The sequence below is a fragment of the Anomaloglossus baeobatrachus genome, chromosome 3 (genome assembly GCF_048569485.1).
Source record: "Anomaloglossus baeobatrachus isolate aAnoBae1 chromosome 3, aAnoBae1.hap1, whole genome shotgun sequence".
Lineage (NCBI taxonomy): Eukaryota > Metazoa > Chordata > Amphibia > Anura > Aromobatidae > Anomaloglossus > Anomaloglossus baeobatrachus.
Genome location: NC_134355.1, coordinates 569,775,287 through 569,908,931, shown reverse-complemented (window position 1 = coordinate 569,908,931; position 133,645 = coordinate 569,775,287). Strand labels below are relative to the sequence as shown.

Below are 133,645 nucleotides of genomic sequence, written 5' to 3'. Positions count from 1 at the left end.
CCTTTTCGGGCCGATGTCACTTAATTAAAATGGTAGCATTCCCCAAAATAATGTTCTTATTTCAGACTCTCCCGTTGCTTCTACGCAAATCAGATATTAAGCTACTAAATTCATCCTTTGGAAAATTCATTTGGGGGCACAAGGGGCGTACTAGGATCAGCTTAATCAAGCTTCAATTACCAAAAGGGGCAGGGGGCATAAATCTTCCAGATCTGGGCAGATATAATCTAGCAGCAAATTTTAGATATGTGGTGGACTGGGTGTGAGGAGTATCTCACTTTGCCAATGTACAATTGGAACAACAGCTATGTTCACAAGTCTCGTTAACAGCATTGCTGCATTTAGGGAACGAGGAAATACCGAGTGAGGTTAGGGATCATCCAACACTATGGCATACTATACTAACGTGGAGGAAGGTGAGGAAACTTGGTAAAATTAACACTTCAAGTTCCCCATTTCAACCCTTTATTGGAAATCCGAGATTCCTCCAGGGTCGCCCTCCGAGGATTTATGAAACATTGTCAATGCAGGGTTGTGCTTATGCTGCAGATCTAATGGAGCCTGATTGGTCGTTGCTTTCTTACGAGAAGGCGGCACACCGATTTCCAGCTTTTGTGGGTCAGCCTTTTCTTTTTCTTCAGGCGCGTAGCTTGGCACAAAAATATCTTTTTGACAAGCCAAAGGGAGATCTTGGAGGAAGTGTGGATAACTTTCTTAGGAGGGCAAGAAGCCAGGCGTCCTCGACTAGTCAGGTTTATTCAATGTTGCGTAAAGTTTGGACATGGGAGGGGAAAACAACAGGTCCAGCAAAATGTAAGGTAGACATGCCAGAGTTCGAGGTAAAGGATTTTTTACAAGCCACGCTGTTGCAACGTAAATTTCTGTCGTCCAGTAGCTACACAGATATGGCCTTGATGATTCTACATAGAGCATATATTACTCCAAAAATTCAATCAAAAATGGACACAAATGCCTTATACTCTTGTTCTAAATGTGGCATAAGAGACACTGACCTGTTTCACCACTTATGGGACTGTGTTCAGATACAGGGAGTATGGAGAAGCGTTCACTCAGTCTTACAATATTCAGTTTGCTCTGACACCACAGAGGGCGATTTTTAACATGTTGGAGGAGGCTCAACAAAGTCTTCCGAGAGGTACCAGGGCAATGTTAACTATTTGGGCTTCGGCCACTAGGAAAGAAGGGAATTTTGTTTACTTACCGTAAATTCCTTTTCTTCTAGCTGCTATTGGGAGACCCAGACAATCGGGTGTATAGCTTCTGCCTCCGGAGGCCACACAAAGTATTACACTTTAAAAAGTGTAACCCCTCCCCTCTGCCTATACACCCTCCCGTGCATCACGGGCCCATCAGTTTTGGTGCCAAAGCAGGAAGGAGGAACTTATAAATTGGTCTAAGGTAAATTCAAACCGAAGGATGTTCGGAGAACTGAAACCATGAACCAAAGAACAATTCAACATGAACAACATGTGTACACAAAAGAACAACAGCCCGAAGGGAACAGGGGCGGGTGCTGGGTCTCCCAATAGGAGCTAGAAGAAAAGGAATTTACGGTAAGTAAACAAAATTCCCTTCTTCTTTGTCGCTCCATTGGGAGACCCAGACAATTGGGACGTCCAAAAGCAGTCCCTGGGTGGGTAAAAGAATACCTCGATAAAAAGAGCCGAGAAACGGCCCCCTCTTACAGGTGGGCAACCGCCGCCTGAAGGACTCGCCTACCTAGGCTGGCATCTGCCGAAGCATAGGCATGCACCTGATAGTGTTTCGTGAAAGTGTGCAGACTCGACCAGGTAGCCGCCTGACACACCTGCTGAGCCGTAGCCTGGTGCCGCAATGCCCAGGACGCACCTACGGCTCTGGTAGGATGGGCTTTCAGCCCTGAAGGAATCGGAAGCCCAGACGAACGGTAGGCTTCAAGAATCGGTTCCTTGATCCACCGAGCCAAGGTTGACTTGGAAGCCTGCGACCCCTTACGCTGGCCAGTGACAAGGACAAGAGCGCATCAGAACGGCGCAGGGGCGCCGTGCGAGAAATGTAGAGCCTGAGTGCTCTCACGAGATCTAACAAGTGCAAATCCTTTTCACATTGGTGAACTGGATGAGGGCAAAAAGAAGGTAAGGAGATATCCTGATTGAGATGAAAAGGGGATACCACCTTAGGGAGATATTCCGGGACCGGACGCAGAACCACCTTATCCTGGTGAAACACCAGGAAGGGGGCTTTGCATGACAGCGCTGCTAGCTCAGACACTCTCCGAAGTGATGTGACTGCCACTAGGATGACATCTTGAGATAACCCTGAGGACGCTAGGAGCCAGGACTCAATGGCCACACAGTCAGGTTGAGGGCCGCAGAATTCAGATGGAAAAAAGGGCCTTGAGACAGCAAGTCTGGTCGGTCTGGGAGTGCCCACGGTTGACCCACCGTGAGATGCCACAGATCCGGGTACCACGACCTCCTCGGCCAGTCTGGGGCGATGAGGATGGCGCGGCGGCAGTCGGACCTGATCTTGCGTAACACTCTGGGCAGCAGTGCCAGAGGAAGAAATACATAAGGCAGTCGAAACTGCGACCAATCCTGAACTAATGCGTCTGCCGCCAGAGCTCTGTGATCTTGAGACCGTGCCATGAATGCCGGGACTTTGTTGTTGTGCCGAGACGCCATAAGGTCGACGTCCGGCGTTCCCCAGCGGCAACAGATCTCTTGAAACACGTCCGGGTGAAGAGACCATTCCCCTGCGTCCATGCCCTGGCGACTGAGAAAGTCTGCTTCCCAGTTTTCTACGCCCGGGATGTGAACTGCGGAGATGGTGGAGGCTGTGGCTTCCGCCCACAGCAGAATCCACCGAACTTCTTGGAAGGCTTGACGACTGCGTGTGCCGCCTTGGTGGTTGATGTACGCAACCGCCGTGGCGTTGTCCGACTGAATTCGGATCTGCCTGCCCTCCAGCCACCGCTGGAACGCCTTTAGGGCTAGATACACTGCCCTTATCTCCAGAACATTGATCTGAAGGGAGGACTCTGTCGGAGTCCAGGTTCCCTGAGCCCTGTGGTGGAGGAAGACCGCTCCCCACCCTGACAGACTCGCGTCCGTCGTGACCACAGCCCAGGATGGGGGCAGGAAGGATTTTCCCTTCGACAAAGAAGTGGGAAGAAGCCACCACTGAAGAGAGGTTTTGGCTGCCAGTGAAAGAGACGTTCCTGTCTAGGGACGTCGACCTCCTGTCCCATTTGCGGAGAATGTCCCATTGAAGTGGATGCAGATGAAACTGCGCAAAAGGAACTGCCTCCATTGCTGCCACCATCTTCCCTAGGAAGTGCATGAGGCGCCTCAAGGGGTGTGACTGGGCTCGAAGGAGAGATTGCACCCCTGTCTGTAGTGAACGCTGTTTGTCCAGCGGTAGCTTCACTATCGCTGAGAGAGTATGAAACTCCATCCCGAGGTAAGTCAGCGATTGGGTCGGTGTCAATTTTGACTTTGGGAAATTGATGATCCACCCGAACCTCTGGAGAGTGTCCAGAGCAGTGTTCAGGCTGTGTTGGCATGCCACCCGGGAGGGTGCCTTGACTAGAAGATCGTCTAAGTAAGGGATCACCGAGTGGCCCTGAGAGTGTAGGACCGCCACCACTGCTGCCATGACCTTGGTGAAGACCCGTGGGGCTGTCGCCAGGCCGAAAGGCAGTGCCACGAACTGAAGGTGTTCGTCTCCGATGGCGAAACGCAGGAAGCGTTGATGCTCTGCTGCAATCGGCACGTGGAGATAAGCATCCCTGATGTCGATTGATGCTAGGAAGTCTCCTTGGGACATCGAGGCGATGACAGAGCGGAGAGATTCCATCCGGAACCGTCTGGTTTTCACGTGTCTGTTGAGCAGTTTGAGGTCCAGAACGGGACGGAATGATCCGTCCTTTTTTGGCACCACAAACAAGTTGGAGTAAAAACCGCGACCACATTCTTGAAGGGGAACAGGGATCACCACTCCTTCTGCCTTCAGAGTGTTCACCGCCTGAAAAAGTGCATCGGCTCGCTCGGGGGGCGGAGATGTTCTGAAGAAACGAGTCGGAGGACGAGAGCTGAGCTCTATCCTGTAACCGTGAGACAGAATGTCTCTCACCCATCGGTCTTGGACATGTGGCCACCAGGCGTCGCAAAAGCGGGAGAGCCTGCCACCGACCGAGGATGCTGTTTGGGGATCCGAGAGTCATGAGGAGGCCGCCTTAGGGGCGGTTCCTCCGGCGGTCTTTTTAGGACGTGACTTAGACCGCCATGCATCAGAGTTCCTCTGGCCCTTCTGTGGTCTGTTGGACGTGGAGGAATGGGACCTGGCTGAGGGCCGAAAGGACCGAAACCTCGGTTGTATCTTTCGTTGCTGAGGTCTGTTTGGTTTGGACTGGGGTAAGGACGAGTCCTTTCCCTTGGATTGTTTAATAATTTCGTCCAATTGCTCGCCAAACAAACGGTCGCCAGAAAATGGCAAACCGGTTAAGAACTTCTTGGAAGCAGAGTCTGCCTTCCATTCGCGTAGCCACATGGCCCTGCGGACTGCCACCGAATTGGCGGATGCTACCGCTGTACGGCTCGCAGAGTTCAGGACGGCGTTCATGACGTAGGACGAAAAAGCCGACGCCTGAGAAGTCAAAGACACAACCTGCGGAGTAGAGGTACGTGTGACCGCATTAATCTCAGACAGACAAGCTGAGATAGCTTGGAGTGCCCATACGGCTGCGAATGCCGGAGCAAAAGACGCGCCTATGGCTTCATAGATGGATTTCATCAGGAGCTCTATTTGCCTATCATTGGCATCCTTGAGCGATGAACCATCTGCCACTGCTACTATGGATCTAGCCGCCAGTCTAGAGACTGGAGGATCCACCTTGGGACATTGAGCCCAACCCTTGACTACGTCAGAGGGGAAGGGGTAAAGTGTGTCATTAAGGCGCTTAGAAAAGCGCTTGTCCGGAAAAGCTCTGTGCTTCTGGACAGCATCTCTGAAGTTAGAGTGATCGAAAAAAGCACTCCGTGTACGTTTGGGAAACCTAAACTGGTGTTTCTCCTGCTGTGAAGCCGACTCCTCCACAGGTAGAGGCGGGGGAGATAGATCTAGCACCTGGTTGATTGACGCTATAAGGTCATTTACTATGGCGTCCCCTTCAGGTGTATCAAGATTGAGAGCAACGTCAGGGTCAGAGCCCTGGGCTGCGACCTCTGCCTCATCCTCCAGAGAGTCCTCAAGCTGAGACCCCGAACAGCGTGATGAAGTCGGGGAAGATTCCCAGCGAGCCTGCTTAGCCGGTCTGGGACTGCGGTCCGTGCCGGAGTCCTCCACGTGATATCTAGGGCCCACCCCAGGAGCATGCTGCGGCGCAGACCGAGAGGGGCCTGGGGACGATGACCCCGCAGTGCCCGGGGCATGTGTAAGGGCCGGTCTGGACTGTAAGGCTTCTAGTATCTTAGCAGACCATTTGTCCATAGACTGAGCCATGGATTGTGAAAGTGACTCAGAGTTTCTCAGCTAAAACTGCAAACTCTGTCCCTGCCGCCTGGACAGGGGAGGCCGGTGGTTCTACCTGGGCCGAGGGTCCCACCAGTGCCCGAGGCTCCGGCTGAGCGAGTGCCACAGGGCCCGAGCATTGCTCACAGTGAGGGTAGGTGGAACCTGCAGGTAGCATAGCCGCACAAGAGGTACAGGTTGCAAAATAACCCTGTGTCTTGGCACCCTTGCTCCTTGTGACTGACATGCTGTTCTCTCCTAGGAGAGTAATCACTGAGGGTATATAGCCAAAGGCTAAACACTGCGGCCGAACCTAGAAAATGTATACAAATATAATATTATATATATTATATATATATATATATATATATATATATATATATATATATATATATATATATATATATATATATATATATATATATATATATATATATATATATATATATATATATATATATATATATACAGTTCGGCACTCTAGGGGGACCAGCACCGTGTGACCGGTGTGGCTTACCGACCGCCCAGAGCGGTGTGTGTCCACCAAATTCCCAGCCTTGGGTCTCCCAGAGCTGCAGCCAGAAGTCCTCCACCGGCAGAATGTGATTAAAACATGGCTGCCGGCGTCCTAAGGGGAGGAGGGAGCCGTGGGCGTGATCAATAAAGTGCGGGAATCTGGTGCCCCAGAGTGATGAGTGAGGGGGGAGGAGGACACTAAAGTATGCTCCAGCCCTCACAGTCGGCGTCAGGCCGATCATCCCGCCCTTACCCCTGACTGGCAGGCCCGGGGGCGGGAGTTTAATGCACTAGGCCGCAAAAGCCGGGGACTAAATTTAATACCGCGGCCGGCAAGCAGGCGCGGTCGGCCCGATCTGACACAAAAAACAGCAGCCGCTGCAGCGTCTGAGACCAAGTGCTCCATGCACCGTCCCCAAGGGGACACAGAGTACCTTTATGATGCAGGGCCTGTCCCTGATGATACTCAGTCTCCTGTCCGTCAGAATCCCACAGGGGCTGCGGAGGGAGCCCGGTCCCAGTGCCTGGATGACCGGTTAGGATCCCACTTCTCCCAGAGCCTCTAAGGGATGGGGAAGGAAAACGGCATGTGGCTCCAGCCTTTGTACCCGCAATGGGTACCTCAACCTTAACAGCACCGCCTACTTAGTGGGGTGAGAAGGGAGCATGCCGGGGGCCCTGGGGCCCTCTTTTCTTCCATCCGATATAATCAGCAGCTGCTGCTGACTAAAATGTGGAGCTTGAGTGAATGTGTGCCTCCTTCAACACAAAGCATAAAAACTGATGGGCCCGTGATGCACGGGAGGGTGTATAGGCAGAGGGGAGGGGTTACACTTTTTAAAGTGTAATACTTTGTGTAGCCTCCGGAGGCAGAAGCTATACACCCGATTGTCTGGGTCTCCCAATGGAGCGACAAAGAAAGTATCCTACATCTCTGGGTAAATCCTGAAGCACCCTCTCTAGCGTTTATCCAAACAAAACTAATGTTCATATTCAAAATGGACTGGCTGGATGCACTGTCGAATAAGGAGAAGCTGACTAAGCGTTTCTTTGAAACATGGTCTTTATTTATACCTAACTTGGCTACAGTGCTTAAGGATAGACTTAAATCTCAGTTTGGACAGACCTCTTGGTACCTTCTTGAACTGCTCAATGGACACATACCAATTACATAAGTTACCATTTTAAGTTGCTTCTGGTCGCACGCAGAGCGGGGGGAGGGGTATGCGGGACTGTTTTGATTATAATGTCATCAATGAAATGCTCTTTGTATAAGAGCAGATTGTAAAAGAAATTCGGTTAAAATTCAATAAAAAGATGTTTTAAAAAAAAAAAAAGTTATGGCTCTTGGAATAAAGGGAGAGAAAAAAAAAAACACAAAAATGAAAAATTGCTCACTCCTTAAGAGGTTAATGTAGCTAGCAAGTAAATAGGTATTGGGGAATGTTACAAGAGTCATTATTCTCAGCCGTTGCGTTTCAGAAACCCATGCTATGGTCTCCTCTAGGAGGATGTATAGGTGTATACTTACGGCTCCGGTGACGACCCAGTTCTTTCTTGCCACAAACTTGGCTGCTCTGACTGGTAGATCACATACTTCAAAGGTTTTCACCAGGGTCTGGAAAAATAACAACAGGTTTTGATGGACACGAAATAGTGGAACATCTATTTATTCATTACATAGGAGTTGTACTTTTATATTACATTATTATATGTACTATCAAATTACCTGCGTCTCGTGATTCCATACACACACGCTGCCATTGTACAGACTGGCCAGCATCCATGGCTCTGTAGGGTGCAGGTCGACGCTCTTTACTCGGTCGGACCGAGCCGTCAGCTTCCTCTTGATGTCAAGTCGCAGAGGCTGCAGAAAATAGATGAGGCAGAGAGGGCAATCAACAACATAAGGCATTACTACACTGCAGATCAAGACAGAAAAAACCCAGACATCGGCTCACCCGGTGCAAGCGGAAATTGTGTAAAGGTGCGGGGCACGGACAATTCCTGGGTTTTTACATTAAAATCCTTTATGAATTGTAGCACCACACAATTTATATTTAGTGTTTGTAAAGGCTGCTTTACATGTTACGATTTCGCATACTATATCGTATGCGACCGTACCCGCCCCCATCGTATGTGCGGCACGTTCAATTTGTTGAATGTGCCGCACAAACGATTCACCCCCGTCACACATACTTACCCGTCCATTCGACCTCGATGTGGGCGGTGAACGTCCACTTCCTGGAGTGGGAGGGACGTTTGGCGTCACAGCGACGTCACGCGGCAGCCGGCCAATAGAAGCGGAGGGGCGGAGATCCCGCCCACCTCTTTCCTTCCGCATTACCGGCTGGAGCCGCGGGATGCAGGTAAGATCTGTTCAATGTTCCCGGGGTGTCACACACTGCAATGTGTGCTACCTCGGGAACATTGAACAAGCTGATGTGCAATTCATCAGGATTCAACGACGTGTATACGATGAACGGTTTAACGTTCAATCGCAATCACACGTACCTGCACATGCTACAATGTAACTTACGATGCCGGATGTGCGTCACTTACGACGTGACCCCGCCGACACATCGTAAGATATATTGTAGCATGTAAAGCGGGCTTAAATTACAGACCATTTGGTTATAGGACGCGAAAACTAAAGAGTCGCATGTCTGAGCATATAAATGGAGCAAAAAGTGATCCTAACATCAGCAAACGTTCATCAACGGCAGCGCCTCGCCATTTTTTGGAATTGCATCAGGGTGATGTGATAGGCATGGTCATTTGTGGGATAGATAGAGATAACCGGCCACTCGGGCGATGACTGGTCCACATACAGAAGCTTATTGGATCAATGGATGGAAACTCGCGTCCCAAAAGGTTAGAATTACAAGACAGACTTATTGGAATATTAATAGAACGCAGTCATTCAGCAATATTTATAGTAGATTTATGACGTCTTCACCATCTTTGTAATAATTTTCCTTTTTGGAATTGTGCCATATATATATATATATATATATTAGCTATTGAACCCGTTCTACACCTGGATGTTGAGGATTTAGCATCGGGGAGGGACTTTGGGGCGAGGGCTTTGTTTAATTTATTCCTCCCCTTTCTTTAAATTTTGCGCTGCGGTTGCTGTCTCTATGACCGGAGCATCCGCAGTGCTAAGTTCATGGTGTAGTTGAATTCTTAAATAAAATGGCGCCAGAGTAAGCACTTGTGCATACCGAAAACTCAGGCACCATTTTCTTGAAGACACTGTGTCTGCAAATATCACTGGAAACGAAATGGGGAGGGCTCATGTGATACTCGCATTGAGAAATCTTGCTTGTTATATAATATACAGTATATACACACACGGGACGTCTTTCTTTTGGTTTCAGTTCTGACAGATGGACATGTTCAGCATTATATTATAGATTCCCAAAGGTCTGTGATCCAGGCCGTTCTATCAGTCTGCACTGCGTCCTCCAGGCTGATTATTATCCTACTTGAGGTGATGAGGTTGTTCTAATTGAAGAACTTTTCACATTATGTTGGTATATACCATTATAATTCTATTAATCTTTGCAAAAATTAAAGGGAACCTGTCACCACTTTTATGGTGTATAAGCTGCGGCCACCACCACCGGGCTCTTATACAGGGGCGTAACGACCGCGGTCGCAGAGGTCGCCACTGCGACCGGGCCCGCGGGGTTAAAGGGGCCCGGCAGCCGCTCTGCAGAGCCGGCTGCCGGGCCCCTATGTGTAGTGCCGCTGTGTAGTGGCCGACTGCGCGACTGTTAGGGGGCCGGCCTGTGAGTCAGGGGGGCCCAGTGTCTGCAGGGGGCAGAGGGGCCCCTGACCTGGAGAGGCCACCAGGCGTTCCTGACCTGCTCCTGACCTGCTCCTGCACGGCAGACGGAATCCATCCTGCAGGACCTGCGATGATGTCATGCCCATGTGACTGTGTGGGAGGAGACACAGGATGCCGGGGAGAAAGCAGGAGAAGATACTTTGGACACATGACTGGTAATGAGAAAAGAGGGGACATGAGGGGAGGGGCTGCAGGGTGAGTGCAGACTACGACAGAAGCATGTGAAGGGGTGCAGAGTGTTTGAGAGGGGTAATTTGGGGTACAGGCAGGGTGAGTTATGTGGGGCAGGGTGTGTGACATATGGGGGTGTAGTGTGTGTGTGAGTGATATGGAGGGATGCAGGCTGTATGGGGAGCAGGGTGTGTGACATATGGGGGCAGGGGCGTAACTACCGCGGTCGCAGGGGTCGGAAGGAGAAGAGAGGTATTGTACTTGTTTTTTGTTATTTTGCTGGCTCCATGACACGTAGAGGCCCTGGGGGAAGCTGGCTGCATGACACAGAGGCCCTTGGGGGGGGGGGGCTGGCTGCATGACACCTGGTGGGACTGGCTGCATGACACATGGAGGCCTGGGGGGGCTGGTTGCATGACACATGGAGGCCTGGGGGGCTGGCTGCATGACACCTGGTGGGGCTGGCTGCATGACACATAGAGGCCTGGGGGTCTGGCTGCATGACACCTGGTGGGGCTGGCTGCATGACACATAGAGGCCCTGGGGGGGCTGGCTGCATGACACCTGGTGGGGCTGGCTGCATGACACAGAGGCCCTGGGGGGGCTGGCTGCATGACACATGGAGGCCTGGGGGGCTGGCTGCATGACACCTGGTGGGGCTGGCTGCATGACACATAGAGGCCTGTGGGGCTGGCTGCATGACACATGGAGGCCTGGGGGGCTGGCTGCATGACACATGGAGGCCTGGGGGGCTGGCTGCATGACACATGGAGGCCTGGGGGTCTGGCTGCATGACACCTGGTGGGGCTGGCTGCATGACACATAGAGGCCCTGGGGGGGCTGGCTGCATGACACCTGGTGGGGCTGGCTGCATGACACATAGAGGCCCTGGGGGGGCTGGCTGCATGACACATGGAGGCCTGGGGGGCTGGCTGCATGACACCTGGTGGGGCTGGCTGCATGACACATAGAGGCCTGTGGGGCTGGCTGCATGACACATGGAGGCCTGGGGGGCTGGCTGCATGACACATTGAGGCCTGGGGGGCTGGCTGCATGACACATGGAGGCCTGGGGGGCTGGCTGCATGACACATGGAGGCCTGGGGGGCTGGCTGCATGACACATGGAGGCCTGGGGGGCTGGCTGCATGACACATGGAGGCCTGGGGGGCTGGCTGCATGACACCTGGTGGGGCTGGCTGCATGACACCTGGTGGGGCTGGGGGGCTGGCAGCATGACACGTAGAGGCCCCGGGGCAAGCTGGCTGCATGACACCTGGTGGGACTGGCTGCATGACACATAGAGGCCTGGGGGGCTGGCTGCATGACACCTGGTGGGGCTGGCTGCATGACACATAGAGGCCTGGGGGTCTGGCTGCATGACACCTGGTGGGGCTGGCTGCATGACACATAGAGGCCTGTGGGGCTGGCTGCATGACACATGGAGGCCTGGGGGGCTGGCTGCATGACACATGGAGGCCTGGTGGGGCTGGCTGCATGACACATAGAGGCCCTGGTGGGGCTGGCTGCATGACACATGGAGGCCTGGGGGGCTGGCTGCATGACACATGGAGGCCTGGGGGGCTGGCTGCATGACACCTGGTGGGGCTGGGGGGCTGGGCTAGCAGCATGACACGTAGAGGCCCCGGGGCAAGCTGGCTGCATGACACGTGGAGGCCTGGGGGGCTGGCTGCATGATACATGGAGGCCTGGGGGTGCTGGCTGCATGATACATGGAGGTCTATGGGACTGCATAATAAACATGAAGGACACCTTATACATGGACTATAGGGGTGCATTATACATGGAGGAGTATGGGGCTGCATAATACAATATGATTCATGGGGCTGCATTATAATACATATAGGACTATGGGGGCTACATTATAATATATGGAGGACTATGGAGGCTAGTTTATACATGGTCTGTGGGGGTGCATTATAAAACAGGGAGGACTATGTTGTGCAGTATAAAATATGGAGAACTATGGAAAATGTATTATAATACATGGAGGACTATGGAAGTGCATTCTAATATATGAACGGTTATGTGGGACCCTTTATACTATATGGAAGGCTATGTGGGGGCCATTATAGTATTTGGAGAACTATGTACGAGGGGGGACAAAGATACAAGTATGGGATGGGAATGTTTTGTGCTGAGGTGTGAAGGCTCTTTCCCTCAGCACCCAGCTTTCCCATGCTCTGCTATACATCTCTCAGCACCCAGCTTTCCCATGCTCTGATATGGGAAAGCTGGGTGCTGAGGGAAAGATGTGTGACAGAGCATGGGAAAGCTGGGTGCTGAGGATAAGATGGATATCAGATCATGGGAAAGCAGGGTGCTGTGGGTAAAAGCCAAGTGTCAGCATCATTATCCCGTACCCTAAGTGTCGGTGTACATAAAGGGGGGCCCTGGTCCAAATTTTGCACCAGGGCCCATCAAACTCTAGTTACGCCACTGCTCTTATATACAGTATCCTAACATGCTGCATATAAGAGCTCAGGCCGCTGTGACAACATAAACACTTTATAATACGTACCTAACGGTCGCACGGTTGGCCTTGTGGGCGTCTCCGTGGTCCGGCGCCTCCTCTTTTGGCCTTCTTCGTCCTCCATCTTCTCTAGCCGCAGTGCATAATGCGTCCTAAGTCATTCACACTCGCCGGCATTCAGGTCCTGAGCAGGGCAGATCAAAGTTTTGTAGTGCGCCTGCGCAGGACCGGCGAGTGTGTATGACGCAGCTGCGTCATGCACCCAGGCTTCAGAAAGAGGACGAAGATGGCCGAAAGAGGAGGCGCCAGCACCGGAGACGCCCATAAGGCCCACCGCCGACCGTTAGGCAAGTATTATAAAGTGTTTTTTATGTTCTCACAGCGGCCTGGGCTCTTATATACTTGATTGTGTGCCCGAGCTTATATAATTTTTTATGGGCTCTTATATACAGCATGTTAGAATGGTGTATATAAGAGCCCGGTGGTGGCCGCAGCTTATAGGCCAAAAAAGTGGTGACATGTTCCCTTTAAGAGCATGTATCGCTTGAAACATGTAGGCCAGGGTTTCTGAGATATTTCGTGTACCAATATAGGATTGTTTTATAGAACAACCCTCAATTTTTCTTTTCTTCTGCGGAGGCTGGATGCACCCTTTTCCTTTCAATCATTAGTACATTGCAGCGCCGGCCTCCATCTTGTCCTGACGCTCCCAATGATCGGCCTGTGATGCAGACGGCAACAGCCTCCATCTTGCCAGATGTGCAAACACGGCCCGGGGTGCAGACAGCGCTGGCCTCCGTCTTGCCAGACGTGTGAACATGGCCCGGGGTGCAGACAGGGCTGGCCTCCATCTTGCCAGACGTGTGAACATGGCCCGGGGTGCAGACAGCGCCGGCCTCCATCTTGCCAGACGTGCGAACATGGCCCGGGGTGCAGACAGCGCCGGCCTCCATCTTGCCAGACGTGCGAACATGGCCCGGGGTGCAGACAGCGCCGGCCTCCGTCTTGTCAGAAGTCCTTGCGTCTCCTCTCCAGGTTGCACACCTTGTATCGCACCATACCGGTGACAACCTATATGGCCACCACCGCCGCTCTGTGCAGGGTTGTCAGCTCTTGTCCCCAGGTGGAGGTGACACTGGGATACACCAGGCCTCACCGTCATAAGTGACAGTCTGCAAAAGTTTTCTGACAACCAGTGTAATATCTGCATGGCAGAGTTGTCAGCCAGCCAATCACCTGACATAAATCATCACACTGGAGGACTGTAAGTCCCAGCATGCTGCAGCACACAATAACTCCCATTCATGAGGAGGGGGCGGGATGTACCATTTCGCACGTCCCCTCTGCACACAAACACTCGGTATACACAGCTCCCTCCCGTAGCTCCCGGGCCCCACTCACCATGTCTCCGGTTCCCCTGGTCTCTCTCCCTCTGACTGACGTGGAGCTTCCGGGACCGATCGCAGATCTCGCGAGATTCCAAACCTTCCACTTCCGCCTGCTGAGATCAGTCCCGTTGGCGTTGTACCGCCATCTTGTGGTTGGCGGTGTGAGGTGTTTGTGTGACGTGGCTGCGAACAGCCACATTGGGACTGGCATAATGATGTCGTAGCTTCTCCATAACGGCCATAGTAGTAGAGGACTTTAGACTGAAATTAATATAGTCAGGACAGCCTGGCCTCCATGGTTCTAGAACTATAATGAAGGACTTGTTTTGTGTTTGCGCTTTCATCTTTTCCTCCTCTTGTCATACCCTTGTTCCCGCTGACATGGCGTGTGAGGGCTTGTTTGTTGCAGGACGAGTTTTAGTTCTGAATGACGCCATTGATTTTACCTTATAATATATTGAAATATGGGAAAAACAATCCAACTTTAGTGATATGAGGAAAAACAATGTAATTCTGCGGGTGTCTCTGGGGTGTCGTGTCTGTAGTGCTCATTGTGCAGTAATGTGACCTGAATGTGATTCTGCGGAGACATCACGGTGACACCGACGCGTTCTGGTCCTTCTCTTTTTCTGTACCTTTTGCATGTTACGTCGGTGGAGCCATATAGGGGTCTTTTTGTGCCATCAGTGGGTTTTTTGGTACCATATTGGGTCGTTATGATGCTTTTGCCGCTTTTCACTGCCTTTATTGAGGGGCGGGGGCGGATGGTGACTGAATAATGGTCGTTCAGGCCTCCTGCATTTTTATCTTTATAGAATTTGCTGTACAAGAATTTTGCGGATGTTCTAAAGGCAAATCTAAAATATAAAGCTGAATGTTTGTGTGTGTGTATATGTCACCTAAGGAATTCGCACCGTCCCATTTACAATCACGAAAGTTTGCACAGCCGCCTCTTGTGTCTCAGGGAACGTCATAGACTGTTTTGAGGGGAAAATTTGACCCCACGCTTTACAGTTATTCCCCCAAAAACCTTCTTACATTACAGTCAATGGAGCTACAGGTCATTAATAGGAGCTCTGATTGGTTGCTATAGGCAACGAAGGACATCCTTAGTATAAGAAGCTTATGTGTAAGGTAATATGTGATATCGGTAAAAACAGACACACACAGAGACAAGGAAACACAGAGACACACAGAGACCGATACAGAGACACCCAGAAACTGAGATAGAGAGACACAGAGGCTGATAGAGAGTCAAACAGAGACACACAGAGAGATGGAGGCAGGCAGAGAGAGTGGCAGAAACACCGTTACTATCCCAGGCAACGCCAGGTACTACAGCTAGTATATTTAGATTTCCTTCCTAATTGAAAGGATATATTCGGGACTATGAAAAAAAAAAAATGTGACTAAGCACTAACAGGCAGGTAGCTGCCACCTACCTGCCTATTGTACCCAGGGCCGGTCTTCACTAGCACAGAGCTATCACAGACCGTTCCCGCTGGCAATTCAGCTGCTACCATTGACGACCCATCCACAGAGTGGCGGCTTCTGATCTGCCCTGCTCAGTAGACTGAACAGGACACATGACGTCATGCTGATTGACAGCTAGTCCCCCACTGTAAATCAGCATAACATTGTGTATCCCGCCCCGTCTATAGAGCGGAAAAGAAGACGTTGCTCTGTTGACGGAACATCAGGGGTAGCAGCTGAATCGCCGGCGGGAACGGTCTGTGACTGCTGTGTGCCAGTGAAGACCGGCCCTGGGCACAACAGGGAGGTAGGTGGCAACTATTGGAGGTTTGTGACTACCTCCCTTTCTAACTGAGCTCTCTTCCCATAAGCCTAAGGCTATTTTTATATTAATGCTAGATCCTGCCTGCCCATAAATTTGCAGGCTTAGGATCCCATCAAAGGACATCTTGCCGCGTCTGATGGGCCAATTTGTGCGCTAAGTACCTTCATTTTTATAAGTCTATTTCACATAGCAGTAATGCAGTTATAATCTCATTTGCTCAATGTTCACATATATCTTGGTGCTTGCAGAGTGCTGCTGTATTCTTTTAGGCTATGTGCGCACGTTGCGTACTTCACTGCAGAAATTTCTGCAGCGATCTGAAGAGCACATGTGCTCTTTAAATCGCTGCAGAAATGTCCGTAGTGAAAAAAAAAAAAAGCCGATTCCATGCGCTCTGCCTGCAGCTCCTGCCATAGACAGAGCAGGAGCTGCCGGCAAAGCGCAGGAAAGAAGTGACATGTCACTTCTTTTTGCGCAGCGCTTCGGCAGTAGCCGAAGCGCTGCGCTCTTAAACGCCACGTGCGCACGGCCCCTGCACAATCTCCATAGACTGTGCAGGGGACGCAGGACGCATGCAGTTACGCTGCGCTACAAAGCGCAGCGTAACCATGTATTTACGCAACGTGCGCACATAGCCTTATTTGTGTTTGTGCTTAGACATATATTTTTTTTTTCTAAGTCTATATACCCTTTAAGCGCCACTCTAGTCTTTTGTTATTTCATCACCAGATTGGTATACCTAATGTAAGTTCTGTGCCCACATTAAAATCCTTACCACCCGCTTCTGCTATTCTTGGCGCTATTTCAGGCGCCCTCTGCTAGTTGTGACTTGCCGGATTACGCCTGTGTGTGCCAGGCGGACCACAAGTCACAAAACGAGCCTCTCGTAGACTTACATTGTGACCGTTACCTCTGACGTCCGGTTAGTCAGCTGCGCCCACAGGATGGCGGAGAGGGACCAGAGCAGCGCTGTGAAGACGAGATGGCAGCTGCTGGAAAGGGGTTTTTTTATTTTTTTTTTTATAATAATAATAATATTATTATTATTATATTACCAAAAGCAGGGAATGGATATTAAAGATACCACTCTGGCGGTGGAGTAAAATAATATGTCAATGTGGTGCTTTATGTTATCTTATTTTGTATTGGGAAGGTGGTGATTCAGACTTAAGGGGGCTTTACACGCTGCGACATCGCTAATGCGGAGTCGTTGGGGTCACGGAATTTGTGACGCACATCCGGCCGCATTAGCGATGTTTCTGCGTGTGACACCGATGAGCGATTTTGCATCGTTGCAAAAACGTGCAAAATCGCTCATCGGTGACATGGGGGTCCATTCTCAATTATCGTTACTGCAGCAGTAACGATGTAGTTCATCGCTCCTGCGGCAGCACACATCGCTATGTGTGACGCCGCAGGAACGAGGAACCTCTCCTTACCTGCCTCCCGGCCGCTATGAGGAAGGAAGGAGGTGGGCGGGATGTTCCGGCCACTCATCTCCGCCCCTCCGCTTCTATTGGGCGGCCGCTCAGTGACGTCGCTGTGACGCCGCACGGACCGCCCCCTTAGAAAGGAGGCGGTTCGCCGGTCACAGCGACATCGCCGGGCAGGTAAGCATGTGTGACGGGTCTGCGCGATGTTGTGCAGCACAGGCAGCGATTTGCCCGTGTCGCACAACAGATGGGGGCGGGTACCCACGCTAGCGATATTGGGACCGATATCGCAGCGTGTAAAGTAGCCTTTACAGTGGGGAAAATAATTATTTGATACACTGCTGATTTTGCAAGTTTTCGCCAACTACAAAGAATGGAGATTTCTGTAATTTTTATCGTAGTTACACTTCAACTGTGACAAAATTCAAAAAATCCAGAAAATCACATTGTATGATTTTTAATTAATCTGCCGTTTATTGCATAAAATAAGTATTTGATACAATAGAAAAACAGAACTTAATATTTGGTACTGAAACCTTTGCAATTACAGAGCTCAGACGTTTCCTGTAGTTCTTGACCAGGTGTGTACACACTGCAGCAGGGATTTTGGCCCATTCCTCCATACAGATCTACAGATCCTTCAGGAATTGGGGCTGTTACTGGACAACATTGAGTTTCAGCTCCCTCCAAAGATTTTCTATTGGGTTCAGGTCTGAAGACTGACTAGGCCATGCCAGGACTTAGTTGCCCTGGCTGTGTATTTTAGTTCATTGTCATGCCGGAAGACCCAGCCAGGACCCATCTTCAATGCTCATACTGAGGGAAGGAGGTTGTTGGCGAAAATCTCGCAATACATGACTCCATCCATCCTCCCTTCAACACAATGCAGTCATCCTGTCACCTATACGGAAAAGCACCCCCAAAGTATGATGTTTCCACCCCCATACTTCACAGTTAGGACTGTGTCCTTGGGGTTGTACTCATACTTTTTCTTCCTCCAAACATGGAGAGTGGAATTGATACTAAAAAGTTCTATTTTGGTTTCATCTGACCACATGACCTTCCGTACCTCCTCTGGATCATCCAGATGGTCATTGGCCAACTTCAGTTTGGCCTGGACATGTGCTGGCATGAGCAGGGGGACCTTGCGTGCCCTGCAGGATTTTAATTCATAACGGCATAGTGTGTATTACCAATGTTAATCTTTTAGACTGTAGGCCAAGCTCTATTCAGGTCATTGACTAGCTCCTCCCGTGTAGTTCTGGTTGGATTCCTGACCTTTTTCATAATCATCCTTACTACACGAGGCAAGATCTTGCTTTGGGCCCCCAGACCGAGTAAGAATGACAGTCATCTCGTGTGTCTTCCATTTTCTAATAATTGCGCCAACAGTTGTTGCCTTCTCACCGAGCTGGTTGCCTATTGTCTTTTAGCCAATCCCCGTCTTGTGGAGGTCGACAATTTTGTCCTTAGTATCCTTAGACAGCTCTTTGGTCTTGGCCATGGTGGAGAGGTTGGAGTGTGAGGGATTGAGTGTGTGGACAGTAGTGATGTGACGGTCGTGAACGATCCGACACAAAGATCCGGCTCCCTGCAGTGACTGACAGGAGCCGGATCCCCAGTGTGAGCCACTAAAATCTCTAAATGGCTCTTTTCGCCGCTGAAACCACGCCCACCTGTGGCTAAACTCCGCCTACTCATCAATCTAATTAATCACTTGTAAGTGGGTGGGGTTTAGCCACGGGTGGGCGGGATTTTGGCGGCGTTACTGTAATCTTAAATATGTGTTCACCTGGGGTGAACACATTTAATAAGGAGCCAAGAACGATCCAAAAGATCCGGCTCTTTTTAGTGAGCAGAGCCATGGGAACCAGATCACCAAAAAGAGCCGGACTGCCCATCTCTAGTGGACAGGTTTCTTTTACGAGGGGCTGCTGATAAGTCTTTGGCTTTAACCAGAAAGAAACAAGATAGGATGATGAAATTTCCCATTTATTCCACATACTCTCCACTATTGTCAACACACTTCTTACATCGGTATTCCAAGTTCTGTAAGCCTAGCAAAAAGAAGGATTTTGGTTGTGCCTCAAACCATGCATCCATAGTAGCCATGTCATCAGAAATGGTGTGAAATTTGGTATCCTTGAGGTGTTTCTTCAGGTTTGGAAACAGATGATAGTCGGAGGGAGCTAGATCTGGTGAATAAGGTGGGTGGTCAACCAGCTGGAAGCCCATCTCTGCCAATTTTGCCGTGGTCGCTTGTGCAGTGTGAGCGGAGGCGCTGTATTGCAGGAACAAGATTCCTTTGGACAGCTTGCCGCGCTTTTTGGCCTTCAGAGTTGCCTTCAATTGGTCCAACAGTTCAATGTAATACCTTGCATTGATAGTGGAACTCTTTTGAAGGTAGTCCACTAGCAGTATGCCCTTCTTAACCCAGAACACAGACGCCATCACCTTAGTGGCTGATTTTTGCACCCTGAACTTCTTTGGACGAGAAGAACCACAGTGCTTCCACTCTTTTGACTGCTCTTTGTTTTCAGGGTCATACAAATAAATCCAGGTCTCATCCATAGTGACCAATTGATCCAGGACGTTCTTAGTCCGGAAACGCTGACAAATGGACCGTGAAATTTTCACTCACATATTTCTCTGATCTGTTGTCAAACATTTGGGGACCCACTTTGCAGATAGCTTCCTCATGTCCAAATGTTCATAGATAATGACACAAACACGTTCACGTAAAATTTCCATGATGTCTGCTACTGCTTTAGCTGAAATTCGTCGATTCTCCAGTATGAGGTTGTGCACAGCATCGATGATCTCCGGAACAACAACCACTCTCGGTCGTCCAGGACGTTCCTCATCATTGGTGCTGAAGTGGACCGTTTAAAATTTGGCAACCCAGTTGTTAACTGTGGAATATGAAGAGCATTGATCACCCAATGTCTGCGACATATCACCATGAATATCCTTCCTTGCAGAAACAAGAATTTTATCACTTCTCTGCTTAGTTGCTGTGAATATCGCATTAGACTCCAACATTTTGTTTTCCTGCGTGCGTAAACACTGTTGCCATAAGCAACAAACACAAAATTTTGAAAACATATATTAGACACATAAGGCTTTCATGTGATGTAACATTCGTTACCATAGAAACAAAAAAATCACAAAGCCAAATACTTATCAGCAGTCCCTCGTATACAGGTAACGAGATCAAACAGGTGCAACTAATACAGATAATGAGAGCAGAGTAGGAGGGCTTCTTAAATAAAAAATGACAGGTCAGTGAGAGCCAGAATTCTTGCTGGTTGGTAGATGATCACATACTTATTTCATGCAAGAAAATGCAAATTAATTATTTAAAAATCATACAATGTGATTTTCTAGATTTTTTATTATTCTATCAGTCACAGCTGAAGTGTACCTACAATAAAAATTACAGACCTCTCCATTCCTTGTAATTGGGAAATCTTGCAAAATCAGCAGTGTATCAAATACTTATTTTCCCCACTGTATGTTTTGTTTTTTTTTTGTTATTCCTTTTACTTTCCTTTGAGTAGTACTTTCCTAGGAGACTTGAACATGCAATCATTTCACCATTGTTTTCTATGTACTTTTGTTAGGATCACAGCTGCCATTGCATCCCATTGCCAATTCCAAATTCAAAGATCACATCTGCAGTTTTTGGGAGGGATTGAGTTACAGGGATAGAGTTGCAGGGGGAATGTATGGTCTGGTTTTGGTCCTGTGCTTGTGTAGTGACAGTAGACTGGAATTCACTTTTATTTGCTACTTCCAATTACTTATGGAAGAAACTATTATTAGGCTGGGGCTACATGACATACATTTCACCAATTTATTCATTAAAAAGAAATGTATAAAGTTCCGATGTAATCTACGCCTGTGAGAAATTCCCGGCTGCTGCTGACTGGCAGTGACCTATGGAGCCTTGTTCTGAGAACATTCTCAGAACAAGGCTCCATAGAAATTGATGGGTGTTGTGGGACTTTACTCAATTGGATTACATCACAACTTCCATGATTTATTTTTAATTAATAAATTGGTGAACGAGGGCGTGTGTGTGAGTGTTTATTCACCCACTGGATTACGTCAAAACTTCGAGGACTTTTATTATTAATAAATTGGTGAAAGATGCGCTGCAGTTATTACAGTGTCTTGCATCGCCGCCCTCTGAAGATGTCCTGGATCCATCTTTCTCCACCGCAACTGCTAAATGTGAAACAAAATGTCATCAGAGGGTGGAAATAGAAGCAGTGAATGACACCAGTTCCGCGTCACAGCTTCTAGCACCGCCCTCAAATGAATCATTATCAGCGGGCAGTAATACAAGCTATCTGAGTGACCCCACAGGTGCTATTGTCACTTAATGCTTTTATCTCTGACCCCCGACAATTTCTTGTTTCACAGAAGCAACAGTGGTGGAGACAGAAGCAGGGTGCTGGCGCTGCACTCTCCTCTCCCACAACTTCTATCACCTTGGATTCAGGACAGTTCAGAAGGCAGCAATGCAAGAAACTAGGAAGTAACTGTAGCGCTGCCTCATGAGGATTCAGGAGGGGTGATAGATATTGCTATGACTTATTGCGGACCCAGCCTTCTGTGACATCACCTTTGAGACTCTTCTCAAATGAAATGTCACAAGAAGTGCAGTAAAAGAACATATTTAGAGGTTAGTTAAATAGGGAGAAATGTATTATATTGTATAATAAAATTAATTTAAAAAGTGGTTACGGTGTAACGATAGATATTTAGAGAGGACAGTTTAGGTATTGGACCACCCCTTCAATGGTTATCTATTTGCAGACAGGCATGGCTGACTCTCCAAAGCATTAATTAATGAGCTCACCTGTGTAGTGTAGTACTAATGTCAGATATTCACCTTGTTTGTGGGCATTATTGTACTTAGTTACCATGCTTTCATGTTGTGATAGAGAGGAGGGATAGTTAGAGGGCACTGCATGGATGCGGAGTGTACCTTGTTACTATAGGAGAGAGTCTCAGCTATCGATGCACTTTGTCCTATATAATAAAGGACATTAGTGAGTCATGTGTTGTGATATTCCAGTCCAGTTTAGCAGTAATTTATCAGCTAAAGATAAAAGTTGTAAGTTCTGGTCTTATCTAATGTGCCAGCAGATAAAACCGACGTTACACATTAGACAATTCTTCCCCAAATTGTTAATAATCTAAAGTGTAGGAGAACAATTCAGCTGATTCAACATGTCACAGGCTTGGGTCAATTATGAAATAAGAAACTGCCAGAAATTTATTCTCTCAAAAATGATGCTGGGTGTATGCTCATGTGAGTGAGCGTATGCTTGTTCAATGTGAGTGAGCGTATGCTTGTTCAAGGCGAGTGAGCGTATGCTCGTTCAATGCGAGTGAGCGTATGCTCGTTCAATGCGAGTGAGCGTATGCTCGTTCAATGCGAGTGAGCGTATGCTCGTTCAATGCGAGTGAACGTATGCTCGTTCAATGCAAGTGAGCGTATGCTCGTTCAATGCGAGTGAGCGTATGCTCGCTCAGTGCGAGTGAGCGTATGCTCATTCAATGCGAGTGAGCGTATGCTCATTCAATGCGAGTGAGCGTATGCTCCTTCAATGTGAGCGAGCGTATGCTCGTTCAATGCGAGTGAGCGTATGCTCGTTCAATGCGAGTGAGCGTATGCTCGTTCAATGCGAGTGAGCGTATGCTCGTTCAATGCGAGTGAGCGTATGCTCGTTCAATGCGAGTGAGCGTATGCTCGTTCAATGCGAGTGAGCGTATGCTCGTTCAATGCGAGTGAGCGTATGCTCATGCAATGCGAGTGAGCGTATGCTCATTCAATGCGAGTGAGCGTATGCTCCTTCAATGTGAGCGAGCGTATGCTCGATCAATGTGAGCGAGTGTATGCTCGATCAATGTGAGCGAGCGTATGCTCGTTCAATGTGAGTGAGCATATGCTCGTGTCGCGGGCGGAGGGGCCGCGCTCGCTACGCTCGGGTCCGGGGCTGCTGCTGCTCGGTGGCTCGAGCGGTGGGCCGGACCCGGGGACTCGAGCAGCGCTCCTCGCCCACGAGTGAAAAGGGGGTGGTTTGTTTGGGGAGATAGTATGTGACGCCACCCACGGGTCGTGGTGATAATGGGCACCACGGCTGCTGGTGACGGGGATCCCGGGAGCGATGGCAGGGAGCAGCTAGGATGTTGGTTCCCCCTCCGTGGGTAGGGGTTGGTGATCCCGGGGCCCGGTGGTGGTACGGGGAGGCAGGGTAGCTGGGGTGCAGGGTTGCGGAGGCGGCGCGGCGCGGTGCCGGATGGCACTGTTGTACTCACTCAGGCACAGATTCACAGAGTCTCTGGTAAACCAAACGGCTAGATGGACGGGTCCCGCAGCCGGCTGCAGTGTCTTTGCTCTCCCCGGACAGGTTGATGGTGGCTGTCTTTCCCTGCACCTTTGTAGAATGTGTTGACTCCGATGGTTTCCCAACGGTAGTCTGCTCCCCGGCGTGTATGTACCGAAGGAGCCCCTTTTACCCGCAGGCGCTGGCCCTTGAATCTCTAGCCTATGGCGGTGGCTTTTTATCCTCACTGTGTGGATGGTTGCTTTCTGTCGGGTCTTGGGTGTTAGGGAACCCCTGGGGTTCCGGTCACTCTCGGATTTGACCGTTGTCGGCGGCTCCTAGCCTGGTCGGGGTCTGATGGCCCTGCCTTTGTGCTTGGTACAAATCTGCTCCCCGGTTCGGTACCGACGGGCCACCGCCCGTCCCCGGTCCTACGGTTCAGCTGACTTGCACCACCTCCTGCAGACGGCCACCACCGTCTGCCGACCTTGCTGACAGTGCCTGGGCTCCTACCCAGACACTAGCAGTTTTGCTCCTGTCACTTTCAACTCCACTCCAAACTCCTCTCCACTCCAAACTGAACTCCTTCACTCCACTAACTGAACTAACTGCTTTTTCCCGCCTCCAGGCCTGTGAACTCCACGGTGGGGCAAACCGCCTGGCTCCGCCCCACCTGGTGTGGACATCAGACCCTGGAGGAGGCAACATGGATTTTGTTTGATTGGTGTTGACTATCCAGGGGAGGGGGTGTGTGTGATGTTCTGTTTGTAACTACCTGGCTAGTCCAGGGCGTCACATTCCCCCTTGGTGAAATGCAAACCGTCCACGGGCTGCCCGTCCATCACCATTTTTATTTCTGAAAAATATAAGTTAACATAGAAAACATTTAACAATAAGCATACTTTTAATTCTTCCCTTACGGGAGGCTTTTCTCTTAAACGTTACTAACGGATATAAAACATTTTTATTAATAACGACGGGTTCATGTTCTTCCGCTTCCCCACCCAAGCAACCTACACCTTGATGCTGAAAACAAGGAGGACAAGGAGTTTTAAAGGTGCAAAAGTTAAAAGGTAATTTTTATTGAGACAAATATATTAAAAAATAGAATTTTGCATTTTCCATGTGACACAATAATAATACAATATTGACAGAATATATAGTCAGTACAGTACAGAAGGATGGTACAGTGGGTACACAGACAAGAATGAACCTAATGAGCGCCCTAAATCAATGATGACCGGATATACGTCCAATACCTAAGCCGTACGTCGGGTCCTCCACGTGGAGCACTTCTTCCTGCAGGCTTTGTGTACCGGCGTCCCAGGTATTATCGCTGATTGTTTGCTAACCGTTTACTTAGCGATCAGCTCAGGCTTAGGCATTGGACGTACACCCGGTCATTATTGCTTTGTGTACCGGCGTCCCAGGCATCACCGCTGATTGTTTGCTAGCCGCTCACTTGGCGATCAGCTCAGGCTTAGGTATTGGACATATATCCGGTCATCATTGCTTTGTGTACCGGCGTCCCAGGCATTACCGCTGATTATCTGCTAGCCGTTTACCCAGCGATCAGCTTAGGCTTAGATATTGGACGTACACCCGGTCATCATTGCTTGCTTCTCTTTCGCTTACCATCTGCAGGCTTGTGTACCGGGCGCCCAGGACTTTACTTCTGACCTTTATTTGTAGCCATTTTCTCGGCCTTTATTTTTGGGTCACCTGATTTAGGGCGCTCATTAGGTTCATTCTTGTCTGTGTACCCACTGTACCATCCTTCTGTACTGACTATATATTCTGTCAATATTGTATTATTATTGTGTCACATGGAAAATGCAAAATTCTATTTTTTAATATATTTGTCTCAATAAAAATTACCTTTTAACTTTTGCACCTTTAAAACTCCTTGTCCTCCTTGTTTTCATGATTACTGGAGTGGTATGGGTTCAGCACCTTTTACTGTATTGTTGCTGACCCTATTTTGCTATGTAATGTGCCGTAGGTTTTTTTGTTTAATACCTTGATGCTGCCCCTAAGAAACGAACAGCACCCCTCTTCCCCAGTCTGGAAGCAGGAACTCGGTTCCAGGTCACCCAAGCGGGAACGGGTACGGTGTCTCGCACCCGGCTGTCATTTCAGGGGACCCCACATCCAGGGGGACCCCTGACCCCCGGAGGATGGTGGTGGCCGGACCCCAGCCTGCTCTGCTGCGGGTCCTTCCTCCAATCTGCCTCTCCGGAGGCGGTAACGGAACACAGCCCAACAAATTATTTACAAGGCCACAAGTTCGTGGTTGGCCTGCAAGTTCTCGGCCTTGTCTCTGGAAGGGTGGTTAGTGGAAACACATAAAGTCCCCACGGGGACAACTTTCTTCTTTACGGACGGCAATCAGGTGAAGTATTCGGGTAATTGGTGTTCATTCATTCATTAAAACTTAAAACAAGAACAAGGTGCTGATGGTCCCAACGGGGATAACTGGGTTGCAACGGAGGACCGCTGCCTTTATTGCTAATTTCCGTACTCCTCGCCCGGCTCCAGGCAAAGAAATACAGGCTCCATCCCTTCCAGTACACGGCAGGCGCGGCGGGGAAGGGCCGCCCGGTATCCATTATTTCCACTCCGAGGGATGTAGGTGGTCTCCATATCATACAAGCCGAAGACTCCTTCTTCCTCTGAAACAGGCTCTGTTTCAGCCCCTGAGCCGCTGTCATCTGACTCCAGGGGGCTGATGGCAGGGTCCAAGAGGACAGGTACAGTTTCCAGCTGAGCCCAGACCTGTGGCTCCTCAGTAGCAAGCGATTCGTTGTCAGTCGGTGCATGGAGGACCGCCATCGGTTTTTCTGAGTTAACCGCTCCGGCATTTGGTTGGCCGGCGTCCTCTCGGGCCTCCGGGCCCTGGCGGGGCATCAGCGCGGACTCCGCCGTCCCCATCGGGGGCGATGGGCTGAGCGGGGCAGTAAGGGCAGCCAGCACGGGCGATGGAGCGGGCCCTGCAGGGGCCAGGGGTAGACCGGGTCCTTCAGCCGCAGCGGCCGGTCCCTCGGGGACATAAGGGCGTGGGTCACTCACCAGCTCCTCCAGCATGGCCTCTATTTCATGCGCCCGCACGACCGCAGCCAGCTCCTCCACTTCAGCGGTCCAGCGATCCAGCAGATCACGCACTTGGGCCCGGTTGTGACAGAACAGCAACATCACTTGGGCATTCAGCCACGCCGCTGTCCCAGGCGCTGGCTCCGGGGACTCGGGGCTTTTAGATGGGGTGGACATACTGGCGCGTGTGCTTCCAGGAACCGGATGTGTAGCAGAGTCCTGACGTCCCTGCTCTTTATACCCTTGGTTACATCAGGTACACCTGCCCCCGCCCCCCTTGGTTCTTTCTAGCACTTCCTTCTTCTGGGGGGGCGGGGCCTCACTTTCGCGCCTTCCCTGCTCGGGGAAGACGCTCGAGCGGGAAATCTTCGCGCCCAAGATGGCGGAACTTCAAATTTTTCGGCCGGACGCCGCCGGCGGGGACTGCAAGGCGCACTTCTACCGGTAGGTAGATTGGTTCTATCCTGTTCATGACGCCAAGTTGTCGCGAGCGGAGGGGCCGTGCTCGCTACGCTCGGGTCCGGGGCTGCTGCTGCTCGGTGGCTCGAGCGGTGGGCCGGACCCGGGGACTCGAGCAGCGCTCCTCGCCCACGAGTGAAAAGGGTGTGGTTTGTTTGGGGAGATAGTATGTGACGCCACCCACGGGTCGTGGTGATAATGGGCACCACCGCTGCTGGTGACGGGGATCCCGGGAGCGATGGCAGGGAGCAGCTAGGATGTTGGTTCCTCCTCCGTGGGTAGGGGTTGGTGATCCCGGGGCCCGGTGGTGGTACGGGGAGGCAGGGTAGCTGGGGTGCAGGGTTGCGGAGGCAGCGCGGCGCGGTGCCGGATGGCACTGTTGTACTCACTCAGGCACAGATTCACAGAGTCTCTGGTAAACCAAACGGCTGGATGGACGGGTCCTGCAGCCGGCTGCAGTGTCTTTCCTCTCCCCGGACAGGTTGATGGTGGCTGTCTTTCCCCGCACCTTTGTAGAATGTGTTGACTCCGATGGTTTCCCAACGGTAGTCCGCTCCCCGGCGTGTATGTACCGAAGGAGCCCTTTTTGCCCGCAGGTGCTGGCCCTTGGATCTCTAGCCTATGGCGGTGGCTTTTTATCCTCACTGTGTGGACGGTTGCCTTCTGTCGGGTCTTGGGTGTTAGGGAACCCCTGGGGTTCCGGTCACTCTCGGATTTGACCGTTGTCGGCGCCTCCTAGCCTGGTCAGGGTCTGATGGCCCTGCCTTTGTGCTTGGTACAAATCTGCTCCCCGGTTCGGTACCGGCGGGCCACTGCCCGTCCCCGGCCCTACGGTTCCGCTGACTTGCACCACCTCCTGCAGACGGCCACCACCGTCTGCCGACCTTGCTGACAGTGCCTGGGCTCCTACCCAGACACTAGCAGTTTTGCTCCTGTCACTTTCAACTCCACTCCAAACTGAACTGCTTCACTCCACTAACTGAACTAACTGCTTTTTCCCACCTCCAGGCCTGTGAACTCGGTGGGGGGGGCCAACCGCCTGGCTCCGCCCCACCTGGTGTGGACATCAGACCCTGGAGGAGGCAACAAGGATTTTGTTTGACTGGTGTTGACTATCCAGGGGAGGGGGTGTGTGTGATGTTATGTTTGTGACTACCTGGCTAGTCCAGGGCGACACACTCGTTCAATGTGAGTGAGTGCATTCTCGTTCAATGTGAGTGAGCGTATGCTCGTTCAATGTGAGTGAGCGTATGCTCGTTCAATGTGAGTGAGCGTATGCTCGTTCAATGTGAGCGAGTGTATGCCCGTTCATTATGAGTGAGCGTATGCCCGTTCAATGTGAGACAGCATGTGTATGGAGAGTCAGAAGAGATCATAGTTGACTAATCAATATCAAACATGACAAGTCCAACGCTAACTGTTGATATTAAAATTAATTTTAATTTTCATTATATATATGCGTCTACTAAGAAATTGTATGTTATGTATGATTAAGGCGTTATTAAATGTAATTGATAGTAATGCTTCATTTCCCAGGGGGCAGTGCAACAGAGAAATTAAACACCGTCTGTCGGAGTCCCCTTCAAGTTATAGCTAATTGCTGAGGGGTCCCAGCAACATTGAGTGGTCACTGTTAAAAAATGTACACTCCTTAACATTGAAATTGCAACACCAAGAAGGAAAAAGTCATGGGATTTTGGAAATCACAGGATGGATAGAAATATTAATAATGTGCAAATAGTAAAAAAAAATGGAAACCAAATTTTCAAAAAAGTTTGTTTTATTTAGTATCAAGTCTGAACGCCACATGCAGAAATCCCAGCACTGACACAGCTTGGCTTCTATCCTGGGGTTCATAATGCTTGTGTGAGAGTACAGAACCTACGGTATTTTATCCTTATAGTCTCTTGTCTTATAACTATGATGTCATGGGAATTTGGTGGCACTGATGGGTGGGGCGATTTCACCTTTCTATCCCACCCCTACTGCTCTTATTGCTGCGTAGTTTAGATGAGCTAATTTTTTTGTTCTGAGACCCTATATAAACTGGTCACATGATGTAATAAAGCAGAAACCTCCAGTACACCACAAAGCTGTGTGCTGTACTAGTTTCCCAAGCGCTCATAAAGCAAAGTTTATTAATTTGGTGTTCAAATGGCCTAGAAGGAGTGTATTTCGCTCGCATTATTCTAAGGAATGTTTTGGCACGCTGGATGCATTTGAGTATACAAATCATCAAGATCCTCTGCTGGTGCGACTGCTTTGCAATTGCTAACAGAGGACATATAAAATATGGCTGATAGGAGACAAGTGTGGAGACGCTTCAGGACATAGTGGCACATTTAGAATCAAGAATTTCATCAATCCCATTTTACAAAATCAAAGGAAAAATCCATATGATATGCAAATGTCCACCATAACAACATATAAAAAAATGGAGAAAGGGTGGACTTAGGAAATTAAAAATATTAAATTTTAGTGATAACAAGTTTAAAAAGTAAACATGAGTATGACACAATTAAAAAGCATAGAAAAATGGACCGGCTATGCAAAAATACACAAAAGACAAAACATACAGAGTAATGGCAAAATCCTGTTGGTTTACAACTATGTATAAGGGTGATAAAACACTCCTCTTGGATTACAGTATAGAAGGAATCAATATAAAATGGCAAAATCCTAATGAATCACATGTATAAATTAAAGGGTGAATTGCCTGTTAAAGATTGTCAGCTTAGGAGCCATATGGAGAGAACAGCAGTCAGCCCCCTGCAGGGCAAAGTAGAATTGAGCCGGCTAAGGCATAAATGTAAAGGCAATAAAGACGTTCCATTATCAGGTTAATTAACATACAAACCGGTTCAATGAAGTAAACCTGCAGGAGGGGACTGATAGAGGCCACCCAACGCGCGTTTCACGTGTCTTAGTGCTTGCTTTATCAAGGGGGATAATCGCTAATGAATTGTAAAGGCCTTTTAAACTATGTGACATAAGTCACATGTTCTAAAACGACCAATCACAGTGGAGATTGCGGGCGCATGCGCACCACGCCATGAAGCCATCCATTACATCCACGGCATCAGGAAGCCGCGAGTACACCCGGCAACCAGGACGCATCATCAAGGTTACCAGGCATGGGCGCCAGCACATAATGACGCCAGGGAAGCAAAGGAGGGACATTCACAGCGGTGTGTACATGCACACTCCCACTGAAGTGAAGGCACCATGTAATAGTGGAAAACACAGGCCAATTAATAGCACAATAATCGTTTCAATGATGCCATGCCAGAGTAGCTTGGGAGGAACAAGATCTTCAAGTCCCACAGGTTCATAGTATGGAAAGTTATTTTCTTTTCTTGTTGTAGTGCAGAGGATGTACAGAAAATACATAAAAAATAGGATGCTGCCAATACAGAAAATAAGAAAAATCAATAAACGTATATATTAAATATTCGATGCTCCTATATATAGCATTATCAATTGTTTATAGTCCATAGTGTAAGGTATGCAAAAATATTTAAATTAAAAGTATTTTTATGTCAAGGGCCAGAGAAAAGAGACCACACAGGGAAACAAATCACAAAAAAAGATTACAAAAAAGGAGCGAAACTTAAAATTTAATTCAGTCCATTTGGTACCTGGGTCCCCAGGGTAACTATCCAATACGCCTCCCTTTGGGCAAGGATTTTTTTGAGATTATCACCTCTATTGCCTCCTTTGATTAAATCAATGCCTTTTATTTGAAGGGATTTTGCGTCACAATTATGGTGGTCGCTAAAGTGACGAGGTAAAGTTTTCCAGGTTGTGACGTCTCTCGTTGTTTTGGCTGCGCCAATATTCCGCATGTGTTCTTGAACTCGTACTTTGAGTTCTCTGGATGTTAATCCAATGTAAATCTTAGAACAATCACATGTGCCGTAGTACACCACATGTGTACTTTTACATGGGATGTAATCCTTATTGGAGAAAACACGTGTACCATCTGCTGTATTAAATGAATTGGAACTCAGGATATTGGCGCAGGCCAGGCATTGACCACAAGGAAAGCAATCCTGTAGGGGATTCCTGGGACCAAATGGACTGACAATTTTAGTGACTCTGAGTCAACAAATCCCCCAAGTTTTTACTCCTTCGCAAAGTCATTATGGGTCTATCTGACAAGTGGGTCTGTAAAGAAGGTTCCATTTTGAGGATCGGCCAATGTCTGGTCAGAATAGTTCTAATTGTGGACCATTCGTGGTTGAATGTAGATATGAATCTGATATTCTCATCGGGCTTTTTTGAGGGGGAGGCTGTAATAGATAATTCCTAGACGTCCATTTGACCCGTCTATACCCATCCTTTAACACTAGAACTACTGAGGTAGTCATTTTGACTACTTTGCACCATGTATTTCTATATAGGTGTCACGAGTCCAGTAGTTCTAGTGTTAAACTTTGCCTACTATACCCTCTTTGTAGGAATCTTGTTTCTAAGTCACGGGCTTGAACCTCGAATCTCTCATTGGTGGAACAGATCTGTCTAATCCTCAAAAATTGACCAACCGGGACAGCTTTAATGGTTGAATATTGGTGAGATGAGGAAGCATGTAAAAGGGAGTTAACAGATGTTGTTTTTCCCCTCAATATTTCGAAATACATCTGTCTGAATTGCTCCCCATGTATCGACTATCATTTGAACATCTAGGAAGTCAATTTGTTGTTTATCATACTTGTATGTAAGTCTAATATTTAAATCATTATGATTGAGGGATGACATGACTTCCTTGAGCTGCTCGACCGGGCCCTGCCACAAAATAAAAATATCATCTATAAACCTTGTCCAGCACTGAATATGGGACACGGCCTGCGGGCCCCCGTCACCGAACAAACCCCACTCCCAGTAGCCCAGGAAGAGGTTTGCGTACAAGGGCGCACAGGCCGCGCCCATAGCAGTGCTGCGACATTGAAGGTAATAATTGTCCTTGAAAACAAAAAAAATTGTGGCGCAGGACGAAGTCAACCAGCTCAAGGATCAGGTCACAAAAATGGCTGTCCCGGTTGGTACCTCTGAGGAAGAAATGGACTGCCTGCAGACCATAAGAGTGATCTATGCAGGTATAGAGAGTCTCGACGTCAGCCGTGACTAGAATTGTGTCTTGGTCCACAAAGATCCCGTCAACTCTCCTCAGGATGTCCGTAGTGTCCCTGATGTACGAGGGAAGTGTCTCTACCAAAGGTTTAAGGTAATAGTCTATGAACTTGCACACAAGTTCACATAGACCTCCAATTCCTGACACTATAGGACGTCCTGGGGGGTTAAGGGGATCTTTGTGGATTTTCGGCAAAATGTAAAGGGTGGGGATCTTAGGATATACAACTGTCAAGCCCTCCATCACCTTCTTGGTGATGAAACCCTCATCAAAAGCCTTGATAAGAATTTCCTGTAGTTGATGAGAAAAAGCTGGGAGGGGACAGTAATGTAATTTAGAATACGTTTTAGTGTCTCTTAATTGTCTATACACTTCCTTTTCATATAGTGTTTTCGGCCAGATCACTATGTTTCCCCCCTTGTCCGCATTTTTAAATACAATGTTGTCCATGGCTCGCAGTTGGTTTTGAGCCACCCGTTGTGCATGTGTCAAATTGTCAAACCGACGTCTGGTTTGTATTTTTCTAAGATCTTCAGTCACCATTTTGGTGAATATTTCAATCGGGGGCTTAAAGACGGGGGGGGGGAAACCTAGTTGATCTGGGCAGAATTTTGGTTGGAAACGTACCTTGCTGCTCTATAGTCTGTTCGCGTAAGAGTTCCTCCAATATTGCCAGTGCCTCCCTTTCTGTCTCACTAGTAAATGGTGAATCTTCCACTCATCTAACGTGGAGTTTCTTTAGTAGAAGCTCCCTTGAGAAGATGTGGAGGTCTTTGAGAGCTATAAAAAAAATCAAAACCATTAGTTGGGGAGAAGGTCATGCCCATAGAGAGCACACTCAGTTGTGCCTCAGAGAGCACATGTGGTGATAAATTAATCACCTGTAATGTAGATTCATTAGCTTTACTCTGCTGTATGGTGATCATTTGATTCTCTTTTTGTGCCTTACCACGTTTATGGGGTGGTTGTTGTGGTATACCCCCATTAGCTTCTTTAGTTTGAGCATAACTCCCATCCCTTAGGTCTTCAGACGATGTATTGGATCTAAATGAATTTGATCTAGACCGAGACATTGAACTGGATCTGGAAGGAGGTCTTGATCTAGTATTCCATCTATAGCAGGGGTGGGAAACCTTTTTTCTGCCGGGGGCCATTTGGAAATTTCTACCAACCTTCGGGGGCCGCACAAAACTATCAACTTGAAAATTACCCTAATATATTTGGTCAAACAACTCACTGTGGTGGCTGGAGCTTCTACTCTTTGGTGCAGCTGTAATATTAGGCGATATTGATCTTGTTGCTTTTCACAACTGCTTTTCCAGGTTTGAGTTGGCTGGGACTGCTGTATATACATCACAGGAGAGGGTTGGGAGGAATATAGATCACTGGGGAGGCTGGGGGCATAGACATGAAAGGAGATGCTGAGGGCAAATACATTACTTGGGAGGAGTATACATCACTGGGGGGTACGTACATCACTGCGGGGTACATACATCACTGGGGGGTACATACATCATTGATGGGGAGCACAGACATAGCTGGGGGAACATAAACATTGCTGGAGAGGGCTGGGAGGAATATACATCACTAGGAAAGCAGCAGGGCATAGATGTCACTGGGGATACATACATCACTGGGCGGCACAGGCTTCACTGGGGGTATATACACATAACTGGGTTGCACAGACATAGCTGGGGGGCACAAAAGCTGGGGGTATATACATAGCTGGGGGCAGACAGCTCTGGGGGATGCCGGAGGGGTATAGACAGCCCTGGGGACACAGAGAAGGATGGGGGAGGCTGGAGGCACAGAGATCACTGGGGAGACTTGCGGGGTGGGACACAGCTCACTGGGTAGACTGGGGGGGCAGAGATCACTGGGTAGACTGGGGGGGGCAGATATCACTTGGTAGACTGGGGGGCACAGATCACTGGGGGGGCACAGATCACTGCTGGGGGGGCACAGATCACTGGGGTGGGGCTCAGATCACTTTGGAGACTGGGGGGGCATAGATCACTGGGAAGACTGGGGGGGCACAGATCACTGGGGAGACTGGGGGGGGCACAGATCACTGGGGAGACTGGGGGGGCACATATCACTGGGGAGACTGGGTGGGCACAGATCACTGGGGAGACTGGGGGGGGCACAGATCACTGGGGAGACTGGGGGGGGCACAGATCACTGGGAAGACTGGGGGGGCACAGATCACTGGGGGGGGAACAGATCACTGGGGGGGCACAGATCACTGGGGGGGCACAGATCACTGGCGAGACTGGGGGGGCACAGATCACTGGGGGGCACAGATGTCTCAGGGGGGCACAGATGACTCAGGGGGGTACAGATGATTGGGATGACTGGGGGGCACAGATGACTCAGGGGGGCACAGATGACTGGGGAGACTGGGGGGCAGAGATCACTGGGGAGACTGGGGGGGCACAGATCACTGGGGGGGCACAGATCACTGGGAAGACTGGGGGGCACAGATCACTGGGGAGATGGGGGGGCACAGATCACTGGGGGGCACAGATCACTGGGCGGCACACATGACTCAGGGGGGCAAAGATGACTCAGGGGGGCACAGATGATTGGGATGACTGGGGGGGCACAGATGACTCAGGGGGGCACAGATGACTGGGGAGACTGGGGGGCACAGATGACTGGGGAGACTGGGGGAGGCACAGATCACTGGGGGGGCACAGATTACTGGGGGGGCACAGATGACTGGGAGGGGCACAGAACACTGGGGAGAAAGAGGGGCAAAGAGCACTGGTGGTACAGAGCGCTGGGGACACAGGCAGACCTGGGGGAGCTTGGAGGCAGTTACAGAACCGGGGGAGGCTGGGATCACGGAGCGCTGGAGGAGGCTGGGATCACGGAGAGCGCCGCCGCCGGGCACATGGAGAGCCGCCGCTGCCGGGCACATGGAGAGCCGCCGCTGGGCACAGGGAGAGTCGCCGCTGGGCACAGGTAGAGCCGCCGGGCACAGGGAGAGCTGCCGCCGCCGGGCACAGGGAGAGCCGCCGCTGCCGCCGCCGGGCACAGGGAGAGCCGCCGCTGCCGGGCACAGGGAGAGCCGCCGCCGGGCACAGGGAGAGCCGCCGCTGCCGGGCACAGGGAGAGCCGCCGCCGGGCAGAGGGATAGCCGCCGCTGCCGGGCACAGGGAGAGCCGCCGCCGGGCACAGGGAGAGCTGCCGCTGCCGGGCACAGGGAGAGCCGCCGCCGGGCACAGGGAGAGCCGCCGCTGCCGGGAACAGGGAGAGCTGCCGCCGGGCACAGGGAGAGCCGCCGCTGCCGGGCACAGGGAGAGCCGCCGCCGGGCACAGGGAGAGCCGCCGCTGCTGCTGCTGGGAACAGGGAGAGCCGTCGCTGCCACCGCCGGGCACAGGGAGAGCCGCCGCCGGGCACAGAGCGCTGCCTAGCACAGTAAGACCTGGGGATGATTGGGCAGTCTATCCTCTTCAATCTGTTTGATTTTAGCGCACCTCACGCCGACCCCACCTACAAAATATGTCCTCACGTAGACAGTGCTAGAATGGGGACGTAGTCTTTCAGGTATAGGAAATATAGCGTTAAACACTGAATGCGCTGTGTGGGGTTTTAAAGGGCCAGCAGGCAGCAAGATGCGGCTGCCGCTCCAGCACTGCAGTCCCTGGGAATCAGCCCGGGGGCCGCAGAAAAAGTCGCCGTATGCGGCCCGCGGGCCGGAGGTTCCCCACCCCTGATCTATAGGCTCTATTGGATGTAAAATCTTCTGTATCTCTCTGAATTTTTTTTATTTTTATATGTTTAATTTCCCGCTCACATTTAAGGTACTCTGCATCTATTTCTTCATTCAGTGTTTTAAATGCCTCTGAGGAAAGGTCCTGCTTCAAGGAAGTATAGATAGTTTCCATTTCTGACTCAATCTCAAGGGGGCTTTACACGCTACGACATCGCTAATGCGAACTCGTTGGGGTCACGGATTTGGTGACGCACATCCGGCCGCATTAGCGATGCCGTTGCGTGTGACACCGATGAGCGATTTTGCATCGTTGCAAAAACATGCAAAATCGCTCATCGGTGACATGGGGGTCCATTCTCAAAAATCTTTACTGCAGCAGTAACGAGGTTGTTCCTCGTTCCTGCGGCAGCACACATCGCTCCGTGTGACACCGCAGGAACGAGGAAGTTCTCCTTACCTGCCTCCCGGCCGCTATGCGGAAGGAAGGAGGTGGGCGGGATGTTACGTCCTGCTCATCTCCGCCCCTCCACTTCTATTGGGTGGCCGCTCAGTGACGTCGCTGTGACGCCGCACGGACCGCCCCCTTAGAAAGGAGGCGGTTCGCCGGTCACAGCGACGTCGCCGGGCAGGTAAGTATGTGCGATGGCTCTGGTCGATGTTGTGCGCCACGGGCAGCGATTTGCCCGTGTCGCGCAACAGATGGGGGCGGGTACCCACACTAGCGATATCGGGACCGATATCGCAGTGTGTAAAGCCCGCTTCAATTAGGCTGCTTTCACACATCCGGTGTGTTACAACCTATGCAACGGATGTGGCGAACAAAACGGATCCGTTGCATACGTTTTTCCATGCGGCCCGTCCAATTTTTGACGGATGTGGCATGATGCTGAGCTGCCGGATGCGGTTTTTGCCGCAGGTCACCGAATCCGGCATCCATAGGCTTGCATTGTAAATCGCATGCAATGCAGTTTTTTCGCCGCACACAAAACGTGCCAGGCAACGTTCCATCCGGCCGCCGCATGGGCTAAATATGCCGCATCCGGCAAAAACTGGACGCAACGCAAGCAAGCAACCATGCGGCACAATACGGCGCTAATGCAAGTCTATGGGGAAAAAACGCAACCGGAAGCAAAAAAAAACTGTTGCGTTTTTTCTGCAAAGCGCCGTATTGTGCCGCTCAGCAAAAAACAGATGTGTGAAAGCAGCCTAAGGGTGGTACTATTAGATTCGCATAGCAATTGCATAAAGCCCCTTGAGTAGACACCAGCCAAATCCTCCCACTTCTTACGAAAAGATGTATCACTGACTTCAAAAGAAGGAAAAACCTGGACCCTTATGCCTGCTTTACACGTTACGACCGATTGTGCGATTTCACGATCAATCGTACCTGCCCCCGTCGTTTGTGCGTCATGGGCAAATCGCTGCCCGTGTCGCACAAAGTCGTGAAACCCCCATCACACGTACTTACCTGCTGAGCGACGTCGCTGTGGGCGGCGAACATCCTCTTCCTGGGAGGAGGGACGTTCGGCGTCACAGCGACGTCACACAGCCGCCGACCAATAGAAGCGGAGGGGCGGAGAGGAGCGGGACGTAAACATCCCGCCCACCTCCTTCCTTCCACATAGCCGGCGGGTGCCGCGGGACAAAGGTAAGCTGAGTTCATCGTTCCCGGGGTGTCACACGGAGCAATGTGTGCTGCCTCGGGTACGATGAACAACCGGCGCCATTTTAAATAAACAATATTTTGAAACTGAGCGACGAGTACACGACTCACGATTTGTGAGCGATACTGCGTCGGATGTGCGTCACGAAAACCGTGACCCCCGACGATGCATCGCACGATAGCTCGTCTCGTGTAAAGCACCCTTAAGTCTTCTGGGGACCAGGCCTTTTGTATATATTTATCCAGGAAGGCGCGGTTCCACCACACCCTTGTTCGTTTGTTGACCAAAGTCTTATACTTGCGAATGCTTTCCCGTGCGTCTCTGGAATCTGGCACATTTAGTAGTAGTGTGAGCAACATGCAGCCTGTGATTTTCATAATTCCACAACGTTTCCTTCATGATGTTGCATCTTCATTATTGACAGTATATACTGTCCTAATGAGTAACAATTGTAAAGTTTGTAAATGTTTATTTGACCAGTCTTCACCCTGCTGAATGGCTAAGGTCTGGCAAAGAGAAGGGGCATATGTAACCTACTAATGCCATGCCCCATGGAGAGCACTCTTAGTCCTGCACCCACTTGATCAGCCATATTCTGACATAAACCTCTTAAAGAAACCCTCAAACTATTTTATTTTACCCCTAAATTTTTATTCCATAAATATTGATGCAGTAAAGGAACAGAGTGTTAAAAGAAGCCTGTTATGTCCCCAAATGCTATTAACATACAGATAAGGGGTTAATATGAAGCGTTCTAAGGGCTCATGCGCACGTTGCGTACTTACATGTATTTCCGCTGCGTATAGCACTGCAGCGTAAATGCATGCGTCCTGCATCCCAAGCACAATCTATGAAGATTGTGCATGACACGTGCGCACGATGCTTTTATGAACGTAGCGATTTGGGTGCTAAAATTTTGACCCAAATCCCTGCGTTCATAAAATGAGCATGTGAATTATTCCGTGCGCTATGGGTGCAGCTCTTCTCTGTCTATGGTGGGGGCAGCAGCCAGAGCGCATGAAATCGGCTTTTTTTTAACAAAAATACTGCATCTATTATGCAGTGTTTCTGTAGCGATTTGAAGCGCACATGTGCTGTCAAATTGCTGCAGAATATTCAGCAATTAAGTGCGCATGAGTCCTAAAGCTGCTTCATCACCTCCCTGAAAACTTGGGCTACCTGGAGGAAATGAACTTTATTCCTCCCAGCAGCCTCCAGCTACCAAGCATAGAGGCGGGCCCGTGCAGGTTCAGGCATCGCTCAGTATGCAGTGAACAGCAGATGTAACCATGCCTGGCTCTGACTGACTTCCAGATCAGGGGGGCTTCAGTGCTTTGCTGGCTGTCAGTCTGTGTCAGAGAGTCAGCATACCCACCAATCGCTGTCTTCAGTATTTTCCACCATTTCTCTTCTGTTCGGAGTCACGTGATGGCAATTCACACGATCCGGTTTATTCTATGCGTGAGCTGGAAGTCTCTTTTCAATGTACAGTGCTGGCCAAAAGTATTGGCACCCCTGCAATTCTGTCAGATAATACTCAGTTTCTTCTTGAAAATGATTGCACTCACAGATTCTTTGGTATTATTATCTTCATTTATTTTGCTTGCAATGAAAAACCACAAAAGAGAATGAAACAAAAATCAAATCATTGATCATTTCACACAAAACTCCAAAAATGGGCCAGACAAAAGTATTGGCACTCTTAGCCTAATACTTTGTTGCACAACCTTTAGCCAAAATAACTGCGAACAACCGCTTCCGGTAACCATCAATGAGTTTCTTACAATACTCTCCTAGAATTTTAGACCATTCTGCTTTGGCAAACTGCTCCAGGTCCCTGAGATTTTAAGGGCGCCTTCTCCAAACTGCCATTTTGAGATCTCTCCACAGGTGTTCTATGGAATTCAGGTCTGGACTCATTGCTGGCCACTTTAGTAGTCTCCAGTGCTTTCTCTCAAACCATTTTCTAGTGCTTTTTGAAGTGTCTTTTGGGTCATTGTCCTGCTGGAAGACCCATGACCTCTGAGGAAAACCCAGCTTTCTCACACTGGGCCCTACATCATGCTGCAAAATTTGTTGGTAGTCTTCAGACTTCATAATGCCATGCACACGGTCAAGCAGTCCAGTGCCAGAGGCAGCAAAGCAACCCCAAAACATCAGGGAACCTCCGTCATGTTTGACTGTAGGGACCGTGTTCTTTTCTTTGAATGCGTCTTTTTTTTTTCCCTGTAAACTCTATGTTGATGGCTTTTCCAAAAAAGCTCTACTTTTGTCTCATCTGACCAGAGAACATTCTTCCAAAACGTTTTAGGCTTTCTCAGGTAAGTTTTAGCAAACTCCAGCCTGGCTTTTTTATGTCTCGGGGTAAGAAGTGGGGTCTTCCTGGGTATCCTACCATACACTCCCTTTTGATTCAGATGCCGACGGATAGTACGGGTTGACACTGTTGTACCCTCGGACGGCAGGGCAGCTTGAACTTGTTTGGATGATAGTCGAGGTTCTTTATTCACCATCCGCACAATCTTGCGTTGAAATTTCTTGTCAATTTTTCTTTTCCTTCCACATCTAGGGAGGTTAGCCACAGTGCCATGGGCTTTAAACTTCTTGATGACACTGCGCACCGTAGACACAGGAACTTTCAGGTCTTTGGAGATAGACTTGTAGCCTTGAGATTACTCATGCTTCCTCACAATTTGGATTCTCAAGTCCTCAGATAGTTCTTTGGTCTTCTTTCTTTTCTCCATGCTCAATGTGGTACACACAAGGACACAGGACAGAGGTTGAGTCAACTTTAATCCATGTCAACTGGCTGCAAGTGTGATTTAGTTATTGCTAACACCTGTTAGGTGCCACAGGTAAGTTACAGGTGCTGTTAGTTACACAAATTAGAGAAGCATGACATGATTTTTCAAACAGTGCCAATACTTTTGTGCACCCTGTTTTTATGTTTGGTGTGGAATTATATCCAATTTGGCTTTATGACAATTTTTTTTTTTTTTTCATTGAAGTCAAATTAAATGAAGATAATAATACCAAAGAATTTGCGATTGCAATCATTTTCTAGAAGAAACTGAGTTTTATCTGACAGAATTGCAGGGGTGCCAATACTTTTGGCCAGCACTGTATGTCTATGGAGCCTCATTCTTACACTCCATAGGCCTACAATGTAAATGTCACTACCGGGTCTCACAGAGCGCAGTGTGCTTTGTTCTGATTCTGTGTTCTTCAAGTAAAAAAAAAAAAAAAAAAATCTTTATTTTTATATAGCGTTTACATACATCAGGAACACTGTCCCCATTGGGGCTCACAATCTAAATTCCTTATCTGTATGTTTTTGGAGTGTGGGAGGAAACCGGAGTACCCAGAGGAAACCCACGCAAACACGGGGAGAACATACAAACTCCTTGAAGTGATAATGGGTTTATTTTACATGAACAGATATTTTAAAGGAGTTTTCTCCTCTTTAGGTGTCTTATCTGCACATTCTCTGGAATATTTCTCTCACTCATTTGTGACTTCTAATATCCCCAATGACCAGTAGTTGGACTTCAATATTTCCTAAAATACATATCTCAGCTGCTGCAGAACATCTTAAACTGGGTAATTTAAGTTTCCTATTAACCATTCATTGAATAAGATCATTGAATCTGTATTGCATTGCTGGAGCTTTGTGACTTATTCATGTAGACTCTAACAGTAAATCCTCTATGCCCTGGACAGAGATTCAATAAAGACTTCATGCATTTCTTTGTCAACTCTGTTATTGACAGCTCTAAAGTTTTCTACTTTAATAAATATATATACCTCAAATATCATCCTCCCCAATTCCAGCACCAGCTTGCTGCTGCTGCTCAGGTCTGGGTGTTTTGGCAGCAGCAGTGCCGTCACATCAACAGCACGCAACACTGCAGCCAATCACTGAGTTCATTGGGACGCTGGCAATCATCACTTTTTTAGACCAACTAGCCAGAGAACTAACGCCCTTGTGACTAGTCCATGGCCTCATTAGCATATCATAAATGATCTTTAGAAATCCTTTTTGTAAAGATTTGTTTAGGTATGCTACCAAATGTAGGGACAGTTATAGAGGGATTATAGATATGCACCCAGAACTGCTCGTGGTTCTGTGTGCACAGGGACCTGACAGGTTCCCTTTAATGAATATCTGGAGATTTCAGATTTGAAGCCAGCAGAATTGTAAATGCAGCTCTGGACAGTATGGCTATGTCCACACGTTGAGTTTTTGATTGCAGAATTTTATGCACTATTTCTGCATCTCATAGCATGAAAAACGCAGAGCAAAACAAGCATTTATGTCACGATTTTGATGCGTTTTTTTTTTGTTGCATTCAATTGAGAAAAAGATAGGCAAAAACGCTAAAACGATAGACATGCTGCAATAAAAGAGAGGAAAAAACTGTTTCATAGGTCAACAGAGTGAACACTGAACATTGATCAATCAGTTGTGTTCAATGAATGACAAATGTAATTGTTTTACTTTTTTTGACCGAGTGTTGATTCAATATATTGTTTCTTCGCATTCCACTCAGACCCATGTTCCTCTATGGGGCCGCTCCCATCTGTGATTATTTTCTCAGCCCTATTTGGACCGAAAAAACAATCGCAGCATGCTGCGAGTGGAATCCGGTTCCTTTTCACTCGCACCCATTTAAGTCTATGGGTGCGAGAGAAACATCGTACTGCACTTGGATAACACCGGAGTGCAGTTCTATAATCGCATCAGCTGATAATGGAGGAGATGGGGAGATTAATCCCTCCGTCTCCACCGTAGCTGTGATCCGATTGCAGGATCACATCACAGTGGCATGACACTTGGCTCACACTCGCAGCACAGCGGTAGCCGAGAGTCGGATTCGATGCACTCGCATTGGATGCCATACGCTCGTGTGGCCCCAGCCTTAAATTCATTGAAAACCTCCCATGCAGCTTTTTAAAGATGTATTTTCTGCACCAAATCTGAAAGGAAAAAAAAATCTCAACAGGAGCACTACATTTTAGGACTCTCATTGATTTTGCTGATATAAGGATTTGCTCGCAATTTCATGACAAAACTGCAATAAAAATCGCAGTAAATAACGTGATAAAACCGCTGTGTGCATGCAACTTAAGGCTCTGTGCGCACAGTGCATTTTCTGATGCAGATTTAGTACAGATTTTGACACAAATCAGCATGACTATCCTTATGCCAGCAAAGTCAATGAGAATTCTGAAGTATTGTGATCACGTCGCTTATTTTTTCCTTGCAGATTTGATGCAGAAAATAATCTGCAGCATGTAAATTCTTTGTGTTTTTTTTCCCTGCGTTTTTATAGCCCTTCCACGCATTGACTTTATTAAGAAAAACACACGGCATAAAAACACACCAAAATTGCATGCTTTTTTTGGTTCGTCTTTCTACCAGAAGGTGTAGATTTGATGCAGAAAATTTCTGCAACAAATCTACAACGTGCGCACATAGCCCTAACACAGACCATGTTGAGCGTACAACTTAATACCTAGGAATTCGCCTGCACCCCGCTGATGAAGCTTTTGCGACACGTGCGTCCGGGTTGAAGGACATTCTCTCACCCACCTCTGAGCCACCATTGGTAGTCCCTCTGCTTATGCACTATGGGTAAGCTTTGAACGTTTTTCCTTACATTTGTGACTCTCTGACCCTATGTTGCATTTCAACTATACAATTTTTGATAGCATTTGCACTTTGTTACTTAGCCCTGTGGGGTAATGTTGGGACAAATCATGGTTGTTTCTTGATTGGTGGGTGTATGGGAATCCACCTTACCTCATGTATGTAATTTATGGTATATTAATTTTAATGTTCTATGATTGTACACAATAAAATTCAAATATTTTATAATTGAATGAGTCTCCTACACGAGTTTTTTACACGAAATATATATATTAATACCTAGGAATGACTGATTAAGCACGTACAATAAATGTTAGACTTTCTTACAAATGTCTTTATTAATAAAATGTACATAACATGTATCACAGATGTATCTACACTACAAAGATGACAGCGGGCGGTGTGCAGATAATCCGGAGAGCTGCTTAGTTCTTCTTTTTGAAAACTTGATGGCAAACCTGATCCTCACAATGTAGGTCCTAAAATATAAAGATACAGTACAATGAGTAACCTTGTGGTCCACACAGATCTTCAGCACACGCTGGTGGTGACCTCGTTGATTTTGCAGTATTATTCACGCCCTCGCCCTATCCTCAGACTGTATGTGGCCACCATAATAACTTTAATAACTTCTCATCTATCCACAGGATAAATAATACAATTTTGATTGCTTCTCACTGTATTTTATAGACTGTGGCGTTCTCAGTCTCAGTGGAGCGATGGTCACTCACTATCTATGGGACTGAGGTAGTTTGGAAAGCACTGTCCGCTGTCTCCATCTGTCCCATAGATATGAATGGAAAAGCATTGTTCATGCTCCTTTCCGCACCATTCTACAATGGCACTCCAAAGCCCCATCTTAAAATCACTGGGGGTGCCAAGTCTCCAGACACTAGCAATCAGACACCGCCTATTCTGTGGCCAGACAAGTTTTTGCACTGGGCCAACCCCTTTAATATGTCCAGCTCTTTATGCAGCATTGATATCATGTATTTTTCCTGCATCAAATCAGTATTTTCCACTCTCAGTACCATCTGTGTATTAGAATAGAACGTGTCTCTATTCGCTTTATTTGGGCTGTAAGCAAAAAACTGGAAATCTGTATAACCCCATAGAATGAAATGTGTCATGGAAAAACCTGCACACAACCAATACTGAAATCTGAATAAGTCCCAATATGAGGACTATGGGTACTGGGGATGATTTCAAAGGGTTTTTCTTGTTTTCTGAAGATAACCCGTCGGGTCCTTGCACTGCAATACAAACAGGCCAGCAGCTGATGTCGGCATGTACCAGTGAGACATGTGTCACTACAACAGGCACGCTGATGTCAGCTGTCGACCACTGTGCCGGCTACAGAGGAGGACACTGCGTGACATGGGAGCCAGGAAGGTGAGTAGAATGTTGTTGTTTTTTTTTATATATCTATTATTGTGTTAAAGGCTGAAAGGGGAACATATATAACAGGAAAGGGCCCAGAATGGGAGACATATACCAGGATGGGAGACATATAAGCCAGGATGGAGGACATCAAAACCAGGAAGGAGCCCAAATTATGGGACATACTGTATTTACCAGGATGGTGGACATATTTATATATACCAGGATAGGGGACATATACAGTATACCAGGATAGGGGACATATAAACCAGGATGGGGGACATATTTAGCAGGAAGATCAGAGCGGGTCTTCAGAATCCCTCTGAGCAGCAGAAATATTGATCTCCTTTGAGTGCTAACGCTCTGCCGGAATTCAGAGGAAGTTCATCATGACAGCGACAGAGGTCATCAGCTGAACCCTTGCTGTCATGACGATCCGTCATGTCACGGGGCTGCCGATGGTGGCCTGTAACAGCATTATGCCCGCCAGAGCGCGTTAGATCGCGCTGTCAGAGTCTGACAGCTTGATCTAACTAATAACACCAACCAGACCACAATATATATATGTATATGGAGGCTCAATTGCACCAACCATGAATATAACACCAAAAAAGATATGTGCAAGCCAAGTAGTAAAAGCATATAATTTTTATTACATTAAATAACCAGAATATAAACAAACAATGGATCAGCCCAGAAGGACGGATGATATAATGGGAGGCATAGGGCACTTGTTATTGAATACCGGATTATCAAAGAGTAGGTAATGCATATTAAAGTAAGAGCAGTCTAACTGGCTTCAGCCCCTTTGAGTAGTTACAGTAGTTATAAATATATATGTATATATACTCTACGGGACTGCAACCAGAAACAGCATAAACATCAAACCGTATGAAAGGCAATTACCAACAAATCCGGAGGAGTAATAGTGCCGCAGCCACCCACCAACACACTGACGCGCGTTTCGCACCCCCAAGGTGCTTCGTCCAGGAGTGATCAGCAGTAGACATGTTGCCCTCTTTATAGGTATGGGGATCCTCGTAAACATGAGTCCGGTGTGCAGGAAGGACCTTGGACGGTCTGAGTGTTGAAATTGATGAGATTCATAAAAAACTGCAGCATGAATGCTCTACAGAGGAATTAGAATCCTTCAATAAAGAAATGGAAAACTGCTCAAATGAATGGGAGAAACAAATCTCTACAACAAAGACCAAAAAGTTCCAACGGGACACACAGGACAGAGAACAAGGCAAGACGTTTAGATGGAACCATAAGAATCGGATGGAAACAACTAATACTGCTATGAGCGACACTTCGAGTGTCGCTTCGAGCACTACTTCACTACATACGGAACGTTTCCATTCAGGACCTGCAGACAATACCCGGTTCCAATATGGTCAGAAACGTAAACATTCTATCCATGGAGAATCCACATCAAATAATAATTCCCTGAAGGTAATTAATTTATCTGACATCTCACTTACATCTCATCAGATTGCAGTGTTACAGAAAGGGCTGTCTTTTTCTCCTTCTTCTGAGTTTAATCATTTTCTGGCTTACAAAGATATTCTACTGTTTGCAAGAAAGCTGACCTTTAAAAAGTTTTTTTCTGTTAAGGATAGAAATGATACATTCTCCTCTACCACAGAAAGGGAAGCTTTACAAGTCTTAGAAGAACTGGCAGAGGAATCAGAGACAGGGAGTAAAGGTAATTTTCCTCAACATTTACTTCCCAAATCTAAAAAATTTCCCCCAGTCTCTTTGTTTCCCGAAATTGAACTTTTCGTTAAGCTAGTATCCAGAGACTTAGAGAGGATTCCGAGATCTATCAAGAATGACAACTTGAAGCAAGAGGAACGGCAGGCCTTGAAAGAACTTTCACAACTCAAAGGAGTGGTTATTAAACCCTCAGACAAAGGGGGAAATGTTGTTATCTGGCCTACAAGCCAGTATGAGAAAGAGATGTTTAAACAACTCAAAGATGATGTATGTTATAAAAAATTAACTTTCAACCCTCTATCCAAATATCAACAGGAGCTGGATTCCCTTCTTTTTGAGGCAATTGAGGATGGTGTCCTATCAAACAAACAAAAGGATGGTTTATGGATCAAGGAACCAACTGTGGCAAGTATATACCTATTACCGAAAATTCATAAAGACCCAACTACACCACCAGGGAGGCCCATCGTTGCAGGCATTAATAGCCTTTGCGAACCTTTATGTGGTTTTGTGGACTACCATCTCAAACCCCTGGTGGAAAATCTTCCCTCCTATATTAGAGATACCACCGATGCCCTCCGTAAGTTAGATGGGGTACAAATAGAGGATGATATGTGGCTCGTCACATGTGATGTCGAGTCACTCTACACGTCTATTAGACATAGGGATGGGATTACGGCCACGGAATTTTTTCTTAAGTCAAGTGGACTAGACACCCACCTCTGCAATTTTCTCATAAAAGCATTGGGTTTCATATTAAGTCACAATTTTTTTCTCTTCAAGGGCATGTTTTTCCTACAGCTCCAGGGCACAGCAATGGGGGCGTCTTGTGCGCCCTCATATGCTAATTTGTTCCTGGGGCTGTGGGAACGACGGATTTTTCAAACAGAGGCCACCATACTGAGCGAAAAAGTGATTTTTTGGTGTAGATACATCGATGATGTACTGATGATATGGCAGGGGTCAATTGAGGAATTAGAAGCCTTTATACAAGAACTCAATAATAACAACATCAATATTCGGCTTACATACAATTATAGCCAAAAAAAGATCGAATTTTTGGATATTCTAATTCAGACTGATGAATTTGGTTATATCCAAACTGACCTTTATAGGAAAAGTACATCAGCTAACGCAGTCCTACACGCCACCTCTCAGCATCCAAAACATCTGATTAGAAATATCCCAAAGGGGCAGTTTTTACGAGCAAAAAGAATTTGTTCCAGTAATTCTCTTTTTGAAAAACAGGCTGAAGACTTATGTTCTCGTTTTAGAGACCGGGGCTATAACAAGAAAACTATTTGCAAAGCATATGAAGGTGCAAGTGTAAAGAAAAGGATGGATCTACTTCAATATAGGAAAAAGATAGAATATCAGCATGATTCATCAAAGGTACGATGTATAATGGATTTCAGTTCTCGGAGTGATGATTTTAAAAAAATCTTGGATAAACACTGGTCCATTTTACTGTTGGATAAAACCCTTGCAGGCTATATACATCAGTACCCAGCAATTACGTACAGAAAATCAAAAAATCTCCGTGATACACTTGTGCGAAGCCATTATGAAAATAAATCACCAAGCACCATTTTTGGGGTTAAAGGCCCGAAATGGGGCTGCACATCATGTGGCAAATGTGTAGCATGTAGTAAAAATAGCAATCCAATTAAGGTTAGGTTATAGAATCAGCATAAAAATTACCTTTATTCCTAAACTTGTAGGAGCAAATATCTCACTCCAAAGGCACAAGTTAGGTACTGAAAGCCATCACTGTAAGTGGTGATAAACACCCTAGTCATGTGGGCTAGCCCAAATAGGCAAGCGCATACAGTGAGGCCACTAGAATAACAAACACATGAAAAAAACTAAACATACATAAAGGAAAGAGGTATTGCTTATAAGCAAAGGACAATGGTCCAATTGGCAAAAAAACGCAATATACAAAATAATACCTAAAAAAACAATAGCATTACAATGCACTCCATACGCTGACAATGGTCAGTCATATACATAGACGAAATGCAAACAATATTTAGGTATTAAAAAAGGAATGGTCTCACCCAATCCCTTTTGATGGAGGGACACGCAGTCTCTAGATCCTGAGTAGTGGATATGTCCGCCATACACTGGCCCTACTACCTCCTGGATAAAAAATAACAAAAGACTGCTGCCCCAGACTTCCGTCCTAACAAGGACGGACCACAACTAGGTCTCAAGCTGGACCCCTATGCTGACCCTGATGACATCCCGGCGTCCCGACGCGTTTCGTCACTAAGACTCCTCAGGGGACATGATCGTCTTCAGTCAGGTCCTTACTGCCAGCCCTCACCAAACCATAGTGTCAAAGGTTCTGGCATGGTCGAAAATGGGGTCATTTAAACCTGTGAGTGATGTCATTGCTCCAATCAGAAGCCACATTCCACCTGATGTTTAATTAATCACAATCAAGTGGATATCCTCATCTGGGTTTGGATTAATCAGTGTAAAGCACACCCCTACCTGGGTGTATAGCTGCAACAGGTGTAGACTCAGGGGTCCTCCCCACATCTCCTCCAATCATACGTATATTTACATACTGCCATGAGGCACACCACATGTACGCCGGCATCATGGGGGAGGGGGGGGCCCCTTCACAGGGCAGGTGTTACCTCACATCCGGCCAGGGACGCCTATCTAGTATGCATCAGCACCAGAGGGGAGGAACTTCCTCTCTGTTCGAATGAGAGTCCACTTCCGGCCGGGGAGGCACATGTCGTGTGCACCAGCATCAGAGAGGAACTACCTCTCTCCTCGAATGAAGATACATATTCGACCGGGGATGCACATCTCGTGTGCACCCTTCTCAGGAGGGAGGGACTTCCTATGGGCCGTAGTCACATGATCGGGAGATTCCCGCATCACTTCCGGTCCCCGATGTCAAACATTACAGTCCACTTCCGGCCGGGGATGCACATGTCGTGTGCACCAGCATCAGGGCGGAACTACCTCTCTCCTCGGATAAAAATACATATCCGACCGGGGAAGCACATCTCGTGTGCGCCCTTCTCAGGAGGGAGGGACTTCCTGTGAGCAGTAGTCACATGATCGGGAGATTCCCGCATCACTTCCGGTCCCCGATGCCAATCATGACACCACACGGGGCAGCTCCCGTATGCAAAGATAATAGGGGAGGTGCTTCATTATGCGTGAACACGTCATCAGTGAGGAGCGTAGGACTATGTCACATATTCACACCCACTCTAAGGTCCGATATGGAGGTGAGAGGACCGCCCCCTCTCCATGGGGATACAGTCCAGTCGGCGTGTATGTGCCAAAACATGCAATACCTCCCACCCCCATACGGAACAACAACAGGGGGCAGGAAATTGCACAGAGACATACAGCCAATAGGCCTCATCAGACAAATCACCACACTTCATATAGGTATGTTTAGGGAGTTTCTCCGAAACCTGAAGCTCTTCACCATAACATTACACTAATAAAATCCATTCCATTAGGAAATACGAATCCACAAGGTGTTGTTACATTATCACAAATGCATGCAGCTGGTTTAACAGATACATATACAATACTTGTGATAATTTAAGATGAAAATTAAGGAAGGCAAGAATGGATTTCCTGCCCTAATTCCAATGTGAAGGTAAGAAAGAAATAGGTGGCAGCGAAAAACTCTCCATATGAAACTAAATAAAGCTGTTGAAAAGTAGCTGCTCATTTAGGCCTTTGGGGGAGAGGGTTTCTAGTTGGAAGATCCATTTTGTCTCCCTTTGCAGGATGAATCTATCCCAGTCCCCCCCTCTCTTAGGTCTCAGGATTTTGTCAATTCCAGTGAATCTCAGGACACTGGCATCTCCGCCGTGTTTTTCGATGACGTGTCTAGCCACCGCCGTGTCCCTACGATGTTCAACATCACCAAGGTGCTCGCCAATCCTACGTCTGAATTCACGGATGGTTTTTCCGATATATTCAAGACCACAGGTGCAATCAATCTTATAGACAACCCCCTGTGTACGGCAGTTGATAAAGTACCGAATAACAAACTCTCTCTGGTTTACATTACTTCTGAATGTTTTGGTGGTCTGTATCACCGGGCATGCAATACAGCCCGAGCACTTAAAACATCCCTTAACTCCTCTTGTCAACCAATTCTCCTCGACTGATCGTGAAAAATGACTATGGACCAGCCGGTCCGAGAGGGATTTACCCCTCTTGTATGTAATTTGTGGTCTAGTCGGGAGAATCGGACACAGATCCTTGTCCATTTGTAAGATGGCCCAGTGTTTACCCAATATTCGGCGTACATTATCCGCCCCGTTGTTAAAGGTAGTTATAAATCTGGTGATGCCAAACTGAGACTCCTCCCTTTTTTTAGGGACCAGAAGTTCAGTTCTAGGCCTTTCCCTAGCAACATTATAGGCTCTTTTAATGATGGTATTAGGGTATCCCCTCTCCTGGAATTTAACTCCCAGGTCATTCGCCTGTGTGTGGAAATCACCGTCTCTGGAACAGTTTCTTCTAACACGAAGAAACTGTCCCTTCGGTATACCCCTTTTTAAATGTTGTGGGTGGCTACTGTCCCATCGAAGAAGGGAGTTAGAGGCTGTTGGTTTGTAATAAGTGCATGTCTGCAGATTCCCCATTAGATCTTTCTGAATGAGAACATCCAAAAAGGGGAGGGAACCTCCCTCCTCAAAAGCTGATGTAAACCTTAGACCAATAGTGTTCCTATCCAGACCCGCCACATAGTCAGACAATTCATCCCTGGCGCCATTCCAGACCACCAGGATGTCGTCTATGTAGCGGGCCCAGATCTCAAAACATGATGTTACCTCCTCCGTTTCAGATGTAAAAATCATAGTCTCCTCCCACCAGCCCAGGAGCAAGTTGGCATAGGATGGGGCACAGGGGCTCCCCATCGCGGTGCCCCTGAGCTGGTGGTAGAAACGGCCATCAAAAAGGAAAACATTCTTGGTCAAGCAAAAGTCAAGGAGTCTCAACACAAAGTCATTATGTTGCTGATACTGAGTCCCCCTAGTCGAGAGAAAGTATCTCACTGCCTCCATCCCTTTATCATGTGGGATGGAGGAGTAGAGAGCCTCGACATCAATGCTGGCAAGAGTAGCACAAGGTCGAACACTGATACCCTCCAGTTTACGTAGAAGGTCAGGTGTATCCTGGACATGAGATTGCAGGGCCAGGACAAAAGGTCTCAGGATTTTGTCAAGATATATTCCACAGTTCTGTGTGAGACTGTTAATCCCCGAGACAATTGGTCTCCCTTTCAGGGGATTCAATCCCTTGTGGATTTTGGGGAGACAGTAGAAGGTAGCCACCACAGGATTTTTTTGGAGCAAGAATTCGTATTCCGTTCTGTCAATAACTCCTACCGACAGACCCTCATCCATTTAGTTTTTTTCATGTGTTTGTTATTCTAGTGGCCTCACTGTATGCGCTTGCCTATTTGGGCTAGCCCACATGACTAGGGTGTTTATCACCACTTACAGTGATGGCTTTCAGTACCTAACTTGTGCCTTTGGAGTGAGATATTTGCTCCTACAAGTTTAGGAATAAAGGTAATTTTTATGCTGATTCTATAACCTAACCTTAATTGGATTGCTATTTTTACTACATGGTGATGGCAGGATTTCTCTCCACTGGTCTAAATACTGAGGAATGGTTGGCTGAGGCCAGAAACGTCTTTTCTGATAAAGAGTTCACACAGAAAAAATATGTACCATCTTATGGGGCGGCCTTTAATGAATTAACTCAGGTATACAGGGACCAGATCGCCTCTTGGTGGGAAGTCCAGTCCCTGGAGAGTTACATTAAGGCTGGAATAGTCCCAAGAGGACTGAGAATTCATCTATCAGTTGGGCCACGATATAAGAGTGCTCCTTTTGTGGCCAATTGGGAAAAAGAGGCTACTAATAGCTCTCTGAGATTGATGCAGATTATGCTGGAGGAGGAGAGGGCCACTCTCTCACAGCTGAACGCCAAACTTAGGGAATCTATTGAAGTCACTAAGAAATATTCTGGTGAACCGGATTTCATTAATAAAGAAAAGAAATTACAGGATAGTCTGGAAAGGTTCCAGTACCATCTCAAGGAACGAAAACACAAACAGTATAATAGGGATATTCTGGACTTTAAGGACAACCGAGCATATCAGGTCCTGAATAATCAACCAGGCCCAGAGATCCCACACACAGTGCCATCTTCTACGGACACTGAAACCTCTGATACTGAAAACTTCAGGAAATCCAGGAAAAATAAAAACAAGGGCAGAGGGAGAGGCAGGGGTGGATTTGTACCTGGGGAAAGGGTGGACTTCACCTCCCCCACCCAATCCTTTGAGCCCCATTTTCTGAGGAACCGGCAGTTCCACAGAGGGAAATGACACCAAGCATTGAGATCATCAATTTGTCCCAGAAAATACTCAGCCCAATTGAAATAGGTTTATTAAAAAAGGGATTATCATTTGTACCAACCTCCAATTTTGATCACTTTGAATCCATCAAAGATCTCAGCCTATTTCTGAGAAAATTAAGGTGGAGGAAGCATTTTCTCAGGCAGGATGCCAGGGTCTGCCAAGATCTTGACATCCCCTCTGATTTGCTTCCAGATGTAAGACTCCTGAGTAGTCTGGGGGAAGAAGACCCCAATTTGAGGGGCCTTGGCCCCTTCACAAATCTCAAAAATAAGAGCTCAAAGATGCCGCCTACTGCTGGGGATTTATCAGCAATTGATATATTTGAACGGTTGGTAACGGATGAGCTTAAGAGTCTTTCAGTGACAGGCTCCTACTCCAGGTACAATCTTGATAGCTTGGAGATTGAGGCTTTGAAAAATTTGGAGAGCGACGACCACATTGTCATCAAACCCTCAGACAAGGGTGGCAATGTGGTCGTCATGGATAAGGACAAATATGTTGATCTCTGCTTGGGGTTGTTGAGCGACAAGGATACGTACGAGACTCTACCAGGGAACCCCACTAGGACTTATATGGAAGAGCTGAGAAGGATTTTGGATGAGGGTCTGTCGGTAGGAGTTATTGACAGAACGGAATACGAATTCTTGCTCCAAAAAAATCCTGTGGTGGCTACCTTCTACTGTCTCCCCAAAATCCACAAGGGATTGAATCCCCTGAAAGGGAGACCAATTGTCTCGGGGATTAACAGTCTCACACAGAACTGTGGAATATATCTTGACAAAATCCTGAGACCTTTTGTCCTGGCCCTGCAATCTCATGTCCAGGATACACCTGACCTTCTACGTAAACTGGAGGGTATCAGTGTTCGACCTTGTGCTACTCTTGCCAGCATTGATGTCGAGGCTCTCTACTCCTCCATCCCACATGATAAAGGGATGGAGGCAGTGAGATACTTTCTCTCGACTAGGGGGACTCAGTATCAGCAACATAATGACTTTGTGTTGAGACTCCTTGACTTTTGCTTGACCAAGAATGTTTTCCTTTTTGATGGCCGTTTCTACCACCAGCTCAGGGGCACCGCGATGGGGAGCCCCTGTGCCCCATCCTATGCCAACTTGCTCCTGGGCTGGTGGGAGGAGACTATGATTTTTACATCTGAAACGGAGGAGGTAACATCATGTTTTGAGATCTGGGCCCGCTACATAGACGACATCCTGGTGGTCTGGAATGGCGCCAGGGATGAATTGTCTGACTATGTGGCGGGTCTGGATAGGAACACTATTGGTCTAAGGTTTACATCAGCTTTTGAGGAGGGAGGTTCCCTCCCCTTTTTGGATGTTCTCATTCAGAAAGATCTAATGGGGAATCTGCAGACATGCACTTATTACAAACCAACAGCCTCTAACTCCCTTCTTCGATGGGACAGTAGCCACCCACAACATTTAAAAAGGGGTATACCGAAGGGACAGTTTCTTCGTGTTAGAAGAAACTGTTCCAGAGACGGTGATTTCCACACACAGGCGAATGACCTGGGAGTTAAATTCCAGGAGAGGGGATACCCTAATACCATCATTAAAAGAGCCTATAATGTTGCTAGGGAAAGGCCTAGAACTGAACTTCTGGTCCCTAAAAAAAGGGAGGAGTCTCAGTTTGGCATCACCAGATTTATAACTACCTTTAACAACGGGGCGGATAATGTACGCCGAATATTGGGTAAACACTGGGCCATCTTACAAATGGACAAGGATCTGTGTCCGATTCTCCCGACTAGACCACAAATTACATACAAGAGGGGTAAATCCCTCTCGGACCGGCTGGTCCATAGTCATTTTTCACGATCAGTCGAGGAGAATTGGTTGACAAGAGGAGTTAAGGGATGTTTTAAGTGCTCGGGCTGTATTGCATGCCCGGTGATACAGACCACCAAAACATTCAGAAGTAATGTAAACCAGAGAGAGTTTGTTATTCGGTACTTTATCAACTGCCGTACACAGGGGGTTGTCTATAAGATTGATTGCACCTGTGGTCTTGAATATATCGGAAAAACCATCCGTGAATTCAGACGTAGGATTGGCGAGCACCTTGGTGATGTTGAACATCGTAGGGACACGGCGGTGGCTAGACACGTCATCGAAAAACACGGCGGAGATGCCAGTGTCCTGAGATTCACTGGAATTGACAAAATCCTGAGACCTAAGAGAGGGGGGGACTGGGATAGATTCATCCTGCAAAGGGAGACAAAATGGATCTTCCAACTAGAAACCCTCTCCCCCAAAGGCCTAAATGAGCAGCTACTTTTCAACAGCTTTATTTAGTTTCATATGGAGAGTTTTTCGCTGCCACCTATTTCTTTCTTACCTTCACATTGGAATTAGGGCAGGAAATCCATTCTTGCCTTCCTTAATTTTCATCTTAAATTATCACAAGTATTGTATATGTATCTGTTAAACCAGCTGCATGCATTTGTGATAATGTAACAACACCTTGTGGATTCGTATTTCCTAATGGAATGGATTTTATTAGTGTAATGTTATGGTGAAGAGCTTCAGGTTTCGGAGAAACTCCCTAAACATACCTATATGAAGTGTGGTGATTTGTCTGATGAGGCCTATTGGCTGTATGTCTCTGTGCAATTTCCTGCCCCCTGTTGTTGTTCCGTATGGGGGTGGGAGGTATTGCATGTTTTGGCACATACACGCCGACTGGACTGTATCCCCATGGAGAGGGGGCGGTCCTCTCACCTCCATATCGGACCTTAGAGTGGGTGTGAATATGTGACATAGTCCTACGCTCCTCACTGATGACGTGTTCACGCATAATGAAGCACCTCCCCTATTATCTTTGCATACGGGAGCTGCCCCGTGTGGTGTAATGATTGGCATCGGGGACCGGAAGTGATGCGGGAATCTCCCGATCATGTGACTACTGCTCACAGGAAGTCCCTCCCTCCTGAGAAGGGCGCACACGAGATGTGCTTCCCCGGTCGGATATGTATTTTTATCCGAGGAGAGAGGTAGTTCCGCCCTGATGCTGGTGCACACGACATGTGCATCCCCGGCCGGAAGTGGACTGTAATGTTTGACATCGGGGACCGGAAGTGATGCGGGAATCTCCCGATCATGTGACTACGGCCCATAGGAAGTCCCTCCCTCCTGAGAAGGGTGCACACGAGATGTGCATCCCCGGTCGAATATGTATCTTCATTCGAGGAGAGAGGTAGTTCCTCTCTGATGCTGGTGCACACGACATGTGCCTCCCCGGCCGGAAGTGGACTCTCATTCGAACAGAGAGGAAGTTCCTCCCCTCTGGTGCTGATGCATACTAGATAGGCGTCCCTGGCCGGATGTGAGGTAACACCTGCCCTGTGAAGGGGCCCCCCCCTCCCCCATGATGCCGGCGTACATGTGGTGTGCCTCATGGCAGTATGTAAATATACGTATGATTGGAGGAGATGTGGGGAGGACCCCTGAGTCTACACCTGTTGCAGCTATACACCCAGGTAGGGGTGTGCTTTACACTGATTAATCCAAACCCAGATGAGGATATCCACTTGATTGTGATTAATTAAACATCAGGTGGAATGTGGCTTCTGATTGGAGCAATGACATCACTCACAGGTTTAAATGACCCCATTTTCGACCATGCCAGAACCTTTGACACTATGGTTTGGTGAGGGCTGGCAGTAAGGACCTGACTGAAGACGATCATGTCCCCTGAGGAGTCTTAGTGACGAAACGCGTCGGGACGCCGGGATGTCATCAGGGTCAGCATAGGGGTCCAGCTTGAGACCTAGTTGTGGTCCGTCCTTGTTAGGACGGAAGTCTGGGGCAGCAGTCTTTTGTTATTTTTTATCCAGGAGGTAGTAGGGCCAGTGTATGGCGGACATATCCACTACTCAGGATCTAGAGACTGCGTGTCCCTCCATCAAAAGGGATTGGGTGAGACCATTCCTTTTTTAATACCTAAATATTGTTTGCATTTCGTCTATGTATATGACTGACCATTGTCAGCGTATGGAGTGCATTGTAATGCTATTGTTTTTTTAGGTATTATTTTGTATATTGCGTTTTTTTGCCAATTGGACCATTGTCCTTTGCTTATAAGCAATACCTCTTTCCTTTATGTATGTTTAGTTTTTTTCATGTGTTTGTTATTCTAGTGGCCTCACTGTATGCGCTTGCCTATTTGGGCTAGCCCACATGACTAGGGTGTTTATCACCACTTACAGTGATGGCTTTCAGTACCTAACTTGTGCCTTTGGAGTGAGATATTTGCTCCTACAAGTTTAGGAATAAAGGTAATTTTTATGCTGATTCTATAAATGTGTAGCATGCCCAAACATATGTAATAGCCAAACCTTTGAGGACTCTAATCATGAAAAAACATATAAAATCACACATAGTATCAACTGCACAACAAGAGCAGTTGTTTACCAGGCAACATGCCCCTGTGGTCTCACACACGTGGGCATGACGTCTCGTGAACTAAGACGTCGCATCCGAGAGCATGTGCTCGATATTGACAATGCCAAACAAGAAGAGGACATAAATAAACTAAAAACCATTCCACGCCATTTTAAGTTAAAACATGGATGTGACAGTTCCCTTTTTCAAGCCAAGGGCATAGATAGGATTCTGATCGGTGTGAGGGGTGGTAATTGGAAGAGACTTTTGGCCCAGAGGGAGACTATGTGGATCTATAAATTGAACACCCTCACACCAAATGGTTTGAATGACCATAATAGCTTTGTTCCTTTTCTCCCTACTTAAATTTCAGTGCGGTTTTTCTGGCTTTTTAATCCTTTATTTTTATTTATATATATTTTTTTAGTTATTTATTGTAGCAATTTTATCATACTTTTATCCTGTTTTGGATGTGGTGTCTGATTTTGGTTGTCTCTCTCTTTCTAGGGTCCTCGGAATTAATTCTTTCATCCAGTCGCGTTTTTCTGTTGTATACATTATGTCTTATATATTTTGGTACTATGGCATTCCTCAGTGGTCGCATTTGGCACTTGTTAGTGTATTACCGTTTTTGAAAAAACTTTTGTGGGGGTTTAGATATTATTGTTATGGATGTTGTTGTGTATATATATTATTGCCTAAAAATAGTATAACAATTTTTGATGTTATGAACTATGGGATAGTATTGCATTATACAATTTTATGCACGTATGTAGATGTATTTTTAGATATATGTAGACTTTTATATATTTTTTATATATTTTTTATATTTCTCATACATTGTTATATTTAGTTTATATAGATATTTATTCATGCTATTTATGTATTAATCACTAGATATTGATAACACTAATTCCAATACGTTTATGTTGTTGGCTTGATACTAATCATATGTGCTTTTTTTTTTTTTTTTTTCGCCTTTTAGGTACTGTCTTTGTCACTGTTCACAATTTTTCTTGCACTTTTTTTTGCACTTTTTTATCACATTATGGTTTTCACTGGGTGTCTTCTTTCTTATTTCTCCTTTGTCTTACATAGATTATAAAATAAAATAAAATAAAATAAAATAATAATTTTTTATATATTTTTTACACATTTATGCATATTTAGATTATGATATTAAACGTTTTACACTATCACTATTAGTAACATGTCCCGTTATCCGTCCGAAGAAATTTTTCGGACGGTTGCCGTTGGCATGTTTTTTCAAAATTTAGATTTGTTTATTATTAATATTACGTTTTTTTCACATGTGACTTGGTTTTTGTTTTTTGTATTTTATAAATATTAAGGATAGTAATTGTATGGATGGAGGTTTATATATATACTAGAAGGTGGCCCGATTCTACGCATCGGGTATTCTAGAATTTACGTATTGTGTAGTTCATGTATGATTTTTGTTACATATATATATATATATATAGAGATGTTGTTGTGTGTAGTTACCAAGTGTTTGTGTAGGCGCTGTACATGTTCTGGGTGTTGTCTGGGTGTGGCGGGGGGTGAGAGCGGTGTTGTATGTGTGTTGCGTGTGTTGCGTTGTTTGTGGAGCGCTGTGTGTCTGTAGCGTTGTGTGTGTGTGTTGCGCGGTTTGTGTGTGTGTGGTGTGTTTTGGGGGGAGGTATGTTTTGTGCAATGTGTGTGTTGTGCGGTATGTGCGTATATTTGTGTGTGCCGCGGTGTTTGTGTGTTGGGTGTTGTGTGTGTGCAGCGTTGTCTGTATGTGTGGGTGTCTGTGTAGGGCAGTTGTTTGTGGTTCCAAGTGTGTGTGTGTGTGTGTGGTGTGTTGTGCAGTGCGCGCGTGTGTGTGTGTGTGTGTGTGTGTGTGTGTGTGTGCATCAGCCTCTCTTCTCTCAGCCTACCTCTCCCAGCCTCCCTCCTCCCAGCCTCCCTCAGCATCAGCCTCCCTCTCCCAGCCTCTCCAAGCATCAGCCTCCACCAGCATCAGCCTCTCTCCTTCCAGCCTCCCCCAGCATCAGCCTCCGCCAGCATCAGCCTCTCTTCTTCCAGCCTCCTCCAGCATCAGCCTCCCTCTCCCAGCCTTCCCCAGGATCAGCCTCTCTCCTCCCAGCCTCCGTCCTCCCAGCCTTCCCCAGCATCAGCTTTCTCCTCCCAGCCTCCCTCAGCATCAGCCTTCCCCAGCATCAGCCTCTCTCCTCCCAGCCTCAGCCTCTCTCCTTCCAGCCTCCCCCAGCATCAGCCTCTCTCCTTCCAGCTTCCCTCAGCATCAGCCTCCCCTTCCCAGCCTTCCCCAGGATCAGCCTCTCTCCTCCCAGCCTCCTTCCTCCCAGCCTCCCCCTCCCAGCCTCCCTCAGCATCAGCCTTCCGCTCCCAGTCTCCCCCAGCATCAGCCTCCCCATGCATCAGCCTCTCTCCTTCCAGCCTCCCCCAGCATCAGCCTCCCCTTCCCAGCCTTCCCCAGGATCAGCCTCTCTCCTCCCAGCCTCCCCCTCCCAGCCTCCCTCAGCATCAGCCTTCCGCTCCCAGTCTCCCCCAGCATCAGCCTCCCCAAGCATCAGCCTCCACCAGCATCAGCCTCTCTCCTTCCAGCCTCCCCCAGCATCAGCCTCTCTCCTTCCAGCCTCCCTCGGCATCAGCCTCCTGTTCCCAGCCTTCCCCAGGATCATCCTCTCTCCTCCCAGCCTCCTTCCTCCCAGCCTCCCTCAGCATCAGCCTTCCCCTCCCAGTCTCCCCCAGCATCAGCCTCCCCAAGCATTAGCCTCCACCAGCATTAGCCTCCACCAGCATTAGCCTCTCTCCTTCCAGCCTCCCCCAGCATCAGCCTCCCCAAGCATCAGCCTCCACCAGCATCAGCCTCCCTCGTCCCAGCCTCCCCCTCCCAGCCTCCCCCAGCATCAGCCTCTCTCCTCCCAGCCTTCCCCATGATCAGCCTCTCTGCTCCCAGCCTCCTCCAGCACGCCGTGCTCCTCTGCCGACACTCACACACCCGATCGCATCCACTCACACACACCCGATCGCATCCACTCACACACACCCGATCGCATCCACTCACACACACCCGATCGCATCCACTCACACACACCCGATCGCATCCACTCACACACACCCGATCGCATCCACTCACACACACCCGATCACATCCACACACACACACAGACACTGACGATATCGCACATACGCGCTTATACTCACAACATCCGGAGGTATCACATGCTTCTGGCCATGTGATCCTCCCGCAGGTCCTGGAAGCTAACAGCACAGTACCGCCGCCGAGAAGCAAGCGATATCCCAGGATGTTGTGAGTATGTGGATGCGATGTGATGTGTGAGGTGTGTGTGAGTGTGATCTGATTTGTGTGTGTGTGTGTGCTGTTATGTGTGTGCTGTTATGTGTCTGTATGTTCCGCAGCTGCAGGACCTTGATGTGTGGATGCGATGTGATGTGTGTGTGATGTGAGAGTGAGTGTGAGCCGGTGTACACTGGTAACTATGATACACATCGGGTAACTAAGGGACCTTAGTTACCCGATGTGTATAATGGTTACCAGCTTTCACGGCCTCCGTGAAGATCCCAGCATCGCAAGGTTATGTCTGGCGCTGCCGGGATCCTGACGGAGCCGGTGTAGAAGCAAGTGATATCCCAGCATGTTGTGAGTGTGTGGATGTGATGTGTGAGAGTGAGTGTGAGAGTGAGTGTGAGAGGGAGTGTGATCTGATGCGTGTGTGTGTACTCACCTGGGAGTCGCGGCTCCGTGTCAGTTGGGCCAGAGCGAGCGTGCATTGCGTGAGGGGGGCGGGGCCTGCAGAGAGCCGGGGAGAGAGGCCAATCCGTGGGGGGGGCGGGGCCATGGCGAGCCCAGCGGCCAATCAGCTTTGTGTCACCGTAAGGACACAATTTCGGAGCATGACAGACAGACAGACAGACAGACAGACAGACAGACAGAATAAGGCAATTATATATATAGATATACTATTGATAATTCAGGGGTTTATTATCATTTATATACTATCTATTGTGTATTTATATGGATGGTGATTTATTTATTTATTTATATATTATGCACATCATGTAATGCAATGGTATGATCTTTCATGGTGTTTAATTATATTTAGGCGTTTTATACAGCAATTCTTTACATGGGGATTAATGTATGTGTATTTGGCCCCAAATTCAGGATATATCTGTGATAATTATTCTCTGACTCTATTATTAAATGTTCCTCTGTGTGATGTATAGTGCGGCAATTGCCAGGACAGAGGGTGGGGTATTTTTCGGATGTATCCTGTGTTTCTATGGTGATTCGGCTTGTTTTGCTGACGTATCCGGAAATGACGTTACGCAATTGTCTTCCGTAAGACATGCATCTATGTTTGTTCATATATCACTATGGAGACCGGGACGTACTCCGGATATTACGTCAGTACCCTGAAATCCCTCGCTAGATGTACACATACGTTACCATAGATACTTGAAAACGCGGGTGACGTATTTCCGTATTTCCGGATGTGACCTCTGTCTCTATGGCGATTTGATTCATGTGATTAAACACACCCGGAAATGACGTTACGGAATCGCCCATGGAGGACAAGTGTTTGTTTACATATCACTATGGAAACCGGGGCGGGTTCCGGATATTACATCAGGACCCTGCACACCGGACTCATGTTTACGAGGATCCCCATACCTATAAAGAGGGCAACATGTTTACTGCTGATCACTCCTGGACGAAGCACCTTGGGGGTGCGAAACGCGCGTCAGTGTGTTGGTGGGTGGCTGCGGCACTATTACTCCTCCGGATTTGTTGGTAATTGCCTTTCATACGTTTTGATGTTTATGCTGTTTCTGGTTGCAGTCCCGTAGAGTATATATACATATATATTTATAACTACTGTAACTACTCAAAGGGGCTGAAGCCAGTTAGACTGCTCTTACTTTAATATGCATTACCTACTCTTTGATAATCCGGTATTCAATAACAAGTGCCCTATGCCTCCCATTATATCATCCGTCCTTCTGGGCTGATCCATTGTTTGTTTATATTTTGGTTATTTAATGTAATAAAAATTATATGCTTTTACTACTTGGCTTGCACATATCTTTTTTAGTGTTAGCTTGATCTAACTAGTTAACAGGCGCATGTGGATCTCGCCTGCTACCTGCACATGACTGCTTATCACATCATCCAACATTTGCAGGGAATAATGCGGGTGTGCCGTGCATTAAAGGGACAAACCTGACAAATGTCGTATAGGTATGTCATTGGTTGTGAAGAGGTTAAAGCATGTGCACATTTTCAGGGACATATTTTTTCTACAATGCAATTATTTTGAATAAATGTAATTTTTGCCATTAGATTTCATCAATAATTTTTCACTGTTTGTCTTTTACATTTTGGGTTTTTCATTCTAATCTGGATTTCTTGAGTTCCTCACAGTTTATTTATGACCACATCAAAGTTTAGGTAAATTTTCCTTTCTTTTCTGGTCATAAATCAGCTGAGTTTAGATCAGAAAAAAAGAAACAGAAGAGTTATAAACTCCCTGTCACAAATAGTTCACTGACAGATTCTCAGTTAACTCATTCTGCAGTCAGCAATGTGGAGAGAAACAAGCAACCCCTAAAAGCCAAATGGTGGAAAAAGTTTAATAACTGCAAAAATTATTTTGGCCCCAAACATATTCATTAAAAGAAAAAAAAGAACAACCAATGCCCCTGAAGATATAGTTTAATAACTTACAAAGAAAATTTTGTCCCCCTCGATCCATTGCTTCCAGCCGCGGTTGTTCTTCTCTCCTTTCTGGACACAGACAAGTTTATCTCCTTCCCAAGACACCAAGGTCTTTAACAAACATAAAACACATCAGTTTCACAATATGAACGGTGACAAATGTCATTTCTGTCCATGAACAGTCATCATGAACGGACCTGCACCACGCGGTTGTCCAGGGTTTTAGTCTTCTCCTCAAATTCTACCCCGACTGTGAAGTCGACCTCGTAATTCCTGAATGTGCTGAGCGTCTTGGTCTGAAACTTATCTCCGTTCTGAACTATTTCTTTGGTCTGGGTCAAATGAGCAGCAATCTTCCTGGTGGCAAAGTCAATATCTGCAAAATGAAGGGAATAATCAATCAAAGGCGGTGCCATCTAAGTTTTAAAAGGAATCTATCAACAGGTTTTTGATATGTAATCGGAGCATAGCATGATATAGGGACTGATAGCCTAATTACAGTGATGTGTCACTTATTGGTCTGTGTCAGGCATATGTCACGAAAGGGGGGTATAGGAAGCGGGAATTACGTCCTTCCTTTCTACCACCTGTCCGACCGACCGACAGAGCACGTGACGCGCTCTCTAGCACACCTCTTATATTATGGAATTGCCCGGCAATAAGCAAGGAGGCCGCTCTTCTACTTATGCCGATGATTGAAGAGCTCCCGGTGAGAGTAGGGTATATATTCCCCCCGACCTCAGCGGACGGAATATATAAAAACCTCCCCAAATCTCACTGGCCGCCCCACAATAATCCTTGGCACAAACTCGCTGCCACCAACTGATTTATGGTAACTATTAACCGAGCACACAGACACAGAACAGCCCAAGATTAATTATATATTTTAATCAGCCTAAAGGCTACTTTACACACTGCGATATCGGTCCCGATATCGCTAGTGTGGGTACCCGCCCCCATCTGTTGCGCGACACGGGCAAATCGCTGCCCGTGCCACACAACATCGCCCAGACCCGTCACACATACCTGCCCGGCGACGTCGCTGTGACCGGCAAACCGCCTCCTTTCTAAGGGGGCGGTCCATGCGGAGTCACAGCGACGTCACTGAGCGGCCGCCCAATAGCAGCGGAGCGGCGGAGATGAGCGGGACGTAACATCCCGCCCACCTCCTTCCTTCCTCATAGCGGCCGGGAGGCAGGTAAGGAGAGGTTCCTCGTTCCTGCGGCGTCACAAATAGCGATGTGTGCTGCCGCAGGAGCGACGAACTACATAGTTACTGCTGCAGTAACGATAATTGAGAATGGACCCCCATGTCACCGATGAGCGATTTTGCACGTTTTTGCAACGATGCAAAATCGCTCATCGGTGTCACACGCAGCAACATCGCTAATGCAGCCGGATGTGCGTCACAAATTCCGTGACCCCAACGACTCCGCATTAACGATGTCGCAGCGTGTAAAGCCCCCTTAAGGCACACTAGAAACTACAATATATACAATATGGAATCTACAGGATATACATAGGTCAGAGTACAGTTACAAATAAAACATGGTTTACAAACAGGCATACAGTTCAAGCAGTTACCTTGTGCGTCTGGCCACAGGGGGGCGCTGTAGACTAGGATTCCAGGAACTTTCCCACAGGTGTATCCACACGTGACTCCCAGCAAAGAACAGCTAAAAAATGGCTGCACTGAGGTTATCAACTTGGCTGAATCCCTGTCCCCTCCTACCTTAGTGACCTCAGAGGGAGCACTGCTCCACCCCTGGCTGGAGTCAAAATAATATCCCAAAAGGTAATATTGGCCATAACTTTGAATGGGAACGTCGTAGGTGGACGTCAATGCTCTCATTTTGACAGTTATGGTTTTAGCTTCAAAATGGTAGGACGCATGGCTGGTCTGATGGTTCCCCACTGGCCTATATCATGTTTGGGGTACTTCCCAAGGTCCCACAACTATATAAAATATGTGCTGAACTCGTCAGCCGGCCCCGATGCCATATTTCTGCCTGCCATATTTATAGGAAGCACGGTTCATGAAATATTACACGTATTCTATTGGACCCTGGCTGTCAGGAGACTTCAAAGCCTGCTAGGTAGATACAAACTTTTACCACACTGTCACTGAGCGGTGTCTTCCTGGGTCTTTTGATGCTTCCCAGGGCTAACAACTCAGCTAATCTCCATATCATAGGAGATTGCCTCTGGCTGTGTAGTTGGATTTGACACCTTTCCTTTGACACCAATCTGCAAAGGATTTCTGTGTGTGAAGGGAAAAGGGAGGGGTGCCATCAGGGAGCGATTAGAGAAATTATGACTGGACATTAGTGATGAGCGAGTATGCTTGTTACTACTCGGTACTCGCACGAGTATCACTGTACTCGGGCTACTCGGCGGGGACCGAGTAATCTCGCGATACTCGTGCTGTACTCGTGGTCTTCATCCCTGCATGTTGGCGCTCTTTTGAGAGCCAGCCCTCATGCAGGGATTGGCTGGCAGACCACTGCAATGCCACAGCCCTGTTAGTTGTGGAATTGCAGTGATTGGCCGGCCCGCACAGCGTGACCAAGCCTTTATACTGGCGGGCGCGCTGTGCTCTGCTCACAGCCATCCAGACAGTCATTGCAGGGAGAGGGTTGCTGCTTCAGGGAAAGGTTTGCGGCCCTTTATTGTTAGTTCCGGAGCAGGGCTGCAAACAGTGTGACCAGAAGTCCTTCTCAGGACATACAATAAGTTGTATACAGGCAGGCAGGGAATAGCCAGGTCGGAGTACAGTAGCAGAGTCCTTCTCAGGACTATTGTTGCTATATACAGGCAGGGTATAGCCAGGTTGGAATACAGGCTAGTGACCAGAAGAGTCCTTGTCAGGACTATTGTAGCAGTATACAGGCAGGCAGGCAGGCAGGCAGGGTATATAGCCATTCCTAGTGGTGACCGTATACCAGCCTTCATCATATCTGGGGCTGGTGTACACAGTCTAAAACAGTCCAGATAGTGTCAGACTTCTCAGTAATTGTCGCTCCTAAAAACCTGTTAGGTTCTTATTGCATCCGTGCTTGCATTTAAAAACCGCACGTGTGTGCCTGTCGGTGGCAGCGTACAGGTGCACGTTTTGCACAAACTATTATATAACGCACAAGTGTAGTGTATAATACACGTCAGTCAGCAGTGGCTGATAGTGTCAGACTTCTCAGTAATTGTCGCTCCTAAAAACCTGTTAGGTTCTTAGTGCGTCCGTGCTTGCATTTAAAAACCGCACGTGTGTGCCTGTCGGTGGCAGCGTACAGGTGCACGATTTGCACAGACTTGGATATAACGCACAAGTCTAGTGAATACACGTCAGCACAGCATTGCAAAATGCGCAAGGGCGTTGGCAAGGAACAAGGAAGTGGACGTGATGGTGGTGCAGGCAGAGGCTGAGGTCGTGGGCAAGCTCTAATTTCGCCACAACAAAGGGCCACATCTAGTCGCTCGCACGTCCTGTCCCAAATTCTTGGGGACCGCAGCAGTACACCGCTCTTGAACCAAGTCCAGTGTCAACAGGTTGTTAGTTGGATAGCGGATAATGCTTCCAGTCAGATTGGCACCACCACAAACACTCTGTCTTCCACACGGTCAAGTGTCAGTAGCCGTGATACTGCACCGCACATTTCAGAACCTGATCCTCCTTCCTACCACAAGGCTGAGTACACGTCCTCGGACATTACTGATCCCACACTTGGACACTCGGAAGAGCTGTTCACGTTTCCATTCGCACGTTCTGGCCTCTCGCCAGCTCATGTTGAAGTGGGTCATGAGGAGATCGTATGTACAGATGCCCAAATATTTGAGCAGCCACGTTCTCACGAAGTTGGCAACGTGTCTCAACAAGGGGTGGACGATGATGTCAATTGTCAGGAAGTCAGGAGGAGGAGCAGGGTGCGGAAGAGGAAGACGACGTGGTGGATGATCCAGTAACTGACCCAACCTGGCAGGAGGATATGCAGAGCGAGGACAGCAGTGCACAGGGGGAGGGAGGCGTAGCATCCCAACAGGCAGTAAGAAGCAGGGTAGTGGCTCCAGGCAGAAGTCAGGCAACCGTTCCCCGGAACAACAACACGACACAAGGTGCCTGTACAAATGTTAGGTCTTCCCGAGTCTGGCAGTTTTTTAAGTTGGCTCCAGATGATTCTAAAAAGGCCATTTGCAACACCTGCCGTGCCAGCATCAGCAGGGGTACCAAAACTAGCAGCCTGACCACCACCAGCATGATCAGGCACATGTCAGCCAAGCACCCGACTTTGTGGGAAGTACAACAGAGTCGAGGAGCAGTGCTTGCTGATGTCACTGCTACGTCTTCGCTTGTTGTGCATGTGAGCCAATCCCCTGTCCATGCTGCCTGCGAACAAGCCTCCTCCGGTCCTGCACCTGCAGTTGCCTACGCAGAAATAACACCATCATCAAGAACGTCCTTGTCCCAGCGCAGCGTTCAGTTATCCATTCAGCAAACCTTTGAACGCAGGCGCAAATACACTGTCAACGCCCCACATGCCACAGTTCTAAATGCTAACATTTCGCGACTGCTTGCGCTGGAAATGTTGCCTTTTAGGCTGGTGGAGACAGAAGCATTCCGCGACCTGATGGCGGCAGCTGTCCCACGTTACTCGGTCCCCAGCCGCCACTATTTCTCCCGGTGTGCCGTCCCCGCGTTGCATAACCACGTGTCACAAAACATCACTCGTGCCCTGAACAACGCTGTTTCACCCAAAGTCCACCTAACCACAGACACGTGGACAAGTGCTTGTGGGCAAGGCCGCTACATCTCGTTGACGGCACACTGGGTTAATATTGTGGAAGCTGGGACCCAGTCTGAGCGAGGGACGGAACACGTCCTTCCCACACCAAGGTTTGCAGGCCCTACCTCAGTCAGGGTTTCACCCACACTCTACAGCTCCGGAATGTCATGCTCTTCAGCCTCCTCCTCCTCCTCCTGCGCATCCTCATCCACTTTACCCTCCACACCAGTCCCAAGCTGGAAGCACTGCAGCACTGCCTCGGCGAAGCGGCAACAGGCTGTGCTGAAGCTAATCTGCATAGGTGACAAACCCCACAATGCAGAAGAGGTGTGGACAGCTCTGAAACAGCAGGCAGATCACTGGCTCACACCTCTGAACCTAAAGCCAGGAAAGGTCGTGTGTGACAATGGCCGGAACCTGGTGGCGGCTTTGAGGCGAGGCCAGCTGACACATGTTCCATGCGTGGCCCATGTGCTCAACCTCGTGGTTCAGCGGTTTCTAAAGTCATACCCAGAGCTGTCTGATCTGCTGGTAAAAGTTCGCCGCCTGTCTGCACATTTTCGAAAGTCACCTACTGCTTCAGCCGGCCTTGCCGGCTTTCAGCGCCGTTTGCATCTTCCGGCTCACAGACTGATGTGTGATGTCCCCACGCGTTGGAATTCAACTCTGCACATGTTGGTCAGGATATGTGAGCAGAAGAGGGCAGTTGTTGAGTACCTGCATCACCTAAGCCGTCGGGAAATGGGTCAAACTCCACACATAACACCTGAGGAGTGGAGATGGATGTCCGACCTATGTACCATCCTCCAAAACTTTGAGGACTCCACCAAGATGGTGAGTGGTGATGACGCCATTATTAGCGTCACCATACCGCTACTCTGCCTTCTAAAACGGTCTCTGCTCAAAAACAAACATGATGCATTGCAGGCGGAGAGTGATGAGTTGCAGCAAGAAACAGTAGTGGGTGTGGGTGATAACACACAGCCCAGCCTCGTCTCATCACAACGTGCAGTGGAGGACTATGACGAGGAGGAGGATGAAGACATGGAGCAACTCTCCGGCCAAATTGAGGATATGACATGCACACCAGTCATATCCTCGGTTCAGCGTGGCTGGCCAGAGGACAGGGTAGATGAGGAGGAGGAGGAGGAGGAGGACAGCATGTTCAGTCATCGTGTTGGTCAGGCTACTGAAGTCCTGGCTGTTAAGAGTCTGGCGCACATGGCTGACTTTATGGTAAGCTGCCTGTCTCGTGACCCTCGCGTTAAGAACATCTTGGCCGACAATCATTACTGGTTGGTAACACTGTTAGACCCACGCTACAAGGAGAACTTTATGTCTCTTATTTCCGAGGCGGAGAGGTCAACCAAAATGCAGCAGTTCCGGAAGGCCATAGTCACGGAAGTAGGCAAAGCATTCCCCTCACAAAACGCTAGCGGCATAGGTCAGGAATCAGTGGACAACCAAGGCGTACAGCCGAGAGAGGCACAAGTCCAATCCGCCAGAGGTAGGGGAACAGTCTTTAAGATGTGGGACAGTTTTATCAGCCCCTCACGTACCACAGCCCCTGAGGTGCGGGGTAGTGCCACAAGAAATCCTAAGTTTGCCCAGATGCTCAAGGAGTACCTTGCAGATCGAACAACTGTACTCCGACATTCCTCTGTGCCTTACAATTATTGGGTATCCAAGGTGGACACGTGGCATGAATTGGCTCTCTACGCCTTGGAAGTCCTGGCCTGCCCTGCCGCTAGCATTTTGTCAGAGCGTGTTTTTAGTGCCGCAGGTGGAATCATTACAGATAAACGCACCCGCCTGTCAACTGAAAATGCTGACAGGCTGACTCTGATCAAGATGAACAAGGGTTGGATTGGGCCAGACTTCACCACACCACCAGCAAATGAGAGCGGAATTTAAAGTTTGTAACGGGAATTTGCCATGTACCTCCACTCACCCATGGGTACACACTTCTGGACTTTGGATAATCGCTGGACTGCTCCTCCTTCTCCTCATGCGCCACCATGATGACCATTACAATAGTTAGGCCTTTGTTTCAGGTATACCCCCAGTGGTACATTTTTTCGCCCATTCTTTGCAGAATGGACATTACAACGACAGGAGACCCGCTCCTTTGCAATGGGAACAATATTTTGAGGCCCTCATGCACGTCTCTATCCAGGGACAATGTGGAGCCTCCCAATTTTTGGCTGCCCTGCCTAAGGGCTATACTATAATACACCCACTTCCTGACAATGGACACTTAATGTTTGGAGGCCCTCATGCACGTCTCTATCCAGGGACAACGTGGAGCCTCCCAATTTTTGGCTGCCCTGCCTAAGGGCTATACTATAATACACCCACTTCCTGACAATGGACACTTAATGTTTTGAGGCCCTCATGCACGTCTCTATCCAGGGACAACGTGGAGCCTCCCAATTTTTGGCTGCCCTGCCTAAGGGCTATACTACAATAGACCCACTTCCTTACAATGGGCACTTCAGGTTTACAGGCCCTCATGCATGTCTGTATGCAGGGGCATTGGTGAACCTCACAATTTTGGACTGCCCTGGCAAAGGAAAATACTACAAAGACTCACTTCCTCAAAATGGGCACATTAGACTCAGAGGCCTTTATGTACGTCTCTTCTCAGGGACATCGGAGTGCCACACAATGTTTTACGTAAAATCTTTCATGTATTAATCTCAAAAAGTAACATACACCAGCTCTATCTCACTATTGGGTATGTGCCCTTAACATTTCCGCCATGAAAATTCATTTTGGTGTCATTTTTGAAGGTTTTCTGGTGAGTCCGTAAAAATGGCGTAAAACGCGGACAAAATTGTTCACAGCTGTGACTTTTGAGTGATAAATGCTTCAAGGGGTCTTCCCCATGCTGTTGCCATGTCATTTGAGCACTCTTCTGAGACTTTTGTGCCATTTTTAGGGTTTCTACATGCTGCCGGGGGTCATTTCACAAAAATACTCGGGTCTCCCATAGGATAACATTGGGCTCGGTGCTCGGGCCGAGTACACGAGTATCTTGGGATGCTCGGCCCGAGCCTCGAGCACCCGAGCTTTTTAGTACTCGCTCATCACTACTGGACATCATAATTCCTCTTCATATCCCAGGATTTACCTCACAGTCTGTGTGTTCCTATTTCAATAAAATCAGTGTTTTCTCAGCAGGAGATTATCACTACAGGACTAGGTGTCTCCTGGCTCCAAATCAACTACTCTGTGTAAATGCGCCCCCACCACTGATTGGCAGCTTTCAGTGTACACTGCCAATCAGTAGTGTGGGCGGGGTTATAAAGAGCTCAACATTCAGAGCTCTGCTAACTCTGCAGCAGAGAAAACAGTGATTGTATCAACATGACGTTCGCCGCCCACAGGGAGGTCGCACGAGAGGTAAGTATGTGTGACGGGGGTTACTGACTCTGTGCGACACGGGCAGCGATTTGCCCGTGACGCAAAAAGGACGGGGGCGGGTACGATCGATTGTGAAATCGCACAATCCGTCGTACCATGTAAAGCAGCCTTAAGATGAGTATGACTATAGCAGTAAAGACTGGACATTGGTGATCTGTGTCCTTAAGCCCGCTTTACACACTACAATATATCTTACGATGTGTCGGCGGGGTCACGTCGTAAGTGACGCACATCCGGCATCGTAAAGTACATTGTAGCATGTAACAGCTACATGCGATTGCGATTGAACGGTAAAACGTTCATCGCATGCACGTCGTTCATTCCTACTGAATTGAACGTCAGGTTGTTCATCGTACCCGGGGTAGCACACATCGCAGTGTGTGACACCCCGGGAACGATGAACAGATCTTACCTGCGTCCTGCGGCTCCCGGCCAGCAATGCGAAAGGAAGGAGGTGGGCGGGATGTTTCCGTCCCGCTCATCTCCGCCCCTCCGCTTCTATTGGCCGGCTGCCACGTGACATCGCTGTGACGCCGAACGTCCCTCCCACTCCAGGAAGTGGACGTTCGCCGCCCACATCGAGGTTGTATAGACGGGTAAGTACGTGTGACGGGGGTTAATCGTTTGTGCGGCACATTCAACAAAATTGAACGTGCCACACATACGATGGGGGCGGTTACGATCGCATACGATATCGTATGCGAAATCGTAACATGTAAAGCAGGCTTTACATGCCCAGATCCTTTGCCTAGTGTTAGAAAAATGTTATTATTGCAGAATAATGTTGTTTCCTTTGTGATCACAGTTTACATACCACTATGATACGATACCAGTGTTTGGACTTATCAGATATAAAGTATTATTACAATTTTGATACTAGACTATTTTACCAATGTGCCACTATAGCACTTTAAAATAAGTGTGCATTTTTCAAAGATTCCACCAGAGGGCACCACAGAATGGTAATCAGCAGCCAAAAGCAATTTATCAATCCCCAAAAATTTATCAGAAACCTATTGATTAAAAATCAGGTCTTTGTGTTTAATGTGGTTTTATTATTTTTTCCCTAATGTTGTTTTTATTTTTTTTATTTCCATAGCACAATCTGTATTAAAATATAAAAAAAATGAAATCTTACAATTTTTTTCATACTGGCACTAGGACTTTTTTAGATTTATGCTTCCTTTTGTTTCAGGAAATAACAAATGCACAATACTCACTATGGTCAGATCCCGACTCTATCAATTGTTTTATAATGCCCAGTGATCGAGTGCCAAAGTCATTGTGCAGGGAAGGGGAACGGGTTGGCTGTGAAATCACCTATTGTGATTGGTGGGTTCTGTGTTATCAGCTGTATAGAGAAGTGTATCCTGTCATAGGAATCATTCCTCTGATGATAAGGAAGCTCCTGTAAACTCTTTTTGAAAGGATTGGGAGTAGGAGTCTAAAAAATGCCCCAGTGGCCAGTGTGAAAACTGCAAGATCACTATATTTTTTGTAAAGTTAAGATCATATGAGATGATATGAAAACCATTGCCTACATTATTTAAAAAAAAAACCAACCAAGTAACAGAAAGAGCTGATTTGCGTCATTTTCCAATGATAGTTTTACTTTCAGAGTGTATTTCCATGTCATTTTTCTATATAATCAAAGCCAAGCGTGTGCTTAAAAAAATCTCAGTCTTTTTTATATAAGCGTCTACTATTTAAGATCTATTCCTGCCTTGGACATAAAAAAAACCTGAATGTAGAAATATACCCTAAAATGAAATATAAAAAAATAAATAAAATATATTTCACAGCACTATTCAGACTAAGGCTAGGTTCACATTTCCGTTGTTTTACATCAGTCACATGCGTTGCTTGACGCTTGTGACTGATGCGTTGTACAACGGATGACAATAATAGATTTCATTGTCGGACTCCGTTGTAAAAGAGAGAGCGATCAGCTGATCGCTCACAGCAGCCGGGTGCCGGGTGATCAGCCGATCGCTCACAGCAGCCGGGAGATCAGCTGATCGCTCACAGCAGCCGACCACCGGGTGATCAGCCAATCGCTCACAGCAGCCGGCCGCCGGGTGATCAGCCGATCGCTCACAGCAGCCGGCCGCCGGGTGATTAGCCGATCGCTCACAGCAGCCGACTGCCGGGTGATCAGCTGTTCGCTCACAGCACCCGGTCGCCGGGTGGTCAGCTGATCGTTCGGCCGCCGAGAATGTGTACAGGGGCAGAGTGCGGGATAGGTGGAGCCGAGCAGGCCATGGCGCTGAGAACGTCAGTGCCGGGGACTGCATGGCTGGGGACAGGTGAGTGTGTGTGTGTGTTACATGACGAGTGCGGGAGGGGGCGGAGCTGAGCAGGGAAGTGTCGGGCTCCCTGCACACGTAGCCAGGGTAAATATCAGGTAACTAAGCAAAGCACTTTGCTTGGTTACCCGATATTTACCTTGGTTACCAGCGTACACCGCTTAGCGCTGACTCCTTGCACACGTAGCCAGGGTAAATATCGGGTAACTAAGCAAAGCGCATTGCTTAGTAACCCGATGTGTACCCTAGTTACGTGTGCAGGGAGCCAGAGAGCATGCGCAGCGAAATCTTACGGATTGCGCTGCTCAAAAAACGTTACAAGCTGCGTTCCTGCTGTCCGGCGGTCAGTCGTTCCACGACTGATCAGTTGGGCGGAGGATGCAACGCAGCATCATCAGTCACAATCCGCCGCTCATACAAGTCTATGGAAACAATGGAATCTGCCAAACGGATTCCATTGTTTACCAGAGCCGCGGATTGTGACTGATACAAATTGACGGAAATGTGAACCTAGCTTAAGGCTGTGTCCACACTTTGCGTTTCTACCTGTGTTTTACCTGCTTTTTAGCTGCGTTTTGAACTGCAGCATTTTCATGCCAAAAGGCATGCGTTTTGATTTTCAAGCAAAGTCTATGGGAAATGGGGATTTCTTGTGCACACTTTGCAGTTCTAAACGCTGCGTTTAATTTGCATAATTTTGGGCAACAACTCAGCATTCAAAGAAGCAGCATGTCAATTGTTTTTGCCATTTGGGCTGCGTTTTGATAACATTGAAGTCAATGAGAAGTTGTAAAAAGCAAGCAACATCAAAATTCCAGCGTTTTACATGCTTTTTGGTGCAGAAAACATGTGTTAGTTCACCTTAACAACATCAAAATAATGGAATGATATGTCTCTTTACACACACACATAGTCCGACAATTAAATTAATGAAAAATATTAATTTATTGTTATTTTAGCCATAATTAGTATAAAACCGCTATAATTATATTAAATATAACTAATTTCGTTATGATTTTAAACATTATATTTATTTTAATTTTTTTCCCCTTTTTTCATAGTGTTTGTGTGTTAAAACTTTATTTAGTAGTGTCTTTGTAATCAAAACGCATCTGACTTTAAGCAATGGAAACGCAGGTAAAAAGCGCTAAAAACACGGCTAAAACGCACGCGTATTTACTGCGTTTTCGTGGACAAAAGCAACTTTGGCAAAAACGATTTCTGCCAAAGGATGCGTTTACAACTGCAACTACTACGACGCAAAGTGCGGACAGAGCCTAAGGCCCCTTTCACACGTCAGTGATTCTGGTACGTTTGTGCTTTTTTTTAAACGTACCAGAATCACTGACATACGCAGACCCATTATAATGAATGGGTCTGCTCACACATCAGTAATTTTTCACTGCACGTGTCTCCGTGCGGCGTACCCGTGTGTGCGTGATTGCCGCACGTAGACATGTCCATTTTTTTTCTGGCATCACTGATGTCCCACGGACCACGCAGTGGTGTGGTCCGTGAAACACGTGCCAGAAAAAAACGTGCTTCTAAAATAAAAAGCATTTTAACTCACCCGGCTCCAGCGACGCTCTCTGCAGCCCGTTCTCCCTGCTGCTTCTGAGCCGGCTCATTATTGTCGCGCATATTCATGATGCACGACACAGCCGACCTGGAAGCAGCTGCTGCGGGGGTCAGTGCCGGCCGGATGCTTCACCGCGGGAGCGATCAGCACCATGGAGAGCGGGAGCGCGCACAGGTGAGTTAATCTCTAAGTGCAATCACGGGCCACGGAGAACGGAGCCCAGATTGCACTTAGACAACCCACGTATGCCGTGATTCACGGCACACGGAGGGACATGTGCGTGTTTTACACACCAGTGAAAAACGTCAGTGGTTTTCACTGACATGTGAAACGGGCCTAAGGGTTCTCTTGGTGCCCAGAGTCAGAGTTTGAAAATGTGCCCCATCCCCCGGTCATGGAACCTCAGCTTTATAGTTGTCAGACAATCATTTTTCCATCCTATTCACTATCAGTAATTCATGTTACTCCCTTCACTCCCATTAAATCCCAACATGTAAGGTGATGTTCACAAAAAGTTTTTTGAGGCATTTAAGACAAGTTTTTCAGTGAAAACTGCGTCAGGAAACTCCTATTTGCTTTTCTGCAGCAGTTTTGAAGAGTTTTTAAAGCCTTTGATTGCACTATGCCCAGTTTGAAACTAAAGGCTGCTTTACACACTGCGATATTGGTACCGATATCGCTAGCGTGGGTACCCGCCCCCATCTGTTGTGCGACACGGGCAAATCGCTCCATCAGCAGTGGAGGACGCTGCCTGGGTACCGCCCATAGGTGCCATAACATAGCAATACCCAATCTGGAGCAAGCAGGTTAACGCCCACTACAGTATAGCTCCAATCTCCAAGCTGCTACAGGTGAGCAGCATCCAATCACCAGTTATCCCACTAGGGTGCTGTGGCGCCCTGGACAAGCCAGGGGCCACAGAGAACAACACCCACACACCCCACACTCCCGGTCAGGCACACCGAAGTCAGACACAAACCCTTGTTGCCTTCCTCCAGGGGCTGATGTCCACACCAGGGGGGCGGGCCAGGCGGTTGGCCCCGCCCACCGAGGAGTTCACAGTCCTGGAGGCGGGAAAAGAGTTCAGATCAGTTTGATAGGGGAAGTGAGAGGAAGTGAAGTGGTAGTGGAGCAACTATCTGACAGCGTCCAGGTGTGTGGCCTGGGCGGTACAGCAAGGTTGGCAGACGGTGGTGACCGTCTGCAGGAGTGGCCTATCGGAGTCTACCGTAAGGACCGTGGACGGGCGGTGGCCCGGCGGTACCGGACCGGTACACAAAGAGAAGTCAGCACCATCTGGCAGGGGATTACGGACCCCAGCAAGGCTAGGAGTCGCCGTGAATTTGCCAAATCCGTTAGCGAGGGGAACCTCCTGGGTTTCCCAGCAGCCAAGTCCCGACAGCAGGCAACAGTCCAACCGTGAGAGGGAAACACAGCCACCGCCAAGGCTACCATTCCCAGGGCCAGAGCCTGCGGGCAAAAGGGGCTCCTCCGGCCCATATCCAAGCTGGGGAGCGGGTTACCGGTGGGAACCCATTGGAACCGTTACAGTACACAGGTGCAGGAAAAGGCAGTCACCAACAACCTGCCGGGAGAAAACAACACCGCAGCCGTCTGTGGGACCCGTCCATCCAGCCGTGTGTTTTACCGATAACCACCGCGACCCTGCACCTCACCAGGCCCCGTAGCCTGCCTGCCATCCATCGCTACCCCATCACCGGGCCCCGGGACAACCAACCCCCTACCCATGGAGGGGAGAACTAACACCAAAGCTGCTCCCTGTCACCGCTCCCGGGATCTCCGTCTAGAGCAGCGGTGGTGTCACCAACTTCACCACAACTGTGGGTGGCGTCACGGACAATCACCAAATCCCCACCATCCAATCAAATCCCCCTTTTCACTCACGGGCGAGGAGCGCCGCTCGAGTCCCCGGGATCCGGCCCACCACAGAGCAGCGGCAGCAGCAGCCGGACCCGAGCAGTGGGAGAGCGCAGCGTCCCCTCTCCCGCCCGCGACAACTTGGCGTCACGAACAGGATCCTACCGTTCTACCAACTGGTGGAAGTGCACCTTGTGTGACCGCCGGAGGTGTCCGGCCAAAAATTTGGAGAAGCCGCCATCTTGGGCGCGAAAAATTCCCGCTCGAGCGTCTCCTCGAGTAGTGGAGGCGCGAAGGCCAAAACCCCGCCCCTGTAGGGGAAGAGCCGGAAAGAGACTAAGGGGACTGATGGCGTCTGGCCGCATGTAGCCCGCGGCTATAAAAGCAGGGACGCCAGGACCCTGTGGCGATCTTGTTCCTGGGAGAGGCCGCCAGCAAGATGTATATGCCGTCCCATAGCACCGTAGCCTCCGCGCCTGGAACCGCGGCGTGGGTGGAGATCCGGACCGTGCAGCTCCAACAACGGCTGCAGGTCAAGATGCAGCTCCTCTTGGAGGAGTGGGAGACCGACATGGCGGAGGTTATAGCGACCGTATGGAGACGCGAAGAGGAGGGAGCTTCGGAAGGGAGGGTCAGTGACCCACGCCCCGGTACCCCTAGTGGGTCGGTCATCGTGGCTGCGGGACCCGGTCTGAACCCGCTCGCCCTGCTACCTCCCTCGCTACCCGTAACGGCTGCCGTGACCCTGCCACTAGGCCCACTACCCCCGCAACCGGTAGCGGTACCCTGCATGTCCGCCCAGGCGGATCGACCTGTAGATGGAGCTCGTGACCGACCAGAAGTGCTGCCCTGGAAAGTACAAAAGCCCGAGCCGGAGGCATTTACAGAGACTCCCGCCGAGACGGAGCCGACAGGCCGCTCCGTGCAGAAGGCCCACCGGAGGAAAGCCCCTGTGCCCATCCCCCATACCTCGGCTGAGGTTGCGCCGGGTTGCCGCTGCAAAGCAGCACCCCAGGCCAAGTCACCGCGGGACCTTCCACCCAGATTGCCAGTGGTGGGCAGTGTTCAGAAGGTCTCGCGGGGCCCGACCCGTGCGCCGGAGCTCGCAGCAGCCCCGTATTGGGACAGGGAGCCGACACCGCTGGGCCCGGAGATCGCGGAAAGGGAAAGGAAGAAGGCGGAGTTGGTGGCCCGTACGATCCGGGAGAAAGAGAGCCTCCACCAAGTGACCTTCCGTGTCCGGGGCCCCCTGTATGAAGGGCAGGTGAGGCGGTTCGATGTCTGCCGGGGCTATGGCTTTATATATGAACCGGGCCTGGAGGCCGAAGTCTTCATAGCCCGGCGGGATGTTAATGCCCACCTGCCGGAGGAACACCCAGGTCGTAACCTGATGCCGGGCGACCTGGTACAGTACACCCGGCACTGTGGGGAGAGGAAGTGGTTTGTGCTGGATGCCAAGCTGAGGGGCAGCCAGGAGGCCCGGGTGTCCACCGCGTCCCCTCCCCCAGTCGACACCGAAGAGTCGGAGTAAGGGCAGCGGAGTCCAGTTGCAGTTGTCCCCCATTGGGACCACAAAAGTACCGTTTGAAAAAGAATGATAAGTGAATGATTTACCGAAGAGTCACCTGATTTGCTGCTTGATTGGAACCGGTCGTGGCCGGCAGCTGGTCCCCGTTGGGACCCCCTTTCCAAATTATGCGTAGAAACTACTATGGACAAGGCCGAGAACTGGCAGGGCAACCACAAACTTGTGGCATGTAAATAATGTTGTTGTGGCTTTCACCGTTACCGCCTCCGGAGAGGCAGATTGGAGGAAGGGCCCGCAGTGGAGCAGGCTGGGGCCCAGCCACCACCGGAACCGGTGGCGATCCTCTGGGGGTTTCAGGGGTTCCCCATGGACGTGGGTCCCCTGAAAAGGACAAAACCCGCTCGGGCGACTTGTGCTGGACTGGGGTCAAGGGCTGCTGCCTGTTTGCTTAGGGGCAGCATCAGGGCCAGGTTGCTTGGGTGGGAGAGAGCGGAAGCCGTAACCGTTAAGCAAGGTTTTAAATAAGAGTACCTCCCGATGTGGGAAGATGTTATTTTACTTGTAATGTGTTACCGTTTTTCTATCTTTCAGTTGTGAAAATAAAACCGGTGATGGACGGGCAGCCCGCGGATGGTCTGCATTTTACTAAGGGGGAATATGGCGCCCTGGACAAGCCAGGGGCCACAGAGAACAACACCCACACACCCCACACTCCCGGTCAGGCACACCGAAGTCAGACACAAACCCTTACTGCCTTCCTCCAGGGGCTGATGTCCACACCAGGGGGGCGGGCCAGGCGGTTGGCCCCGCCCACCGAGGAGTTCACAGTCCTGGAGGCGGGAAAAGAGTTCAGATCAGTTTGATAGGGGAAGTGAGAGGAAGTGAAGTGGTAGTGGAGCAACTATCTGACAGCGTCCAGGTGTGTGGCCCGGGTGGTACAGCAAGGTTGGCAGACGGTGGTGACCGTCTGCAGGAGTGGCCTATCGGAGTCTACCGTAAGGACCGTGGACGGGCGGTGGCCCGGCGGTACCGGACCGGTACACAAAGAGAAGTCAGCACCATCTGGCAGGGGCTTACGGACCCCGGCAAGGCTAGGAGTCGCCGTGAATTTGCCAAATCCGTCAGCGAAGGGAACCTCCTGGGTTTCCCAGCAGCCAAGTCCCGACAGAAGGCAACAGTCCAACCGTGAGAGGGAAACACAGCCACCGCCAAAGCTACCGTTCCCAGGGCCAGAGCCTGCGGGAAAAAGGGGCTCCTCCGGCCCATATCCAAGCTGGGGAGCGGGTTACCGGTGGGAACCCATTGGAACCGTTACAGTACACAGGTGCAGGGAAAGGCAGTCACCATCAACCTGCCGGGAGAAAACAACACCGCAGCCGTCTGTGGGACCCGTCCATCCAGCCGTGTGTTTTACCGAGAACTGTGTCCTCATCATTGGCTGAGTGAGTACCACCGTGCCGTGCGGCACAGCGCTGCCCTCGCGACCCTGCACCTCACCAGGCCCCGTAACCCGCCTGCCATCCATCTCTACCCCATCACCGGGCCCCGGGAAAACCAACCCCCTACCCACGGAGGGGAGAACTATCACCCAAGCTGCTCCCTGTCACCGCTCCCGGGATCCCCGTCTAGAGCAGCGGTGGTGTCACCAACTTCACCACAACCGTGGGTGGCGTCACCGACAATCAGCAAATCCCCACCATCCAATCAAATCCCCCTTTTCACTGACGGGCGAGGAGCGCCGCTCGAGTCCCCTGGATCCGGCTCACCGCTCGAGCCACCACAGAGCAGCGGCAGCAGCAGCCGGACCCGAGCAGTGGGAGAGCGCAGCGTCCCCTCCTCCGCCCGCGACAGTGCCGACGCCCACACCTCTCTCCCTATCACTGCGCTCTGCAGCACGCCCACATCCCGGCGTCACAGAGCTTCTCCCCTTAACCAGGCGCTCAGTAAAACTGAACGCCCACACACTCACGTCACCGCGGGAACACGTCCCTGCTAACAACATCACATGCAGGGCGGCGCCGCATAATGCCATCCAGCTGGACGCGTGTGTGACTCCCTCGGATGGAGCTGGGCTGACGTCATCAAGGGTCCTCCCATCACCGCATCACTGACCGCATCACATGACCGTTCCTATCATGGGAACACAAAGCCACGCCTACCCCTGCATCACCTGTCTATGCAGGAGCGCACGTCCACCAAAACAAGGGGTAGGGGAACGCCCACAGTCAGAGGGTATCTACAAGGATACCATGATTCCCCCCAAAGGAAGGGTGCAAAACCTTATGATGGGTGGCGATCACCTCAGAAATGGAGGTGCCCACCCACATGGATGGACAGAAGAGTGGGTTAGATCTGTATGAACTAATCAGTTTAAGTTAATAATATATCCACACACAAATATCATAAAAAGATGAGCAACATGGACACCAAACTGTCAGTATCCAAAGTGCCCATCCTCCAGCTGAAGGGGAGCCGCAAATTGATGACAGTGGAGAAATACTAGAGAGGGGGGGAGGGAGGGAGATGATAAGAGAGGGGGAGGGAGGAGAAGAGGGGGGATAGGGGATGAATGGGGATAACTCATATGGAGCTCAGAGTATAGATACTGAGGAATAAGTCATTGCTGGAATCAAAAAAAGTCCCAAAAAATTCCTCATTGGTAATGAGAGGAAACAAAGGGGACACGTTGATTGGATTAAGGCTGTCTCCCACAAAAGACACAAGTAACCCAGGAAAATGAACACAGAGTGACATATCCAAAGGAAAACATTTTTTTTAATATATATAGTCAAGCTGCCAAAAAAGGAAAAAATGATGGAAAAAATGATGAAAAAATAATGAAAAAATAATGAAAAATGTGAAAAAATGATGAAAAAAACGGGAGCACATGAACGCAGACATGGCGAGGCAGAGGGGCGATGGAATATAAACTAGTCATCCCTGAGAACACCCTATCCTTTCCCCTACCTACCAACGGAGTGTAACAACACCATAAGGTACCGGGTGCCCCCGTTCCACGGCGGCTAGCCCTCAAGACCCTATAACGCCCTATAGATCACAAAAAACAACTGAATGTCAAAGTCTCATTAAGGCCTAATGTTGTTTGAGTTTTAAGTGTGTAAATCCATCTACACTCACGTTGGAGAATCCTTCGATCCCAATCCCCACCTCTGACTGGGTAGTTGATGAGATCGATACCCATGAAGGTCAGGCCCGACACATTCCCATTGTGCATGATTTCCATATGTTTGGCCAGGGGGGTGTCTCTTTTGTTGGCTACGTCTCTAAGGTGTTCACCGACCCTTCTCCTAAACTCCCTGCTTGTCTTTCCCACATACTCGAGGCCACAGATACATCTGTCCTTATAGATGACCCCTCTGGAACGACAGTTAATAAAGGCTCTGGGAGAGGACGTGACAGGACAGGCCTTTCAGTCAGCGCAATCGAGAGAGAGAGCCAGCCTCTTAGTTCCCTCTGCCAAAAAGAATGAGATGGCGGAGGGTAAATTCCGTTTTATCTCCACATACACTAATTGTTCTGCGGAGATGCGTCGGATTCTTGAGAGGCACTGGCCCATTTTGCAAATGGACGCGGACATTGGCGATGCAGTCGGAACATATCCCAAATGTACCTATAGAAGGGGCCGCTCTATTGGGGACCGGGTGGTTCATAGCCACTTTGTCCGTCCACGAGAGAATAGTTGGCTACATTCAGATGTCAAGTGTTGTTTTAGATGTAGTGGCTGTATCGCCTGCCCACATATACAGACCGGGAAAACCTTCTCCAGCTCAGTTACAGGGGACTCTTTCCACATTAGAGCCTTTATTAACTGCCGTTCCAGAGGGGTCATCTATAAGGCCAGATGTATCTGTGGCCTCGAGTATGTGGGAAAGACAAGCAGGGAGTTTAGGAGAAGGGTCGGTGAACACCTTAGAGACGTAGCCAACAAAAGAGACACCCCCCTGGCCAAACATATGGAAATCATGCACAATGGGAATGTTTCGGGCCTGACCTTCATGGGTATCGATCTTATCAACTACCCAGTCAGAGGTGGGGATTGGGATCGAAGGATTCTCCAACGTGAGTGTAGATGGAGTTACACACTTAAAACTCAAACACCATTAGGCCTTAATGAGACTTTGACATTCAGTTGTTTTTTGTGATCTATAGGGCGTTATAGGGTCTTGAGGGCTAGCCGCCGTGGAACGGGGGCACCCGGTACCTTATGGTGTTGTTACACTCCGTAGGTAGGTAGGGGAAAGGATAGGGTGTTCTCAGGGATGACTAGTTTATATTCCATCGCCCCTCTGCCTCGCCATGTCTGCGTTCATTTGCTCCCGTTTTTTTCATCATTTTTTCACATTTTTTCATTATTTTTTCATCATTTTTTCCTTTTTTGGCAGCTTGACTATATATATTAAAAAAATGTTTTCCTTTGGATATGTCACTCTGTGTTCATTTTCCTGGGTTACTTGTGTCTTTTGTGGGAGACAGCCTTAATCCAAACAACGTGTCCCCTTTGTTTCCTCTCATTACCAATGAGGAATTTTTTGGGACTTTTTTTGATTCCAGCAATGACTTATTCCTCAGTATCTATACTCTGAGCTCCATATGAGTTATCCCCATTCATCCCCTATCCCCCCTCTTCTCCTCCCTCCCCCTCTCTTATCATCTCCCTCCCTCCCCCCCTCCCTAGTATTTCTCCACTGTCATCAATTTGTGGCTCCCCTTCAGCCCAGCTCCATGCGAGGGAGTCACACACGCGTCCAGCTGGATGGCATTATGCGGCGCCGCCCTGCATGTGATGTTGTTAGCAGGGGCGTGTTCCCGCGGTGACGTGAGTGTGTGGGCGTTCAGTTTTACTGAGCGCCTGGTTAAGGGGAGAAGCTCTGTGACGCCGGGATGTGGGCATGCTGCAGAGCGCAATGATAGGGAGAGAGGTGTGGGCGTCGGCACCCTAGTGGGATAACTGGTGATTGGATGCTGCTCACCTGTAGCAGCTTGGAGATTGGAGCTATACTGTAGTGGGCGTTAACCTGCTTGCTCCAGATTGGGTATTGCTATGTTATGGCACCTATGGGCGGTACCCAGGCAGCGTCCTCCACTGCTGATGGAGGAATATACCCCTGGGCAGGGCCTTGTATGGGCCAGGACGCCCACAGGATATTTAAGGGCGGCACTTTTAAAGCACTGTGCTGGATGCCATGACCTGACACACCATGCAGGAAGCCCATATGATACTGAAGGTAGGGACATGCTCTTTGTGTTTAAGCTGGGATTTTTTTGCACTCCTCCTTTTTGGTTTGATTCTGACAACGTTCTCTGTCCATTTCTTGCAGCCTTTGTTTCTTGACCACAGTCCCCTGATGACTAAGTAAATTAAGAAACGCGTCGGGAGGTCTCAGAACATCGTTAAGGTCAGATTGTTGCCACTTTGAGGGGTATTGTGAGGCTGAGTCCGCCCCCCCCTCTATAGGACAACAGTTTTATTTCTGTATCATTATAGTGGGACCGGATTAAAGGTTCCGGTAACTATGTTTAATACTGCAGACTAAAGCCCAGTACTATTCTGTGGACCAAAGTGCAGTACATATTGGTGTGCAATTTTGTGTGACACTCGTAATAATCTGGTTGTCGCTTTTACGAGTTTGGTCACGGTGGGGGTATTCCCTACCATCTCAGTTTGTCCTATCTCTATAATAGTAGCAGCCTGACTTGGGCCCTAATTATTTTATGGTTGGATTTACAACCAATTCTTGTTGTGTGGTTCTAAATTTTATTACAGGCTATTAAAAGCTATGTTTTAATCGTCACCACCTCTTTCTATACTTTTGCTTGGCTGGCTTATTATTGAATTTGTAAAGCATTGACACGATTTATTTACATTTTAATCTGCAGGTAAATAGCGTTCAAATGCTGCCCGACTGCTGTTCTGGAAGTGCAGCTACCTGGAGAAAATGAATTTATTTCCTCCTGGGAGCTGCTTTCCTCCAATTGAAGTAGTTACAGTCATAGCTCCACTCACCATACTGTAAGTTGTGGCTGTAAGCACGCCCTGACACTGATTTACATCTCACTGTGCAGCACATCTTTGCCTAGCGAGCTGTCGAGCATCATGCCGGGGATGTGCTTACAGCCATTGCTCACTATGTGCTTAGTGATGACTGAAGCATGCCCTTATGACTGAAGGCTGGCGGTCCCCAGTACGATATAAATTTAAGAGGTTGGCCACTACTTTAACACTGATGGCCTATCCTAAGGATAGGTTATCAATATCTGATTGGTTGGGTCTTTCTCCTCACACCCCCGCTAATCAACTGTTCTCAGTGCCAGTGTGGCGCCCTGGACTAGCCAGGTCGTCACAGGTACTACAACACGACACCCCACCCCGAGACAGGCACATCAGTCAGACACAAAATCCTTGTTGCCTCCCTCCAGGGGCTGATGTCCACACCAAGTGGGGTGGAGCCAGGCGGTTGGCCCCATCCACTGAGGAGTTCACAGTCCAGGAGGCGGGAGAAGGATGTCAGTTGAGTTGAGTTGAGTTGAGTTCAGAGTTCAGATCAGTTAGGAAAGTGAGAAGGAGTGAAGGAGTAGTGGAGGAGCAAACTGACAGTGTCCGGGTACGTGGCCCGGGCACTTAGAGCAAGGTTGGCAGACGGTGGTGGCCGTCTGCAGGAGAGGCAGATCAACGCGGAACCGTAGGACCGGGGATGGGCGGTGGCCCGCCGGTACCGAACCGAGGAGCGAAGTGAAGCCAGCACAAACCGGCAGGGCCTGCGGACCCCGACCAGGCTTGGAGTCGCCGTTAATAAGGTCAAATCCGTCAGTGACCGGAACCCCAGGGGTTTCCTAACAGCCAAGACCCGATTGAAGGCAACCGTCCAACCAACAAAAGGAAATACAGCTACCGCCACAGCTAGAGTTCCAAGGGCGAGAGCCTGCGGGCAAAATGGCTCCTCCGGCACATACACACGCTGGGGAGCGGGTTACCGGTGGGAAGCCATCGGGACCGAACATCCACAAAAGGTGCAGGGAAAGGCAGCCACCACCAACCGTCCGGGAGAAGTCACAGCAGCTGGCTGCGGGACCCGTCCATCCAGCCGTTTAGTTTACCAGAGACTTTGCGTACATTTGTGGCTGAGTGAGTACAACCGTGCCTTCCGGCACCGCGCTACGCAGTCCCCGCGACCCTGCACCTTGCCAGCCCTGCCTCCCCGTCACCTCACCGGGCCCCGGGACCACCAACCCCTACCCACGGAGGGGGGAAACAACATCCCAGCTGCTCCCTACCATCGCTCCCGGGATCCCCGTCAATAGCAGCGGTGGTGCCCAACCTCACTACAACCCGTTGGTTGCGTCACGGACCAAACCCCCAAACCAAACTACCCCCTTTCACTCACGGGCGAGGAGCGCTGCTCGAATCCCCGGATCCGGCCCACCACTCGAGCCACCGAGTAGCAGCAGCAGCGTCGGACCCGAGCGTGGTGAGCGCAGCGCCCTGCCGCCCGCGACACCAGCAACAACAGCAGGAGGCTGGAAATGCTCAGTTATGGCGCCATCCGTCTTCTCATAGCGGCATCAGCCGGGTACTGCACATCCACCTCCCATTCAAATCAATAGAAAGCGGATGTGCAGTGCCCGGCTGCGGCCAATATCAGTTGCCGGGGCAGCTCTAGAGCTGAACATTTCCACCCACCTGCTACCACCACCAGTACAGAGAACAGCTGGTCGGCGGGGGTGTGGGATTTTGGACCCCGCCAATTAGACATGTTAAAGTAGTAGACAACCCCTTTAACTTTGTTCCAGTACCGCACTTTCAGTAAGAATTCGCTTACCTGACTGAGTGCTATTTGAAAAAAAAAAGACAGACTGCACTCATTTTATTTAATGGGGAGGTGCAGATAACTGATTTTATTTCACTAACAGAATCTGTGTGTGAAAAAAAATGGCAGCATGCACAATTTTCCTCTGAAGATTGGATGAGACTCACCCATTCAACTGTATGGGTGTGAGATAAAAAACGGATGCCACAGTATTGCCGCTTTTAAGTACCGGTATAGAAAATGTAGACTGTGATGATGGAGCCCAGACTGTGGATATACAATGGTCTTATACCTAACTCTGCTGTCACCATGTCCATCACACTGGGGCTCATCGCAGACTTACAAGTCTTTTCACTTTGCAACTGAAATTCAGTTCACACATATGAAAAAGGCTGTTTCTGGAGAAAGTGAGTGGAATTTTACAAAAATGATTTACATTCAATAAATCATCTAAATGATGGCATACTCCATATTAGGCCGGAGTCACACTTGCGAGTGATTCACATGATTCTCGTGCCTCATCACCGACACGACCTGCTGCTCTCCACACAAAAGCGTCTCAGCTGCATAGAAATGCATGCAGCCGACTTGCACCCATTAGGAGAGTGTGCAGCCATGCCGGGGTGATGATGTGCGAATCACTCGCAAGTGTGACTCCAGCCTTAGGGCTCATGCGCACGTAACTGCTGAATATTCTGCAGCGATTTGACAGCACATGTGCGTGAAAAATCGCTGCAGAAATACTGCGTAATGGATGCAATTTTTCTGTCCAAAAAAAGCCGGTTTCATGCGCTCTGGCTGCTGCCCCCACCATAGACAGAGTGTGAGCTGCATCCATAGCGCACAAATTAATTTACATGCTCATTTTATGAACGCACGGATTTGGGTCAAAATTTTAGCATCCAAATCGCTGAATTCATAAAAGCATCGTGCGCACGTTGTGCTGTTTCTATTTGTTTTAGTTGAACAGAACAATGGAAAAAATCCAGCTGGACTCCAAGGGGGATGAATAAAAATGCTTCTTTATTTGTAACTTGGTTAAAAATAAATATCCATATTCCAAATGAAAACACCGGCTTGTACACACTGATGAATGGTTTTCCATTCATCAGTGTGTACAAGCCGGTGTTTTCATTTGGAATATGGATATTTCTTTTTAACCAAGTTACAAATAATGAAGCATTTTTATTCATCCCCTTGGAGTCCAGCTGGATTATTTCCATTGTTCTGTTCCATTACCTTCTCAGCTTGCTGCTGTAATCCGTGCCGGACTAAAGGACATTAACAGGAGGATATATTCAGGCTTGTCTCTGCAGTGGTGAGCGGTTTTTGTTCTTTTCTCTATATCTACCTATTTGTTTTAGTTAACACTGTTATTTAATGTTTTTCATGCTTGTCTCTGCTGCCATCTACTGGTCAGACCTTTCGGCTCCTTTGTTTCTTTTGTCCAGCCCATGGGAGTGTCTGATGACCCTCTTGCATCACATCCTGGTATGTTCATTCCAAACCAGAGTTTGTGAGAACAACATCCCTTATTGGATTGGAGCTACTAGGAGCAAAGTCTTCTGACCACGTAGTAGCTTCAGAGGCAAGCATCACTGGAGAATTACAATGCCAAGTACTTGGATTACTGCACTCTGCATGTCCTAACCTTTGGAGAAAATAAACCACCATTGTTTCATCTCAGCATGTGCATGTTTCACTCTGGAGCGCTCTGGTCCTGTCTGCCCCACCTATAGGAAAAAACGAAGGTAAGATTCTCACAACCTCTCACAACTACGCACCTTCCATCGCCTTTAAGTGGGGACAGAACAGTCAGAAGACTGCTTAAGAGCTCAATACCCCGGCTACAGATCCCTAAGAACCCTGTAACTTCCCATGTAATCTGCCTAGCAACTAGCCTTGTGCACTAGTCTGCCTGCACAGTGCATGCCTGGACAAGCCTAAGGGGAAGCTCTCCCATCTGCCACGTCCTGTGTCACCTCTGCTTGCATTGTAAAGGGACAGTTTATGCACCTGCTGTTTCTCTCTTGCCATACCACTTCTATAGACTTGCAGTACATTATACCTCATTACTGCACATCGCTGCACTGCGAACCCCAAGCTTTGCTAAAGACACCTTGGGAATCTCATCAGGGAGTCCTTGCAGAGCTGCACAACGATTTTTGGACCCCTATTCAAAAGTCAAGTTTCTAAAAGAGACAGTACACATTAAATCAAAATGGCCGAAAAAGACCTTGGACAGTTCCCCACTGCTGAAACAGAGCAAATACAATCTGATACTGTCCATTATGAAGCCCAGGAGGCAGAGCCCACGCTTTCAGCAGACCAAGTTGTCCGACCGAAGCGCTCTTCCAAACCCACGATAAAGGCCACTGAAAACTATCACACTATGAAAGATGAGCTATGTGAACACCTGGAGGAACAGTGGGAACGAGTCACCTATTACATGTCAAGACTTGAATCCTCATCAGGTGATGCCACATGCTTACAAGCCGCTCTGGAACGGCTGAACACAGCTCATGAAAGATACAAGAGACTGTCAACAAGGTACATTACCTTTCTAAAAGACTCTAAAATTGATGAAGCTCTTTCAGACCTAAGCAAGGCAGAAGAGGTAGACAAGGAAAGAGATGCCAAGGTGCAAGATGCCATAGACAAGGCAGAACACCGTATATCTCACCAGCAAGAAACCAGATCACACCGATCAACCTCATCTAGACGTTCCTCTCGGTCATCCGGGTCATCATCCTCAAGAAGCTCAGCCCTGAGCGACAGGATACTAGAGGCCCGCATAAGAGCAGAGGAATCCAAGGTGAGACGTTCCTTCACAGAAAGAGAAGTAGAGGAAGAAGCCAAAAGGACAGAAGCCCTTGCAAAAGCAGAAGCCGCTAAAGCAGAAGCCAAAAGGGCAGAAGCAGAAGCCCTTGCAAGAGCAGAAGCCGCTAAAGCAGAAGCCAAAAGGACAGAAGCAGAAGCCCTTGCAAAAGCAGAAGCCGCTAAAGCAGAAGGCCTTGCAAAAGCAGAAGCTGCTAAAGCGGAAGCCAAAAGGGCAGAAGCGGAGGCTCGGATAAAGATTCTTCGGTCACAGATGGAAGAGGAAGTTGCGCTAGCTAAAGTGAGACTACTTGAGCAAGCATTGATCCAAGGTCCTGATCCAGCTCACTCGCCACCACTGGAAGCAGACAATCCAGTTGATCGCACAAGAGACTATGTACTGAATCAGTTACCTGTAGCAACCCCGGTTTGCAGTACCGTCCAAGCCGACAACACCGAAACCTCCAACTTACCTCTACCAGTGCCAGTGCCACCTAAAGCACCCAAGCAAATTAATAACAGTCACCAAGAGGTGCCCTCTCAAACACAGTCACCACGGCAAGATGGCAACCAAGTGTTTCCTGACCCACTTCCACAGCTCAAGCAGCGGTCATCAGAATCTACAGAGGCTAAACCACAGCTTAACCCTGCAGCAACGTCATTTTACCCGGGAACATCTCATCCATTCACGCCAGGCAGCCCATACGCCCCAGGGGCATCACGAGTCGTCGTGGCAACAAGTGGTGAGAAATCAGATATGTCTGAGTTTGCCAGGTTCATGGTGAGCAGAGAGCTAATCAACACTAGTCTCACGAAATTTGATGATCGTGCAGAGAGCTACAGGGCCTGGAAAGCAACTTTCAAGGCAGCCATCGCCAATCTCAACTTCACTGCAGAACAGGAGCTCGACCTCCTGATCAAATGGTTGGGCCCAGGCTCTACAAACCGTATCAAGAGCCTCAGAACCGTCTATGTGGGACAAGAAGAAGCAGGTCTCGCTGCTGCATGGCAGAGACTGGAACGCACCTTTGGCAGCGCAGAAGCAATAGAGAAAGCCCTATTCAAGAGACTGCAGGACATCCCAAAGATCAACCTTAAAGAAGTCCACAAGCTTCAAGACCTAAGTGATCTGCTCATGGAGCTGGAGCTCGCCAAAAGAGATCCTCGTCTGTCTGGGCTGTGCTACCTGGATACAGCCCATGGAGTGAACCCAATCGTGGTGAAGCTGCCATACAGTCTGCAGGAGAAATGGGCAACGTCAGTCTCAAGGTACAAAAGAATGCAAGACGTCACCTTTCCCCCATTTATTCAGTTCTGCAAGTTCATCGACGAGCAGGCCCAGATGAGGAACGACCCCAGACTCGACTTCCTAGAGTTCAACACTTCGGCAGCTGCAACATCATCATCAAGGTATGAAGGTGCCATACACAAATGCAGAGACATTAAGAACACTGTGAGTCTTAGGAAGACTGAGCTACCACCACCTGCAGCACGCACAGATAAACAGAACACCATCTCATCACGAGATAAGTCTTTCAATCAAGAATGTCCCATCCATAAAAAACTGCATTCCCTGAACAAGTGCAGAGGGTTTAGATCCAAAACCCTACAGGAGCGCAAAAAAGTCCTCACAGAGCTTGGGATCTGTTTCAAATGCTGGGCATCACTTGAGCACATGGCCAAGGACTGTAAATCCATCGTCAAGTGTGAGGAGTGTCATAGTGAAAAACACGTTTCAGCCATGCACCCAACCCAGCTAGCTAGAGACACACCGGCTGCAGTCACCACCACTCCCACTCCAAGTCATGGCGGGGAGCCCAAGAATCAGACTGACACCACCACAGCCATCTCCTGCTCATGCTCAGAGGTATGTGGAGAGGGCCAAACACAGCAATGTTGTGCCCGAATATGCCTCATCAAGGTTTATCCCGAGGGACATCCAGAAAAGGCAATGAAGGTGTATGCCATCATAGACGACCAAAGCAACCGGTCCCTAGCAGGAACCAAATTCTTTGCAACCTTCGGAATTAATGGACCATCAGAACCCTACACCTTGAACACCTGCTCGGGTCGCATAGAGACTAGCGGCAGAAGAGCCCAGGGATTCATTGCTTCTCCTATCAATGGGAAGACTGAAATACCTCTACCAACGCTCGTTGAATGTGACCAAATACCCAGCCACAGGAATGAAATTCCTACCCCAGAAGCTGCATTTCATCAACCACACCTAAGACACCTCGCTAGTGTTATCCCACCTCTGGACAATAACGCAGAGATTCTACTCCTGCTCGGCAGAGACAATCTAAGGGTACACAAGGTGCGACAGCAGTGTAATGGGCCTGACTATGCACCATTTGCCCAGAGACTGGACTTGGGATGGGTAGTCACAGGAAATGCGTGCATTGATCGATCAGAAATTGATCCCTTCAAGACTTATGTGCATGGAGATGGGCGCACAACCTGCTTAAAGCCATGTCCTCATCACTATGGAGTGAAAGAGAAGTTTCCAGACACAATACAGCTACCTGACATCGCTTCTTCTCTGCATATCGACAACTTGGGAAGATCAGTCTTTCACACAACCAAGGACGACGATAAAGTAGCCTTGTCAGTAGAGAACAGAGAATTCATCGGAATAATGGACTGTGAGTTTTCTAAAGACAAAACCAACCATTGGGTCTCTCCATTACCCATCCGATCTACTAGGGTAAGACTCCCAAACAACCGAGCTCAAGCTCAGACCAGATTTAACTCTCTTCAGCGTTCTATGAACAGCAAGCTTGCAATGAGAGAACACAGCGTCGCCTTTATGGACAAGGAAGTCTGCAACAACCTAGCAGAACCTGTACCAGCCGAACTGAATCCAGCAGATCACGCAGCTAGACCTACGTCTATAAGTTCTTTTGCTAACTCTTCTTGGCTTACAGGTCCAGAGTTCCTGCTGAGACAGTCAGAAGAAGGTGTCCAGGAAGCCTTCAGCATCCTAGATCCAGACAACGATCCAGATGTCCAAGCTGAAGTCAATACCCTGGCCACCAGTGCAGAAAAAACTTCCAACCTCGGTTGCCAACGTTTTGAACGTTTCTCCAGCTGGATGAGGCTCGTCAGGACTGTCGCTAGGTTAGTGCATATCGCCAGATGCTGTCGTACTGACCTTAAAAACAAAGACTGTCATCGCTGGCATGTCTGCCACAAACCCCTTTCTGCTGAGGACATCTCCTATAGCGAGTCCCTCATAATACGCCACCTCCAACAGAGTGAATTCGCCATAGAATGGAAGTGTTTATACAACAAACAGCAGATTCCATTAAGAAGTCCTCTCGCCAATTTAAACCCAGTCATCGACAGTTTCGGCTTACTGAGAGTTGGTGGTCGTTTAAATCAGGCTCATCTTGGAGTTGCAGAACAAAATCCTCTCATCATTCCCAACAAACACCATGTTACAGTCTTGCTGATCCGACACCACCATGAAAAGACTGAACACCAAAGCAGGCAAATTACAGAAGGTGCTTTACGGTCTGCAGGCCTCTGGATTATTGGAATGAAGAGACATGTAGCACAAATACTACACGATTGTGTGCACTGTCGTAAAGCGAGAGAAAAACAACTGTACCAGCAAATGGCTGACTTGCCTACAGACAGACTTTCTACAGAGCCACCTTTCACCTACGTGGGCCTAGACGTTTTCGGACCATGGATGGTGTCCACACGCAGAACTCGCGGAGGCCAAGCAAATAGCAAGCGGTGGGCTGTGTTATTCACCTGCATGAGTGTTCGAGCCGTTCACATTGAGGTGTTAGAGTCCATGGATACCTCCAGCCTAATCAACGCCTTGAGAAGGTTCCTTGCCATCAGAGGACCAGTGAAACAGCTGAGGTCTGACCGTGGAAGCAACTTCGTCGGTGCATGTAGAGAACTGAACATCGACACCAAAACTATCCAAGATCAGCTGGCAGAGAAAGGTTGCACCTGGATCTTCAATCCCCCTCACAGTTCTCACATGGGAGGCTCCTGGGAGAGGATGATCGGGATTTCACGCAACATCTTGAACTCCATGCTAATGAACGTCAATTCCTCAGACTCACACATGAGACTCTAGTCACTCTTTTAGCTGAAGTCTCAGCCATTATCAATTCAAGATCCCTTGTGCCGGTGACCATGGATCCAGAAACACCAACCATATTGACTCCTACTATTCTTATTACCCAAAAAACTGACAACGCGGTAATGCCCAGCGGAGAGTTCACCCACGCGAACACTTATCAAAAACACTGGAAACGGGTTCAATACTTGGCTGACTACTTCTGGAACCGATGGAGGAAGGAATACCTCACCATTTCAAGGAAGAAAGAAGTGGCGACATCCCAAGCCGAACCTCAAGGAAGGAGACCTAGTCCTCATGAAAGATCAGACCACAGAAAGGACTGACTGGCCTATGGGACTAATTACTAGGATACTGCCTAGTCAGGACGGCAATGTTCGGAAGGTGGAGCTAAGGGTCATCAGGAAAGGTGAGACGGAAACCTTTGTAAGGCCAATCCACAAACTTGTTCTGCTTTTGCCCATAGAGAGCGTCCCTACAGGATGAACGCTACCGGACCTGAACTTTGAGCCATCCTTCTTATTTTGGACTCAATTGAGCTTGTTTTTGCATTTAACATGCCTTTCCTTTCAGGTTGTATTATGGACTTAATAGTGAAATCCCCAAAGTGAATTTCAGACGGGGAGTGTGCTGTTTCTATTTGTTTTAGTTAACACTGTTATTTAATGTTTTTCATGCTTGTCTCTGCTGCCATCTACTGGTCAGACCTTTCGGCTCCTCTGTTTCCTTTGTCCAGCACATGGGAGTGTCTGATGACCCTCTTGCATCACATCCTGGTATGTTCATTCCAAACCAGAGTTTGTGAGAACAACATCCCTTATTGGATTGGAGCTACTAGGAGCAAAGTCTTCTGACCACGTAGTAGCTTCAGAGGCAAGCATCACTGGAGAATTACAATGCCAAGTACTTGGATTACTGCACTCTGCATGTCCTAACCTTTGGAGAAAATAAACCACCATTGTTTCATCTCAGCATGTGCATGTTTCACTCTGGAGTGCTCTGGTCCTGTCTGCCCCACCTATAGGAAAAACGAAGGTAAGATTCTCACAACCTCTCACAACTACGCGCCTTCCATCGCCTTTAAGTGGGGACAGAACACACGTATCATGCACAATCTTCATAGATTGTGCAGGGGACACAGGACGAATGCATTTACGCTGCAGTGCAATACGCAGCGTAAATGCATGCAATTACATAACGTGCGCACGAGCCCTTAGAGTGGTTGTCCAGAATTGGGACAAAAGTCTGCAGCTGTACTTTGTTACCAGAGACTGCTGAATGGTGAAAGTGTGTGCATGCTGTCGCGGTTCCCCAGTATTGCTGGTATATGTGAGTGGTCACGTGACTGCATGTACGCGAGTTGCCTATTTAGGCCGGAGTCACACTTTTTAGTCTCGAATTGGCATCACCCAGCATGGCTGCGCATTCTCCTGACAGGAGCGGGTCAGCTGCATGTATTTCTATGCAGCTGAGATGCTCCTGTCTGGAGAGTGTGCGGCCGTGCCGGGCGATGCCAATGCAAGACTCCCAAGTGTGACTTCAGCCTTACAGTCATGTTCCGACTAGATGCGCTCAACTTTTCTCCATTGAAATTAATTGAGAGAAGCCGGATGTGTCTATTCATCCAGAGAACTGCTCACGCCAGCAATACCAGGGAATCATGACTGTGTGCATACCACACAACCCTTTTAATATTGCTCTTGGTGTATGCGTTGAGGAAGCAGAGATTTCATTTGGTCCAGGTCAATTGATTTCAAGCTGTGACAATCCTTCTCATTACCTAAAGGGCTTGTGGCACATCTTTTTACTTCAGGAGGACTCCGGTCCTCTGCCTCCCAGCTTCCCGGGGGCGTAATGTTGCTAATGTATGACAGACTGGACCGGCAGCATTGTCACACAGCTGACCGAACTGTGTGATTACCCAAGCCACCAGCATGGGCAGCTTTGCCTCACAGCATTGAAGGACCATAGGGGCTCTGAAGCTGGCTGGATCCAGTAATCTGTCTTTCTTCAGGACTGCCCTTTGTAGGCTTAGAAACACAGAGCATACTCCTTGAATAGGACACCAACCACCGCTGATAGATTGCAGAGGCAGACGGAAACCTAGGCAAAGAGCAGTAAACTCCAAAATTAAAAAGCTCTCCTCTAAATTACAAAACTGCTTGTTTTCTACAATTTCTCACGAAAAAAGTAATACAAGGAGAGCTCAAAACTGGTTCACAGACTAAAAACTCCTTAATTTAAAAATTATCAATTTTATTAACAGAAGCAATTAAAAACACTTCCGCATTATATAGAAATTATTCATTGGTGCCATACAAAAATTTCAAACATATATCCCCCTTATTTTTATAGTCCTATGTGTTACCCCAATTTAGGAGCAAGAACAAATGTCAGTAAGGCGCAATATAAAAATATATCCCTAAACAGTCCAATAGTCAAGGGTCCTACAGTCAAGATCCCTAAAGGCAGCACTTTTTACCCTATATTAGTCGGTTCTGCACTGAGATATAATTCCATATATACTGCCACTTCCTATATTAGTGAGGAGGCTGTCAACCTTCTACCCCTAATCGACCCGACGCGTTTCCCCTTCTAATAGAAGGTTCTTCAGGGGTCATCAAAACGTAGTATAGAAAAATACAATTAATTTATACATTATCCTCCAATCATACAGTGAATACAGACATAGCTTTTGTAATCTCCCCAAACAGAGTACATCAAACAAATGATCTTCAGATTGTACAAATGACTATTATAGTCTCCTCTGGTGCTGTTGTATCTTTAGTCTCCAGAAATTGCCAGGTAACACAGAGTTCCACAAAATATTAGCGTGGATATTACCGAACAAAGAATCTCATTCGGGACAAGGCTGTATATTCTAGGTGAATGATGGTGTCACCTATTAAAAACATGCCCATTCATAATTCCCCTTCAGCAAGCTTTTTCCTTTTCTTTGTCCGTGTAGATGAATGGACTAGAGTCCCCTCAGGTTGCAATTGGCATGTCCTGGTCAAAAAAAATTTAAAACTATATACCAGCATGTAGTTGGGGCTCCCTGCACTGTTCAGAGCGTTCCCAGCCTCTGCAAAATCCACATGGAGACAGCGTTCACCAAACGCTGTGCCGAATGAGATTCTTTGTTCGGTAATATCCACGCTAATATTTTGTGGAACTCTGTGTTACCTGGCAATTTCTGGAGACTAAAGATACAACAGCACCAGAGGAGACTATAATAGTCATATGTACAATCTGAAGATCATTTGTTTGATGTACTCTGTTTGGGGAGATTACAAAAACTATGTCTGTATTCACTGTATGATTGGAGGATAATGTATAAATTAATTGTATTTTTCTATACTACTTTTTGATGACCCCTGAAGAACCTTCTATTAGAAGGGGAAACGCGTCGGGTCGATTAGGGGTAGAAGGTTGACAGCCTCCTCACTAATATAGGAAGTGGCAGTATATATGGAATTATATCTCAGTGCAGAACCGACTAATTTAGGGTAAAAAGTGCTGCCTTTAGGGATCTTGACTGTAGGACCCTTGACTATTGGACTGTTTAGGGATATATTTTTATATTGCGCCTTACTGTCATTTGTTCTTGCTCCTAAATTGGGGTAACACATAGGACTATAAAAATAAGGGGGATATATGTTTGAAATTTTTGTATGGCACCAATGAATATTTTCTATATAATGTAGAAGTGTTTTTAATTGCTTCTGTTAATAAAATTGATAATTTTTAAATTAAGGAGTTTTTAGTCTGTGAACTTGTTTTCTACAATCACTTTGCAATTTTACCTATTTAATAAGATAATACGTCCCCTTCAAACCATATCAGCTTTTCTAGAAAACACCTAACATAAACAGATCTGGTTCACATGTTGTGCCTGAGGGCAGTGTACAAAGAAGCCAAGAACTGTACAATATAAGCCAAAATCACAAATGCAGTTGACTATAAATTGCCTTAAATCTGAGATGAGTGCAGGTTAAGCACATGGTTATTATGCATTGTCACAGATCAACAGCAATTCATGGTAAACTGTGGTTTTGCCGAGCAGCAAACGTCTACCTTCAGGAACAAACGTGAACTTGGCCAAATCCTCCACCTTTACCTAGAATGCAAGTAAACTTTTTGACATTATACAAGTCCCACGTAAGCACACTCCTTCTCAAGGAATCCTCACTAACCCCCGAGTACACTTACAATCTTAAAACTGTAGAGATTTAGATTACCTAGTGCCTTCATGTATCCATCAAAGTTGTCATTGGTCTCCATGACCCAGGTGCCATTGTAGTCTGCAGGCATGATGATGTTACAGGGATGGCGTGCTGCACAGACAGTGAAGGACGGAGCAGACTACAAGAAAAACTATTCTCACAGTGGCTTATGTAATGTGGAGTGAAAGGCTTCCTGGGATCCTGATAAAGGTTTCAGTCACAGATTAGTTGACAAGAGTTTTTATCACTAGTAATAATAAGTCCATAGGTCATGTATAAAATATTATCAGCTCAATGTAATATTTTATTACGGGGTGGCAAGAACCAGTGAGACATTAATCATTTTAGCTGACCTCAATATTTTACATGGCAAATTTGTACCTGTCTATATTTAGGTAGATGAGAATGGTCCCAGCTTGGGACCCCTGTGCAAGAAATTGTGCCTGGGCGCCTCCTACTTTTATAGCGACCAAGCTACAAATATAGATATTTATGTATATACACGGGAGATCAAAATTAGAGAACAGCACACAATTTCCTAAATGTTAAGGTCATTGTGTAGTCCTATGTGATTATATCTTAACATGAAAAAACTAGCAATAGTTTAAGCTTATATCATAAATTCAATTTATTGTAAAGCACATAATAAAAATGTAAATGAGATAAATGAAAAAGAATTTAGATCAAAATTAGAGAACACTTTCAGATACCTGCAAGCTAGTGGTGTTAATCTGGCACCTGCTGCTAATTTCCTTTATGATCTCACAAACCACATATAACTGGCAGCCTAACTTTCCAGTTTGCACTGACTTTGCAATAATGGTGAGCCATTCTAAAGTGACTGAAACACTCCGGCAGCAGGTTGTCCAGATAAAGGCCAAAGAGGTCACCCTATCAGCCATAGCAAGAGAAGTTGGTCCTTCCAAGACTGTGATTTTGAGATTTTTGCATCTTTACAACATCCCAAACTGTTTTAAGTCACACAAGAAGGCTGGTTGCCCTTAAAAGACAAATACAAGAGAAAACAGGATAATGTGGAGAATCTTTATGTGTAATCATTTAATAAACACTGCAGCTGGAATTGCTCTCCAGTTTAGCACTGAACAGGGTAAGGATCTGTCTTGTCATACAGTGTCATGACGTTTAAGAGCACTTGGACTGAAAGCCCACTCTGCAGTGACCAAACCTCTCATCAACACAAAGAATCAAAAGGCTAGACTCACCTTTGGGGAGGAGGAGCATGTTGTGTGGACAGAGGAGAAGTGGTCCACAGTTCATTTAATAACGAAAGCAAGTTTAATTTATTTGGGTCAGATGGGAAACTTTATGTCCGTTGACAAACTGGAGAAAGACTGAACCCAAAGTGTGTTACGATGTCCGTGAGAGGTGGTGGAGGAAGTGTCATGGTTTGGGGAATGTTTTCTGCAGCAGGAATTGGGCCTGTCATACAGCTACAGTGCTGGCCAAAAGTATTGGCACCCCATAATTGGCATTTCTGTCAGATAATACTCAGTTTCTTCTTGAAAATGATTGCAATCACAAATTCTTTGGTATTATTATCTTCATTTAATTTGTCTTCAATGAAAAAAAATAAAAAAATTGTCATAAAGCCAAATTGGATATAATTCCACACCAAACATAAAAAGGGGTGAACAAAAGTATTGGCACTGTTTGAAAAATCATGTGATGCTTCTCTAATTTGTGTAATTAACAGCACCTGTAACTTACCTGTGGCACCTAACAGGTGTTGGCAATAACTAAATCACACTTGCAGCCAGTTGACATGGGTTAAAGTTGTCTCAACCTCTGTCCTGTGTCCTTGTGTGTACCACATTGAGCATGGAGAAAAGAAAGAAGACCAAAGAACTGTCTGAGGACTTGAGAATCCAAATTGTGAGGAAGCATGAGCAATCTCAAGGCTACAAGTCCATCTCCAAAGACCTGAAAGTTCCTGTGCCTATGGTGCGCAGTGTCATCAAGAAGTTTAAAGCCCATGGCACTTTGGCTAACCTCCCTAGATGTGGAAGAAAAAGAAAAATTGATGAGAGATTTCAACGCAAGATTGTGCGGATGGTGGATAAAGAACCTCGACTAACATCCAAACAAGTTCAAGCTGCCCTGCAGTCCGAGGGTACAACAGTGTCAGCCCGTACTATCCGTCGGCGTCTGAATGAAAAGGGACTGTATGGTAGGATACCCAGGAAGACCCCACTTCTTACCCCGAGTCATAAAAAAGCCAGGCTGGAGTTTGCCAAAACTTACCTGAGAAAACCTAAAACGTTTTGGAAGAATGTTCTCTGGTCAAATGAGACAAACGTAGAGCTTTTGGGAAAAGCCATCAACATAGAGTTTACAGGAAAAAAAAAAGAGGCATTCAAAGAAAAGAACACGGTCCCTACAGTCAAACATGGCGGAGGTTCCCTGATGTTTTGGGGTTGCTTTGCTGCCTCTGGCACTGGACTGCTTGACCGTGGGCATGGCATTATGAAGTCTGAAGACTACCAACATATTTCGCAGCATAATGTAGGGCCCAGTGTGAGAAATCTGGGTCTCCGTCAGAGGTCATGGGTCTTCCAGCAGGACAATGACCCAAAACACACTTCAAAAAGCACTAGAAAATGGTTTGAGAGAAAGCACTGGAGACTACTAAAGTGGCCAGCAATGAGTCCAGACCTGAATCCCATAGAACACCTGTGGAGAGATCTCAAAATGGCAGTTTGGAGAAGGCACCCTTCAAATCTCAGGGACCTGGAGCAGTTTGCCAAAGAAGAATGGTCTAAAATTCCAGCAGAGCATTGTAAGAAACTCATTGATGGTTACCGGACACGGTTGTTCGCAGTTATTTTGGCTAAAGGTTGTGCAACCAAGTATTAGGCTAAGGGTGCCAATACTTTTGTCTGGCCCATTTTTGGAGTTTTGTGTGAAATGATCTGATTTTTGTTTCATTCTCTTTTGTGGTTTTTCATTGCAAGCAAAATGAATGAAGATAATAATACCAAAGAATTTGTGATTGCAATAATTTTCAAGAAGAAACTGAGTATTATCTGACAGAATTGCAGGGGTGCCAATACTTTTGGCCAGCACTGTGCATGGCAGAGTGAATGTGTGTCAGAACCTTTTTCAACAATACGTGGCTCCTTATTTGCATTCATCACTCAATCAGCCAGCAATTTTCATGTAGGTCAATGCTCCTGTCACACAGAAAAAGGGCAGTTCCATGAAATAGAAAGCATTGAAACAATGAAATCGCCAGTCAGAGTCCTGATCTAAACTCAATAGAAAACCTCTGGAAAATCCATGGTGACAAACTTATGGCCAAGAAAACCACAACAGTCAAAGAACTATGGAAGAGACTGGAAGAAGAGTGGACCAAATCACACCAGAGCAGTGTGAGAGACTAGTGATGTCCTGTGGCCGCAGATGTGCTGAAGTCATTCAAAGCAAAGGCCTGTACACGTCCTACTGATTGGTGACTGTTGTTACCTTCAGAAAATGTACTTATATCTTTCTCTGTGCTACAGCCATTGCTGTTCTTTAATTATGATCATCACATTTTGGCCAAAATAAAGGTTTTATGTTGATAAACTTTGGATGTTTTGGAAAATACTGTTCTGCTCTAGTGTCAAATAAACCTTCAAATGTTGATCAATGTAGATTCAATTATTTTTGAAAAAAGCAAGTGATCATACATTGTTCTCTAATTATGATCTCCAGTGTATGTGTGTATATCTATATATTTTTTTTTCTTTTAATTATACTGAGAGAGAGAGACCCCATCATCATTGCACGTACACCGGCACTTCCGCACGCACCATCACCGCACATACACCGGCACTTCCGCACGCGCCATCACTGCACATACAATGGCACTCCCGCACGCACCATCACCGCACATACACCGGCACTCCCGCACGCACCATCACCGCACATACACCGGCACTCCCGCACGCACCATCACCGCACATACACTGGCAGTCCCGCATGCACCATCACCGCACATACACCAGCACTCCCGCACGCACCATCACCGCACATACAGCGGCACTCCCACACGCACCATCACCGCACAGACACCAGCACTCCCGCACGCACCATCACCGCACATGCAGGCAGTACCGCACTCATCATCATTATCACACACACACACACAGGCACTACCTCACCCATCATCACCGCACACACCCCGGCATTACCTCAGTGACATCCCCGCTGACAGCGCGACTCCCTTCAGTTGCTGCGTGGAGCTCCCGGGAGCGGCGATGTTCTATTGCCGCTCCTGTCAGCTTCATGTAGCAGAGCTGAAATCGTCGTGGGACCTCTGTGGATTACGTCGGACCTGGAGGGGTATTTGCGGATTTTAATAAAATGGTGAAAGAGGGTCTTGTCTTTTATTCCAAATAAAGTATTTTTTCGGGTGTATGTGTTTATTTACTTTCACTTACAGGTTAATCATTGGGGGTGTCTCATAGACGCCTGCCATGATTAACCCCTTATTACCTCGACTGCCACCGCACCAGGGCAATTCGGGATGAGTCGGGTAGAGTCCCGGGACTGTCGCATCTAATGGATGCGGCAATTCCGGGCGGCTGCTGGCTGATATTGTTAGGCTGGAGTGCTCCTCATAACGTGGAGCTCCCCAACCCTGAGAATACCAGCCTTCAGCCGTGTGGCTTTATCTTGGTTGGTATCAAAATTGGGGGGACCGCACGCCGTTTTTTTAAAATTATTTATTTATTTTACTGCACGATATAGATACGCCCACCGGAGGCTGTGATTGGTTGCAGTGAAACAGCTGTCACTCAGCGTGGAGGCGTGTCTGACTGCAACTAATCATAGGCGCCGGTGGGCGGGGGAAGCAGTGAATACGAGATTGAATAATGGGCGGCCGGCATTTTCAAATCACGAGAAGCCGCCAGCAGTGTGACAGCCGTGCAGCACCTTGCCGGTGATCGGTGAGTGGGTGAGAGTGAGTGAATGAGTCAGTGAGTGTGAGTGTGAGAGAGAGAGAGAGGCTGGGGCCACATGGGACACTACTGCGATGCTCGCATGACACTCGGCTCGCGCTGGCAGCACAGCGGGAGCAGAGTGTCATGCTAGTGTCCCTGCGTCTGAGTGCGGTCCGACTGTGCGAGCGGACCTCAGCTGCGGGGGGAGGGCCGGCTCTGAAGAGGGGCCTCGCGAGTGCAGTGCGATTTTTCTCTCGCCCCATTCACTTGAATGGGTGCGAGAGAAATGAGTCTCACATTACAGTCGCAGCATGGTGCAATTGTTTTCTCGGTCCGATTAGGACTGAGAAAATAATCGCTTGTGCGCTGACACACAGGCTAGAATTGGTGCGAGTGGAATGCGATGTTTTATCGCACTCCACTCGCACAGATTTTCTTAGGCCAGAGAGAGAGATATTTTCTGACAAGCAATGAATTTATCTCACTTCTGGGCATGCTCAGAAGTAAAAACCGAATCCGGTACATGCTTCCGGCGTTTGATGCATGCCACCGGATTCGGCGTGCATAGACTTTCATTATGCACCATGCTGCACGCAGCGCTATGCAATTTTTGCCGCTGGCAAAAAACGTTCCTCTCTGCATCCTGTGTGGCCGCCGGAGTGACGATTTTTGCCGCAACCGGCAAAAACGGATCAAACGCGAGTACAATCCGGCGCAAATGCGGCACAATCCGGCGCTAATAAAAGTCTATGAGGAAAAACCGCACCCGGTGGCAAAAAAAAATCGGATGAGTTTTTTCTGCAAAGCGCTGGATTGTGCCGCACAGCAAAAACCTGATGTGTGAAAGCAGCCTAAATCAGGTGATGTGCATCTCTGTAATGAGGAGGGGTGGGGTGTAATGACATCAACACCCTATGTAAGGTGGGCTTAATTATATTAGGCAACTTCCTTTCCTTTTAGGCCGCTTTACACACTACAATATATCTTACGATGTTTCGGCGGGGTCACGTCGTAAGTGACGCAAATCCGTCATCGTAAGGTACATTGTAGAAAAAATGAAGACGGGCAGCACTCTCCGGTATTATGGGACTGCTTTCTTTTTCAATACTGACAGGTGATGCAGACAAGAGGGAATGGAGGGAGGGGAGCACGAGGACCTCCCTCCTCGTTTCCTCGTGCTCCCCTCCCTCCATTCCCTCTTGTCTGTATCACCTGTCAGCATTGAAAAATAAAGCAGTCCCATAATACCGGAGAGTGCTGCCCGTCTTGTGCCGCGTGACGTCGATGTGATGCCGAACGTCCCTCCCACTCCAGTAAGTGGGCGTTCGCCGCCCACATCGAGGTCGTATGGACGGGTAAGTGCGTATGACGGGGGTTAATTGTTTGTGCAGCACATTCAACAAATTGAACGTGCCGCACATACGATAGGGGCGGTTACGATCGAATACGATATCGTATGCGAAATCGTAACATGTAAAGCAGGCTTTTGGCAAAATGGGTCAGAAGAGAGATTTGACGGGCTCTGAAAAGTCCAAAATTGTGAAATGTCTTGCAGAGGGATGCAGCAGTCTTGAAATTGCCAAACCTTTGAAGCGTGACCTCCGAACAATCAAGCGTTTCATGTCAAATAGGCAACAGGGTCACAAGACGCATGTTGGGCAAAAAAGGCGCAAAATAACTGCCCATGAATTGAGGAAAATCAAGTGTGAAGCTGCCAAGATGCCATTTGCCACCAGTTTGGCCACATTTCAGAGCTGCAACGTTACTGGAGTGTCAAAAAGCACAAGGTGTGCCATACTCAGGGACATGGCCAAGGTAAGGAAGGCTGAAAAACTACCACCTTTGAACAAGAAACATAAGATAAAACATCAAGACTTTTTGCACTAGGAGTGGCATAAGGTCACCCAAGAGCAGTGTGACAGACTGGTAGAAATCATGCCAAGACGCATGAAAGCTGTGATTAAAAATCATGGTTATTCCACAAAATAATGATTTATGAACATTAGTCTAAATGATTATGAATTTGTTTTCTTTGCATTATTTGAGGTCTGAAAGCAATGCATTTTTTTGTTATTTTGACCATTTCTCATGTTCAGAAAATAAATACAAAATTTATTGCTTGGAAATTCGGAGACATGTTGTCAGTAGTTTATAGAATAAAAGAACAATTTACATTTCACTCAAAAATATTGGTTCGTCTTTCTACCAGAAGGTGCAGATTTGATGCAGAAAATTTCTGCACCAAATCTACAACGTGCGCACATAGCCCTAACACAGACCCTGTTGAGCGTACAACTTAATATCTAGGAATGACTGATTAAGCACGTACAATAAATGTTAGACTTTCTTACAAATGTCTTTATTAATAAAATGTACATAACATGTATCACAGATGTATCTACACTACGAAGATGACAGCGGGCGGTGTGCAGATAATCCGGAGAGCTGCTTAGTTCTTCTTTTTGAAAACTTGATGGCAAACCTGATCCTCACAATGTAGGTCCTAAAATATAAAGATACAGTACAATGAGTAACCTTGGGGTCCAGACAGATCTTCAGCACACGCTGGTGGTGACCTCGTTGATTTTGCAGTATTATTCACGCCCTCGCCCTATCCTCAGACTGTATGTGGCCACCATAATAACTTTTCATCTATCCACAGGATAAATAATACAATTTTGATTGCTTCTCGCTGTACTTTATAGACTGTGGCGTTCTCAGTCTCAGTGGAGCGATGGTCACTCACTATCTATGGGACTGAGGTAGTTTGGAAAGCACTGTCCGCTGACTCCATCTGTCCCATAGATATGAATGGAAAAGCATTGTTCATGCTCCTTTGCCGCACCATTCTACAATGGCACTCCAGAGCCCCATCTTAAAATTACTGGGGGTGCCAAGTCTCCAGACACTAGCAATCAGACACCGCCTATTCTGTGGCCAGACAAGTTTTTGCACTGGGCCAACCCCTTTAATATGTCCAGCTCTTTATGCAGCATTGATATCATGTATTTTTCCTGCATCAAATCAGTATTTTCCACTCTCAGTACCATCTGTGGATTAGAATAGAACGTGTCTCTATTCGCTTTATTTGGGCTGTAAGCAAAAAACTGGATTTCTGTATAACCCCATAGAATATAATGTGTCATGGAAAAACCTGCACACAACCAATACTGAAATCTGAATAAGTCCCAATATGAGGACTATGGGTACTGGGGATGATTTCAAAGGGTTTTTCTTGTTTTCTGAAGATAAGCCGTCGGGTCCTTGCACTGCAATACAAACAGGCCAGCAGCTGACGTCGGCATGTACCAGTGAGACATGTGTCACTACAACAGGCACGCTGATGTCAGCTGTCGACTACTGTGCCGGCTACAGAGGAGGACACCGCGTGACATGGGAGCCAGGAAGGTGAGTAGAATGTTGTTGTTTTTTTTATATATATATATTATTGTGTTAAAGGCTGAAAGGGGAACATATATAACAGGAAAGGGCCCAGAATGGGGGACATATACCAGGATGGGAGACATATAAACCAGGATGGAGGACATCAAAACCAGGAAGGAGCCCAAATTATGGGACATACTGTATTTACCAGGATGGTGGACATATTTATATATACCAGGATAGGGGACATATACAGTATACCAGGATAGGGGACATATAAACCAGGATGGAGGACATCAAAACCAGGAAGGAGCCCAAAATATGGGACATACTGTATTTACCAGGATGGTGGACATATTTACAAGAAAGAGGCCCAGGATAGGGGAGATATATACCAGGATAGGGGACATATACAGTATACCAGGATAGGGGACATATAATCCAGGATGGGGGACATATTTAGCAAGAAGATCAGAGCGGTGCTTCAGAATCCCTCTGAGCAGCAGAAATATTGATCTCCTTTGAGTGCTAACGCTCTGTCGGCATTCAGAGGAAGTTCATCATGACAGCGACAGAGGTCATCAGCTGAACCCTTGCTGTCATGACGATCCGTCATGTCACGGGGCTGCCGATGGTGGCCTGTAACAGCATGATGCCCGCCAGAGCGCGTTAGATCGAGCTGTCAGAGTCTGACAGCTTGATCTAACTAGTTAACAGGCGCATGTGGATCTCGCCTGTTACCTGCACATGACTGCTTATCACATCATCCAACATTTGCAGGGAATAATGCGGGTGTGCCGTGCATTAAAGGGACAAACCCGACAAATGTCGTATAGATATGTCATTGGTTGTGAAGGGGTTAAAGCATGTGCACATTTTTAGAGACATATTTTTACTACAATGCAATTATTTTGAATAAATGTAATTTTTGCCATTAGATTTCATCAATAATTTTTCACTGTTTGGCTTTTACATTTTTGGTTTTTCATTCTAATCTGGATTTCTGGAGTTCCTCACAGTTTATTTATGACCACATCAAAGTTTAGGTCAACTTTCCTTTATTTTTTGGTAATAAATCAGCTGAGTTTAGCTCAGTAAAAAAAGAAACAGAAGAGTTATAAACTCCCTGTCACAAATAGTTCACTGACAGATTCTCAGTTTAAGCGGGCTTTACACGCTGCGATATCTGTACCAATATCGCCAGTGTGGGTACCCGCCCCCATCTGTTGCGCGACACGGGCAAATCACTGCACAACATCGCCTACTCCGCATTAGCGATGTCGTAGCATGTAAAGCCCCCTTAACTCATTCTGCAGTCAGCAATGTGCAGAGAAACAAGCAACCCCTAAAAGTCAAATAGTTTAAAAATTTGAATAAAACTTAACTGCAAAAATTATTTTGGCCCCAAACACATTCATTAAAAGAAAAAAAAAGAACAGCCAATGCCCCTGAAGATATAATTTAATTGCGTACCAAGAAAATGTTGTCCCCCTCGATCCATTGCTTCCAGCCGCGGTTGTTCTTCTCTCCTTTCTGGACACAGACAAGTTTATCTCCTTCCCAAGACACCAAGGTCTGTAACAAACATAAAACACATCAGTTTCACAATATGAACGGTGACAAATGTCATTTCTGTCCATGAACAGTCATCATGAACGGACCTGCACCACGCGGTTGTCCAGGGTTTTAGTCTTCTCCTCAAATTCTACCCCGACTGTGAAGTCGACCTCGTAATTCCTGAATGTGCTGAGCGTCTTGGTCTGAAACTTATCTCCGTTCTGAACTATTTCTTTGGTCTGGGTCAAATGAGCAGCAATCTTCCTGGTGGCAAAGTCAATATCTGCAAAATGAAGGAAATAATCAACCAATGGTGGTGCCATCTAAGTTTTAAAAGGAATCTATCAACAAGTTTTTGATATGTAATCCAAGCATAGCATGATGCAGGGACTGATAGTCTAATTACAGTGATGTGTCACTTATTGGTCTGTGTGTTGCTATTTTGATAAAATCAGTGTTTTATCAACAGGGGATTATCACTACCGGACAATGTGTCTCCTGCCTCCTAGTCAGCTAGTATGTGTAAACCCGCCCCCACCACTGATTGGCAGTGTACACAGAAAGCTGCCAATCAGTGTGTGGTCGGGGTTATACAGGGCTCATTATTCAGAAGTTCTGCAGCAGAGAAATCAGTGATTGTATCAAAATGACAAAGTCTAGACCAGCAAGTGACACATCACTGGAATCGGGGTCTCTGCCCCTACATCATTCTGCTTTCAGATTAGATATAAAAAACCTGGTGACATATTCCCTTTAATGATTTGCAGGACTCTAAGATGAGTATGATTATAGCAGTAAGGACTGGACATTGGTGATCTGTGTCCTTACATGCCCAGATCCTTTGCCTGGTGTTAGAAAAATATTATCATTGTAGAATAATGTGGTTTCCATTGTGATCACAGTTTACATACCACTATCATACAACACCATCGTTTGGACTTATCAGGTCTAAAGTATTATTACAGCTTTGATTCTAGACTATTTCACCAATATGCCACTATATCACATTAAAATAAGTGTGCATTTTTCTAAAGCTCCACCAGAGGGCAGCACAGAATGGTGATCAGCAGCCAAAAGCAATTTATCAATCCCTAAAAACCTTATCAGAAACTGATCTATTGATTAAAAATCAGATCTTTGTGTATAATGTGTTTTATTATTTTGTTTTCCCAATGTTGTTTTTTTTTTTATTTACATAGCACAATCCGTATTAAAAAAAATAAAATGTATAATTTTCACACTGACACTAGGACTTTTTTAGATGTATCCTTCATTTTGATTTAGGAAATAACAAATACACAATCTCACCATGGTCAGATCCCTGTATTATAATGTCTAGTGAGTGAGTGCCAAAGTCATTGTGCAGGGAAGGGGAACGGGTCGGCTGTGATAAGGCCTATTGTGATTCGTGTGTTTTGTCCTATCAGCTGTATAGAGAAGTGTAACCTGTCATAGGAGTCCTGCCTCTGATGATAAGGAAACTCCTGTAAACTCTTCTTGAAAGGATAAGGAGTAGGAGTCTAAAAAGCCCCAGTGGCCAGTGTGAAAACTGCAAGATCAATATATTTTTCTTACAGTTAAGATCATGATATGAAAAGCATTGCCTACAGCAGTGATGGCGAACCTATGACACGCGTGCCACCAGGGGCACGCAGAGCCCATTCTGCTGGCACGCGTGCTGTCGCCTGCCGCATTGCCCTGCTGGTGCAGTCGCGCCGGCAGAACAAAGCTGTGTTTCAGCGGAGGAGACATTTCTCCTCGCTCTGACACTCCTCCTCTCCCAGGCTGCAGGTGTGTTGCGTAGGAGACGGAGGAGCGTCAGCGAGCAGCGCCGGCGTAATGACGTCTTCTGGCCACGTGGGAACTGAGGACCCAGCGGCGCACAGCGGGGAGCATGTGCAGGAAGGTAAGTTGTGTATTGCTTTTTTTTTTTTTTATTTTATATATATAACTTGTGTGCAGCTGTGCCAAGGTGGGGATGGGGTGGGGTGGGCAGTGCCAACATGGGGTGGGAGAACGCACATGCCAGTATGGGGTGGGGGAACGCACATGCCAGCATGGGGTGGGGGAACGCACATGCCAGCATGGGGTGGGGGTGAGGGAACGCACACGCCAGCATGGGGTGGGGGTGAGGGAACGCACACGCCAGCATGGGATAGGGGTGGGGGAACGCACACGCCAGCATGGGGTGGGGGAGAAGAACACATGGCAGCATGGGGGGGAACACACATGCCAGCATGGGGGGGATGACATGCATGCCAGAATTGGGGGGGGGTGGAAACATGCTTGCCAGCATGGGGGGAGGGACATGCATGCCAGGATGGGGAACAATGCATGCCAGGATGGGGAACAATGCATGCCAGGATGGGGAAAATATGCCTGCCAGGATGGAGGAAACATGCATGCTAGGATGGAGGAAACATGCATGCCAGGATGTGGAAACATGCATGCCAGGATGGAGGAAACATGCATGCCAGGATGGAGGAAACATGCATGCCAGGATGGAGGAAACATGCATGCAGGATGAAGGAAACATGCATGCCACGATAGAGGAAACATGCATGCCAGGATGGAGGAAACATGCATGCCAGGATGGTGGAAACATCCATGCCAGAATAGGGAAAGCATAGATGCCAGGATGGAGGAAACATGCATGCCAGGATGGAGGAAACATGCATGCCAGGATGGAGGAAACATGCATGCCAGGATGGAGGAAACATGCATGCCAGGATGGAGGAAACATGCATGCCAGGATGGAGGAAACATGCATGCCAGGATGGAGGACACATGCATGCCAGGATGGAGGAAACATAGATGCCAGGATGGAGGACACATGCATGCCAGGATGGAGGAAGCATAGATGCCAGGATGGAGGACACATGCATGCCAGGATGGAGGAAGCATAGATGCCAGGATGGAGGAAACATGCATGCCAGGATGGAGGAAGCATAGATGCCAGGATGGAGGACACATGCATGCCAGGATGGAGGACACATGCATGCCAGGATGGAGGACACATGCATGCCAGGATGGAGGAAACATGCATGCCAGGATGGAGGAAACATGCATGCCAGGATGGAGGAAACATGCATGCCAGGATGGAGGAAACATGCATGCCAGGATGGAGGAAACATGCATGCCAGGATGGAGGAAACATGCATGCCAGGATGGAGGACACATGCATGCCAGGATGGAGGAAACATGCATGCCAGGATGGAGGAAACATGCATGCCAGGATGGAGGAAACATGCATGCCAGGATGGAGGACACATGCATGCCAGGATGGAGGACACATGCATGCCAGGATGGAGGAAACATAGATGCCAGGATGGAGGACACATGCATGCCAGGATGGAGGAAGCATAGATGCCAGGATGGAGGACACATGCATGCCAGGATGGAGGAAGCATAGATGCCAGGATGGAGGACACATGCATGCCAGGATGGAGGACACATGCATGCCAGGATGGAGGACACATGCATGCCAGGATGGAGGAAGCATGCCACGATAGGGTACATTTACCAGGATAGGGGAACATTTACCAGGATGGGGGAACATTTACCAGGAAGGGGAACATTTTCCAGGAAGGGGGACATTTAGCTGGATGGAGATACATTTACCTGGATGGGGGTAAATTAACCAGGATTGGGAACATTTACCAGGAATGGGGTACATGCCGGGATGGGGGAACATTTACAAGGATGGGCAATATGTCAGGATGGGGTACATTTACCAGCATGGGGGAACATGCCAGGATGGGGTACATTTACCAGGATGGAGTACATTTACCAGGATGGGGCCATAATGGGGACAAATATACCAGAATGTAGGAAATATATATCAGGATGGGGGACATGTTTACCAGGAAGGGGGACAGAATTACAGAATGAAAGGGGAGGGGAGAAACTCATACATCTTTATGGGATTTGAAGATGTTGAGACTTTGAAATGTAGATGTGGATTACAGGGTGACATCTGGTTGCATTCCAGGCTAAAATCTCTGTCTAATATGCTGCAATTTTTTCCAGAAAGATCAACTGCTGTGTCTGGAAAGAGCAGGGGCTCAGCTTAAATGTGTGGTATTCACAAATGAGCGTGATGCCCCCTGCTGAAGAGCAGAGAAGACAGCAAAGGTAAGGTTACAATCAATTATTTACATAATAGGATTGGTTGTGTGGCGCCCCTGACCTGGTCAGGCACCACTGAGTACTGCACCCATGCTGGGGACAGTACAATACAGGTAATCCAGAAGGCTGACTGGGGTGTGGAACACAGGCGCATAGTGACCAGGTCTCACACATGTACCCATGAGAGGACCCCTGGGGATCCCAGGAGGGGGCAAGCCTTCACCTTCACTGGAATAGTGGAGGGGGTAGAGTCTCCATCTCCTCTCAAGGGGTGTGGTAAGAGAGTCTGGTTGCTAGGTGGCGTAGGCAAGAACAGGAGAGGAGGAGCAGTGAGTCAGTTAGAGCAGAACTCCATAGGGCTCAGTGAGGAGCAGACCTGTGGGGCTGTTGCTGTCTAACAGCGCCCGCGCAGTGGCTACAGACGGGGGAGAACGGTCAACTAGGAGTGCTGCCTGAAAGCCAGCTTCAGCTAGCGAGTGCAACGGAGTGGGAAGTAAGGAGACTGCTAGAGAGCACCAGGCCCAACCGGGCGGCAGATCCCGAAGCGGGGATAGATTCAACTTTCTTCTGCTAAACCTGCCGGTGTGGGGCTCTTAAAGCCCACACCACAACACTACAAAAGCCGCAGCCACGTAACCGCAAGTTTGGGCCCATAGGTCATAGGAGGCAAGAGGCTGGAGTGGCCTGGTCCGGGGAACAAGCACACGGCGAAACAAGAAGGGGAGAGAGGCTTGGAGCATCTTCCCTGGGTGACCCCCATAGGGACTAAAAGTCGGGGTTACCCCAAACCACCAAGGGCTAAGGAAGGCGAGTCAGTAGTCACCCTCATAAAGTCAGCCTGAAGGATACCTGGTTCCCACCTGGTTCATCTCAGCTACGCCCGGGCTACTCACCCTGCCATCAAATGTGAGTAAAGCCTTGAAAGACATTCCTGCCTGTGTGGTCATTCTGCGACTTGTGGTACTACAAACCTACACAGGGCCCTGGGGCTCGCCTCACTCTCAGGAGGTTACTACATCTAACTGCACACACCATCAGCCCCAGGCGACCCTCAACCTGCAGTGGCGGTCCCTACTGGCCGCAATACTGAGAGTGGCGTCACGATCAAAACCGAAGATTTCCTACCAGTGACGGAGATCCAGCTACGTGGAGTCCCTGAAGGTATGCACCGATACAACACCTGTGGGGCTTCACATCTGGCGTCACGAACAGGATAAGGACTAGACCTGTTCAGACAGGTGACCATGTGCCTGGGCGGTCCGCTTGAAAAATTGGAAGCGCCGCCATATTGCCACCATGAAAAGCGCGCTGAAAAACAACAGCAGCCCGCGCTGGAAGAAGTTACCGCCCACGAAGAGGTGTGGCTACCCAGAGATCCCCTGCAGAGTCCTGACCTCGCTGATGAAGAAAGCGGAAGCGTCCAGAAACGGCGGAGCAGAAGAGAAGCCAGCAGCTTGCTAATGAAGATGGCGTCTGAGAGCAGAGATCCAGAGCCAGGCTCCGCTGCCTGGTGGTGCCGGGAGCTTGCTATTTTCTGTGACCAGCTGGAGGCTAGGATTGTGCGACAGCTCAGGGAAGAACGCACGGAGCTCCTGGAGATGGCTGCGGCGGTGCGGACCTACGAGGAGGGAGCCGCGCGACGCCTGCCAGACCGAGCGGCGACGACGCAGACCCCGATGCTGCCACAGATGGGTGAGTCGAGTGATGCCCCGGCCAGCGCAAGTGCCCCGACCCCTGCTGCCACGCCCGCGGTCCCAGAAGAGGCGCCCGGCGCGGCGACGCTGGACCAGGCCGCAGCCACGCTAGAAGCGGCCCGCCAAATCCAGGCCGCCGCAGCGATGCCCCGCCTGTCCCGCAGGGCTCCGACCACCACGGCAGTGCTCATCCGTGCTGCAGGTGTGACGCTGACCCAGGCTGCCACCCTGCTGAACCCGGTCCGCCAAGACCCCACCGCAGCAGCGACGCTTGTCCGCGCCGCAAGTGAGATGCTGAACCAGGCCGCAGCCCCGCCAGGTGCGGCCCGCCAAGCTCCGATCGATGCAGCGACGTCCAGCCCAGCCTGCACAGAGCCCCCTGCAACAGCGACACTGATCCAGGCCGCCGCCATGCCAGGCGCGGCCCGCCAAGACCAGGCCGCCGCCATACAGGGCGCGGCCCGCCAAGAAGAGAAGACTACCTCATCATTTTCCCCGGCCTGCAAGGCCAGAGCAGACACCGCTCCCCAGTCAGAAGAGGTCCCTGCTGGAAAGCCCACGCTGGGGGAGGATCCCGAATACTGGCGGCTGAAGGCTGACATGGAGGCCAAGTTTCCACAATGGTTGGTGGACCGGTACATGCTCCCTCCGCATACCCCCAAGAGAATTCCAGCAACCCCTGCAGCCGCGCCAGAGAGTCCACCGCCCAGACCAGCTGAAGAGAGCCCATCCCCAGCACTGCCACAACCAGAGTGCAGTGAAGAACTAAGGGGGAGGGGAGGCCAGGAAGCTGAGGAGCTGACTCCGACGCCAACCGCAGCAGACCCCTACCCAGAGCCGGAGATGCTGCCCTATTCCCGCTGGGAGGAGGAAGACTTGACACCGTCAGCAGATGAAGATCAACCTAAAGACCTCACCTGGAAGCCTGCAAGCATGAACCCAGCCCGCAAGACAAGGCGCAGCAGAGCAAAGCATCCTCCAACACCACAGTCTCCAGAGCAGAGGGAGGTCACAGCCAGAGACCTGCAGGAGAAGAGGTGCCTAAGAAGGTCCGAAGCCCAGGCTAGAGGACCCCTTTACAGAGGGATAGTAGAGGACTTCAACCTGAAAAGCGGATACGGCTTCATTGTCGTGAAAGGAATAAAAGAGGGCATATTTGTAAATCGAAGAGATGTTCAAGCCCACCTGCCCAGAGGACATTCAGGCAGAAATCTGAAAGTTGGGGACTTAGTACAGTTCACCTTGCATCAAGGAGAAAGGGGCTACTATGCCTTAGACGTAGCACCATGTCCCAGACAAGAAAGACAAGAAAGACAAGAAAGACAAGAAAGACAAGAAAGACAAGAAAGACAAGAAAGAAAAGACAGAGATAAAGACCCAGATGCAGAAACAGACGAAGACCAAGAAAGGAAAGATAAAGATCCTACAGATGAAACAACCACAGACAAAGATCCTACAGATGAAACAACCACAGACGACGACGGAGAGCAAGAAAGTCACAGGTGCCGGTGCCCTACATGCCCACGCCCTGGTGAAAAAGAGGAGTAAGTAAAGAAAGAAGTAAAGAAAGTTTGACCAGTTTGACAAGTTTTGTTTGCAACGTTTAAAAAATGCGCCCACAAAAACTATTGTGAGAAATAAACTTTAAGGCTATGAACTTGCTATAGCCACAAACTCTCGCAGTGTAAATAGTTACACCAGTGGCACCACCACTAGGGCCAGCCTGTTTAGGGGCTTGGCTCGTCTGCAACCAGGGGGGCCCGTCCGTAGAAAAGGGCCTTGGCTCACCTGCGACCAGAGAGCACGCCTGTTTATGGGGCCTTGGCTCACCACCACAAAGAGGGAACCTGGTCAGCACCAACTGTGGAGGCCGCCTCTACATCCTGCCAGAAGGGGCTGAAGGCGCGGATCCACCAGGCCAGGTATACCCTGAAACCAGCAGCCCATGAAAGCCGCCTCTACATCCTGCCAGAAGTGGCTGAAGCCGCGGCCAACGTGAAAGGGTTTTGGGTGGGTTAACGGACTTGTGGGTGGAGGGTGGTGATGTCTGATACCTGGTGCTTTTAAAAATGTTTTACATGTTTTAATGTTTTATGCATTTTAAAATGTTGTCTTGCAGCCCGAGGACGTGCTGGTGATAACTAAGGGGGAATGTGGCGCCCCTGACCTGGTCAGGCACCACTGAGTACTGCACCCATGCTGGGGACAGTACAATACAGGTAATCCAGAAGGCTGACTGGGGTGTGGAACACAGGCGCATAGTGACCAGGTCTCACACATGTACCCATGAGAGGACCCCTGGGGATCCCAGGAGGGGGCAAGCCTTCACCTTCACTGGAATAGTGGAGGGGGTAGAGTCTCCATCTCCTCTCAAGGGGTGTGGTAAGAGAGTCTGGTTGCTAGGTGGCGTAGGCAAGAACAGGAGAGGAGGAGCAGTGAGTCAGTTAGAGCAGAACTCCATAGGGCTCAGTGAGGAGCAGACCTGTGGGGCTGTTGCTGTCTAACAGCGCCCGCGCAGTGGCTACAGACGGGGGAGAACGGTCAACTAGGAGTGCTGCCTGAAAGCCAGCTTCAGCTAGCGAGTGCAACGGAGTGGGAAGTAAGGAGACTGCTAGAGAGCACCAGGCCCAACCGGGCGGCAGATCCCGAAGCGGGGATAGATTCAACTTTCTTCTGCTAAACCTGCCAGTGTGGGGCTCTTAAAGCCCACACCACAACACTACAAAAGCCGCAGCCACGTAACCGCAAGTTTGGGCCCATAGGTCATAGGAGGCAAGAGGCTGGAGTGGCCTGGTCCGGGGAACAAGCACACGGCGAAACAAGAAGGGGAGAGAGGCTTGGAGCATCTTCCCTGGGTGACCCCCATAGGGACTAAAAGTCGGGGTTACCCCAAACCACCAAGGGCTAAGGAAGGCGAGTCAGTAGTCACCCTCATAAAGTCAGCCTGAAGGATACCTGGTTCCCACCTGGTTCATCTCAGCTACGCCCGGGCTACTCACCCTGCCATCAAATGTGAGTAAAGCCTTGAAAGACATTCCTGCCTGTGTGGTCATTCTGCGACTTGTGGTACTACAAACCTACACAGGGCCCTGGGGCTCGCCTCACTCTCAGGAGGTTACTACATCTAACTGCACACACCATCAGCCCCAGGCGACCCTCAACCTGCAGTGGCGGTCCCTACTGGCCGCAATACTGAGAGTGGCGTCACGATCAAAACCGAAGATTTCCTACCAGTGACGGAGATCCAGCTACGTGGAGTCCCTGAAGGTATGCACCGATACAACACCTGTGGGGCTTCACAGTTGGCACTTCGGAAAAAAAATAGGGTTTAGGGCTACAGTTTGGGCACTCGGCCTGTAAAAGGTTCGCCATGACTGACCTACAGTATTTTTTTAATAACACATAATAGGTGATTTAGGTAATTTAACAGTGATTGTTTTATTTTCAGGGTTTGTTTCCGAATAATTTATCTTTGTAATCAAAGCCAAGAGTGTATTTTAAAAAAAAAAAGTCAGTCTTTTTTATACAAGTAAAAAATAGGAATAACGTTTGGAACTCCATTCTAAGTCCGAACTGGGTGCAAAAACCTAAAAAAAACCCCCATCACTATGGGGAGATAAGGTATGCACACCAGTGACTATGTAAGGGGAATACATGAAATAGCAGAAACTGCTGTGTGAATACTGACTTGAAAAATCCAATAGCTATATGCAAGAGTGAATATGTGAAAAATGGAATCTGCATTACTGCCATGAACATATGAATCAAGAGAAATTTAGCTACTGAATTGATCAATGCAATAGAGCCCCAACACTACGCCAAAGTATTTCTCTACGTTGGGGTCCCTAGCTTGTGTGTGTCCTCTCATGCAGTTAAAAAACTTACCGTGTATGGGAATCACATTTTCACTCTTGCATGTAGCTATTGGATTTTTCAAGTCAGTATTCACACAGCAGTTTCTGCTATTTCATGTATTCCCCTTACATAGTCACTGGTGTGCATACCTTATCTCCCCATAGTGATGTTTTTTTTTAGGTTTTTGCACCCAGTTCGGACTTAGAATGGTGTTCCAAACGTTATTCCTATTTGTTAGTATTTTTTCGTTTGTGAACCCTCCCCAACCACACCTATTGCCAATCCATATCATACGCATAAATAGCCTGGGTCTCAGCTTCCCATACACGGTAAGTTTTTTAACTGCATGAGAGGACACACACAAGCTAGGGACCCCAACGTAGAGAAATACTTTGGCGTAGTGTTGGGGTTCTGTTGCATTGATCAATTCAGTAGCTAAATTTCTCTTGATTCATATGTTCATGGCAGTAATGCAGATTCCATTTTTCACATTTTCACTCTTACATATAGCTATTGGATTTTTCAAGTCAGTATTCACACAGCAGTTTCTGCTATTTCATGTATTCCCCTTACATAGTCACTGGTGTGCATACCTTATCTCCCCATAGTGATGTTTTTTATACAAGTGTCTAGCATTTAAGATCTATTCCTGCCTTGGACATAGAAAAACCTGAATGTAGAAACATACCCGAAAATGAAGTATGTAAAAAATTAAAGAAAGTATATTTCACAGCACTGTTCAGACTAAGGGGCACTTTGCACACTACGACATCGCAAGCCGATGCTTGTGTCGCGGGCGGGGAGGAGGGTGTCAGCACACCGCGCTCACCCCTTCTGCTCGGGTCCGGCAGTTGCTCCTGGTGGCTCGAGCTGCGGGCCGGATCCCGGGGTGTCTCGAGCGACACTCCTCGCCCGTGAGTGAAAAGGGGGGTGTTTGTTGGGATTATAGTTCGTGACGCCACCCACGGTTGTGGTGATGGCACCACCGCTGCTCAGTGTGAGGGTCCCGGGGATGGTGATGGGAGCAGCCAGGTGTTGTGTTGCCCCTCCGTGGGTAGGGGTTGGTGATCCCGGGGCCCGGTGAAGAGATGTGAAGTGTAGGGCCTGGAGGGCGCAGGGACGCGGGGGCAGCGCTATGCCTTGCGGCACTGTGGTACTCACTCAGCCTGAGACACGGACACAGTTTGTACGGTAAACCAACGGCTGGTAGGACGGTCCCACAGACGGTTGCACCTGCACTCCCGGTAGGTGACGGTGACGTCTCTCTTCCTTGCACCTGTTTGACTGATGGTAGCGATGGATTCCCTCCGGTTACCCGCTCCCCGGCTGCAATCTGGGCCGGAGGAGCTCTACACTTTGCCCGCAGGCGCTGGCCCTGGGGAAACTGGTGCCTTGGCGGTGGCGGTGTCTCCCCGGTAATGGTCGGGCTGTTGCCGTCAATCGGGACTTTGTTGCTGGGGGATCTGCGTCCCCTTCACTGACGGATTCGGCAAATTGGGCGACTCCTAGCCTTGCCGGGGTCCGAGAGGCCCCTGCCCTGGTGCTGACTGTCCTTCGGAACACTGCTCCAGACCACCGGGCACACAGCCAACGGGGTCCTTCCAGGAACTTCCAAACGGTCCCCCTCCGGACAGTCACCGCCGTCGCTGACCTTGCTGTTCTAGCCCTACACACAGCTGGGCTCTCAGGCTTCTCCTTCTCTCTGCTCTGTCACCACTTCTTGCTTTCCTCCTTTTCCACTTTCCTTTCCTTCACTTTCACTTCTGGTTGTTTCCTCTAGCCCTTCACTGGACTTCACTCTTGCCCTCCCCGGGCTAATCTGCCTGGTTACTTCCTGCCTCCAGAGTTGTGAGCTCCTTGGTGGGCGGAGCCAACCGCCTGGCCCACCCCCTGGTGTGCATCACAGACTCCTGGAGGGAGGCAACAAGGATTTCTGGTTAGCAGGTGTGCCTACCTGGAGTGTGGGGTGTAGTGGTGTTGTTATCTGTGTCCCCTGGCTTGCCCAGGGCGACACATTCCCCCTTAGCAAAATGCAGACCGTCCGCGGGCTGCCGTCCTACACCGGTTTTATTTTTCTGTAAAAGGGGATAACAGGGTTAAACAAACATAAGCATAACATTTTTAATCAACTCTTCCCAAGACGGGAGGCACATTTTACTTTTAACGTTTCAACGGTGTACGGTCACGGTTTCCGCTCTCTCCCACCCAAGCAACCTGGCCCTGATGCTGCCCCTAAAACCCAGGCAGCACCCCTTGACCCACAGTCCAGCACAAGTCACCCGAGCGGGATCTGTCCCTCCCTCCAGAGGGTAGCCACCGGTCCCTTTGGTGGCTGGGCCCTGGCCTGCTCTGCTCAGGGCCCTCCCTCCAACCTGCCTCTCCGGAGGCGGCATTGCGGAAACGGTAACGGTACCCAACATATTTACAAGCCACTAACGTTTGTGGTTGCCCTGCAGAGTTCCCGGGCTTGTCCATGGATAGTTCCCATGCATTTTTAAACTTTTAACGGTCCCCACGGGGACAACGGTGCCGGCTCCAGCCGGTTGCTAATCAACAAAATAAATCAGGTGACTTCTCGGGTAATCATTTTCATTATTTTTGGCAAAACTTTTCAACTTTTTCAAACAAGCACACAACACTCTTTTACATTTGCGGGCCCCTCTTACTCATAGAACGGTCTCCCTGTACCTAAGTGGGGGTCTACCTAGGTTGGAACGGGTGGACCTTCGGGGCCCGGTGTCAGTGGTGCTAGACAGTGGGGTAGAGGGAACAATCGGTTCCTCCTCCCTGCTATAGTGTGGGGCAGGCGGAGGTGCAGGGGGGCTGGGTACAGGTTCATCCCTGGGCACTGGCACTGGTTCTGGCTCACGGTTAACCGCTTCCACTACTTCTTCATCCACGGGTTGTGGGAACAGTATCACTGGAAGTATCACCGCGCCGTTCTGTGTAGGCCAGTTTGCTGGGAAGTCACCCATGACAGTGTGGATCACCTCTGCTGCCTTTTCCACTGGTGGAGGAACCGGTACTTCAGCCTCTGCTTTTAACGCTGGGGGGCATTTCTTTAGATGGTCCCGAGAAACTGTGGCCAGGGTGCCCCCTTGGTCACGACTGATCTGGTAGGTCTTCCCATTGTCCCACTCGGTGGGTTGTACGACGTAAGGGACTTGCTCCCACTGGTCATCCAGTTTGTGGGCTTTTCTCTTCCGTTTCAGCACCACATCTCCTGGCTGGAAAGGACCTGCAGGCGCCTTCTGGTTGAACCGGTGCTCTTGCTGTTCTCGACTTCGACTGAGGTTTTTCTCCACATACTCCTGGATTTGCCGGTACTGGGCCCTCCTCCGACTTTCCCACTCTGCCGTTGAAGGGAGTGCTTCCGGAGCCTCCAACCCCATCTCCAGATCCACCGGCAGGCGGCCAGGCCGGGCCCTCATCAGATACGCTGGGGTGCACTTCGTCGAGCTGGATGGGATATTATTGTACATGTCGACCAAGTCGGGTAACTTTTCCGGCCACATGTTCCGTTCTTCCAGCGGTAGCGTCTTGAGGAGCCCCAGGACCAAGTGATTCATTTTCTCGCACATGCCGTTGGTTTGGGCGTGGTACGGAGTGGTCCGGATCTTCTTGCAGCCGTACAACTGGCAGAATTCGTGAAACACTTCTGCTTCAAAAGCCGGGCCTTGGTCAGTCAGCACCTTCTCGGGGTACCCATGGGGTCGGCAAAAATAGGCCTGGAACGCTCGGGCAGCGGTTCGACCAGTCAAGTCCTTAACGGGGACTACCACCATGAATCTTGAGTAGTGGTCTACCATGGTCAACGCGTAGGTGTACCCACTTCGGCTAGGGGTGAGTTTGACATGGTCCAGGGCGACCAGCTCCAGCGGCTGATGGGTGACTATGGGATGTAACGGTGCCCTCTGGCTAGTCTCGTCCTTTCTCCTCAGTGTACAAGGACCGCACTCTCGGCACCAGGCTTCCACCGATTCACGCATCCCACTCCAATAGAACCGCTCCCGCAACAGCATCTCCAGCTTCTTCCACCCGAAGTGGCCAGCACCATCATGGTATGCCCGCAGGACGGTAGCAATCTCAGCTTGAGGAACGATCAACTGGCATATTTTCTCATGGGTCTTTGGGTTGATCAGCTCACGGTACAGCCTCCCTTGGTGGAGGTAGAGCCGTTTTCGTTCTTTCCACAAGCGTTGGGCTTCGGCTGGAGCGGCAGGGTCTATTCCCATAGCACCTTGTTCCACCAGGGTCTTGACAAGGCGGACAGCCGGTGCTTGGTCCTGGGCGTCCTGCCACTCTTGACTGGGCCGCGGGTCCAGGTCCGCCCGTTGCTGACATACTTGTACCCTCTCAGTAGGCGGCTGGTGAAACGCAGGCAACTCAATCTCCTCGAGGTCGTCATCCTCACACCCCTCTTCTGACAAATGGGGCATCCGGGAGAGTGCATCTGCATTGATGTTGACACGTCCAGCTCGGTACTTTATGGTGAAATCATAGTTGGCTAACCGGGCTACCCACCGCTGCTCCAGCGCGCCCAACTTGGCCGTGTCCAGGTGAGTTAGCGGATTGTTGTCCGTAAACGCGGTGAATTTCGCCGCCACCAGGTAGTGGCGGAACCGCTCTGTGATAGCCCACACCAACGCCAATAGCTCGAGCTTGAAGGAGCTATAGTTCTCAGGGTTCCTTTCGGTCGGCCGGAGTTTTCGGCTGGCGTAGGCAATCACCTTCTCCTTCCCATCCTGGACCTGGGACAAGACCGCTCCTAGCCCCACGTTACTGGCGTCCGTGTGGAGGATGAACGGGCGCCCATAATCAGGGTACGCCAAGACCTCTTCTCCGGTCAAGGCCGCCTTCAACTGGCCAAAGGACTCCTCATGCTTGTCCTCCCACAACAGTGGGGCTCCAATAGGTCTACCACCTTTGGTCTGTCCCACGAGGAGATCTTGCATGGGGGCAGCCATCTTCGTGTACCCCTTTATAAAGCGCCGATAGTACCCCACCAGACCCAGGAACTGCCTTACTTCCCTCACTGTGGTTGGTCTCGGCCAGCTCTGGATGGCAGTGATCTTCTCAGGGTCGGGGGCGACACCATCCGCACTCACCACGTGTCCTAGATACTGCACCCTGGGTTTCAGCAGATGGCACTTCGAGGGCTTCAACTTCATCCCGAACTTGGCAAGGGACGCGAACACCTCGGCCAGGTGCTCCAGATGGGCCTCATACGTCTGGGAATAAACAATCACATCATCCAAATACAGCAGGACGGTCTCGAAGTTTAAATGTCCCAGACAGCACTCCATCAACCGTTGGAAAGTCCCGGGGGCATTGCACAGCCCAAACGGCATGCTATTGAATTCGCATAGCCCCATCGGGGTGGTGAAGGCGGTCTTCTCCCGGTCCTCGGGGGCCACGGCCACTTGCCAGTATCCGCTGGTGAGGTCAAGGGTCGAGAAATAGTTTGCAGTTCTCAGTGCAGCCAAAGATTCTTCAATACGAGGCAATGGATAGGCATCTTTATGGGTTATCTGGTTGATCTTCCGGTAGTCCACACACATCCGCATGGTACCATCCTTCTTCTTGACCAGTACCAACGGAGCGGCCCAGGGACTACAACTGTCCCGAATAACCCCTGCCTCCTTCATATTCTTCAACATATCCTTGGCACACTGATAATGTGCAGGGGGAATAGGTCTGTACCTCTCTTTGATAGGGGGATGTTCACCCGTGGGAATGTGGTGTTGGACCCCCTTGATCTGCCCAAAGTCTAGGGGGTGCTTACTGAAAACCTGTTCGTACTCCTGCACTACCCTGTGTACCCCTGCCCTGTGATGTGTAGGGGTATCATCAGTGCCCACATGTAGCTGTTGGTGCCACTCCTTGGTGTCCCCCTGGGGTGGGGAAGTGCTGGTGGTAGGTGGGAGTGTGGGTGGACGGGCTTCCTGGATAGTGTGAGGGTCCAGGGTGAGCAGCTTGGCAATGGTGGCATACCGGGGGAGCCTGACTTCTTCCTCCCCACAGTTCAACACTCTCACAGACACTCTCCCTTTCTTCACATCTACCACCCCTCGGGCGGCCACTACAGTGGGCCAGTGCTCGGAAGGCATGGGCTCCATCATCGCAGGGTAGTCACGCCCCTGAGGCCCTACTGCTGCCCTACACCAGATCATCATCTCACTCCTAGGGGGCATAGTCAATGGAGCAACATCCATCACTCGCACTCCACCAATCTCCCCTCCGGTTGAGCTTACATGCTGGCGGTACATCAGGGCGCGGATCTCACGCTGCACAGCCCTCTGCCGGCTCCCCGCCGCCGTGGCGGCTAGCTGTTGCAAAAGGTTCAGCACATCAGCCATGCAGTGTTCCATCACATTGGTTCCCAACACTATTTTCGGGTTATGATCACTAGGCTCATTCATGATCACAATCATACCCTGGTGTTGCAGTTCAGCTTGCCCCACTGTCATAGCCACCTCTTTATACCCCACCTGGGTCAATGGAAGTCCATTAGCGGCAATCAAATTTATACTATTGTCTGGAGGCGCTAGCTCGTCTGTGGCCCAATATCGCTGATACAATGTGTACGGTATGGTCGTTACCTGTGATCCAGTGTCCAAGAGAGCCATCACGGGTATGCCGTCCACAGCCACAGGGATGATAGGGCGGGCCCCGACGTATCGGTCTCGCCAGTCCGGGGGGCCACGGTGTTCTACTCCTGAGGATTGGCCCGGGGCCCCAGGGGTTGCTCGTTTAACGGGCACTGTCGGTAAACATGGCCCGGCTTACGGCACTTGTAGCAGATTGGAGGTCTGCTCCGCGGGTTGTTAGCGCTTCTCTGCTGCATCCAGGGAACATCTTCGGGACTGTCAGCAAGCTGTATCTGCGCTGGGGGCTGAGATCTGGTCAGAGGTTGAAGCGCAGCAAGGATTTTGGCAAGGTCTCCGTCCAGGCGACGGACCTGGGCTGCCAGTTCTTCCACTGTGCTGCTCGAGGCTGCGGGTAGTAAGGAGGTTGGTTTGGCTGGGGTCGCCACAACGGGAGCTGTCTCGACGGGCCACAGGACGGGTTCCAGAGCTTCAGCAGCTGGGGGCTGTAGTGCTTTGATAGCCCGCTCCTTTAACACAGTGAAGTCCACATCAGGGTGTTCCAGGGCCCACAGCCGGAGTTGTTTACGATCCTCAGGGGACCTCATCCCCTGCGCAAATTGCTCCACTAACATCTTATTGCTATCCGCCTCATTAATAGCGTTCACCCGCTTTAGCGTGCGGAGGGCGGCCTGCAGACGTAGAGCATAGTCCCGAATGCTATCCCCAGCTCGTTGCCGGCACTGGTAAAACTGCATCCTCAGCTCAGCTTCAGTCCGGGTCTCGAAGGCAGTCTGTAGCTTCTCGAAGATGGTGGCTACAGAGAGCCGGTCCCCCTCGGCCCAGGTCTCCGCTTCCTGCTCCGCCGCACCGGTTAGCTGGCCTAGCACTATCGCTGCACGTTGCTTATCAGTCAGGGGGTACAGCTCTAGCAACGGGTTAAGCTTTTTCCGGAAGGCCTGCAAGGCATCCGGTTTCCCGTCATACTGCGGTAGCCAGGCAGCTCCGGGCGCATAGGGCAAGGAAAACGGCATGACCTGAGCAAGCGCGGGGGCCGCGGCACCTCCCGCCAGTACGGCCGGGACCTGGGCAGGCCCATTCCCATCCGCGGGTGACGCTGCGGCTGCGACCACCGCTCCTCCAGCGGCTTCGTCGGGCGCAGACATCTTGTTTCCGTCCCCCTTAGCTCTTTCCGGCCCCTCCTCTCTCGGGGCGGGGTTTTGGCCTTCGCGCCTCTACTGCTCGAGAAGACGCTCGAGCGGGAACTTTTCGCGCCAAAGATGGCGGCTTCTGAAATTTTTCTGCCGGATACCTCCGGCGGTAACAAGGCGCACCTCTACCTGACGGCAGAGCGGTAAGATCCTGTTCGTGACGCCAAGTTGTCGCGGGCGGGGAGGAGGGTGTCAGCACACCGCGCTCACCCCTTCTGCTCGGGTCCGGCAGTTGCTCCTGGTGGCTCGAGCTGCGGGCCGGATCCCGGGGTGTCTCGAGCGACACTCCTCGCCCGTTAGTGAAAAGGGGGGTGTTTGTTGGGATTATAGTTCGTGACGCCACCCACGGTTGTGGTGATGGCACCACCGCTGCTCAGTGTGAGGGTCCCGGGGATGGTGATGGGAGCAGCCAGGTGTTGTGTTGCCCCTCCGTGGGTAGGGGTTGGTGATCCCGGGGCCCGGTGAAGAGATGTGAAGTGTAGGGCCTGGAGGGCGCAGGGACGCGGGGGCAGCGCTATGCCTTGCGGCACTGTGGTACTCACTCAGCCTGAGACACGGACACAGTTTGTACGGTAAACCAACGGCTGGTAGGACGGTCCCACAGACGGTTGCACCTGCACTCCCGGTAGGTGACGGTGACGTCTCTCTTCCTTGCACCTGTTTGACTGATGGTAGCGGTGGATTTCCTCCGGTTACCCGCTCCCCGGCTGCAATCTGGGCCGGAGGAGCTCTACACTTTGCCCGCAGGCGCTGGCCCTGGGGAAACTGGTGCCTTGACGGTGGCGGTGTCTCCCCGGTAATGGTCGGGCTGTTGCCGTCAATCGGGACTTTGTTGCTGGGGGATCTGCGTCCCCTTCACTGACGGATTCGGCAAATTGGGCGACTCCTAGCCTTGCCGGGGTCCGAGAGGCCCCTGCCCTGGTGCTGACTGTCCTTCGGAACACTGCTCCAGACCACCGGGCACACAGCCAACGGGGTCCTTCCAGGAACTTCCAAACGGTCCCCCTCCGGACAGTCACCGCCGTCGCTGACCTTGCTGTTCTAGCCCTACACACAGCTGGGCTCTCAGGCTTCTCCTTCTCTCTGCTCTGTCACCACTTCTTGCTTTCCTCCTTTTCCACTTTCCTTTCCTTCACTTTCACTTCTGGTTGTTTCCTCTAGCCCTTCACTGGACTTCACTCTTGCCCTCCCCGGGCTAATCTGCCTGGTTACTTCCTGCCTCCAGAGTTGTGAGCTCCTTGGTGGGCGGAGCCAACCGCCTGGCCCACCCCCTGGTGTGCATCACAGACTCCTGGAGGGAGGCAACAAGGATTTCTGGTTAGCAGGTGTGCCTACCTGGAGTGTGGGGTGTAGTGGTGTTGTTATCTGTGTCCCCTGGCTTGCCCAGGGCGACACACTTGCGATGCCGAGCGCGATAGTCCCCGCCCCCGTCGCAGCTGTGATATCTTGTGATAGCTGCTGTAGCAAACATTATCGCTACGGCAGCTTCACATGCACTCACCTGCCCTGCGACGTCGCTCTGGCCGGCGACCCGCCTCCTTACTAAGGGGGCGGGTCGTGCGGCGTCACAGCGACGTCACACGGCAGGCGGCCAATAGAAGCGGAGGGGCGGAGATGAGCGGGACGTAAACATCCCGCCCACCTCCTCCCTTCCGCATAGCCATCGTGAGCCGCAGGACGCAGGTAGGAGATGTTCCTCGCTCCTGCAGCTTCTCACACAGCGATGTGTGCTGCCGCAGGAACGAGGAACAATATCGTAACATCGGTCCTTCTGAAATTATGGAATTCACCGACGCTACACCGATGATACGATTTGGACGCTTTTGCGCTCGTTAATCGTATCAAAAAGGATTTACACACTATGATATCGACTGCGACGCTGGATGTGCATCACTTTCGATTTGACCCCACCGACATCGCACCTGCGATGTCGTAGTGTGCAAAGCCCGCCTAAGGGTTCTCTTGGTGCCCAGAGTCAGAGTTTCAAAATGCGCCATCCTATTCGCTATCAGTCCTTCATGTTACTCCCTTCATTCCCATTAAATCCCAACATGTAAGGTGATGTTCACAAAAAGTTTTTTGAGGCATTTAAGACAAGTTTTTCAGTGGAAACTTCGTCAGGAAACTCCTATTTGCTTTCTTGTGGCGGTTTTGGAAGGTTTTTTTATGCCTTTGATTGCACCATGCCTAGTCTGAAACAGATTCCATCAGGCGCCTGTGAGACTTAGTTTTGATGGAAAATCCACTTCAGTAAAAAAAACACTCAAAAATATTCATCATACATAATGCTAATGGATATCTCATAGAAATGAAGAGGAAGAGTTTACAACACATTTTTGAATAGGATTTTAGAGCCGATCCAGTACAAAAGAGTAGAAAGCTCAAAATCTGAACTTGGACACCCAGACGTTGCCTATAATTACTGTAGGTTTGTCAGTACCTGCAGATATAGGGTTAATCTGCAGGTAAATAGCGTTCCAATGCTGCCCGACTGCTGTTCTGTAAGTGCAGCTACCTGGAGAAAATGAATTTATTTCCTCCAATTGAAGTAGTTACAGTCATAGCTCCGCTCACCATACTGTAAGTTGTGGCTGTAAGGACGCCCTGACACTGATTTACATCTCACTCTGCAGCACATCTTTGCCTAGCGAGCTGTCGAGCATCATGCCGGGGATGTGCTTACAGCCATTGCTCACTATGTGCTTAGTGACGACTGAAGCATGCCCTTATGGCTGAAGGCTGGCAGTCCCCAGTAAGATATAAATTAAAGAAGGTGGCCACTACTTTAACACTGATGGCCTATCCTAAGGATAGGTTATCAATATCTGATTGGCTGGGGTCTGACTCCCCACACCCCCGCTAATCAACTGTTCTCAGTGCCAGAAACAACAGCAGGAGGCCGGAAATGCTCAGTTCTGGTGCCATCTGTCTTCTGATAGTGGCCGGGTACTGCACATCCACCTCCCGTTTAAATCAATAGGAGGAAGATGTGCAGTGCCCGGCTGCGGTCAATATCAGTTGCCGAGGCAGCTCTGGAACTGAACATTTCCACCCATCTGCTGCCAACGGCGGCACTGAGAACAGTTAATCGGCGGGGGTGTGGGGCCTTGGACCCCCGACGATCACACATGTTAAAGTAGTAGACAACCTTTATAATTTTCTTCCAGTAGCCGCACTTTCAGTAAGAACTCGCTTACCTGACTGAGTGCTATTTGGAAAAAGACAGACTGCACTCAGATCCATTTTATTTAATGGGAAGTGCAGATGACTGATTTTATTTCACTAACAGAATCTGTGTGTGAAAAAAATGGCAGCATGCACGATTTTCCTCTGAAGATTGGATGAGACTCACCCATTCAACTCTATGGGTGTAAGATAAAAAACGGATGCCACAGTATTGCCGCTTTTAAGTACCAGTAGAGAAAATGTAGACTGTGATGATGGAGCCCAGACTGTGGATATACAATGGTCTTATACCTAACTCTGCTGTCACCATGTCCATCACACTGGGGCTCATCGCAGACTTACAAGTCTTTTCACTTTGCAACTGAAATTCAGTTCACACATATGAAAGAGGCTGTTTCTGGAGAAAGTGAGTGGAATTTTACAAAAATGATTTACATTCAATAAATCATCTAAATGATGGCATACTCCATATTAGGCTGGAGTCACACTTGCGAGTGATTCACATGATTCTCGCGCCTCATCACCAGCACGGCCTGCTGCTCTCCACACAAAAGCGTCTCATCTGCATAGAAATACATGCAGCCGACTTGCACCCATTAGGAGAGTGTGCGGCTGTGGCGCCCCTGACCTGGTCAGGCACCACTGAGTACTGCACCCATGCTGGGGACAGTACAATACAGGTAATCCAGAAGGCTGACCGAGGTGTGACTACACAGGCGCATAGTGATCAGGTCTCACACATGTACCTTTGAGAGGACCCCTGGGGATCCCAGGAGGGGGAAAAGCCTTCACCTCCACTGGAATAGTGGAGGGGGCCAAAAGCCTCCATCTCCTCTCAAGGGGTGTGGTAAGAGAGCTTGGTTGCTAGGTGGCGTAGGCAAGAACAGGAGAGGAGGAGCAGTGAGCCGGCTCAGTGCAGAGTCCAGGGAGCTCAGAGAGGAGCAGACCCCGGGGCTGTTGCAGTCTGACAGCGTCCGCGCAGTGGCTACCGACGGGGGAGAACGGTCACCTAGGAGGGCTACCCGAAACCCATCTCCAGCTAGAGAGAGAGCACAGAGTGGGAAGTAAGGAGACTGCTAGGGAGAACCAGGCCCAAACGGGCGGCAGATCCCGGAGCGGGGATAGATCCACCTTTCCCTGCTAAACCTGCCGGTGTGGGGCCCTCAAAGCCCACACCACAACACCTAAAAGCCGCAGCCACGTAGCCACAGTTAGGGCCCACAGTTCACAGGAGGCAAGCAGCTGGAGTGATCTGGCCCAGGCAACAAGCATACGGCAAACGAAGGGGAGTGAGGCTTCAGCAACTTCCCTGGGTGACCCCCATAGGGACTAAAAGTCGGGGTTACCCCAAACCACCAAGGGCTAAGGAAGGCGAGTTGGTAGTCACCATCAGAAGTCAGCCTGAAGGATACCTGGTTCCAGCCTGGTTCATCCCAGCTACGCCCGGGTTACTCACCCTGCCATCTGAAGTGAGTACAACCCCTGAAAGACATTCTGCGTGTGTGGAGTTATTCTGCGCCTTGTGGTACTACGCACCTACACAGGGCCCTGGGGCTTGCCTCACTCTCAGGAGGCTACTACACCCGACTGCACCCACCATCAGCCCCAGGCACCCCTTAACCTGCAGTGGCGGTCCCCACTGACCGCAATTCTGAGAGTGGCGTCACGACAATAGAAGATTTCCTACCAGTGACAAGATCCAGCCGAGTGGAGTCCCTGAGGGTAATGCACCGACACAACACCTGTGGGGCTTCACACGGCCATGTCGGGGTGATGATGCGCGAGTCACTCGCAAGTGTGACTCCGGCCTTAGAGTGGTTGTCCAGAATTGGGACAAAAGTCTGCAGCTGTACTTTGTGACCAGATACTGCTGAATGGTGAAAGTGTGTGCATGCTGTCACGGTTCTCCAGTATTGCTGGTATATGTGAGTGGTCACGGGACTGCATGTACACGAGTTGCCTGTTTAGGCCGGGGTCACACTTTTGAGTCTCGAATTGGCATCACCCAGCATGGCTGCGCATTCTCCTGAAAGGAGCGGGTCAGCTGCATGTATTTCTATGCAGCTGAGATGCTCCTGTCCGGAGAGTGTGCAGCCGTGCCGGGTGATGCCAATGCAAGACTCCCAAGTGTGACTTCAGCCTTACAGTCATGTTCCGACTAGACACTCTCAACTTTTCTCCAGTGAAGTGAATTGAGAGAAGCCAGATGTGTCTATTTATCCAGAGAACTGCTCATGGCGGCAATACCAGGGAATCATGACAGTGTGCACACCACACGTCCCAATTCAGTAGTCTGCAGTCATATGGAGACTACAGACTGTGGTCTCCAGCCATCTTAGGCAACGCTTTTAATATTGCTCTTGGTGTATGCGTTGAGGAAGCAGATATTTCATTTGGCCCAGGTCATTACCTAAAGGGCTTGTGGCACATCTTTTTACTTCAGGAGCACTCCGGTCCTCTTCCTCCCAGCTTTGTGTGGATGGAATGTTCCTAAAGTGTGACAGACTGGACTGGCAGCATTGTCACACAGCTGACCGAACTGTGTGCTAGCCCAAGCCTCCAGCATGGGCAGCTTTGCCTCACAGCATTGAAGGAGCATAGGGGCCCTGAAGCTGGTTGGATCTAGTAATCTGTCCATCTTCAGGATGGCCCTTGTAGGCTTAAAAGCACAGAGCATACTCCTTGAATAGGACACCAACCACCGCTGATAGATTGCAGAGGCGAACAGAAACCTAGACAAAGAGCAGTAAACTCCAAAATTAAAAAGCCCTCCTCCAAATTACAAAACTGCTTGTTTTCTACACTCACTTTGCAGTTTTACCTATTTAATAAGATAATATGATTCCTTCAAACCATATCAGCTTCTCTAGCAAACACCTAACATAAACAGATCTGGTGCACATGTTGTGCCTCTTTGCACTGTGCAAAAAAGCCAAGAACTGTAGAATATAAGTGTGACGCCCTGTCCGGGCCAGGTAGTCACAAATAGGGCCCCGCATTACACCTGTCCCTCATAGGTAACATACAGCTAAACATTAAAAACCCTAGTCACCCCCTCAGGGCTTGATGGACACACCAGGGAGCGGAACCAGGCGGTTGGAAGACGCCCACCTAGGAGTCTCAGACAGCCTGAGGCGGGAAAGTACAGAACAACAAGTCTAGAGTTCAAGTTGGAGAGGTGTGTGGGCTGGAGCTGTGTGCAGCTCCAGCAGAGGAGATAAACCAATTTGATCAGGTGCTGGGGTAGGAGCCCTGGTACCTTTGGCTAGGAGGCAGATGGCGGTCTCCATCTGCAGGAGCCGGGAAGATGGCTTGGGGGAACCGAGGTGGACCGGGACAGTGTTGTAGCCCGCTGGAACCGACCCGGGGAACCGACTCGGAAGCCGAAGCACAAAGGGGGGTACTCAGACCCTGAAGCTAGGTCCAGAACTCACTGGGGGCTAGCTAATTAACTGATTGCGGCCAGGCCTAGAGGTCCTGTCCCACCCAAAGTCCCGACTGAAGGCAACAGCCCAACGAGGGGAATAAAAGGCCACCGCCACGGCTCAGAGATCCCACGGGCCAGCGTCTGCAGGCAAAGGGCTCCTTAGGCGACCACAAGCCGGGAGCGGACTCCTGAAGTTGCAAGCACAGGCAGTCCACCATCTTACACAGGTACAGGAGAAAGACAGAGACCACCAGCCGGGTGGGGGACCAGACTGCAGCCGGCTGCGGGCACCGATCACCATCACCTTGGTTTACCAGAGACTCATGTGTTTACTAATAGTGAGTACATCAGTACCCCCCGGTCGCCCGTCTCCCTGCACCGCCAAACACCCTGAACGGGTCCCGAGGCCACCATCCCTGCCCACGGAGAGGTTAACAACTTGCTGCCAAACATCTCCCCCGGGTGCCCCGTAACTGCAGCGGTGGTGTCCTTCATCACATCCCTTGGTTGGCGTCACAAACTTAACACGGCTCTGGCCGTACACCTACGTCCCCAAACCACAACCCCCCTTTTAGTTGAAGTGACCGCGAGACCCCCGAGTCCGGAGACCCTCGAGCCACCCACTGAAGGTCTGGATCCGAGCGGCTGGGCTGCCGAGCACGGGGCGGTACATAAGCCAAAATCACAAAAGAAGTTTACCATAAATTGCCTTAAATCTGAGATGAGTGCAGGTTAAGCACATGGTTATTATGCATTGTCACAGATCAACAGCAATTCATGGTAAACTGTGGTTTTGCCGAGCAGCTAATGTCTACCTCCAGGAACAAATGTGAACTTGGCCAAATCCTCCACCTTTACCTACAATGCAAGTAAACCTTCTGACACTATACAAGTCCCACGTAAGCACGCTCCTTCTCAAGGAATCCTCACTAACCCCCGAGTACACTTACAATCTTAAAACTGTAGAGATTTAGATTACCTAGTGCCTTCATGTATCCATCAAAGTTGTCGTTGGTCTCCATAACCCAGGTGCCATTGTAGTCTGCAGGCATGATGATGTTACAGGGATGGCGTGCTGCACAGACAGTGAGGACGGAGCAGACTACAAGAAAAACTATTCTCACAGTGGCTTATATACTGTGGAGTCAAAGGCTTCCTGGGATCCCGATAAAAGAGTTTCAAAGTCACAGATTAGTTGACAAGAGTTTTTATCTCTAGTAATAAGTCCATAGGTCAAATCTGAAATATTATCAGCTCAATGTAATATTTTATTGCAGGGGTGGAAAGAACCAGTGAGACATTAATCATTTTAGCTGACCTCAATATTTAACATGGCAAATTTGTACCTGTCTATATTTAGGTAGATGAGAATGGTCCCAGCTTGGGACCCCTGTGCAAGAAATTGTGCCTGGGTGGCTCCTACTGTTATAGCGACCAAGCTACAAATATAGATATTTATGTATATACACGGGAGATCAAAATTAGAGAACAACACACAATTTCTTAAATGTTAAGGTCATTGTGTACTCCTATGTGATTGTATCTTAAAGGGAACCTGTCACCACTTTTTTTTTCCTATAAGCTGCGGCCACCACCACAGGGCTCTTATATACAGCATGTTAGAATGCTGTATATAAGAGCCCAGGCGGCTGTGAGAAGATAAAAAAACCACTTTATAATACTTACCTAACAGTCGCGCTGCGGTGGAATTGGGTCACGGAGGGTTCTCCGCTGTCCGCGCCGCCTCTTTCGGCCATCTTTGTCCTCTTTCTGAAGCCTGTGTGTATGACGCATCTACATCATACACACTCGCCAATCCTGCACAGGCGCACTTCAATACTTTGATCTGCCCTGCTCAGGACCTGAATGTCGGCGAGTGTGGATGACGTCGGACGCGTCATGCACCGGCGCTTCAGAAGAAGCAGGACGAAGATGGCCGAAAGAGGCGGCGCCGGCACCGGACAACGGAGACACTTCCGTGACCCAATTCCACCGCAGCGCGACCGTTAGGTAAGTATTATAAAGTGTTTTTTATGTTCTCACAGCGGCCTGAGCTCTTATATACAGCATGTTAGAATGCTATATATAAGAGTCCTGTGGTGGTGGCCGCAGCTTACAGCCAAAAAAAGTGGTGACAGGTTCCCTTTAACATGAATAAACTAGTAATAGTTTAAGCTTATATCAAAAATAAAAATGTATTCTTAAGCACATAATAAATATGTAAATGATATAAATGAAAAAGACCTCTGATCAAAATTAGAGAACAATTTCAGATAGGTATCTGAAAATTATTGGTATTAATTG

The 133,645-nt window shown here is 48.9% G+C and overlaps 3 protein-coding genes across 3 annotated transcripts in view; all 3 read right to left on the bottom strand.

The window, feature by feature from the left end:
• COPB2 (coat protein complex I subunit beta 2) overlaps positions 1-14,050 on the bottom strand; it is a 78,699-nt gene extending 64,649 nt beyond the window's left edge. Inside the window, exons 1-3 of the mRNA XM_075340930.1 lie at positions 13,948-14,050; positions 7,757-7,894; positions 7,559-7,645 (exon numbers count right to left, since the gene is read on the bottom strand). Coding sequence (XP_075197045.1) covers positions 7,559-7,645; positions 7,757-7,894; positions 13,948-13,950 — 228 coding nt within the window. The 5' untranslated portion in view covers positions 13,951-14,050. The remainder of the gene's footprint in view (positions 1-7,558; positions 7,646-7,756; positions 7,895-13,947) is intronic.
• A 29,485-nt stretch (positions 14,051-43,535) lies between these two features.
• On the bottom strand, positions 43,536-97,500 carry LOC142295571 (retinol-binding protein 2-like). The gene is made up of 4 exons (XM_075338680.1): positions 97,382-97,500; positions 63,101-63,279; positions 62,913-63,014; positions 43,536-43,701 (listed from the first exon to the last, which is right to left on the bottom strand). Exons 1-4 carry the CDS (start codon positions 97,452-97,454, stop codon positions 43,648-43,650), a joined length of 408 nt encoding a protein of 135 aa, XP_075194795.1. The 5' UTR covers positions 97,455-97,500; the 3' UTR covers positions 43,536-43,647.
• Positions 97,501-104,649: 7,149 nt separating this feature from the next.
• On the bottom strand, positions 104,650-132,457 carry LOC142295570 (retinol-binding protein 2-like). The gene is made up of 4 exons (XM_075338679.1): positions 132,321-132,457; positions 107,358-107,536; positions 107,170-107,271; positions 104,650-104,815 (listed from the first exon to the last, which is right to left on the bottom strand). Exons 1-4 carry the CDS (start codon positions 132,391-132,393, stop codon positions 104,762-104,764), a joined length of 408 nt encoding a protein of 135 aa, XP_075194794.1. The 5' UTR covers positions 132,394-132,457; the 3' UTR covers positions 104,650-104,761.
• Between the last annotated feature and the right edge of the window lie 1,188 nt (positions 132,458-133,645).

Excerpts from the sequence above, each read along its gene's own strand:
- LOC142295571 (XM_075338680.1), bottom strand. The coding sequence starts at position 97,454 with ATGCCTGCAGACTACAATGGCACCTGGGTCATGGAGACCAATGACAAC. Across the intron at positions 63,280-97,381 it reads TGGATACATGAAGGCACTAG|ATATTGACTTTGCCACCAGG; the intron begins GTAATCTAAATC and ends TTCATTTTGCAG. Across the intron at positions 43,702-62,912 it reads AGGGGGACAAAATTTTCTTT|GACCTACATTGTGAGGATCA; the intron begins GTAAGTTATTAA and ends TTTATATTTTAG.
- LOC142295570 (XM_075338679.1), bottom strand. The coding sequence starts at position 132,393 with ATGCCTGCAGACTACAATGGCACCTGGGTTATGGAGACCAACGACAAC. Across the intron at positions 107,537-132,320 it reads TGGATACATGAAGGCACTAG|ATATTGACTTTGCCACCAGG; the intron begins GTAATCTAAATC and ends TTCATTTTGCAG. Across the intron at positions 107,272-107,357 it reads TGGACAACCGCGTGGTGCAG|ACCTTGGTGTCTTGGGAAGG; the intron begins GTCCGTTCATGA and ends TGTTTGTTACAG.